The sequence below is a fragment of the Oculina patagonica genome, chromosome 4 (assembly GCF_052425735.1).
Source record: "Oculina patagonica isolate OP01 chromosome 4, crgOcupat, whole genome shotgun sequence".
In the NCBI taxonomy this organism is placed as follows: Eukaryota; Metazoa; Cnidaria; class Anthozoa; order Scleractinia; family Oculinidae; genus Oculina; species Oculina patagonica.
In genome coordinates, this window is record NC_135761.1 from 32,398,770 (window position 1) to 32,542,948 (window position 144,179).

Below are 144,179 nucleotides of genomic sequence, written 5' to 3' on the forward strand. Positions count from 1 at the left end.
AATTTACAAACGTTATATAACAATTAAAAACGCGAGTAGCCCAAATCTTACGTGACATAACCAATTAAGAATGTGAGGGGTTCAGCGCTCGAAGGCAGCGAAGTTTAAAACGATTAAGAACGCAATTTGTACTGGTACAAGTCTTTAGGCGCTAATATTAATTTAACCTAAAACGATTAACAACGCAAATTTGTACTGGTACAAGTCTTTCACACACTAAAACGTTGCTAATAGTTAACCAAAGGGAACTCATTTTGTGGCAATTGATTATTTCTGCTGAGTTGCACAATTTACAATTGCAACATCATTCAACGCAGGTGTGAAGTGATATTTACAAGTGTTGTAGTGTTGTAGCCTGTTGTGAAATTACTTCCAGTGGAAGCAGTAAACACTAAAAAATTTTGCTTCTGTTCAGAAGTTAATGCATCGCCATTAAAAAAAGCAACTGTTTTACTGGAAATGTCGTTAAAAATGGCATGTGTAGCTGTAAGGTAAAGAATAACGTGAGGAGAAGCGGCTTTTGGTAATATCCAAACGAAAATTTACATCTCAATGTGGGGTTATTATTGCGTGACGAGACAAACGTGCATAACCTTTATCGGGAACCCTGCATTAAGCCGAGTAGAAATCTTTCTAATTCGAAAGGAAACAACTATTTCGATTAAAGGCAAACGTCAAAGTTTACCATTTTTAACCAAGCCAAAGTATATGAGTCGCAAAGCGTGTAACCGTCGCGACTGACAAATACAGCATTTTCTCCGCAAAAATAAAAAAAAAAATGCTTGAACTGAAAGACGTTTGAATTCGTCCATGATATGTTTGAACAACAACCTTCTTTGATTCTGCTATCTTTGACAAAACTGTTCAGCCATATTTCCGCTAATTTAGGCACCACAGCTCAGTTTTTCAATTCCTTCCCTCACTTCAATATTGGTAATGCTGTCGTGTCGTGTTGAAATTCACTTTACATAAAAATCACACTAAAAAAGGGAATATTGTACCATGTTTTCTTTATTACTTTAGAGGATGTTGTTTTTCTTACCTGCAACCTCCCCCCGCCCCCCCCCCCGGCTAAATAATTTGAACTAATAATTATTTGTTGACCTTTATTGGAAAGATAAATGCAAAGAGTCAATTCTTTTTTGGCACTTAAAAAAAACTGCGAAGGGTCTTTGAACAAAAAAATTCGTCTCCTCTTGCAAAAGCCCGCCATCCTTGGGAAGGGAAGAGGAAAAGTTGAACATCTTTAAGTTTTTAATTTTTTTCTCGGACATTACCATGTAAATAATATGCAAATGATAAGATAATACGCTTATACGCCCACATCCAGGAAAGAGTTAAGCTGGATGATTTAAGAAACTTTGCATTGAAAATTTTTTCCATAGCAAGTTTGGATTGAAGAAACAGTTCTTTCAGATTTTCTCTTGCAGGGAAGGTGGTACGGCCACCCGAGTACCCCCACAATGCACAACCTTGTTGTCAGTACTTCTTGTTTAATCTTGAACGGTACAAATATGTTTTGTACTACACTTGGCCATCCACTGATGATCACCTTCATCAGCTTGGCTTTCTCTTTTTATCAAGACGAAGCACCCTTTATTTTCACATTTGGGTGATCATGTTTGTGGCAAAGGAAGACGTGACATGCTGTCAAGATTGAGTGCCCATCATTAACGTCGAGCTACTGGATAAGCAAGAACTAGCTGTTGTGGTCCAAAGAGGGTCAGCAGAGGGCGATGATCTGTTATAATTGCGGAGAAGTGACCATACAAGTACTGACAAAAACGCTTTAATCCAAAAATGATGCTTAATGACTCTTTTTCTAACTTGAAGTAGTTTTGTTGGGCCTGGATCAGGGTACAAGAGGTGCACTCAACAGGCCAAAAGTGTCTGATGAGACAGAACTTCTCCAGCATGATGAAGCAACGCATGAGAGAAAAAGTGTATCATCAAGCTGTACTATATTTGGTAGTTAAGTATCAGTTGCATCTTTTTAAACTTTGGATCATTCCCAAGGTTTATTATTCTACAATAGGCTGTCTGGGGCTGCCAGGACTGTGGAGTGATATGGCATAAATTGTGAATAGAAAATTATGAGCCCCAGAAAGAACTTCAATGCAGCAACCTCTTTAGGCCTTGGGGCAACACGAATGGCTGTAAGTTTATCTTTAGTGGGATGTAAGCCCTCGCCATCTATCTTGTGACCAAGGTAAACAACTATATTAAACAATTATATTATAGAAACTGCAGTGGTAAAGCGAGTGGCAGCAAATCAATAAAAATGGTATCACACATGTGTAGATAAAAATGATATCCACACGTGTGTGATATCATTTGTGAACAATCAGCTCGCAAAGTTAGCCATGTTCAATGCTCAGTGACCCAACGTTTATGAATAATGAGTCGAAACATCTTCGGATATTTCTCGGCAATCTTCGGTAATCTTCGGAAACATTCGCACAACCTTCGGACAACATTTTGAAAATCTTCGGAAATCTACGTAAAAGCGTCAAAAACCTCGTTATTAGTAGGTCTATGTAAAAAACAAAATAATACATGGTTGCTTGCTATGTTCAACACTTGAAGATGCGCTCATTCGTGAGATATCGATTTGAACACGAGAACATAAATATCATCATCCTCTATTTCTCAGTGTCTTCTTTATGAGTTATGGTATTTTCTCATGAACTCTTAGCAGGTTCCTCAGTACGTAGTGTTGTGCTGTAAATTCCAAATTAATTTCGATAACTTCAATTTTCTCTTTCACTCGTGTCCTTTTCTGACTCTGTCTCTCTTCCCTTTTTATTGACACTGTAGCTTAGGAGATGACTGCTAACTTACAGCCACGACAGCTGAGTATTGTGATCAAAAACTCCCGTAGGCAATTCTTTTAACTGGTTAAGGGAAATCCATCTATAGATAAATAATACCAAATCGTTAACTTAATGTTGAATTTTAACAACGTCGACAAGAAAGCTTACTTGTTTATGACTATCACTTAACCCTCATGAATACCAGATAGTTTGTGGCCACAACTTTTAGCATTAATGACCTTCAATCGATAAAAAAGAAAAATGTTATCTTTATTCATAGGTCTGTTCAGTGACTGCTGGAGCCCATTGTGAATGTCCGTCAGGGCTGTTGTACTACTCTTCAATTATTGATAATTTTATACGTACGCTCAAGAGGAAAGCATTTTCAAATAAACCTTTTACAAAGAGATGAGGTGTTCTCAGTTTCTTTTTATAGGTTATGGTATACATCAGTACGTAATATTCTGTTATGTAATTACAAATTTTTTACTTGTAAAAAAATTTGAAAATTTTGAAAAGCTACGAGTTTTCATTTACTCCTATACCCGTCACCTTCTTTGACTCTGTCTCACTTCCATTTAAATGCAGCTAGAACGTTTTTTATTAAAACAAGTCCTTTCCTGTGCACGTGCACGTTGGCTATATGCTAATTAAATATAATGAGAAAGAAAACTTTAACAATCGCGTTATTGTCTTTTCGATCAAAAAGGTTTAGAAAGCAATTTATTAGCTCTCCATGGTGCTCCGTGCTTTAGGCTGCATGGCACTCATGCTTACATAGTCAACAATCTGCTTGAGCTTGGCCTCGCTAAATTCCTCGGTCTCGAGGTATTTGTTTAGTGCTTGGATAAACACCAGTCTCCCTTTTACTTTCTGGCGCCAAAGTAATTTCCAATTTAAAACCTTCATAGCGAAAACCGTGGGATGAGGCCTGGTAGCGGTCATCCGAGTAAGAAAGGTATAAAGCTGATAAGACATCGATATTGCTTCAAAAGGTGAAAACCGTTCAAAACCGCTGGCAACGAATTAAAAGGAAAAAGAAGAAACACTCTGAATTTACGGCGCTCATTACATTACGCCTACCATCTAAAGCACCAGCCCCCTCCCAACGAAAAATTACTGGCTACGGGCCTCTATTGTAAAGAAATACGTTGAAATTTGTTTTCTAAAGCTACAGAAATCCCCTGTGAAACTGATAAGGAGAGCAAGGATTTATCCTACTCACAGTGTTTTTAGGTTTGTTAAGTTTTTAAAAACTCCTGCAGGTAAGTATTCCAACTGGTTACGAGACAAGTCTCTAGAAAAATAATTGTACAATAGAGTGAAAAATCCAGATCAAATGTTTAAAAATGGGCTTTAAAACTTGTAAAGAAAAACATACAGCAACAGCGCGGGTAAAACACTAATTCTTGGGAAAGAATTAAAAAGAAACTTGACTATAAAGAAGTTACGATAACAATCTATCTTATGATGTTTGTAAAATAGGTTCGTAGTGATGCTTGTTCACGGCTTTCGTCTAAACTAAATAAAAAAGTTCTTATAATCAAGCTCCTGGATAAGTGTTTTAAGTGATCTTCGTTCTATGCTATCCTGGACAAAATTATTCAGACAAGTATAACATCGAGTCGTAGTTAACTTAATAATTAAACAAAAATATTAATAAAAACTAAATAAAAACTTCCCAGTATCAAGGTCCTGTAGACTATCTTTTAGTGATCTCCTTTTTTCGACTTTTTGCAAGTTTACAAGCAAGAAAAGAAGAATAGCGGGTAAGTTGTTCTATCTCGAACCCCATTCTTGTAAACTCTCAAGGGACTGCTTTAATTTCTCAAGGGAATACTTTCCGCTGTGGGTGACCAAAGCGCGTGACTTGTAAAGTGTCACTCTATAGTTGTGCTTCAAAACTTCCGCTCTTGTAGAAAAAACGTTGACCTGTCAAATTTACAAACGTTATATAACAATTAAAAACGCGAGTAGCCCAAATCTTACGTGACATAACCAATTAAGAATGTGAGGGGTTCAGCGCTCGAAGGCAGCGAAGTTTAAAACGATTAAGAACGCAATTTGTACTGGTACAAGTCTTTAGGCGCTAATATTAATTTAACCTAAAACGATTAACAACGCAAATTTGTACTGGTACAAGTCTTTCACACACTAAAACGTTGCTAATAGTTAACCAAAGGGAACTCATTTTGTGGCAATTGATTATTTCTGCTGAGTTGCACAATTTACAATTGCAACATCATTCAACGCAGGTGTGAAGTGATATTTACAAGTGTTGTAGTGTTGTAGCCTGTTGTGAAATTACTTCCAGTGGAAGCAGTAAACACTAAAAAATTTTGCTTCTGTTCAGAAGTTAATGCATCGCCATTAAAAAAAGCAACTGTTTTACTGGAAATGTCGTTAAAAATGGCATGTGTAGCTGTAAGGTAAAGAATAACGTGAGGAGAAGCGGCTTTTGGTAATATCCAAACGAAAATTTACATCTCAATGTGGGGTTATTATTGCGTGACGAGACAAACGTGCATAACCTTTATCGGGAACCCTGCATTAAGCCGAGTAGAAATCTTTCTAATTCGAAAGGAAACAACTATTTCGATTAAAGGCAAACGTCAAAGTTTACCATTTTTAACCAAGCCAAAGTATATGAGTCGCAAAGCGTGTAACCGTCGCGACTGACAAATACAGCATTTTCTCCGCAAAAATAAAAAAAAAATGCTTGAACTGAAAGACGTTTGAATTCGTCCATGATATGTTTGAACAACAATGCCCAGGATAAACCTTCTTTGATTCTGCTATCTTTGACAAAACTGTTCAGCCATATTTCCGCTAATTTAGGCACCACAGCTCAGTTTTTCAATTCCTTCCCTCACTTCAATATTGGTAATGCTGTCGTGTCGTGTTGAAATTCACTTTACATAAAAATCACACTAAAAAAGGGAATATTGTACCATGTTTTCTTTATTACTTTAGAGGATGTTGTTTTTCTTACCTGCTCCCTCCCCCCGCCCCCCCCCCCCCCCCCGGCTAAATAATTTGAACTAATAATTATTTGTTGACCTTTATTGGAAAGATAAATGCAAAGAGTCAATTCTTTTTTGGCACTTAAAAAAAAACTGCGAAGGATCTTTGAACAAAAAAATTCGTCTCCTCTTGCAAAAGCCCGCCATCCTTGGGAAGGGAAGAGGAAAAGTTGAACATCTTTAAGTTTTTAATTTTTTTCTCGGACATTACCATGTAAATAATATGCAAATGATAAGATAATACGCTTATACGCCCACATCCAGGAAAGAGTTAAGCTGGATGATTTAAGAAACTTTGCATTGAAAATTCTTTCCATAGCAAGTTTGGATTGAAGAAACAGTTCTTTCAGATTTTCTCTTGCAGGGAAGGTGGTACGGCCACCCGAGTACCCCCACAATGCACAACCTTGTTGTCAGTACTTCTTGTTTAATCTTGAACGGTATAAATATGTTTTGTACTACACTTGGCCATCCACTGATGATCACCTTCATCAGCTTGGCTTTCTCTTTTTATCAAGACGAAGCACCCTTTATTTTCACATTTGGGTGATCATGTTTGTGGCAAAGGAAGACGTGACATGCTGTCAAGATTGAGTGCCCATCATTAACGTCGAGCTACTGGATAAGCAAGAACTAGCTGTTGTGGTCCAAAGAGGGTCAGCAGAGGGCGATGATCTGTTATAATTGCGGAGAAGTGACCATACAAGTACTGACAAAAACGCTTTAATCCAAAAATGATGCTTAATGACTCTTTTTCTAACTTGAAGTAGTTTTGTTGGGCCTGGATCAGGGTACAAGAGGTGCACTCAACAGGCCAAAAGTGTCTGATGAGACAGAACTTCTCCAGCATGATGAAGCAACGCATGAGAGAAAAAGTGTATCATCAAGCTGTACTATAATTGGTAGTTAAGTATCAGTTGCATCTTTTTAAACTTTGGATCATTCCCAAGGTTTATTATTCTACAATAGGCTGTCTAGGGCTGCCAGGACTGTGGAGTGATATGGCATAAATTGTGAATAGAAAACTATGAGCCCCAGAAAGAACTTCAATGCAGCAACCTCTTTAGGCCTTGGGGCAACACGAATGGCTGTAAGTTTATCTTTAGTGGGATGTAAGCCCTCGCCATCTATCTTGTGACCAAGGTAAACAACTGATGGCTGAAGAAATCTGCGCTTTGCCATGCTCATTCTGAAGCCAGCATTAAGAAGTCGTTCCAAAACTCAGAAAAGCGCGTAGAGATGATCTTCTCGAACAGTTCCTACCACCAGAATGTCATTAAGTCGACTGACTGCCTTCAGTTGTCAGACAGTAAGTTGTCCATAATTATCTGAAAAATGGCTTTCTTTCTTTCTTTCTTTCTTTCTTTCTTTCTTTCTCTCTCTCTCTCTCTCTCTCTCTCTCTTTCTTTCTTTCTTTCTTTCTTTCTTACTTCCTTTCTTTCTTTCTAAGAATAGGGGCCGCACTGACAGCAAAGGTTACTCTTTCGTTACCCCATCCTTCTCTATTTTCGGAAATGTGTTCTCCACTTTTGACTGCAGGGCATAAGGAACTGGTCTACCTTTGTGGAATTTAGCCTCTTTATTTTCATTAAATACGACAAATGTGCCCTTTTATCATCCAAGATGATTCTGAAATAATTCGCTGTATTGTTCAAGGAGAGAGTCCAAAGTACGGTTTCCCGTGGAATCTGGCATTGAAGAAGCGGGTGGAGACAAGAGGCCATTGTGATTTAACAGTGGCAAGTTTTCAATCGAAAACGAAGTTATCATCCATGAGCCAGTTTCTACCAAATAAAGCACAAGATCCTTCCTGTACAATAAGAAAGGGTAACGAGAACTGCAATCCTGAATATTCAATATTTACAACTGCTTCCCCTTAGGGAAGCACAGTTTCACCTGTGTAGGTAAACAACATCGCATTGGTTGGTTTAAGAGTAACATCAGGGCAAAATTATCTATGGAATTAAGTGGTGCAGTAGACAAGGCACAGGCTAACTGCATAAAGCAATCGTTATTCTCAATCTTCAAAGGCAGAGAAATTTCAGACTTGGACATAGGCTTGGCGCATGGAGCTGGTGTACACGACCGTAACATTGTGCGTGTGGTCTAATTTCGTGTTTAGAGAACAACACGATTTCTGTGCAAGGACCCAAAAAAATTAGGTACAAATTAGACATGTTAGGCACAGTTTAGGCACAGTTGAGGCACGGCCTTTGTGCATTTTAGGCATAGTTTTCGCCCGTTTTTGGTGCAGTTTTGGCACAGACAAGGCATTGTTAAGTCATGGTTAGGCACAGTTTAGGAACGCCCCAAGTGCAATTTACTTAGACTTAAGCACGCTTTATGAATACGTTTGGCATCTGAACACGGAGAATTGCATTTTAAAGCTTAAAATGAAATGAAAAAACACCGATAGATATTAAAGTGGATCGTAAATGGAAAATCATAAAGTAAAGGGTGCTAAAACCGTGAAGGAATATATCTTTCCTTCGGCAAGAAGACCTCTTGTCATGGCGCTTTCTATATGTTTTTTGACTAATAATAATAATAATAATAATAATAATAATAATAATAATAATAATAAATCCTCCAAATGGCTTCCACAACTGCTTCCACAACTACAAATGGCTTCCATAACTACGATTCACGGACTTGATCACGACTAAATGCAGCTTCTGAAGTCTTCAGAACGGAAAATGGTAATGCACAATATTTGTTCGAACTTGGAGGGAATTTTTTGGAAGGATAGGTGAAGCCATCGAGTGATAAATTGACTGCAAAATCCGTAGGGCTTTAATTAAATACTTAGGCTTCAGCGGGAAAAACTAATTGAAACATCCTGCATGCGGAATCTCACGGCTTCTAAAATTGCGAAATTTTGACGCTTTTAACCATTTCTCTTGAATGAGAATTAATCTAAAACAAAGTGTCTTTTAAGTTACTTTCATTTGTACAGGTTTAGTTTGGAATTTCAGGCTTTTGAAGCGGACAGTTTTGAAATGCACGCGGTGTTAACAATAACCCACCTTTCACCAGAGTAGTTTTTGATAGTTTAGTATTTTGTACAATGACTTCGTGTTTTTGTGAGTGTTTAAAATGACGTGCGAAGGTGAAGAATTTTTTTCGCCGTCTTCAAGTTTGGTTTGGGATCTACTTATTAAGGTCGATAAGCACTTTAAATCATAAATTGGTCTTTCAGCATGTCTAGTTGTAATAAAAAGTTACTTCAGAAACGAATTATTTCTCTGAATTTCTTACGCATATTGTTTACTTTTTCCACTCCCACGTTTGTGTCAAATGCCTTAAAAGAGCAGAAACTTGGGGTGGGTGCGCGCTAAAACCTTTGGGCATCAATAGGTTAATGTGATTATTAAGCACAAAGCATAGTAACTATTGATTGTTGACGTTCACAGTAAATCGTTCGTTGACTCGTTAGAAGGCGCAGCTGGCGATAAGCAAATGGAAAGCAAGGTCAGATATTTTTGTTTCTCCTTAACTCATTCCTGTCTCGCCCTTTAAATAGTACAAGTTATGATGTTTCTTTAAAAAAACTATTTTATGATTTGTTTAGTGTGCGGGAGCCTCTTTGATTCCGACAGTTTATGCGTGGAGTTGTTGGAACAGAAGTTAAAGCACGAATTAGCGTATTTCACGATTTTTATACAGTTTAGGCATAGTTTTTGTGCAGTTTAGGGACAGTTAAGGCACGAGCTTAGCATAGTTTAGGCAAAGTTTATGCACAGTTTGGGCACCTGTTGTAAGGCACAGTTTATGCACGGTTTTAGTACTGTTTCGGCACAGTTTAGACACAGATTGCACAGGCTCGGCACAGTTTTGGTACACTTGAAACACAGGTTATGCAAAAAACCCTGACATTTGAGCACTTGCACAGTAAAGAGCGTTTCGTGATTAGGAAACGGTCAAAAATTTAGTTTTATTTTGAAAACAGATTGTATTATCTTGGTAACGTTATGACTGACGAAAAGCTAGTTTTATGTACATTTGAAATATGGTGTCTTTAAAACACCAAGATAAGTGGATAGAAAGACACTGCCACTTTTAGAATGCACTTTTCGATGAAAACGAGTATTGGGAGTCGCAAAAGTAATCAGGTGATAAAAAACAGCCCTCAGGGTTTTATTAGGTGAGCTTTTTAGGACATTTTTTAGTTGTACAAAGTGAAACTGTTAAAAATAATAATTAATAATAATACTACTACTACTACTACTAATAATAATAATAATGATGACGATGATGATGATGATGATGATGATGATAATAATAAATAATCCTTATCATTAAGGGTTTTTTAAAAACATTTGTCAATAAAAATTAACGACGTTTCGACCGATCTTCAGTCATTATCAACTTAAATGTAAGAAATAAAATCTGCATAGATATATATAGCTACAAAGAGGTAAAAATGTCTTAGAAATATTAACGAAGTAAAAATAATAAAAATTTAAGTTAAAGAATTTACAAAGTAGTTGCTAAAAAAACAATAAAAGGCATGCAAAGCTAATAAATAAAAGTTATTTAAACACTTTCGCACGAATAGAGTCAGATTGTACATTGAGACTAGGTCTCAGTTCGTGAATAAAAAACACTTCAAAAATAAGACAATCAAACTTCGTTTTACATTTCTGTAAAATCGAAAAATTCTTGGTTAGATCCTAAGGGGCGAAAGAATGTTCCTCACGATAATGTTTTCCAATTGATGACGATGCGTTCTTGTGCTCATCGACGCGTTGGTGCAAGTGGCAGCGCGTAAAACCAAAATGACCTGCATCGCACAGGTCACATTTGAAATGATAAACAAGATACTGTTGGTTTACGACCGGCGTCTTGACTTCACGTATTTTGAGATCTCGCTTGATCTAATGGCTGATGAAAACAGGTTGGATGGTGTTGTTGATTTTTTGGTCAAGGTTGCTCAGAAGCTTTAATGGCAATGAAACCTGTTACAGTAGAATTTATTAGGTCATCTGGGTATTCAAGACGAGAGACCAACAACTTAAGACGATCGCATTCTTCAGAGAAGTAGGTCCAGTTAGAAGAAAGTCGGAATGCACGATCCAGCATAGTTGTCAGTGGTCCGCGTTTATACCGATCGTCAACATGACTCTTGTAATGTAAGGCCTCTTCATATAGTTGACCGATAAAGAGGAAACGTTGATCGTTTGGTGCCCCTTCTAGGAGATGGATTAGATCCTGCTTACTGAGATTAAAGTGATGCGTTTGATTAAACCAGTCATTAGTAAATGCTTGGTCAGCAAGGATGTTTATTGTTTCTTCAAGAGGTACATTAGTGAACAAAACATCGTAGGAGACCAAAACGTCACCGTCTTTGAGTGTCAATGAATGGTTCACAGTCTCGAAGGTGTCTGTTATCGTCGTGTACTGATTAATAGCAAGCGGTTTAAGCTTGTCATCTAACAATTTCGCCAGCACATAGTTGTGGGTCTGTGTAGCTTCGAGTATTTCAGAATGTACATTAGTTTACGATTCTATCTGGAAAGTTTGAATGCTGTATTTCTTATCATTATTATTGCTGTATTTCATAAATGATACGTTCGATGTAAAAAAAAGCCATTTTCTGGACTGTTTTTTAACTATGTTTCTTCAAGATACGCTTTGAAGACATTTATTTGTTAGTTCTAAATTGAGTTTAAATGTTAACAGAATCTGATTTTGGGCAGCTTAACTACAGCATTTTAAAGTTCAATTTACAGCCAGTGTTATGCGCCAGGCCCATAGCATTAACGTCATACACCATAGACAACCATTCTACTTCAGGGACCTGTTCTTCGGAAAATGTTTTTTGACACACACTCTTCTTACAGACCCAAGCTATATGTTCGCTTCCATTGCAGTTCTGACACACAGCATGCCTAAATTTGCATTTAGATCTAGTCTGGCCAGAATTATCACATAAGAAACAAGTGTAAGAGGTAGGCTGTCGAGGTGATTTAGGAAAAACCACTTTACGACCAGCTGGTTTTTCTTGACCTTCATTACTACACGCACTGGTTGAGACAGATGCTATTGCACTAGCATGGATTCTTTAGCCGCTATCTCATCAGCAAGTGCCACTTGCATGGCTTGCTGAAACATGACATCTACACTGAGAAGCTTTTTACGAGTAGCTGGATTGTGAATGCCATACACAAACTGGTCGCGAAGCAAACGATTTAAAAACTCACAGAAGTTACAACTTGAGGCAAGAAGTCGTAAACGAGCGCTGCACACAGAGACAGTTTCATTCTCTTCTCGAAAACAATGGTGAGATCTAATCGCTCAGGCTTGAAATGCCGCTGAAGTAATTCACATATTTATTGATTGTTAAATATCGAGAAACCTTTGTGTTGATTTGGTTCGTGGGCGGACAATTAAGAGGCGAAGAATAAACTCAACAACAACGGTTTAATGGACAAGATTCGCCATTTTACATCCGAGCACATGGTCCAACTACGACCGCACAGTATCACGGTTGAATGACGTACATGTAGGCATGCAATGCGTACTCTAAACTTTTGACATATCAACATCCCTCCTTCTTTAGGAAAACTTGTAAATTTGAACAACTAAGAAAAATCACGTCTAAAGACTTTCTTATAACACTATTAAATTAAACACTCAGAAGTCTGATTGATAGGCTATGTCCACTGTTCAAATAAAACAATGTCAGTATAAAACAGTGTCAATGACTTATGGTCTCTACTTGTTCACGTAATCCTTGAAACGGATTGGCGGTCTGATTTCGCGCCTTGGTCGGTTTGCACTTAGTGACCGTCCAGGACTGTTAGTAGGTGCAATCTTCTCGACACCACACGACTGGCTGGTCACTTCTGGAGGATCCATGGGTGGGTCAATCATTCGCTGAGTTTCCTCTGGTAGTGTCACTGGTGTCACATCAGGAATACGACGCAGAACAACAGGGGACAGGTCGCGAGCCTTTGGTGTGACCTTGGTTGGTCTCACATGCACACGATTTCTTCTGTACATTCCGCCATCAGGACCACTGACTTGATAAGTGTTAGGACCCAGAATGTCAGTAACTTTGCCTAACTTCCAGTTTTGTCCTCCAGTGTGTTGAAAGAACACTGATTGTCCAACATCTATTTCTGAGAGTTTTCGGGACTTCCGGTCATGAGATTTCTTAATGCTGCGCTTGCGCGCTTCACGCTTCTCTTTTACAAAGGTGTCCTTTGGGCTACTGCTCATACTAGGCAGGAAACTACGTGTTCTTCTGTTAAACATCATTTCTGCTGGACTACGACCGGTGTCTTGACGGGGAGTGTTTCTTTGCTCCAATATTGCTTCATAAGGGTCACCTCCTTCCTTGTGAGTTTTCCGGAGAAGAGATTTCATGATCTTAACGGCTGATTCTGCTTTGCCATTGGCTCTCTGATGCATTGGTGATGAGGTAACATGAGCTTTGCCCCAGTTCTCCACAAATGAACTAAATTCCTGAGAGGTAAACTGTGGACCTCCGTCAGACACAATCATTCTCGGTATGCCATAACGGGCACAATGCTTCTTGAGCAATGTTACAACACGCGCACTCGTCATTGTTGTAAGCAAATCAATCTCAATGAAGTTGGAGTAGTAATCTACCACTGCCAAATAATGCTTTCCTGCAATTTCAAATAAGTCAAGACCAATCTTCTGCCATGATTCGTCACCATCACTGTGCTGCTTTAGAGGTTCTCACAAGTTCTGCGGCTTCATTTGCTGGCAAGTTTCACACATATCAGCTATTTGCTTAATGTCACTGGCCATGTTGGGCCAATACACTGTTCCTCTGGCTCGACGCAACATACTGTCACAACCTAGGTGGGCGCTGTGCAGTCTTCTCTTGATTGAAGGTCTCAGAGCCATGGAGATTACAACTGCTTCTCCTTTCACCAGAATTCCATCCACAACACTTAAACAGTCACGTACATCAAAGTACGGTAGTGCACACACAGGAGTTCCACGCTTGTGTGCTGGCCACCCTTCTAGCACTAATTTCATCACAGTTTGCAGACTTGTATCACATGAAATGGCTTCACGTATGTCATCAAGTCGCTTGTCTGGGATGTCACCAAACACATTGACATTCATGATTCGAGCGCGGTCACCCTGGTCATTTCCACCATCACTATCATCTGGGCGAGCTCTACTCAGTGTATCAGCAATGAGTAAGTCGGTACCCTTAACGAATACGAAGTTGACATCGTACCTGTGATACCGCGTCATAATGTCCTGAAGACGCTTAGGTGCTTGGCTCAAAGGCTTTCGTAATATGGCAGCGAGAGGTTTGTGATCATTCTCTACTTTTACGGGTCTGCCATAAGTGTACTGGTCAAATCTTTCCAGGCCATACAGAACAGATAAGGCTTCCTTTTCAATCTGCGCCCAATTTCTCTCAGATGGTGTCAGCGCTCGCGACGCATACTCTATGGGACGACCTTCTTGAAGCAGAACAGCACCAATGCCATGTTTGCTACTGTCCACTTGAATTACAACTTCCTTTGAAGCATCAAAATAGGCCAGGCATGGTGATTCTGAAAGGTTTCTCTTAAGCCTGTCAAAAGCACCCTCACATTCTGTGGACCACACGAATGGAGTGTCCTTCCGTGTTAGAGCACGGATTGGTTCAAGCGTTTCCGCAAGGTCGGGCAGGAACCTAGACATGTACTGCGCCATGCCACAGAGACGTTTCACACCTGCTACATCAGTAGGGGCTGGCATATCCCGGATCGCTTGCACTTTGGCTTCATCAACTTTCACACCATCCTTTGTGATTTTGTGACCATGGAAAGTAATTTCAGTTAAGCCGGTCTGCTGTTTGTCTTCATTTAGGACAATGTTCTTCTCAGCACACCTCTTCATGGTCTCAGTCAGTTTCCGCTGGTTGTCAATTTGAGCTTCCTTCACTGTTTGGCCACACCCAGCTATGACTACATCATCAACGACACTAAACACACCTTCTAGACCTCCCAAAGCTTCATCAAGCTTGCGCTGGAAGATCTCGCTTGATACCTTGAGTCCAAACGGAAGTCTCTTCCACCGATACCGACCAAAAGGGGTGATCATTGTGGTCAGTTTGCTGGACTCTTCGTCTAGTCTGACATGCCAATAAGCTTCTCGCACATCAAGCTTACTGAAAACTTTGGCGTCCTTGAGTTTGGGAAGTACATCATCAAGTACTGGCAGTTTGTAATATTCACGCTTGAGTGCTGCATTTAAAGGTTGCGGGTCAATGCATATGCGTAATTTGCCACTGGGCTTGTGAACAACAGCCATTTGACTGACCCACTCAGTTGGTTCAGTCACGGGAACGAGCACATCCTTTTCTACCAGTCGATCCAATTCCTCCTTCACAGCATTTTCAATCGCAAGGGGAATTTTCCTACACGGAAGCACTTTCGGTTGGGCATTTTCATCGATCCTAAGAGTGGCTTCTCCCAGATCACCGAGTTGAGGGGTCTTAATCTGAGAAATGAAACATTCCTCATTTATGGTTATAAAACCAAGTTCCTGAATGGTTTTGAGACCAAGCAGGTTAGTAAAACCATTTGGTACCACAATGAACTTTACTTCAGACTCTGCACTAGTGCGGGGATTCACAACCTTTAGAACGGTTTCCCCTAAGGGATTCATGTTAGTTTTGTTCCACATATTCAGACGAACCGTTGTCGTAAACACTTGGTGTTTCTTTACATGCTTCTGACAAATAGTGTTGACGTCAGCGGCACTGTCCAGTTGAAATTTAACATCATGTTCATTAACAGTTAACGTAGCACTGACGCTCTCTTCTTTATGGCTTACAGCCATGAGCCACTGATCATCATAATCAAAATTATCACCTTGGGACTGTGAAACTGTACTTTCTTGCACTTGGACTTAAAATGATTTCGACCTTTACACTTGTCACATGTCTTTCCCCATGCAGGACATTTCTCTTTCTTTCTTTCATGCTCGAAACCACAGAAATGACAGTTAACTTTCATTCCTTCATTGTCCTTCTTTGCATGTCTGTGTCCACCTTCAGATTTCTTACTGTGAGGGACTCTTGGAAAAGGTTTCTGAGATACTCTGTTCACTTTCGTTGCTACGCTCGAAGGATTGGAGTTGTCTCTAAACTCTTTGACTTGCCTGCTGGATTGTTCATAAGCTCTACAAACTTTTACGGCTTTCTCGAGGGTAAAAGAATCCACCCTAAGAAGTAACTCTTGAAGTTTTCCAGTCACAGTAAACACAATCTTGTCTCTCATCATCCTATCCTTCTCTTGAAAGTTGCAGGACGCCGCTCTTGTCTTCAGTTCGGTAAGGAATTTGTCAAATGGCTCTTGGCATGGAGTGTTCCAAAATCTATGTGATTCGAGGACTTCATTGTCTCTCGGATTACAGCAATTCTCTAGGGCTTCCAGCACTTTAGCGGGATTGTGTTTATCCTCGGCATTCTCCCACACGATGTTATCGTAAACCTCTAATACTTGAGGGCCTGCACAATTTAAAATGATTGCAGTTTGTATCTTATCATCCTTCGCGGATGCCCCAGAAGCGGCCAAATAAACCTCCATTTGCCTCTTCCATCGCTTGTAATTCTCGGATACGTTTCCCGAATTCACCTCTAACGGGGGTGGAATTCTGAACTGGCCGGATTCTGACGTCGCCATTCGCTTAATTGAATCCCGAAGCTGCCACCATGTTGATTTGGTTCGTGGGCGGACAATTAAGAGGCGAAGAATAAACTCAACAACAACGGTTTAATGGACAAGATTCGCCATTTTACATCCGAGCACATGGTCCAACTACGACCGCACAGTATCACGGTTGAATGACGTACATGTAGGCATGCAATGCGTACTCTAAACTTTTGACATATCAACACTTTGGATGGTCTCTTATACGGCTGATTAGGCCAGATGAAAACACACGCCAACAACACACTACATTTTAACATGGCGGCCATACAAGAACCCAGGTCCTTCCTTTATTGTGCATGCGTACAAAATCACTTACTAATACATTACACTTCCTCCCCTTCTAATATGTTTGTCTCAAAACCTAGCATCACAAGGATTCATGCAAATAAACAAACTTGAAACTTTTTAATATCAACAAAAGAAATGTCTCTGCTAGAGAAGATTGAGTCCTTAGCCTAAGAATGTTCTTAAAGTCACAAGTTAAGCCTATCTGGGGCTTTTCTCTCTCTGGCTGGGTATCTGCGCTTAGCTCTCACGGGCGAGTTCCTTGGAACTGTCTCACTCTGGTGCTGCATCGGTGATGGGGGTTCAGCCTCTGATACTGCGACAGGGATCTTCACTGGAGACTTAGAAACTATCTCTGGAGCTGCTGGAGACTGTCGAGTTGGGGACTCAGGAACTGGATGTGCAATAGGGTCTGGAATCTCAGCGGGTTGTTCCAGAGTTGTCGCTGGAACACTGGTACTCGGTGATGGTAATGGAGTTCTCGGTACTGCTACTGGCTCTGCCATGAAAGCCGGCAACTCCTCAGGATCCACTTCATCAAAGGCCTCTTCAGCATTCAAACGCTGCGTCTGCAGGAGGTGATCAATGTGAACATAGCGCAGTTCGCAACCAACTCTTGCAAGGTAGGTCAGTGGTCCCAACCACTCATCACTGTACCTGGGACCCACTTTTCCACTTCTCCCTGGGTACTTCGCACATTCACAGAGTCACGTGGTGACAGTTCTTGCATCTTGACACGACTCTTGTCATGTTGCCGCTGCTGTTTCCCTTGCTGGTCCTGGATGTGATCTTCCATGTTTGGCAGGAGCACGCTGAACTTGTTGCGAAGTTTGCGTCTCAATAACAGTTCTGATGGTGTCACTCCTGTCACTGAACGAGGAGTGTTTCTGTACTGGAACAAACGATTGACCAGTTGATGTTTCAGCGCACGCTTCTTACCACCTCTTCTCACACTTTCAGCATGTTTAAGTAATGCTTGTTTCAGGATCTGCACTGTGCGCTCTGCTGCCCCATTAGCAGATGGATGGTACGGTGGTACCAGTGTTTGTTTAACTCCATTCTGTTTAAGAAATTGGTGAAATCCTGGGAAATGCATTGGGGCCCGTTGTCTGAAATAACTTCCTCCGGCAATCCATATACCGCAAACCAAAGTCTCATTTGGTCAATAGTGCTTTGAGCAGTTGTGGATCTCATGTGTGCCACCTCCAACCACTTGGAATGACTGTCAATCAACCCAAGGAAGTAGTTGCCGTCCTTTTCTGCAAAGTCAATATGTACTCTTTGCCACACCCGAGTAGGCCACCTCCATGGGTACAAGGGTGCACTGGGCGGTGCTTTTCGCACTGCTTGACACACTTCACAGCTTTTCACCATCAACTCAATTTCTGCATCCAAATTCGGCCTCCAAATGTAACTTCCAGCAATAGATTTCATTGCGACAATACCAGAATGTTCTTCGTATAATTCTTGCATTAGTCTGTTCCTCAGCGACGGAGGAATGATTACACGCATTCCCCATAAGACACATCCATGGTCAGCTGTAAACTCGTGTCTTCGCGTGAAGTACGGTTTCAGTTCCTCATTGGATACATAATTTGGCCATCCCGTTAGCGTGTAATTCAGAACTCTCTCTAGAACAAGATCTCTTCTGGTTTCTCTGCTGATGTCCTTGCATCCACTGACAATTCTTCAAGGCCTGAGAAGAAATAGAGTTCAGCCTCTTCTTTCAATGGTGGATTGTTGCACGGGAGACATGATAAGGCATCAGCATTTCCATGTTCTGTAGATGGTCGATATTCCACTTGGTAGCTGTAGGCCTGCAGAATTACTACCCAGCGTTGCATTCTAGCAGCTGCTAAAGTTGGTACTGCTGTTTTTGGACCCAAGATGGTCACTAAGAGCTTGTGGTCTGTATACAGGTGAAACGTACGATCATACAGGTACTTGTGGAATTTCCGGACTCCGAATACAATTGCTAAGGCCTCCTTCTCTATCTGGGAATAGTTCCTTTCACTCTTTGTAAGTGTTCTCGAGGTGATGGGACGCTCTTGTCCATCATCCATTACGTGTGAAATAACAGCGCCTACACCATACGGAGACGCATCACATGCTGGAATCAGCTTTCTCTTCTCATCATAAGGAACCGATACTCTACCAGCCATAAGCTCAGATTTACTACGCTGGAAAGCTTCTTCACACTCTTTTGTCCACTCCCACTTCACTCCCTTTCGGAGCAGTTCGTGTAATGGCTGAAGTAAGGTGGAAAGATTGGCAATGAAATGGCCATAGTAATTCAGAAACCTTAAGTAAGAGCGAAGTTCCGCCAAATTCTTTTGACTTGGAGCTTCACTGATCGCTGCAATCTTCTCATCAGTAGGGTGTCGGCCTTCCCCATCTACACGAAAGAAACTCTACACTTGGTACCATGAACTCACACTTGGACCACTTAGCTAAGATGCCATGCTGTTCTAGCCTGGTGAACACTTCGTCTAGTACTTTCAAGTGTTCATGGGGTTCTGTTCTGATCAGGATGTCATCAATACGACAACGCACATTATCCATTCCTTGCAATATCTGATCCATAGTTGACTGAAACAGAGCAGGTGCAGCGGTAATACCATAGGTCAGACGCTGATAAGCATACAATCCTTTGTGTGTGTTCACAGTGAGGGAGTGTTGGCTCTCGGGGTTCAATTCCATCTGTTGATGAGCATTTGACAAATCAATCTTGCTGAACACAGTTAAACTTCCTAATGTGGCAAATATATCTTCTGTGTCTGGCAATGGGTATGGGTTGTCTAGGAGGACCTGGTTAACTGACACCACAGATGCGAATACTTCCATCTTTCTTGGGCACACAGACAATTGGAGAAGCCCAGTCACTTCGTTCTACCTTCTTAACTACTCCTAACTCTCCAAACGGTCCAATTCTTCTTCCACGTTTTGGCGAAGTGCATAGGGAACTGGTCTGGCTTTGCAAAACACCGGCTTTGCACCATCTTGCAACTTTATATCTGCCTTGAACCCTTTGATGGTTCCCAGTCCCTTGTCAAAAACACTTTTGTGCCGATTCAACACATCAGACAGTGTCAGCTTTGCTCACATGAAAGATACTGCTCCAATTCAACTTGAGTTGCTCGAACCAATTTGTCCCTAGCAGTGGGGGACCATCGCCATCAACAACAATCAAAGGTAGCACCAGTTCCTGCTGTTCATAAACCACGGGCAAATGAAATTCACCACAGACAGGAATTCGGACACGGTTGTAAGCCTTTAACTTAATATTGGTACTACGCAAGGGTCACTGATTAAACCGCTGATCATAAAGGTTCTTAGGCAAGATAGACACTGTGGCTCCAGTATCCAATTGCATTTTGCAGCTCTTCTGATCTAACATAACTGACACATGAATCGGGGTACGTCCAACCTTACCAGAATCCTTTGCTGTAAAAATGCCCAGAACCTCATTATCATCTGTGTCCTCTTCAACCACTTCTTCTACAAACTTTGTCTCTCCAAATTTACCCTTTCTACCACTTGACTTGTTTCCAGATGCTGAACGGCTGCCAGGGTTAATCTTGCATGCACTTGCATAATGACCCACTTTCATACACTTCACACACACACTTTGACGTGCTAGACAACATTGATCCTTGCTAAAATGTCCCTCTTGACCACATGGGTAGCATCTTCCCTGCGTTTTCCCTTTTGGCTGCTTGGGAGGCTTTGGAGGGGTTGTTACAACAACTTTATTCACTCCCAGTGATTCCTTTGTTAAAGATGCAGAATCCTGTGCTCCCATTTTCTTAGCTTAAGTGTCAATAGCTTCCATTGATCGAGCTACTTCTTGCACTTTCTCAAGAGTAAGATTTTCCTTTGCCAGCAATTTCCTCCTCAATTCCGACGATCGACATTTGTCAATAACTTGATCTCTAATGTCAATGTCTGGGGTTGTGAAATTACAATTCTGTGCTTGCTTTCTAAGCCTAGCTATGAATTGACCAACTGTTTCTCCGTCCTGTTTAGCCATGCTTCTGAATACATGGTTCACTCATTTCGTTCATTTTAGCATCGTGTTATATCTGTTTCTTTGGTGACATAATACGCGTTCCAAAGTACGTACCGTTTTCTCGAAATCAGTAGCCGTATCTTCTTCAAATTCCACACTCGGGCCTGGGTCTCTCAGTGTTTCGAACAACTCCTGAACCTCTTTTCCCGCGGTGTGGAGTAGCAAAGCCTTCTTTTTTGCATCGTTCACCACTCCTTTGGCCACAAGAAAGTATTGAAACGATTGAAGCCATTTCTTCCAACCTGGTCCCAATGCAGACGAATTTCCTTTGCAATCTAACGGAGGTAATCCTTAAATTTCGATGCTAACTGCCGCCATTCTTTGTTAGTTAGTCAATCCCGTCCTCGTCGCCAGTGTTAAATATCGAGAAACCTTTGGATGGTCTCTTATACGGCTGATTAGGCCAGATGAAAACACACGCTAACAACACACTACATTTCAACATGGCGGCCGTACAAGAATCAGCTCCGCCCTTTATTGAGCATGCGTACAAAACCGCTGACCAATACATTGCATTGATGACTTCAGTCATCCAGCAATTATGTTTTAATGACCTTTTTCTTGTTCGCCGCTGCAATAACAGCCTCAGAAGCATCAGAAGGGTATTGACCCATTCTCATCGCCAGATGCTGTAACCGGACAATTATAAAGAACACGGGTCTCAAAATACGTAAATGCAACTTCTTTTATCTGACCCATCACCCAAACAACACCTGTATCTGCACATGCGAAGTCTTCACAATAACTTATATATAATAGGAAGCAGAAGCAAATTCCTCAGGTAGAGCCCAGTAATGAAACGTCCCTGGTTACCAGTTACCCGTCTATGACAGTAAGTGGAGGTCATCTTAAAGTGAGCGTGAAAAATGTTTTTCGCACCGTTGAAATACACGCTACGAGGATCATTTCGTTCATTTTAGCATCGTGTTATATCTGTTTCTTTTTTCACAATATCCAAGCTGCATAAAATGCCACTATTTTTAAAGAGTCTTTACTTTCGGCATTTGCTAACAACCTTAAAACTTTATCCCTAATTTTATCGTAACTTTTGATCCTTACTTACCTTGGTGTGCAGATTAAAATAGATTTAAATGCAAAACTATAATTTCAGGACAAGTTACAGATAGAGATCGTTTCCAAATCCCTAAGAAAAGAAGCTGAAAAAGTTGGACTGTTTCTTTCTATACAAACTCTCTGCTCTTCAAAATTCCAGTACCACATCAAATAGAAAGTGGATGTCGGCAATTTTTTAAGAGAGTTCATAGATTTCCAGCAAAGTAGCCGACAAAGATTTGAACTTTTTAAGAGATAACGTAATTAATATGACATTAATTTAACACTTTATCATAGAATTCGAAACTTAAAAGTCAGTGTGTGAAAAAATTCTTTTTGCTTAAAGGTCCAATGATTAACGTGGTTTTGTATTAATTTTCTACTAAGCCTGGAGAAGATACTTACAGGCGATCAGTATTTGCTGGTAAATGCCTTGGAACAGACTTGAGCTCTTTCCTCGTACAGTGGACGAGGTGAACGTTTGAAAACAAAACAGTACAGTGGCATGGTTCAGGACATGCTGATGGAAAGAGAAAAAGAACATCGCTGTACTTTAAGTAAGAACACTTCTGAAAATCAGTGCAGTGAGAAGGCTACTGGTTATTATTATTATTATTATTATTATTATTATTATTATTATTATTATTATTATATTAGAATTATTATTGTTAAAATGCAAACTTTGTAAAACAAGAACTGTCAAAAACCTGTTGCAAAAGAGAGGTCAAATGCCGTCATCACGTTGAAGTAGTGACAAAATCTTTCCAACAGAGTTTTAGGTAATGTCGCCAAGTGTTTTTGGTTATAGCTTTCATCGTTTTAATGTTGCATATCTTCAAATTTGGGGCAGGCCTAAAAAAACCCTTGCCCCCAATCATTCTTCTGAATAGTGTTAATGCATTTCATTGTATTGTTCATAATTATTCTACCATAATATGCCATACATGTTTGCTTATTAATCTGCTTTCGTGGAGGATATATATATATATAGGAGTCTTAAATGGCTGAAGTGCTCCTCATAAACCTTAAGGGCCCATTACAGTATCTCGTTGCCAAGCTACGTGGTTGCCACGCAAGTGCAATTTTATTTCCGGTTTTCACGCATTTGTGATTTAGCTTAGCGGCTATATTTACGTAAGTTTAGTTCATTTTCGGTTAGAATCATTTTCCAATCACGGAAACTTGTTCTGCAGTAAAAGCGCACTGGGTAAATGGAAATAACAAAACGTTTGTCATCCTAAATGATTGCAAAACATATACAAAGCCCGAGGCAAGAATCCGAAACCGCCGAAATATTTTTTAAACAGCAGTGGCGATGCGTTAGAAAACATGCGAATGTTCGGGACTACCGTGTTTTCATCGTTTCCCGTTCAGCTCACTGAAGAAACCTGTGAAAGCCACGGGCAAAAATTAAAGCATTGTCAATGGAACTAAACGAAGCTCATAGAAAACAGCGATTCATTTCGACGCGAAACAAAGATTAAGGTATTTTTACGCAACGCGAGTTAACTGCCGTAAATTGCTTGCAGAAATGCTGAAATGATTCGTACAGCAGTCCTACCACATGACAAATTCACAAAGGTACAAAACTTCGAAAAATGATTTATATAAAACACCTGTAGAAAAATATTTCAGCTCACAAACGTTAACTATTTATTCAACCGAACTATGAATTGTAGCCTTCTTGCTCAAACATAATGACGCCGTTTACGCAATAAATTCGCAAATTACGAGCCGAAACAAAGAAACTCACGCTAAACTCTTTTCAATACTTACGACCGACGCTGTTTACATTTGTCATAGCCTGTACATGTTAGTTGAGCGACAGTAAACGTCGTTAAAGCTGTGCGAATACAAGCAAGGAGTAAAGTTCGCCGTGTCGAAAAATTATAGTTTTTGAAGTGTACGTGAGCGGGGAAAGCCAACTTAGTGCAGCACTGTCAATTACGATGATTTCAACCAATCAGTCACCGTAAAATTTTACTTCCGGTACGGACGAAAATGCGTACTTTTCTCGCAACAAAAAAAGCGTAACTTTTGTTTTTTGCAGTAAATCGAAAGAAATACATTTTTTTAAACGTAAGCATGCGTTTTCGGAAAATTAAAACAACGTAAAAGTTGTGTTCAAAAACATGGTCAACAGAACACATTTTCTGTCCTTATTTTTCAAGTTTTTGTGCTTACAGAAAACGCATGCTTACATTTTTTAAGATCAACGTACGGATTGACATAATACTGCAAACTTTGAATGAGACTGTAAGTTTCTTGCGTAAATCTCAGTTTTGTTCTGGGTCACGTGACATTAAACGTGCACCGATGACGTCATCAACTGACTTGCACTCGCACTTTGAAAATCCTGTCTAAATTTGGTTAAATAAAAGCAAAGATATATCAAGTTACAGCCAATTGAATTTTCCCTAGCAACGGCCCAAAAAGATACTGTAATGGGCCCTTTAAAACAGTATTCATTAAGCCAGAGCGTTTTCGGTTTTTGTTTGCTGAAAATGTATTATAAGAGAATGCATTACAATCAATAATTTCGTTTTTTATTTCAAAACTTACTTCCCTTGTCTTTTTTTGCAGTATCTTGAAGGGACGTCTCAGCAAATAGTGCGGCTGTGTAAAAAAGTATCCGTCAGGTAAATATTAAGCAGGAAATAATGAAAGCATTGAAAAAAACCCAAGTTGTGTTCCTTCATCCAATGAAAAGTACTTAAGACGGATTCCGCTTGAAGTTTGAGCAATGAGTGCAAAAATTAAGTACCCAAAATCTACTCATAGCACGGCAACATTTTGTAAACTATTTAAAAGATTTTATTGAAATTAGTTTGTCTTAGTGACCCCGTAATTAGATTCTAAAGCATTCTCGAGAAAATTTAAGTCAAAATGCTTAAAACGCGCGCCATTTTGTTTTGAACTGGCCTGCAGCGTCCATTTTAACTGAAATATAGATAAATTTAAGTCCATTTTTCTCTCGCGGGGTCAGCTTGAGTGCTAAAGTTTTGGCAGGTTTTTCTTAGCTGAACTTAAACTGTTACCATGCTAAGAGGTCTCTTTGGTTACTTTATTTTTGCCTGTATTGCTCGAATTTTGGGCGAAAATATCTTTATTAATCATCTATATGTATCTTTCCTGTTGATAAAGCTTGCATACAACTCAAAGCAATGAAAAAAAATTCATTTAGATATCCGATTAAATAACATGTTTGAGTCCTTTTACCTACCTATCACGAGGAGGACAGCCCACACGATTTTCCTGGATGGCATTTTAGTATCTGCGATGGCTCTGAAATTATTTTTCTTTTTATTATTAGATAGTTCATTTTATGGAGGCGTGTCACATACTTTTAAGCAGTACTTAGAGTTTTAAATTGGCTGTTACAAATATTACGAACTCGCAAAGTATATTTATCTGCCCTTCTCTTCGAAGATTTTTAAGCCGTTCAATAAATTCGCAGCTCGTGTTTTATCAAGTTTAAAACACGAGGCGCAGCCGAGTGTTTTAGACTTGATAAAACACGAACTGCGAATTTATTGAATGGCTTAAAAATCTTCTGATGTAGATCAACTCATTCTTGCACTAATATTTAGATTGGGGTTATTTTGGCCTAGAAAATTGGTCGTAAAGTTTAACCGTGTCTTAATCAGATATAAAGACATTCATTAATTTCTTTTGTATTTTCTTTATGAATTATTAATGAGTTTTTTAAGTCATTATAAAAATACCTGAGGTCATGCGCTAAACAGTGCTTAATGTAAAGTGCGTCAGATTCTGTTGTTTGCGCATTTTAACTGTTTTAGCCAAACCAGGAGTGTTTTCAGCTGTTCACGTCTATAACGTCGAGTTGGCAATGCTAGTTTAGCCCGGGGGACTCCCATTTGAATGGTATGGGATGCTCGTAGAAAAAGTGGGATGTTAAACCCTAAAAGGGACAAAACTAGGCTGGCTCAAGCATTGTTTTAACCCCTTTAAGATACCATGTTTTATGCCCTAGACCGCTTAAACAGTATGACGGTGTTTTACATTTTTTTACATGCAACTCTTTCTTGGCGTTCTGTCCTAATGAGCAATATATGATTTAAACTCTATCAACAACGAAAGTGTGCATTATTTTTTCTTTCCTTTTTTCCATTTTTCGTAGGATTTTTTTTTAATATATAGTGTCATAAAACCAAGTTTTGTTGTCAGGCTATAGATATTTAAGGGCTTTAACACACATAATCCATGGCTAATAAGTAGACCTGACTTAGCAGGACATTTTGTTTTGATTACTCTTCTGCACCGAGTTTTTTATTAACCACCAGAATGACCGGTCCATTTACTACAAAAAAGCTGATATTAACCTAGAGCAACCTAAAGACTGTAGAGCTCTGCCCAAAGGAAGTTATTTGACACAAAAATAAATAAGGCAGCTGTTGCTTTGCGTTTTGATTACTTTTTCACTTAATTTCTTACTAACTTCCCAGATAACCAGACTTTTTACCAAAAACGCACCTTTTTAAAACAGAAAGTAACTGACACGAATCTGGATTTAACTGTCGACTGAGCGTTTTACCCCAAGAAAGTTATAAGAACCGGAAAAGAGTTGAAACACTTCTTGCTTTGCCAAGTCTAGTTGTGTAAATGGCAGAAAAATTTCTGCAAAGGAAAAAGGGTTTTTAATTGACCTAAAATATGATTTTTCCATTCTGTTAGCAGATGATGCGCTTTTCAATCTGAGCAACTCTGAGGAATTAACACACACACACGTTAATCCCTAAGCGCCTGTCGGTTCTTTGTGTTTTAATACACTAACGAAATCAGCATAAAAACTCTTATGAATATCTCCCAAGCATGCGATATGTAAGACTAAACCTGGCATTTTACTTTGATTACTTTTTTGTATTTATATGTTTTTTTTATTATTAACCACTAGAATGACCGGTCTATTTACTAAAAAAATAGACCTTTTAAGTACAAAATAAGGCAGCTGTTACTTTGCCGAATCTATAGTTCTCTCTGTGGCAGAATGATACTTTTGGCAAGAAAAAACGGATTTTAATACGGTTTTCTCCAAAAGAAGATGATCGCGCTTTTAAACCTAAGCAACTCTAATCGATTAACACACTGAAACGTTAAGTTTAGTTAACGCTAAGCACTTTTCGGTTCTTTTTTTTTTATGAACTTAAGTCATCAGCAGCAGTGAAAACTCTTATGAATATTTCCCTCGCATGCGACATGTAGACCTGACTCAGCAGATGATTTAGTATTTCCTTCATTTTTGCACTGTTTTTTATTCAGCAACGGAATAACTGGACTCCTTACAAAAAATGGACCATTTTTATTAACAAAAAGTAACCAACATTTGTCAGGATTAACCTGAACACTGAGCGCCTTATCCAAAGAAAGAATTTGACACAGAAAAAAGTTAAGGCGTTAGTTGTTTGCCAAATGTAGTGTTCTCAATGGCTGAATGATGCTAGGGCAAGAAAAAAAGGTTTTAAACAAGGTGTTTTTTCCAAGAGAAGATGTTGGCGCTTTTCGACCTGAGCAAGATATTTGACTCATTACCCAAACTATGCGCTTTACCTCCAAAACGTTATTAGACACGGTAAACGTGTTGAAAAATTTCTTCCTTTGCCAAGTGTAGTTGTATAAATGGCAGAATAATACTTTTAGTAACAAAAAAGAGGTTTATAATTTATCCAAAAGGCGACTTTTTCCCTTCTGTCTGGGCGAAACAAGTCTATGTCTGGGCGAAACGATTCTCTATCTGGGCGAAACACGTTCTGGGCGAAACTCGTTCTGGGCGAAACCCGCTATAACCTTAGCAGATGATCGATCTTTTTCAATCTGTGCAACTCTGAGAAATTAACTCACAAAGACGTTAAGCCCCAATCGCCAAGCGCCTGTCGGTTCTTTGTTTTAATACACTAAAGATGTATGTATGCGATATGTAGACTTGACTTAGCATGACATTTTGCTTTGATTACTCTTTTGATACAGAAAAAAGTTTAAGAACTTGTTGCTTTCACAAGTCTACCTGTGTCAATGGCAGAATGATAGTTTCGACTAAAAAGAAATGGTTTTTAAATTACCTGAAAGATGATTTTCTTTCTTCTCCTAGCGGATGAACGCACTTTCAAACCTTACCAACTCTGATGAATTAACACAGAGAAACGTTAAGCCTTTAGCGCCTGTTGATTCTTTGTTTTTTTGAACACTAAAGACATCAGCATGAAAACTCTTAGATGAATGCCTCATTAGCATGCGACATGTAGACCAGACTGGCAGAAGATTTAGTTTTGATTACGTTTTCACTTAGATTTTTTATTGACTACCCGAATATCCCGACTACTTACCAAAAAACAAATATTTTTAAATACAAAAGTAACTGAAACTAATCTGGATTAACCTGAAGACTGAGCGCTTTACCCCCAAAAAGTTATTAGACACCGAAAAATAGTTTAAACACTTCTTATTTGCCAAGTTTAGTTGTGTAAATGGCAGAATGATAATTTTGGCAAGATAAGGCGTCTTGAATCTACCGACATATGATTTTTTCCCTTCTGTTTGCAGATGATCGCGCTTTTCAGTTTGAGAAACTCTAAAGAACGCGCCTGTCGGTTCTTTGTTCTCAATACACTAAAGAAATCAGCATGAAAACTCTCATGACTAACTGCCTTGTATGCGACATGTAGACTTGACTAAGCATGACATTTTGCTTTGATTACTCTTTTGCACTCGGAGATGTTTCTTTAACCACCAGAATAACCGGTCTTTTTATTAAAAAAACATTTTTCATACAAACCAGCTGATACAAATCTGTATTAACATGAAGACTGTAGAACTTTACCCAAAGAAAAATATTTCATTAAGAAAAAACGTAAGGCAGCTGTTTCTTTGCCAAATCTTGTTCTCTTAGTCTCAGAATGATACTTTTGGCAAGAAAATGGGTTTTAGCACGGGGATCTTTCCGTTATAGGAAATGATCGCGCTTTCCAACCTGAGCAACTCTGATCAATTAACACACACAAACGTTAAACCCTAAGCATTAGACGGTTCTTTTTTTTATAAACTAAAAGGTATCAGTAGTATCATGGGGAGGACCAGACGAAATTATTCATGAATTCAACAGGCCTGAATTAATGAGCTCTGTATATCCAGAACCGGTTTAATGAGATACGATCACGTAGGTATAGGAGCTGGTTTAATGAGCTGCGTGTCACGTTGGTTTATGGACAAATTTAATGAGATACGAGTCACAGTAGATGTAAGAGGCAGACTCTAATATGCATGGTATTGTTTTGAGTATTTATTGTTGAATATTACATGAGTTTTTAGGAGAGATGTTGGTGTTGTTATAGAGTTATTGAACCACCCAACCAGCCGGGTAGTGATGCAGTTATATAGAAGGAGAGCAAAGACTTGTACGAGAACCAATCAGGGAGTACCGTCAAACAAGTCAAACCAGTTTTGATTCCGGTTGGATTTGATTATTCAAAATGGAGCACGTATCTTGTTTGCTAGCTGGTCAAACCGGTTTTCAGGCTGGACAAAGTTATTCAAAATGGCAAATTAAAATCCACACTTTTTTTTTTCAAGTAGGTAAAAAACGTTTATTGAGTATAGAAAAAGTGTACAATCTCAAACATGAATAAATATTAAATGTAAAACGTAATGTTCATTGATGTTACTAATACAATAATGAATGAATAAATATTAAATGTTCAGTGATGTTGCTAATACAATAATAAATGTTCAATGAGTCAACAATGAGCCAACTTTTCTGATACGGCAAATTGTCTTTGTAGCTTGGGTCGTGGCGTGTACTTGGCTTTCACTCCTTTTGATGGCTTGTTTTCCTCAGGGCAGTACGTTGGTGACGATATTTTACGTTCATCATCAATCAGTGTTTCATCTGCCCACTTAAAGAATCTACACATTTCTTTACTCCTCCTGCAGGTGAAATAGGGTCTGAAAGGATTGCTCTGTGACCTTGATACTCTTAATGTCGCAACATCCATATGTCTGCAGTAAGGTAACTGCCCACCTTCAAATGCAATGTATTCTGGTATTACGCGATTTCTGATACATTGTTGATAAGCGTGCACGTCTCCTTCACGGCAAAAGAAAGGACACAACTTCCAGTCTACACATCGAATGTAAGGTATACCTGAGGCAGGCTTGATCAATTCAAGATCTTTAAGGCAAAGTCCACACTGTGAGTAACTCATCTTAAAGTATGACTCGAGAGTGGAAACACAAATTCTTTATATCGTTTTTATGGAGCTAAACAGGTTTTACCGGTCAACTTCGTCAACTCCATTAACAATCAGATCTAGCCAGTACCAACAGGTTTTGCCAAACTCGTCCGGATATATGATGGCTTTAATGATCGCATCCTCTTGTTCCTCTGGAGAAGTGTCATCGATCCAGTCTTGATTTTCAGGAGCAGTGAAATCCAATATGTCTAGTAGATCCTGCCAGAGCCAGTATGCATTTGTTTTCCAATTATCCACTGACTCGCGTAGACATGTCATCAGTTTTTGATTGTCTTGGATACATGTCATCAGTTTTTGATTGTCTTGGATAACACTGGGTTCTTTTTGCTCAAGTTCAGCGTACACCAAATACGCTAGCGAATTCCAGTAAGCATGCTTCATCTTTTCGATACAATCACACTCGTAGCAAGTATCGTTTGCAATATTTGGGACCATCGTGTAAAGCAAAATGTAAATGAGCGTACAGCCGTTGTGTATATATAGAGTCAGCGAATAAAAACCGGTTTTCCTGGTTTAGTAAGGTTCCCATTGTCTATTGCTGCGTAACCTTGCCACTAAAGGCGTTTTTGGTTTTTTAAGCCGTTTCACAGATTTTCGTTTGGAATCTGGTGGTGTTTCCATCATTATCGCGTACGCCGATTCTTCAGGCAATGCGTTGAGGGGTGTTTCCATTCTGACAGGAATTTTCGATTGTTTAGTAGTCGCGGGTGTGGGCGGTAGTTGTCTTGGTGTTTCCCTTGTAGTCTAAACTTTAGGTGTAGACGCAGGACTATTTACATTAGTATTTGTCTCTTTAGGCGGCGCTGGATCTGTTTTGGGTAGCACCACTGTAGGTTTTATGCTTGCTTCACTTTTCATCTGTTTTGTTAATCCCTGGTACCTTTGAAGAAGATGATCCAACAACATTACTTTTTGATCTTCTGCTAAGGAGGAGTCCATGATTTGTTTCATGTCTTGATCTAGCCGTGTTAAAGTCGTGAGTTGCGGAGGAGCCGTTAATCGATGTTCTGTTTCCATACTTTGCAATAAATGTTCAGGAACCATCAACATCTTCTGCGCCTACTTCATTTAAAAAATTTACCCGATAATTCCACAGCGAAAGAGGCAATCAAAGTGGTGATGGCAGGCACAAATCCTTCTTTCTGAAACTTGGTGTTTTTGCGAGTAAGATAAAGGAGCTTTGACTTAAGTGGCTTTAACGTTTAAATGATCAATTAGATACTAGAATGCTTCCTTTTAAGAGATCTAGAGCAATCTCGCCAACAGTTTTCAACAGCTCTGCTCTGTTTTGCTCTGCTCTCCTATTTCTTCTTCTCTGCTCTGCTCTGCTCTGACTTTCTGCTCTGCTAAGTTCTGCTCTGCTCTTCTCAGATGCTGCGCTATGCTCCGCTGCTCTGCTCCGCTCTGCTCTGCTCTGCTCTCTGCTCCGCTCTGCTCCCCTCCGCTACGCTACGCTACGCTACGCTACGCTATGCTACGCTATGCTATGTTAGCTATGCTATGCTATGCTGTGCTGTGCTGTGCTGTGCTGTGCTGTGCTGTGCTGTGCTGTGCTGTGCTGTGCTGTGCTGTGCTGTGCTGTGTTATGCTGTGCTGTGCTGTGCTGTGCTATGCTGTGCTGTGCTGTGCTGTGCTGTGCTATGCTGTGCTGTGCTGTGCTGTGCTGTGCTGTGCTATGCTGTGCTGTGCTGTGCTGTGCTGTGCTGTGCTGTGCTGTGCTGTGCTGTGCTGTGCTGTGCTGTGCTGTGCTGTGCTGTGCTGTGCTGTGCTGTGTTATGCTATGCTGTGCTGTGCTGTGCTGTGCTATGCTGTGCTGTGCTGTGCTGTGCTATGCTGTGCTGTGCTGTGCTGTGCTGTGCTATGCTATGCTATGCTGTGCTGTGCTATGCTATGCTATGCTATGCTATGCTATGCTATGCTGTGCTGTGCTGTGCTATGCTGTGCTGTGCTGTGCTGTGCTGTGCTGTGCTGTGCTATGCTATGCTGTGCTGTGCTGTGTTATGCTATGCTATGCTATGCTGTGCTGTGCTATGCTGTGCTGTGCTGTGCTGTGCTGTGCTATGCTGTGCTGTGCTGTGCTGTGCTGTGCTGTGCTATGCTATGCTGTGCTGTGCTGTGCTGTGCTGTGCTGTGCTGTGCTGTGCTGTGTTATGCTATGCTATGCTAGCTATGCTGTGCTGTGCTGTGCTGTGCTGTGCTGTGCTGTGCTGTGCTGTGCTGTGCTATGCTTTGCTATGCTATGCTGTGCTGTGCTGTGCTGTGCTATGCTATGCTATGCTATGCTATGCTGTGCTGTGCTGTGCTGTGCTGTGTTATGCTATGCTATGCTGTGCTGTGCTGTGCTGTGCTGTGCTGTGCTATGCTGTGCTATGCTATGCTATGCTATGCTATGTTCTGCTCTGCTTTGCTCTGCTCTACTCTACTCTGCTCTGGCTACTCTTGTCTTCTCTATGAGCTTTGAACAAGTATTCAAATTGACCCCTTTTGCTGAATTCCATAGAAGAGAATACACAAACAAAGTTCTCACAACAATTTATTGTCCCTATTAAAGAATCAAAAATACATTGAAATGACCTAGTAGTACAGGAAATGGTCAACTCCATAGAGTGCCTATAATTTTAAGTGTTGTTAAGAAACTCTTTGCAGTTTAATTCTATTTGACAAGTTGCAGCTGGCGCAAGTCTTTGTTTCCTTGTTTGACTCCGTTGCTCAGGTCCATGTTACTGTTTTTGTTTTGTAGGTCAGGTTTCGTATTAATGGATTTCGTGATATTTTCTTTTTCTTACTTGGTAACGAATTTCTTCATCGTCACTTTCACTTAAATTTTCTTTACAGACGTCATTGTATTGAAACAGTCGGTTCAATAAATATTTTCTTTTATTGATTGCTGCTTCTGCTGCCTCCGCGAAGTCCATTTCATCGTCTTCCATAAAACTGCGCAGTGTTGTCATAACCTTTTTGTGTGTTGGATCAGTTTTAAGAACACGATACCACTTTAAATAGTGGAGATACAAGAGTCGTAGCCTCTTTCTGTATGCAGGAAGTAGAAGAGTGGATGCTTGAAACTTGGCGTCTTCTTTCGACAAACCCTGCGTTAAGTATTGTTCCACTTGTTCCACCAAGGATGATTTTAAATCGATAATGGATTCCTCTCGCAGCTTATCCCAGGGATCAATATCGTCATTTTCATCGTTTGCAGTAGTGCTTTCATTGTCTTCATCACTGTGATCTTCATCTTCCTCTTTATCTCCATCTTCGTTTTCGCTTTTACCATCAATATCGTCATCAACTTCATGATACTCTTCTTCTGGTTCTTCATCGTCCTGGCTAAGGTTGTTTCCATGTTCATCTTCATCGGTTTCTTCTCGAGCAAACGAAGTCATTTCCTCTTGTTCTTGGTCCAGACGCTTATGACAATTTTGCTTCTCGTGACGGTCTCTGTTGTATCGTCGACTAAATGATCTTTGACAAAATTGACAAAGATGCCCCATGCGTTCGATTCTATGATGTTTACTCCACGACTGCTTCCCTCGAAATGAGTAAAGTAATGTGTTTGCTTATTTAAGTAGTCGAGTCACTCAATAGCAATGACTGTTTTGTAAGCTTGCTGTGAGTTACTGGTAGGATGTATTTTCTGATTGTATTGTTATGTAAGTGTTGCAATTTACATAGTGCCCCCAAGCATGATTAAGCAAGACTTCGTTGATGAAAATGCCAAAAGCAGTCAGGTTAAACCAGTTAAGAGAAGTGCCTTTGTTTATACTCTTTTGTTATCCTTGAAGATATAAGGTTTCAGTACTGTTCAAATTCTACTGCACATTAGCTTTTGAGAGACCAACCTCGGAATTGTTTGCATGCATAACGAAGGAATCATGGTGCCAACATCTCATGGAGTGTTTTATCCAGTTGATGAATTTGACATATTCACGGGACAACGTGTAGCTTCCTTAGTTGATCGTGTCTTTCAGCTTACTTTCGCTGCTTTATGCGATGAACTTATTCAGCAAGTAAAGATTGGTTGTTGCGATGGTTGTGCTATTAATCATCTAAGCCAGACGGCTCATTCCTGCTTGATGATAAATCAAGAAGATGCGTGGTTCCGCTACTTTGACCAAGCAGTGGAGAAAGTTGACCTAGTTCATGTTATGAAGCTTGCTCAAAATGTTTGTAGCACACTTGGAATTTACGTCAGTGACAATTGGCAAAGCTCCCTTGCTGAGTTACCTAAACTACCCAGGACTGCCCTCTATCTCTCATCTTTAGAACTCAAAAACTCTGGGAACGTGGTGCAAGTAGAGGAGATCGTAGATTGAGTTATCTATGCCATTTATAATGGTCTCAATGGACAAAAACGAGAGGCCTTTAGCAACATGCAAAGTGTAAGCTACTGTAATCAAGAACTGAGGAGCACTGAACTAACAAACGACTATGAAGTCTATGAAAGAAAAGAAGGAAGCGACAAAGAGCTTAGCAAAGATATTGATTTAGTCATAAGTGAGATACAAAACAATCTTCGTTTCTAATCAGTGGACTGATTACTTAAGCAGTAAAATCTTTTAAATTTTCGAGGCAGCAGCACAATGCAAAAAGTGAAAAATGTAAACCATAGCTAAAACTAAAATTTGCTAGGATGAAGATACAGCTGTTGTTTAAGCTATGACGATGACCTTTTTTTCATTTATCACGAACGTTACGTTTACTGCGGCTTTAAGGTGCCCAAAATGTGTTTGATTGTTTATTGTGTATGTACGTTTTTTTATTTAATAAAAGGTTTATTATTTCTTGGAATCTCGAGTAGTTGAATCCTTGGGCTCAGTAGCTTGCGCATCAAAACTATCGACCTGTGATCGACCCGCACACTTTATGCCTCGCCCCGAAAGAAAAGTGGCCGAGCATAAAGAGTTTATTCTGGTTACTCGAAGCATTTAGATGAGTATTATTTGAGCAAAATGAGTAATTTTTAGTTACTCGGAGTATCTCGCGTACTTTCGTATATGTATTTTTTTTTGTCTCTCACTTGCCTATGTAGGCCATTTTCAATCGTCTCGTAGGTCAGCAGGTCTCTGCAAACCGCCATGACCGGTTTGACCATGACACCAGTGCTTTCTCATTGGTTTTACAGCCAATATAACAACGATAAAACCAAGATAGTTTGGAGTACACGACGAGTTGATTTATTTTCGAGATGGACAAGTGGAGCGAGGAAAGGCTGAGGCACGAAGTGAGCAGACTGACCGATAAAATCGAAGGCTACGAAGAAGAGTGTTATGACTTGAAAAAGAAGTTGAAGGAAGCCACGGAGGCGTATCATGAGTCGGAAGGTAATCGTGTGGCGCAAGCGAATGAAGTCGAAGCCTTGAAAGGAACAGGGAAAGAATTGAAAGACAAAAAAGTAGATCAAGTGTATACAGAAGTCTTGGAGCAGAAGGTGAAAGAGTATAGAGGAATATGGGAAAGCAAAGATCGCGAGATCGAAGAGTTACGAAAAAGAGTGCGTTTAATGGAAGAAATGCGCCAGGAAATACATGAAATCGAAGTGAGTTTTTGGAAGTTTTACGACCGAAATAAAGATAACATGCCAAAGCACATTCACGCACACTTCTATTCGCCGAGAGAGTACTGGCGGAATTGTGAGCATATGGAAAGACAAGAACAGACGATTGACCTATACAAGGATATCGTTAAGGAATTGGAAGAGAAAGTGAGACAGCAAGAGTTAAAAATCAGAGAGAGTGAGGATGGAGACGAGCAGGACTCCTTATATTGATTTGCCTTTCACTTGAACATAACATTTTATAAATCAAAAGTATGTTTTTTTATACATTGCCATTCATGCGAACTGTTTCATTGCAATGTGTATGTGTTTCTGTTATATGTTTCAATGAAGGTATAAGTTTCTAAAAATATTTTTGTCTCAGTGCTTGATCATTTATCATGTTGGAATTGACCAAACTTTTCACGCGCGGGTAACATTTACGGGAGAAAAAAAGATTGGTGAACATTACTATTATTTAAATGTAAGCACTCGATTACCTTTCTCAGGAACATATTATCTTAATGAACTTTTGTTTGTACACAGTTACAGTTTTGAGAAAAGTGTAAACTTTTATTAGCAAAAGAAATCTCATCATAGAATGTGAATAAAATGTATTTGACTTATATTTTCTTAAGATTAATCACAAGATAACACTGCTCGTTTGTTGGTTTTGTTTTTGAACGCGAGAACAGTACGCTCTTTCGTTTCATGGTACAGTGAAACAGTAAACACGACCTTCGAAATGAATGCTTATACAACTCAAATGAAATTAATACTACTCAAAGAAAAATAATGCGCACTGGGGCTTAAAAAACAAATTAATGAAATATTGCGATGCGCGAGACGGTAATTTTTCTTTCGAGTGTTTTTAAGTAAGAAGCTCCTATGTTACGGCTTGTTAGTATTACTTTCATTTAAATGGAAGCTGGTGCTCAATAACATTTCTAAAGAAACAATGCACTTAATTATTTTTTGTTGTAGACAAACTACAATCTTGAGCGTAGAGTATATTTTATGTTAGCTTAAAAATAAACTTGCCATGAAATGCGAGGCAAATTCGCTGTTTTGACATAGAAACATTTCAGAAGATTTGTTACGCGAACAGTAGTATGATTTGTTTAATGACTTGAGCGAACGCGAAATGTTTTTTTCCCTTTGATTTTAATTCACTTTGACACCTCTGAAGCACTGAAAGCAATAAATACATAAACCTACTCAAACCGAAATAATGTCACTTAACAGATTTGATTACTATTAACAAACCAGCAAAAGAGATTTTACAGTTTAATACAACTAAAATATAACACACACTGAAGCGAAAAAGTGTTATTTAAAATAGAACTTTCTCCGTTTGCCTCTTCTGTGTAATAAATAGAAGGCAAACAAATTCAAATTTAAATTCAAAGTTGAATAACAAAAGAACAAAACAAAAGCAAACAAAACAAAAGCATCCACGCACAATCCGAGAGAAACCGTTGAGGTAAAGATGCTCAAGGAAAAATCAAATGACTTTCAACTCCCCTTTCGACTTATAAGTTTACGAGTTGAACGTTAAATCGCTTATTGATTGTCTAATAAAGTTTTCGAAGTTAATTTTTAACAAATATTTCGCTGTAAAAATCATTTGACGCTTACAATAATGTTAATGAAATTGCAATTTAAAGTTAAGTTCTTTTCAACTGACGTGCTGACAAAGTAACGTATTTTCAACCTGAACGTGTTTTAATCATTTCTGTTTATCAACATTGCGGTCACTCGGAGTGTCATGCACTCAACTACACGTTTAAATTTAATGCAAGATTTGGGTGAGCAAAAACAGTTTTATTATGTAAAACGTACAAACACTTCGACAACTTTTTGTTATTGAAATCTTCAACTTTTATAAAAACAATGCGTTTCCAGTCCAACACAAATATTAATTGCAAGAAGTCGTAATTGCTTTTTCTCGCGCGTCATGTTTAGAAGTCATGCGAGCTATTTTTATTTCTGAAGCATTTTTAAATTAATTAAGAATTTGTTTTCCTTGCGTTTACACATACACAAAGTTACACAAACGGTACTTAAAGCAATCAGCACTATAAAACCGGTTTAAACTGCCAGTTTGTCCTTTAGGATTTTAATTCGCCATTTTGAATAATTTTATCCAGCCCTCTCTCCTCCGCAGAGGCCTCTTTCGTGGGGGAAGGCGAAAAAACACGGGGGGAGGAAGGCGAAAACACGAAAAATGAAAATTAGGGGGAGCGCGGGGGACGACGGGAAGGGCGAAGGAGCGGAGGCCTCTGCCAGATAATGATTTCAAAATGGCGCCCGATTTCCGAGAGAGTCTGGGTCTAGATCAATTTCTTTAGGAATATACAAGATGGCGTCGGAAACTGAACATGCAAGTATGACAAAAGCGGGTACTTTTCTCCCTCTTTGGTCGACTTTTTCAGTATGCGAGGAAAATTGGAAAAGCTTTGTGTTATAAGTGTTTCGAGAGCAGCGGCAGTATAATGGTTTGATGCAGCACTTTCGCACGATGCATCGCAACATATCGACTATCGATGATTCTGTTCTTGGTATTATGCAAGACGCGTTCTCAAGAGTCACATGGCGATTAAACCACCGAAGTATCAGTCACAGGAGCAACCTCCGAGCGAATACGGTTCGTTCTTTTCTTGTTGTGACTTACATCTAGGTGATTGCAAACGGTTGGTTCATTTATTCCTCTTACGAAGGCCATAAACATTAGAGGGCTAGAAGAAAGCCGTGACAGGAATTTACTTCGACCTGTCGAAATGTCAGATTTACGGTATTTAACAATAGGTTACAACAAGCATTTTTCTCAATCCCTACTTGAATTTTAATGTCCCCACAGGTTTAAAAAAAAACATACTGTGTTGCTCAAGTAAATCGGAAAACTGAAAAGCTTTAAAATGAGCACATACCAGTGCAAAATTTATTTTGGAGTCTTCCTATGCAAAGGCCTATTTCATCCTTCATACAGGCTGGGAATGGATGTTCATAGAGGCTGGGGAAAAAATATGTGAGCAGGGACACTGGAAATTTCCCCCTGTTTTGTCAGTGTGGAGGAAAATATTTAAAATTAATAGAAATTACTGTATTTATGTGTTGATGTCTTGTAAATAAAAGAGAAACTAGTTAAAAATCCCAACTGGCAGGAATATGACTATTTGTCTTTTCACGAAGCATGGGCAGTTGAAAATAAGGCCAACAAACACATTTCCATCTTGTGGCAGGAGAATTTGATCCTGTGACCTCTGGACTACAAGTCCAGTGCCCTAACCACCAGGCCAAACTGCCCCCTAGAATGGAGAGAGAGTCTTGGAATTGCAAGAAACTGTCGATATACAATCAGGAACTAAAATTATCAGTGCAACACAGAAAAAACATATTCTAGAAGTATTATTGGTGTCCACATGTTCTTTGATCACACAAATGATTTAGGTTTAATAAAAAAAATTCTGGCAATGGGGCCTTCAAATGCAATTTTTTTAAAAAAAATATGTGGACTTTATTTACCATTTTTTGACATATTGGCCAGAAACATGGACAATTTAAATTCAACCCCCTAAAATTAAAAGTTTTGCTAAATAACAAGCAAGATTCTTCTGTTTTTCTCATATGCTAAGATTGAAATTATAATATCAGTAAAATGTTTTGGCTCCAATCTTTTTCAAGATTCAAAGTTGATGCCAAATGTTGAAAAGTGCATTACTTCTGCTACTGTGTGCATTTGTTAAATTTAACAATCAAGGGCATTTTCTCATTAGCATCTTGTGCCACATTGAAAACAATATTTTGAATCTTTTTGTAGAGGAAGTGTTAACTTTCCTAAAACATATTTGTACAAAAAATAAATACACATCTTTTCAAGGCAACTCTGTTTTATTCTGCATTATAATACCTTCTAAAACTAAATAGTTCAGAGGCTAGGGGGAATATACTACCACAAGGCTACTCAGTTGTACATCTGTTTCCATTGACTTCACATACCAGTACATTTGTTACTAGTACATGTACCTTATCATTTTATCAAGCGCTGAAATCTTTTTCATGTGCCTCATAAGAAAATGTTAGGTACCGATATATCGCGAATAAAAAACCCCGCAGAATATCAGTTAGTTAGTAACAACTAGTACACTAAGTGCTTTGTATGCTGATATCAAAGCTATCAAAAACTAAAGACAAAAACCACTTAAATAATACTTTGGTTTCAAAGCACCACAAATACACAAAACAAAACAAAATAGCTGGGTTAAGATTTTTACATTGTTGGAAATATAGACACATGGTACATGTAAAAAACACATTCCCTGGAATGAGTACACTGTTAATTTATTCTAAATTAATTGGGAAATTTTAATGTCTTGCCTTGTCAACATACAAAACGATGGTCTTCTTTCAATTTCAATATTAAAACAGGAAACTTCAGTGTTGAATTCCTATTGAAGTCAACCGTTTACAGACATTTCACTGACTACTAGTGTTGCCAATGGGCAGTTTACTTTTATAGTTCATTTCTAGTTATTTGCTCATTCTTGAGAGAATGAGACATATTCACCCCCTGATGTAGTAAGACCTACAGTTGATATATTAATTTTACATCAGTATGAGAGGCTAGGCTGTTGGTGAAATAAGCAGGTTCGCAAATCGAGTGCTTGAATCAAAATAAAAAATCAAAGCTTCTGCTAAGTGAATGCATTCTCATAATAGTCAGTGAATTTGGCCAGAAAAACAGTTGTGGATGCTCTTAATGTGAGTTGTTGATGACAACTGGCTTTGTTGTTCCTTTCTTAAGTTTATATATGTATAATCTTAGAGGAACAATTTCTGGCTCAACTGTAGAAATACCAGGCCACATATTTGCATCACATTAAAATTAGATGGTTTCTTTGTTTTGATATGCTTTGCTCTAAAAAAAGATTTCAGAGATGTGTAAATAAGTGGTCTGGTATTCTAAAATGTCTCCTAAAGCTTATTTAACCTTTTGTAGCCCCAGATAAGCGGGCTGTACAACCATTAAATCCTTCACTTGCCCTATGATACCTCTTTCGGTTTTGGTTCATTCGCAAAGTTAGAATCCGGCGTCAAAAAATGCTCTCTTGCGGGGCCACTGGCTCTATCCTTTACTGGGATACTGATACAGGCTGGCATCCGTCGTCATCTTCAATTTTAACGATTGTAAGATCGAGAAAACAGAGTGTGTTGCACGGAGACCTGTCCAAGAAAAATCCAAAATGGCGGATAACCACACGAGAAAACACGAACGGCCAAAAATCAAATGATAAGGATCGAAACTTCACCAAAAAGCGTCCACTTACCTTCCATACTTAGATCTTTAAAATAACATTCAAAGTCGTTCAATTCGTTGTCTCCTTCAGCCATAATCAAAGGTTGTCCACAGAACCGCAAATCTGTCCAGAGAACCGCACATTATCTGGCAGAGGTCTCGCTCCTTTCCTTTCCCCTTCCCAGTGTGCCCCGCGCGCTTTCGTTTCGATTCTCTCCAGGCTCCGCGCGCTTACTTTTCGCCTCTCCCCATTCCTCTCCCTATTTCCCAGCCCGAAACACGAAAGAGACCTCTGCGGAGGAGAGAGTATCCAGCCTGAAAACCGGTTTGGCCAGCTAGCAAACAAGATACATGTGCCATTTTGAATAATCAAATCCAACCGGAATCAAAACTGGTTTGACTTGTTTGACGGTACTCCCTGATTGGTTCTCGTACAAGTCTTTGTTCTCCTTCTATATAACTGCATCACTACCCGGCTGGTTGGGTGGTTCAATAACTCTATAACAACACCAACATCTCTCCTAAAAACTCATGTTATATTCAACAATAAATACTCAAAACAATACCATGCATAATAGAGTCTGCCTCTTACATCTACTGTGACTCGTATCTCATTAAATTTGTCCATAAACCAACGTGACACGCATCTCATTAAACCAGCTCATATACCTGCGTGACACGCATCTAATTAAACCGGTTCTGGATATACAGAGCTCATTAACTCAGGCCTGTTGAATTCATGAATAATTTCGTCTGGTCCTCCCCACGATACTACTGGTATCAGCATTAAAACTCATGAATATTTCACTCGCGTGCTACATGTACATCTTCAGGAAAATATTGTGTTACATACTTTTTGCACTGACGGTTTTTATTCTCTACCCGAATACTTGTCGTGGAGAAATTACTCCATGAAATTGAACAGTCCCGCCTGTATTGCGTAATTCGGGATTCCCGAGAACACGTGCGAAAAGGAAAGGATTAGAGCCGCCATGTTGGCATGATGTTGTGTTTAAGGAAAGAAAAAGTAAAACTCGCCCAACGCGACATGGTAGCAGAGCGAGCGGATTGAAGAAGAAAACAAAAACAAAGAAAGCCGTACCTATCGTTTGAAGCCGTTCATTTCAACGTCAGCCGAATAATTCTTTCCTCGACGCCGTTATAGTGTTGTCAACAACATCAGCCTCAAATCAGCCGAGTTGATTAATTGCCTTGAAACCTAGCCGAATCCTTCAGAGACATGACAGACTTGGGCTCCATTAAGAGACAAATCGAAGCAAGGAAAAGACATGTTGTTCTTAATATTGACACAGCAAAGGATATCAAACAGCGACCCATTGATGGCGATCTTGAAATAATCCTGGACGAAACTCGTGACAAACGCGATCAATTGCAGCAGCATTTAACAGTGTATGAAAGTCTCCGAACGCAACTCGAAGACGCTGCAAAAGCCGTAGGAAAACGAGAGTATGAAAAAGTTATGGAGGATTATGAAGAGTACTCCAATCTTGCCTTTGAAGCCGAACAACTTGTTGTGGGACTTTCGTCGAAACTGGACATGATAAAAGACAGAATGGAATTCAAACTTAGACGAGGAAGTGTGAAAGTAAACATTGAACTAGAGGAGAAGATGCTTCAAATCGAGCAACAGAAAGCCGAGATCGAGCACCGAAAGTTGCGAATATAAGCAGAGAGGCTCAACCTAGAGAAAGAAAAACTGAAGAAGAAAATTGAGACTGAAACAGCAAAAACAGGTACGAAACCTAACACTGTCAAATTACCAAAGCTCGATTTTAGCAAATTTAGCGGGAAATTATTGAAATGGCATGCGTTTTGGGACTCCTTTAACTCAGCAATACACTCCAATGAATCTCTCAGCCCAGTAGAGAAAATGAATTACCTTAGAGCTAAATTAGAGGGAGAAGCTGCAGAAGTAATCTCGGGGTTAACCTTGACGAATGCTAACTATCAGGAAGCAATCAGACTATTGCAAAAACGCTTTGCTCAAAATGAGATTATCATAAATGTTCATTATACTAGTCTCATGGATTTACCTGCCTCCTCAAGCCATACATCAGCCTCAGCAGAGAATACCCTGCTAGCTTCTGATGAGCATGTACTAATGCAAACAGCCACCACTGAAGTAGAAGATCTACACAAATCAAGAAAAGAGACTGTCCGATTACTTCTGGATACAGGTAGCCAAAGTACCTACATCACTGAACAGCTGGCAGAAAGACTTCAGTTGCCAATCAAAGGATCTGAGACCCTGACAGTCTACACATTCAGCTCATCCAAACCCAGACAGCTACAGACTCCTTTTACTGAACTCAGGCTGTTAACCAAAGATGTATCATCCCTGCATTTGAGAGTCAATGTTGTACCCAAAATAACTGGTACCCTGCAAAGAGCAAGCTTTGATACAAAGAACATTGAACACCTTCGTAAGGACATTACACTTGCTGATTCAATCCCCACTTCCAAAGAAGCCGCCAGCATAGAGCTACTGCTTGGAAATGACTATTATTGTGACATTTTCTCTGGTGACATATCAATGAAACAAGTTATTCCAGGATTGAATCTCATGGCATCCAAGTTGGGATGGATTCTGACAGGCAGAGTTAAGTCTCAAGAAGCTCAATCTGCTCCTTCTGTGGCAATGCTCACATACACGTCCAATCCAATCAGAGCACATCTTGCCGCACAAGAACTACCTATTGAACATACAACAACATTGGAAGAATTCTGGAAACTTAAAACACTCGGAATCAGTGAACCTATGTGTGTGAATGATGATGATGTAGCCCTGCAGAAATTTAATGACACTGTCAGATTTGAAGATGGGCGTTACCAAGTAACCTGGCCCTGGAAAGAAGAGTCCCCCTCGTTGCCAACCAATTATGAACTGGCAATGGGAAGATTGAGATCCCTTGTCAATAGACTCGTCAGAAACCCAGAACACCTGACAAAATATGATGCAGTCATTCAGGACCAATTACAAAAGGGCATCATTGAAGTTGTACCTGATGAAGATTCCACAAACACATTGAAGCATTACATCCCACATCATGAGATAGTGACACCCGAGAAGACCACCACAAAGATACGCATTGTCTTTGATGCCTCCGCTAAAACCAGAAAGGGAAGTCAAAGCCTGAATGAAAGCTTACACCGTGGCCTAATAATACTAGAAGATTTGTGCGGACTTCTGATGAAGTTTAGACTTAACAAAGTCGCCCTAGTTGCTGATGTCGAGAAAGCTTTTCATCAAGTGGGACTTCAACCTGAAGACAGAGACGTAACCAGATTTGTTTGGTTAAAAGATGCCACAAAGCCGACCCTGGAAAACAATGTCCAGGTACTGAGATTTACCAGAGTTCCATTTGGAATGATATCTAGCCCATTCCTGCTGGCTGCAACAGTCAAGTATCACCTGAACAGAGCAGATACCCCAGTAGCCAAAAAGATTTCAGACAACATGTACGTGGACAACATGATCACAGGAGTTGCCACATCAGAAGAAGCAGACGAATTCTACAAAGAAGCAAAGTGCCTTTTCCAGTCCTCATCAATGAATCTCCGTGAGTGGGCATCAAACTCTCAAGACTTCCTCCAGAGCGTCCCAGAAAGTGACCAAACAAGTGGAGACACTATGAAAGTCCTTGGAACCACCTGGAACATGAACAGTGAAACAATTATTATCAATGGATCTCACACTTCATCCTTTCAAGTCACTTCCAAAAGAGAAGCATTGCAGTCTATCAGCAGAATTTATGATCCATTAGGTTTCTTCTCTCCAGCCACACTCAATGGAAAACTGTTCATTCAAGAACTATGGAAACAAGAGTTAGACTGGGATGAAACACTCAATGAATCACAACAGCAAGAGTGGTACAAGCTGCATGAAAACCTTAGTCCACTGTCCTCCCTGTCCATACCAAGATACATAGGAGGAGATGAATACAAACTGTTCTGTTTCACTGATGCTTCAGCCAAGGCATACTCAGCAGCTGTATACCTGTACTCCGCAGTGGGCAAAACCGCCAATGTTAACCTGGTATTCTCCAAAGCACGTGTTGCCCCAACAAAGTAACTCAGCATTCCAAGACTGGAACTGTTAGCTGTTCTTATTGGAACTAGATGCCTAAACTATGTTACTGAACAACGCCAGTTACTAGTGTCTGACCGGATTCTGTGGACCGACTCGCAGTGTGTTCTTCACTGGATGAAAAGCCACAAACCCCTACCCGTATTTGTCCACAACAGGTTGAAAGAGATAACCTCTCACAAAGATATCAAGTTCAGATATGTCACCACAACCCAGAATCCAGCTGACTTAGCCACCAGAGGTGTTTCCACAAAAGAACTCATTAACAAATCAATTGTGGTGGCATGGACCATCTTGGCTCGGTGATCAAGAGACCAAATGGCATTCGTGGGACTTTCAGCAAATTGACAAAAACACATTGCAAAAGATGGCCAAACAGCCTGCTGGTCCACAGATTATGTATGAGACCTCATCCCTGAATGGAATAGATCGCCCGAAAGAGCAACCTGACAAGCCAGTTGCCCCGTTTGAACTGAGTGAAAACAATTATTCATCCCTAACAAGACTTCTCATGGTGCTGGCGATTTATTCAAAAACTTTAAAAGAAGAGCACCGAGAAAGGAGAACTTAAAGCTGAAGACATGTCCAGAACAGCAGTTTTGTACCAGAGATCAAAGCAATCAAGAATAATACAAGAAACAATCTGAAGAGTCAACTAGGACTGAAAGTAGATGAAAATGGAATCACCCGTTGTCATGGCAGGTTGATCAGAGAAAACCTCCCAGAAAGTACCTTCTACCCCAAGCTTCTACCGAAGAACCACGCCTTTACAAGTTTAGTCATCAACAGCTTCCATGAAACGTTGATGCATGCTGAAGTATCCCATACATTGTCAGCTATCAGAAGAGAATTCTGGATACCACAAGGGAGAGCAACAGTGAGAAAAGTTCTCCTGAACTGTCGAAGATGTAGAAGACACCAAGGTGGCCCATACAGAATGCCCCAGATGGCTCCGTACCCAGCCTCAAGAATAGAAGAATCATCACCCTTCACATATACAGGCCTTGACTATCTGGGACCCTTGTATGTGAAAGTGAATAACCAATCAGCAACACAAAAGGTGTGGGTCTGCCTATTTACCTGCCTAGCAGTCAGAGCTTAGAAATCATCAATGACATGACTGCAGAACAATTCCTCTTGTGCCTTAAAAGATTTATCTCCAGGCGTGGCAAGCCGAAAGAGATTATATCGGACAATGCCTCACAATTCAAGCTAGCGAAGTCCACTGTGTATGAAGCATGGAAGTTTGCCACCACTAGCCCTGACATGCAAAACTATCTTGCCAATGAAGGAATCAAATGGAGCTTCATCATTGAACTGGCCCCCTGGATGGGTGGCTTCTATGAACGTCTTGTGGGACTTGTGAAGCAGGCTCTTCGAAAGAGTATTGGAAAGATCTGTTTGAACATTGTCCAGTTAGAAACCATTCTTACAGAAGTCCCAACTGTTGTAAATTCACGACCATTAGTGTACGTGGGAGCTGATCTGAATTCTGGATTCGCACTTTCCCCTGGTGACTTTCTTAGTCTAAATCCAAAAACCGGTGTACCATTCCTAGCAGCAGAAGATGAAAAACCGCAAGATCCAGACTTTGTTGAAAGACTAAGTTCTGCACAGAAACTTCTGGAAACATGGAAGAAAGGCCAGAAACATCTTGACACGTTTTGGAAACTGTGGTTTGATGAATATGTGCTGAGTCTACGAGAAAGGATGCAGAAACACTTGAAAGCTCCTAGAGTTCAATCCAAAGCTCAACCCACAAAGGGATATGTCGTGCTTCTGAAAGAGAGTTCACCAAGAGGAACCTGGAAGTTAGGAATGATCGAATAACTCATAACAAGCAATGATAATGAAGTAGGAGCAGCTACAGTCCGAACAGCATCAGGAAAGTTGCTGAACAGACCATTAAACTTTCTGTACCCTTTAGAATGCTCGGAAGTGAGTGAAAAACCAACAGAATCGGACGAGCCTGTTGTTGACGGAAAAGCAGATGAGACAAACAAGCAGAAGAGTACAGATGAAACTCGACTGAGAAACGCCCTATACGCAGAGCTGCAATCAAAGCAAGACAAAAACTAAACGAACTATTGAACACTTAGTCAGATGCATGTTTAAGTCCGTGTATTTATTTTTGTTGAATTTTCTTCGCTGTATATATTTAAGATAGGCTTCAGAAAGACATTGTCAGTTTTCGTTCGATGTGCCATACAACAAAATTGGCCTCGGGAGTGTCGTGGAGAAATGACTCCACGAAATTGAACAGTCCTGCGTGTATTGCGTAATTCGGGATTTCCGAGAACACGTGCGAAAAGGAAAGGATTAGAGCCGCCATGTTGGCTTGATGTTGTGTTTAAGGAAAGAAAAAGTAAAACTCGCCCAACGCTACAATACTCGGACTATATACAGTGAGTGTACCATTTTACTACAAAAAGTAGACGGCACTGATCAGGATTAACCCTGAATGCTTTATCCAAAGGGAGTTATTTGATACAGAAAAAAGTTAAAGCACTTCTTGCTTTCACAAGTCTACCTGTGTCAATGGCAGAATGATAGTTTCGACAATAAAAGAAGTGGTTTTTAAATTACCTAAAAGATGATTTTCTTTCTTCTCCTAGCAGATGATCGCACTTTCAAACCTTACCAACTCTGATGAATAAACACAGAGTAACTTAAGCCTTTAGCGCCTGTTCATTCTTTGTTTTTTGAACACTAAAGACATCAGCATGAAAACTCTTAGATGAATGTCTCATTAGCATGCGACATGCAGACCAGACTCAGCAGAAGATTTAGTTTTAATTACTTTTTCACTTAGATTTTTTATTAACTACCCGAATATTCCGACTATTTACTAAAAAACAAAAAATTTGGATCAACCTGAGGACTGAGCGCTTTACCCACAAAATGTTATTAGACACCTAAAATAGTTTAAACACTTCTTATTTGCCACGTTTAGCTGTGTAAATGGCAGAATGACAATTTCGACAATTTACCTGAAATATGATTTTTCCCTTCTATTTTTAGACTACGAGCCCCAGTTTTCTATGAGCGAATGCGCCGAGTTGACTATCGCTCAAAGAAAACGAGGGCGAGTAGTCTAATTGTTTTAGTAGAAACTCTTAAAGGACTGCAGTCCAAAAACCTACAATTTTATGTACTTATAAGCCAAAAATGAAAAAAAAAAATATTTAAATGAGCAACGAGCGCGCGTTCGTTTTCTATCAGCGAATAGAAAACAGTGGGAGAACCAATCAGATTCGCGGATTTTCAATAGAACACGGCTGAGTTTCTACTAATAGCAGATATGAGCGCGCTTTTTAATCTGAGCAACTCTGAGCAATTAGCACACAGACACGTTAAGCCCTAAGCGCCTGTCGGTTCTTTGTTTTTAATACACTAAAGAAATCAGCATGAAAACACTTATGAATATTCCCTTGCATGCGACATGTAGACCTGACTTAGCAGGACATTCTGTTTTAATTACTCTTTTGCACTGAGATTTTGTATTAACCACCTAAATGACCGGTCTATTTACTAAAAAATAGACCGTTTTTAATAAAAAAAAAGCTGATATTAATCTGGATTAATCTAAAGACTGTAGAACTTTACCCAAAGGAGGTTTTTTGACACAGAAAAAAACTAAGGCAGCTGTTGCTTTGCCGAATCTAGTTCTCTCAGTTGCAGAATAATGCTTCTGGCAAGAAGTAAAAGGGTTTTAACAAGTTTTTTCGTTAGGGGATGATCGCGCTTTCCAACCTGTCCAACTCTGATAAATTAACACACAGAAACCGGTTAAGGTCCTAGCACCTCTCGGTTGTTTGATTCTTTTTATAAACTAAACGCATCAGCATGAAAACTCTTTTAAATATTTCTTTCGCATGCGACATGACTTTTAAGGAAGATTTTGTTTTTCTTACTTTCTGTACTGAGATTTTTATCCACCACCTGTATGGCTAAACTATTTACACAATAACATATCATTTTAACCACAAAAGTAACCGACACTGAGCAGGATTAACCTGAAGACTGAGCGCTTTACCCAAAGTGAGTTATTTGACATAGAAAAAAAGTTTAAGGCATTCTCTGTTTTCCAATTGCCCATAATGCACTTTGTTTGCCCCCCAAATTTTGCATAAACTATTGTTTTGGAAATATGCAGTCCTCCCAAGAGAGTTTGAAAACAATAGTTTATGCAAAATTTGGGGGGCAAACAAAGTGTATTATGGGCAATTGGAAAATAGAGAATTTGTTTCTTTGCCATTTCTAGTTGTGTAAATGGCAGATAATGCTTTCGGGAAAAAAATTAAAGGACTTTTAATTTACCTGAAAGATGATTTTCTTTTTTCTCTTAGCAGATGATCACACTTTTAAATCTGAGCAACTCTGAAGAATAAACACACAGACAAGTTAATCCCGAAGCGCCTGTTGATTCTTTGTTTTTTAATACACTAAAATAATCAGCATGAAAACTGTGATGTATATCTTCCTTGCATGCGACATGTAGACCTGACTTGGCAGGATATTTTTTTATTACGCTATTGCACTGAGATTTTTTATTAACCAGGAGAATGACAGGTATATTCACCAAAAAATAGACCTTTTTAATACAAAAAAGCTGATACTAAACTTGATTAACCTGACTGTAGAGCTTTACCCAAAGGAAGCTATTTGACACAGAAAAAAACTCAGGCAGCCGTTGCGTTGCCGAATCTAATTGTACGAATGATACTTCTGGCAAAAATAAAGGCTTTAATAAGGATTTTTCCGTTAGAAGATGATCGCGCTTTCCAACCTGAGCAACTCTGATGAATTAACACACGGAAACGTTAAGCCCAAAGCGCTTGTTCATTCTTTGTTGTTTAACAAAGACATAAGCCTCAGCATGAAAACTCTTATGAATGTCTTCCTAAAATGTTTCATGTAGATCCGACTCAGTGGAAGATTTTGTTTTGCCTCCATTTTTGCACTGAGATTTTTTATTTAGCAACGGAATAACTGGACTACTTACAAAAATGGACCATTTTTAATAAAAAAAGGAACCGACAAAAATCAGGATTAACCTAAGGACTGATCGCTTTACCCAAAGAAAGTAATTGACACAGAAAAAAAACGTTAAGGCATTTTTTCCTTTGCCAAATCTAGTTGTCTCAATGGCTGAATAATACTTTTGGCGAGAAAAAAAGGTTTTTAACAAGCTTTTTTTTCATTAGAAGATGACCGCGCTTTCCAACATGAGCAACTCTGATGAAGCCGGTGAAGCCCTTAGCACCTGTCGGTTCTTTGATTCTTTTTATAAACTAAACGCATCAACGTGAAAACTTTTATGAATATTTCCCTCGCATGCGGCATGTAGACGTGACTTTTAAGGAAGATTTTGTTTTTCTTACTTTTTGTGTTCAGGTTTTTATTCATCACCGGAATGACCAGACTATTTACACAATAACGTATCATTTTTACTACAAAAGTAACCGACACTGAGCAGGACAAACCTTAAGACTGGGCGCTTTACCAAAAAAAAAAACAAAAAGTTAAGGCACTTTTTGCTTTGCCAAGTCTAGTTGTGTAAATGGCAGATGATGCTTTCGGAAAGAAAATTAGAAGGGTATTTAATTACCTGAAATATGATTTTCTTTCTTCTGTTAGCAGATGATCGCACTTTCCAACCTTAGCAACTCTGATGAATTAACTCACAGAAATGTTAAGCCCTAAGCGCCTGTCGGTTCTTTGTTTTTTTTTTATGAACTGAAGACGTCAGCATGAAATCTCTTTCTTATTAATGTATCACTTGCATGCGACATGCAGACCAGACTCAGCAGAATATTTAGTTTTGATAAATTTTTCACTTAGATTTGTTACTAACTACTCGAATAACCGTATTTCTTTTACCAAAAAACAGACCATTTTAATACAAAAAGTAACTGACACTAATCTGGATTAACCTGAAGACGAAGCGCTTTACCCCCAGAAAGATTAGACACCGAGAAATGGTTAAAACACTTCTTGCTTTGTCAAGTGTACTTATGTATATGGCAGAATGACAATTTTGGCAAGAAAATAAGGGCTTTTAATTTACCTGAAATATGATTTTTTCCTTTCTGTTAGCTGATAATCGCGCTTTTCAATCTAAGCAACTTTGAGGAATTCTACACGCAGACACGCCTAAGCGCCTGCCGGTTCTTTTTTTTAATACACTGAAGAAATCAGCATGAAAACTCTTATGAATATCTCGCTTGTATGCAACATGTAGACCTGAGTTAGCAGGACATTTTGTTTTGATTAATCTTTTGCACTGAGATTTTCTATTAACCACCAGAATGACCGGTCTATTTACTAAAAAATATACCTTTTTAATACAGTAAAAGCTGATACTAATCTGGATTAACCTGAAGACAGTAGAGCTTTGCCCAAAGGGAGTTTTTTGACACAGAAAAAAGGCAGCTGTTGCTTTGCCGAATCTGGCTGAATGATATTTCTTGGAAGAAAAAAAAGTGGGGTTAATTTATTTTTTTTCGTAAGAAGATGATCGCGCTTTCCAACCGGAGCAACTCTGGTGAATTTACACACAGAAACGTTAAGCTCCAAGCACTAGTCGGTTTTCTTTTTTTTTTGTATGAACTGATGGCATAAGCATAAAAACTCTAATGAATATTCCCTTGCATGCGACATGTAGACCCAACTCAGCAGAAGATTTAGTTTTGCCTCCATTTTTATTGACATTTTTTATTTAGCAACGGAATAACTAAACTCCTTCCAAAAAATGGACCATTTTTAATACAAAAAGTAACCGACATTAATCAGGATTAACCTAAGAACTGAGCGCAGAAAAAAGTGAAGGTATTTGTTGCTTTGCCAAATCTAGCTGTCTCAGTGGCTGAATGATACTTTTGGCAAGAAAAAGAGGTTTTTAACAAGGGTTTCTTTCATTACAAGATGATCGCGTTTTCCAAACTGAGCAACTCTGATGAATTAACACCTGTCGGTTCTTTGTTTCTTTTTATAAACTAAACGCATCAGCATGAAAACTCATGAATGTTTCCCTCGCATGCGACATGACTTTTAAGGATGATTTTGTTTTTCTTACTTTTTGTACTGAGAGTTTTTTCACCACTGGAATGACCAGACTATTAACACAAAAATATATCATTTTTACTACAAAAGAAACCGACTTTGAGCAGGATTAACCTGAAGACTGAGCGCTTTACCCAAAGTGAGTTATTTGACATAGAAAAAAAGTTTAAGGCATTCTCTGTTTTCCAATTGCCCATAATGCACTTTGTTTGCCCCCCAAATTTTGCATAAACTATTGTTTTGGAAATATGCAGTCCTCCCAAGAGAGTTTGAAAACAATAGTTTATGCAAAATTTGGGGGGCAAACAAAGTGTATTATGGGCAATTGGAAAATAGAGAATTTGTTTCTTTGCCATTTCTAGTTGTGTAAATGGCAGATAATGCTTTCGGGAAAAAAATTAAAGGACTTTTAATTTACCTGAAAGATGATTTTCTTTTTTCTCTTAGCAGATGATCACACTTTTAAATCTGAGCAACTCTGAAGAATAAACACACAGACAAGTTAATCCCGAAGCGCCTGTTGATTCTTTGTTTTTTAATACACTAAAATAATCAGCATGAAAACTGTGATGTATATCTTCCTTGCATGCGACATGTAGACCTGACTTGGCAGGATATTTTTTTATTACGCTATTGCACTGATATTTTTTGTTAACCAGGAGAATGACAGGTATATTCACCAAAAAATAGACCTTTTTAATACAAAAAAGCTGATACTAAACTTGATTAACCTGACTGTAGAGCTTTACCCAAAGGAAGTTATTTGACACAGAAAAAAACTCAGGCAGCCGTTGCGTTGCCGAATCTAATTGTACGAATGATACTTCTGGCAAAAATAAAGGCTTTAATAAGGATTTTTCCGTTAGAAGATGATCGCGCTTTCCAACCTGAGCAACTCTGATGAATTAACACACGGAAACGTAAAGCCCAAAGCGCTTGTTCATTCTTTGTTGTTTAACAAAGACATAAGCCTCAGCATGAAAACTCTTATGAATGTCTTCCTAAAATGTTTCATGTAGATCCGACTCAGTGGAAGATTTTGTTTTGCCTCCATTTTTGCACTGAGATTTTTTATTTAGCAACGGAATAACTGGACTACTTACAAAAATGGACCATTTTTAATAAAAAAAGGAACCGACAAAAATCAGGATTAACCTAAGGACTGATCGCTTTACCCAAAGAAAGTAATTGACACAGAAAAAAAACGTTAAGGCATTTTTTCCTTTGCCAAATCTAGTTGTCTCAATGGCTGAATAATACTTTTGGCGAGAAAAAAAGGTTTTTAACAAGCTTTTTTTTCATTAGAAGATGACCGCGCTTTCCAACATGAGCAACTCTGATGAAGCCGGTGAAGCCCTTAGCACCTGTCGGTTCTTTGATTCTTTTTATAAACTAAACGCATCAACGTGAAAACTTTTATGAATATTTCCCTCGCATGCGACATGTAGACGTGACTTTTAAGGAAGATTTTGTTTTTCTTACTTTTTGTGTTCAGGTTTTTTATTCATCACCGGAATGACCAGACTATTTACACAATAACGTATCATTTTTACTACAAAAGTAACCGACACTGAGCAGGACAAACCTTAAGACTGGGCGCTTTACCCAAAGAAAACAAAAAGTTAAGGCACTTTTTGCTTTGCCAAGTCTAGTTGTGTAAATGGCAGATGATGCTTTCGGAAAGAAAATTAGAAGGGTATTTAATTACCTGAAATATGATTTTCTTTCTTCTGTTAGCAGATGATCGCACTTTCCAACCTTAGCAACTCTGATGAATTAACTCACAGAAATGTTAAGCCCTAAGCGCCTGTCGGTTCTTTGTTTTTTTTTTATGAACTGAAGACGTCAGCATGAAATCTCTTATTAATGTATCACTTGCATGCGACATGCAGACCAGACTCAGCAGAATATTTAATTTTGATAAATTTTTCACTTAGATTTGTTACTAACTACTCGAATAACCGTATTTCTTTTACCAAAAAACAGACCATTTTAATACAAAAAGTAACTGACACTGATCTGGATTAACCTGAAGACGAAGCGCTTTACCCCCAGAAAGATTAGACACCGAGAAATGGTTAAAACACTTCTTGCTTTGTCAAGTGTACTTATGTATATGGCAGAATGACAATTTTGGCAAGAAAATAAGGGCTTTTAATTTACCTGAAATATGATTTTTTCCTTTCTGTTAGCTGATAATCGCGCTTTTCAATCTAAGCAACTTTGAGGAATTCTACACGCAGACACGCCTAAGCGCCTGCCGGTTCTTTTTTTTAATACACTGAAGAAATCAGCATGAAAACTCTTATGAATATCTCGCTTGTATGCAACATGTAGACCTGAGTTAGCAGGACATTTTGTTTTGATTAATCTTTTGCACTGAGATTTTCTATTAACCACCAGAATGACCGGTCTATTTACTAAAAAATATACCTTTTTAATACAGTAAAAGCTGATACTAATCTGGATTAACCTGAAGACAGTAGAGCTTTGCCCAAAGGGAGTTTTTTGACACAGAAAAAAGGCAGCTGTTGCTTTGCCGAATCTGGCTGAATGATATTTCTTGGAAGAAAAAAAAGTGGGGTTAATTTATTTTTTTTCGTAAGAAGATGATCGCGCTTTCCAACCGGAGCAACTCTGGTGAATTTACACACAGAAACGTTAAGTTCCAAGCACTAGTCGGTTTTCTTTTTTTTTTGTATGAACTGATGGCATAAGCATAAAAACTCTAATGAATATTCCCTTGCATGCGACATGTAGACCCAACTCAGCAGAAGATTTAGTTTTGCCTCCATTTTTATTGACATTTTTTATTTAGCAACGGAATAACTAAACTCCTTCCAAAAAATGGACCATTTTTAATACAAAAAGTAACCGACATTAATCAGGATTAACCTAAGAACTGAGCGCAGAAAAAAGTGAAGGTATTTGTTGCTTTGCCAAATCTAGCTGTCTCAGTGGCTGAATGATACTTTTGGCAAGAAAAAGAGGTTTTTAACAAGGGTTTCTTTCATTACAAGATGATCGCGTTTTCCAAACTGAGCAACTCTGATGAATTAACACCTGTCGGTTCTTTGTTTCTTTTTATAAACTAAACGCATCAGCATGAAAACTCATGAATGTTTCCCTCGCATGCGACATGACTTTTAAGGATGATTTTGTTTTTCTTACTTTTTGTACTGAGAGTTTTTTCACCACTGGAATGACCAGACTATTAACACAAAAATATATCATTTTTACTACAAAAGAAACCGACTTTGAGCAGGATTAACCTGAAGACTGAGCGCTTTACCCAAAGTGAGTTATTTGACACAGAGAAAAAAGTTAAGGCATTTGTTACTTTGCCACGTCTAGTGTGAATGGCTGATGATGTTTTTCTGATAGAAAATTATAGGGTTATAATTTACCTGACAAATAATTTTCTTTCTTCTCCTAGCAGATGATGAGCAACTCTGATATATTTACACACAGAAACGTTAAGCTCTAAGCGCCTGTTGATTCTTTGTTTTGTAATACACTTAACACATCAGCATGCTTACTTTTTTGTTAAAAGTCAAATGGGTGGTGGACGTAAAATAATAGAAAAAATAGTAATAAAAAATTCATAAAAAGTTTCAAAATTGAACTTAAAATTAGCGATCTATTGACATTCTTAAAATTCTTAAGGTTACCATAAACACGAGGGAATTCAACATGTTCATTAGTTGAGTCCTCCTCTTTGGTAAAGTACCATGCTTTTACGAAATTTCGAGTGAACGGACTATCTTGCGGAAGTTTTTCCGACCGAGCCACTTCTATCCTTTCCACTGATAAAGTAATGGCCGCTGAACTTCTGCACATGGCCACTTGACGCAAGAGCTGCCAGCCCAACGGATCACGCGACAGCGAGACACACAAGGCCCTAACCAGTAAAAACGACTGAGGTACTGTACTTGGTTAAATACTCTTCCTTGGTATTTACTTTTCCCCTTAAAAAACCCCAACAAAAACGAAAAAAATTAATGAGGCTAGTGCCTCAGTTTGCCTCAAAGTGGCTACGGCCCTGACACAAAGATCTCTCTCACACAATTTCGTTGTGGTCCCTTATACTAGAGGCATTTTAGGAAAAAATCACTAGTTCTGAACCAACACAACATCAAATAGGCCCTTTCACGGTTTTCGACGGCATCTTGACGAGTAGGCAAAGCGGTTAAAAATTACAGTGTTTGTATGGGCATCCGACGGCAACTATCTTTTACAAAAATCGAATTCTGGACAAATTATGAATTCTTAAGCTAAGATACTAGGCAAAAGTGTTTTTTTCGCTGAGTTTGAAGGATGAAGCTGGGCTAAAAAAACTTTAATTTCCCATACATTTGTCTACATTTTTTCCACATGATTGATGCGGTTCGCGGGGAAAATTATAGACAAACGTATGGAAAAATTGCGAGTTAAGCCTCCTCATGGGGTAAAAACGTATCCTTTATATTCAACTGTGGCACTCTCGCTAGAACCGCATGTGATTTTTTTCCTTACCGAAAAATTTTAACTCGTAGACGTATTTTCTGTCGTCATTTGCATAACGTTGGATATAGGACTTAACAGGTGTATGATATTTTGACCTCAGCACTATAAAGCAATCTCTGTAAATCTAATATATGTTATTGTTTAACTTATATATCTTTATCACTTGATCACAGTTTAAGAGCGCCTGTCTGTAAACATAGGCACGCTAAGCGCTAATTGATGGGGTGGCTTTGAGTGCGGCTGGGTGATTGTCATGTTGGGATGGTTTATTTCATGGGTTGAGCACTTCTTACACACAGGAAAAAAACCAACAATGTGGATTGACTGCAATGCAGCAACCTGCGTTTTAAGAGGGGCAAAAAACTTTACTCGAATCGTTACCAGAAGCTCTTCTTGTGATAAGGCAGGACTGAATGAAGCTGAAGGAGTGCAAACTTGTGCACCCGCTGTCTAGTAATTGAAAAGCTGTACATTCATTGAAGACCAGTCGGCGAGCTTTACCGCGGCTGCATGCTCCCTAAAGGCATGATCGTAATTTAGCTAACAAAAACCACTAAATTGACGATATGTTCATAGAATACAAAGCTTGAAGCTAGTGGTGCGGGAAATATGAGCAAAGAATAAGATAGATAGAAAATGGAAAAGGCCTCCATCCACGATGCAGTGTTCTTAATTTGACGCTTTGGTTTTTGAGCGTGTGGGATAATACTAAGCGGCCATCGAACCACAGTTGAGGTTCTTGCTTGCTGTAAAAATAAATCTTCCGGATTCAAGAATTTTCCAGCAGTGATTTCAGACACGACCTTTAACGGTACTGGGGAGTAGCCGGGCCCAACGGCGAATGCCTGTTGACAAGGTAAGGCCGAGGGAACCGCGGCATGACTTGCAATAAGACGTGAAGCAAAGGGAAAGATAATTGAAGCTGGAAGGCTGTAAGTCGGGAACGAAGAGGTTGATGTGAAAAGAAAACTAGCGGCGGAGAACATAGGCACAACAGTTGGGACAACGAGAGATGTTGACGTACCTGAGGATGCGATTCCTTGTGACGCCACTGGCGACAAAGTGGAAATGACAGCAGTGGATGAAGCAATCGAGGGTACAGACCCAAGAAAACCAAAGGCTGTGAAGCCGAAGCACACGTTAAAGACCACGGTTGAGGCAAACCAACGGAATCGAAATGTGCTACACGACCGACAGCTTTGTGGCAGGAAAACCTTGACTAGAAGCTGGAACTGCAGGTGCGCAAAATGTGGCCAGCAGGGATTGCTGAACTTTCGCCGAAATCGGCGATTGAATCGCCTGAATAACTTAAGCCAAGAATTTGGGCGATATAGAAGCACAAGCAGTAACCGTGGACGAAACGGAGGAAGAAGATGAAGAGGCCATTGATAAAGAACTCTCCAGGCTGTTCCTGGGATGTCGCAGCGGCATGGCGAGCAACGACAAACAAACGAGCAAAACCAAATGAAAATAAGCTAGAAAACGGTCCTGACAACAGCGTGGGAGTGACCCGTCAAATAAAAGTCGTAACTTGCAGAATTTGTGAAAAAAACGAAGCAAACAAACGGCAATCAAAGCAAAGCTACACTCAAGCAGACCACGAGGGCCAATCTCCGTGGCAGTGAGGCAAATGCTCAAAGAAATCACCCGCGAAATCTCCCGGTTAACACTGATTCTTGATAATCTCATATGAATAGCTCTTAAACAATGCATGACTCGCAGTCTGGCCCATGTTATTCAATGCCTTGTGAAGGCAAAATATGTAAAGTACAGAACGAGGTATTTCTAAATGTTTTATTAGTAAAAGATTTTTAGCTTATAAACAATACGCGACTCAAGGTCTGGCCGAGCGGGAGCATCAGCCTAGTCGCCAACAAAAACAAGAAGCTCATAGAGCTTTAAGCCTCGCTTGATCACGTGACCACTCCAGTTCTGAGTGGTAAAAACTCTTGAGTAAATCTTGACAAATATTTCAGTATGTATTAATATCCTCCGAAAAACTTATTTGCATTTTCCCGTTGGAATTTTCTATTGTTTTTAAGGTCACCCTGTTCCCGAGCCATTTTTGCAAATTTCTCATATAAACGGTTCGCAGCTATTTATAAAGAAACGTATGTAAAGTTCCCTCACTCTGGGCGGCTCAGTATGAAAAAGTAACCATCCTATCAGGGACAACGTATCTCTATATAAACAGGTCCTAAGTTAACAACTCAACGTAATTTACCAAACAAATACGATTCAACAATGGAATGACAGAAAAACGGTGAATCATTTTCTGACATATAACTACAAGACTGTTGTCGAGTATTAAGCAATACGAAATCGGAGATGTTTATCTGTATCTTCTTAGGAAGTGATCAGTCAGAGTTAGAAGATTTCAAGACTACATAAGCGCTTATGTTTTAAGCATCTTTATCTTTATCCGAAAAGCCTTTAGTCTCCATCGCAGCCATTTTGTGGGATGCATATTAGCAAAATAGCTTTGTATGATGACAGGAAAAACAAATATGCCTTACTATAGAAATATATCGAAGCATTTTAACAACGCAAACAAAATTTACGCGTAATCAAATTAACGCGAATTTTCGGAAAAGTTATGTTTACATGCACTTAATTAATGTGAATAAAATAAAAGAGAACTTTTGCAATTCGCGTTAATAACATGTATCGTTAATTTCCTTTAATAAGGTAAATCAAGGAAAACAAATTGATGCTGTCCTTTGCCACAATTGGGGTCTTAATGGGTTGTAATAAGGGTTTGTCCTAAACAGGGTCAGGGTCAACCCCCCTGCTGCATCCCTATACCCAAACATGAGTCAACTATCCCCCAAAATCATAATCATCATCATCATCATCATCATCATCATCATCATCACGCAACAATTTAATCATCATAAACAATTTAAACAGCTATTAAGTTTTGAGATCTTTATTATTCCTGCTTTTTCAATTTACCAAAATTAATTTAAATAAAACTAATAAAAATGTCTACAAACAAGATTTAATTTACGTTTAAGCAGGCACATGTGATAAATATTGCTTTCAAGCTTGATAAATATGAATAAATAATTGAAATGGATATACCAGATTATTATTTTCCTGCTTTGCCTTTACCAAAATTTACGGAAAACTATAAAACTGTCTACATATTCGTTTATTGCAGGGATAACAGCTTTCAAGCCTGATAAATATGAATAAATAATTGAAATGGATATACCAGATTATTATTTCCCTGCTTTGCCTTTACCAAAACTTAACGAAAACTATAAAACTGTCTACATATTCGTTTATTGCAGGGAAAGCAGATACATATGGCAAATGTCCTCAAACATTTTTAAGTGCAGCACGCACAAGTAATAATACGAATTAACATATAAGTAAATAGGCTTCTTGCTTTCCTGCTTTTGGACTAAAAATAACAGGCATAATCAAAGATACATAATCTGTTCACATATTCTCTGACGAGAAGTATGGCTGCTTAATAGAATGTATTAAAGAAAAATTATTTGGAATAATAGCTAAATTCCAAATTTTACGAGACAAAGAAGAAATAGCATTTAATAGTAACAAAAAAGGTTATAGATTTACACTTTTAAAGTTCCCACGTGCCGCCATTTTGGATTTTATGTCGTGTAATGGTTGCTGCTATTGTTTGGAAGCAAAGGATCCTTTGTGTGTAACAATTGAACAACCATTACACGTCATAAAATCCAAAATGAATGTTATTTGTCCTTTTCTTGTAAAATTTGAATTAAGGCATTTTTTCAAACAATCCAACGTCAACTTGTCATTAGAGTGTAACTTCCCTTTAAATTGAATATATTGTAGTAAAGTAATCGATGTCCTGCTCTTCAAAAGTGACACAAAAATGATCTAATCATCTACTAACATTTTTTACAGCAGGAACAGGTAAATGATATTTTTCAAAAGATGAATAAATATCAAGTGTAATAGACATCAGTTTACTATCTCTATATGCTTAGTCTTATACCCAAAGGTTGCAGAAAACCTATAAAATTTTCTATATATCTTTTATAGCAAGCACAAGAAACACAATCACAAGTGATTATATTTTCTAAATGACAAAAGTAACTTGAAACGAAAAAAAAAACGAAAAAACAATACAGAAAGCCTATAAAATTGTCTACATATTCTTTTAAAGCAGATAAAAGAAATACGTATGACAATGTCCCTAGACGTTCTTACATCACTCAGAGATGAGTGAAATATAATTAAAACCTACCAAAACCTTAAAGAAAATTTGTAATGTCATCTAACTGTCGAATCTATTAATTCTTTTAAAGCAGACATAAAGGATAAACAGAAAACCTAAAAATATATTTCTTTTTGTGTGGTGTATTTAATACAGAAAACAGTGTGTAAACTCCGAGTTACAACACACACATGGCAAGAACTCAACTAACTCGATCGTACACGGCCTTCTTGTCACGTGACGACTCTACTAGTCCCAGGACTCCACATTCCTCCCCCCCAAGTTCTTAAACAAGCAAGAAAACAAATGTCAACGAGAAAAAAAAATTAACGCCTCTGCCCTAAAACTTAAAACTGTTCACGGGGGAGGGAATGAGTCCATTAGTAAAAACGCTGCGGGGGGTTTCTATTCCTCGCTGGGTATCGCCTGACAGGGGTAGTTGGCCCCGAGTCCCGAACCATTGTTGCACTGGGTGGTTCTCTGTCTCCATGGGCAACCTCGGGGTCATTTACATCAGGTACGGTTATCTCTGGATCCACACCTTCCTGCTGCAATGGGCTAGTAATTGGTAATGTGACACCAGGGTTGAAACTTTCTGTGGGTCGAGCAACTAGTTGATCGTGGTGTCTTCGAACCACAGTTCCATCTTCCAACTCAATTCTCGCAGACAAAGGACCAGTTTCCTGGATGATAGTTCCTGGAATCCACTTGGGGCCTCTGGAGTAGTTTCGAACATTCACTGAATCGCCGACTTCCACTTGACGCATTCGGCTATGCTGATCATGCTGTATCTTCTGTCTTGACTGTGCTGCATGTACCCTTGCCGCTACATCTGGTCGCAGCAGATCGAGATGTGACCTCAGACTTCGTCCCCAGCGTAACTGAGCAGGAGACTCACCCGTGGTGCTTTGGGGGGTAATACGATAACTTAATAGGAACCGAGCTAACTTGGTCTCGACAGTACCATCACCTTGCTTCTTCATCCCTTGCTTAAACGTCTGCACCGCTCGTTCTACGAGGCCATTTGATGATGGGTGATAAGGAGCAGAGGTAATGTGCTTGATGCCATTTTTCTGTAGAAATGACTTGAACTCGCTGCTAACAAAATTGGACCCATTGTCTGACACTACAATCTCTGGTAGGCCGTGTGAAGCGAAGGTTGTCCTCAGCTTTTCAATGGTTGCGCTGGAAGTGGCAGAATTCACACAATGGATATCCATCCATTTAGAATGCGCATCAATAATTAGGAGAAACATCTTGCCCATAAAAGGACCGGCATAATCTACATGTACTCGAGACCAAGGGCGGCCTGGCCATTCCCAAGGGTGCAACGGTGAACTGGGTGGCTTCTTTTGGTGGCTTTGGCAGGTAACACAGCTTTTCACCTTTTCCTCCAAACGTGAGTCCATTTTCGGCCACCACACATAGCTCCTAGCTAGGCTTTTCATTCTAACAATACCGGGGTGGGACTCATGAAGTATGTTCAACACTTCCTCTCTCCCCTGTGGGGGTATCACGACCCGGGATCCCCAAAGTAGGCAGCCAGCATGTACACTCAATTCCTCTCTTCTAGCAAAATAAGGCTTCAGGGCTTCTTCTTCGACTGCCATGGGCCATCCGTGAAGGACGAACTGCAGAACTTGAGAAAGTACTGGATCACGGGCTGTCCACAACTTCACTTTAGTGGCATCCACTGGGCTGGTGTTGATGGTCTCTAGAAGGTGTATAATGTCCCCTGGGGTGGGCGTGGTCTCTGGAGCAACTGGAAGGGGTAGACGACTGAGGGCGTCTGCGTTTCCATTCTCTTCACCAGGGCGATAAATAAGCTCATACTCATACGCAAGCAAAGTCAATGCCCATCGCTGCATCCTACTTGAGGCCATTAGAGGTGTGGCTCGTTCAGGGTTAAGCAGCCCCCAAAGTGGTTTGTGATCTGTGTAGACCTTGAAATGACGTCCAAAAAGAAATTGATGGAACTTCTTCACGGCAAAAACTACAGCTAGTGCCTCTTTATCTAGGTGGCCATAGTTCCTCTCTGCTGTGGAGAGTGTTCGTGAGGCATATGCAACTGGTTTCTCTGAGCCATCTTTCATAACATGGGCCAGCACTGCCCCAATACCATAGGGTGAAGCATCACAAGATACCACCAACTCTTTCTCAGGATCATAATGTACGAGTACATCTGATGATTGAAGTCGATTCTTCGCCTTATCAAACGCCTCTTGTTGCTCTGTACCCCATTTCCAACAGATATCTTTCCTCAGAAGCTCGTGCAGTGGCTCCAGGGTGGACGATAGGTCGGGCATGAACTTGCCATAGAAGTTAAGCATCCCTAGAAAGGACTTCAGCTCAGAGGGATTGGTTGGGGTTGGAGCCTCCTTGATGGCCTTCACCTTTGCTTCAACTGGATGGAACCCTTCTGCGTCAATGCGGTGCCCCAGGCACTCCAAAACGGGCTTCATAAATTGGCACTTTTCAGCTTTGAGCCGCAAGCCGGCATCAGAAAGGCGTCCCAAAACTTTCTCGATGTTGTCTAGGTGCTCTTCCGTGCTGGGCCCTGTGATGAGGATATTATCTAGCAAGACTCCTGTCGAAGGTATTCCTTGCAGCAAACCCTCCATGGTTCTCTGGAAGATGCCGGGCGCTGAAGAGACCCCATACGGAAGGCGGTTATATCTAAAAAGGCCTTTATGGGTGTTAATTGTCAAAAACTCCCTTGAGTTCTCATCCACAAGCATCTGCTCATAAGCATGGCTCAAGTCTAACTCAGTAAACGTTTGACCCCCAGCCAACTTTGTGTATAGATCATCGAGCTTGGGGATAGGGTAGCCATCTAATTTCGAGACCTTATTGACGGTAAGCTTGTAATCTCCACAGACTCTTACTGTGCCATCACTTTTCATAACTGGGACAATGGGTGTGGCCCACTCGGAATATTGAACGGGTTCAATGGTTCCTGCCTTCTCAAGTCTTTCCAGGTCTTGCTCAATTTTCTCCCTGAGAGCATATGGCACTGGTCTGGCTTTATGGAAAATGGGGGTGGCTGTGGGGTCCACATGGATCTTGGCCTTTGTCCCCTGTAGGGTCCCCAGACCCTCCCCAAATAGCTGTGCATGTTTCTGCAAAATCTCTCCAAGTCGCTTGTCATGCGAAGTAAGTTGCTTAATCCTTGGCCAATTTAGCTTAATTTCTTCCAGCCAATTCCTCCCCAACAGAGCTGGGCCTTCTCCACTTACAACTAACAATGGCAAGGAGTATTCGCCCCCTTCATAATGTACATCAACTGTACACACCCCTTCGGGCTTGACCTCTTCCCCAGTGTATGTACGAAGGACAATTCCTGATTTCTCCAGTGGCGGTGCCCCGTTTTGTGAGACAAGGTGTTTGTAGGTGCCTTCACTTATCACTGACAATGAAGCCCCTGTGTCAACTTCCATTTCTAGTGCTTGCCCACCAACACTCAGCTGTACTTTGTATGGCAAAGGTCGTTTACCGCCAAGGGTAAACAAAGAATATGCACCCACACCCTGTTCTCTCCCCATTGCCTCCTCTCCCCCCTCTAGGAGATGGGTATCCTGTGGGGTGTCTGACTTCTTATTAGTACTAGGAGGTGGTAGTTTCCCTTTCTTTTTGTTCTGGCACACTCGAGATAGGTGACCCAACTTTCCACAAGCATAACATTTCGCATCCTTAAAATGACAGCTTTTGGGGTAGTGATTACCGCCACAGCGATAACAATTAACTTCGCCACCCTTTTCCACTTTAAAATCGACTTTGTTGAGCGAAGTATCCCCTTCCTGAGGGTCCCCCTTTTGTATCTCCGAGGCATCCTTATCCGCGGCCTCAATGGCGAGAGCCAGATCGAGCGCTCGCTTCAGGGTTAATTTCGGTTCGGCTAGTAAACGACGCTGTATTCTGATGTCGTGAACACCACACACAAGCCGATCACGTAGCATTTCATCTAATGTTGCCCCAAATTCACAGTGTTCGGTCAGGTGCCTCAACTCAGCTAAAAACATGGCAATTGTCTCACCTGGTTGTTGAGTGCGAGTGTTAAACTTGAATCGTTGTACAATAGCGGAAGGCTTTGGCATGAAATGTTCCTGGGCGAGTTTCGCTAAATCCTCATAGGTTTTGGTCTTCGGGTCCTCCGGAGCGACCAGACTTCGTATAAGCTTGTAGGTTTTTGCTCCCACGCTAACTAGGAAAATGGATCTTTTTTTGTCCGGATCGGTTATCTCGTTTGCTTCAAAAAAGTGATTTACACGCTCAGTGTAATGGCGCCAATCTTCCGTTTCGTTGTATTCGTCTAATTTCCCAAATGTAGGCATTTTCCGTGTAGACTTCGCTTCACTCTAGTCTACCTGGTCGTGGTATTCGATCACGTTCCTCGTCGCCAAAAATGTGGTGTATTTAATACAGAAAACAGTGTGTAAACTCCGAGTTACAACACACACATGGCAAGAACTCAACTAACTCGATCGTACACGGCCTTCTTGTCACGTGACGACTCTACTAGTCCCAGGACTCCACACAGGGAAAATACAGTAAAAACCCACATATTAAAACGTAGTCATCAAGTACCTGTTAGGTTAAGATTTATCATTCAGACTCCCTTTCCATAAAAACCTGTTGTAGCCCAAAATTTAAAAAGGGTTCTAAATTTGTAAGTGTTGAATGAATTCGATAATTTTATCAAATTCAACTAAAACTAAAATAAAACAAAATAAAACTTAATAAATAAAACTATGACGAAATTTGCATCTTCTCTTTTGCAGCCGTTTTAGAATACTAACAAGTACTCTATATGAGAAGAAAAATGTCTTTTACTGTTTTCCAATATCTCTTTTCTTTCCAGAGACATTCAAGTTTTTAAAATATACAAATTAGCTAAGTAATGACGTCAAAGACTCAACCAAATTCTGCTTGTTGTGTTTCACAATATGAACTTAACAATTTGGTTACCATGGCGTCATACTACAGGTTCCAGATCCCCTCGAAGCTAAAGGCTTTTCTGGCCAATTCTGACATTATGTTTTGATATTTGCCAATTATGCTTTACATGCGTGATCTGGCAAGCATATGAATGGATTAGACAGATGTCTTGATTTTCCCGAACTAATTTAAGAACCTAAACAGCCCAATTTCCCAGTAAACACCAATTACAAAAACCCTTTTCGGCTAACTTATGAAAAATGCAGGTTCTTATAAGTGGGTTTTTATCCTTAATAAACGCCATAAATAGTCAAACAGTCTCAAAACTACCTACCAAAATGAAATACCAAACAAAGTCAAGATTTTTAGCTTCTGGTGCCATCACGAAGCCTTTCTCGAGTGATGATTGATGTTACAGGTTATTTGTCACGTAAACTCTGTATACTTACCGCGATTCACTATTTAAATTACCCCGACCTGCTCCCATCTGGCCTTGTAGACCTTGTAGCTCAGTCGGTAGAGCTTCGATAGATCGTATAATGATAATGATAATGAATTTATATAGCGCATTTTTCATATATATATGTTCAAATGCGCTGTACACATACTGTAATTTACTCGTATCCGGAGGTCTGGGTTCAAATCCCACCGAGTTCAAGATTTTCTTGGTCCCGTGGGAACCCTACCAATTCTCTTTTTAAGGGGTTGTAACCTTTGAGGGGGGCGGAGGTACAGGGCGTATCGGCAGTATTGCCTACTTCCGACACACCATAATTCTAATAAATATTCATTAATTCCTATCTACACGGGTATTGCGCGGTCCTTTTTATATATCTCTATCATTTTTTTACTTACCGCGATTCACTATCTAAATTACCCCGACCTCCTTCCGTCTGGCGTCGTAGCTTAGTCGGTAGAGGTTCGGTAGATCGTATCCAGAGGTCATGGGTTCAAATTCCACCGAGGTCAAGATTTTCTTGGTCCAGTGGGAACCCTTCCAAATTTCCCTTTTAAGGGTGTATCCCGGGGGGGATGGTGGTTTGGAGTATCGGCAGTATTGCCTTCTGCCGGCACACCATAATACTCATAAATATTGATTAATTCCTATCTACACGGGTGCTGCGCGGTCCTTTCTATATCTCTATCAATTGTGTACTTACCGTGATTTACTATCTAAATTACCCCGATCTGCTCCCGTCTAGCCTCGTAGCTCGGTCGGTAGAGGTTTGGAAGATCTTATCCTCAGTTCTTGTGTGCAAATCCCACCGAGGTCAAGATTTTCTTGGTCCCGTGGGAACCCTCCCAAATCTCTTTTTAAAGGGTTGTAACTCAGGGGGGTTTGGCGTATCGGCAGTATTTCCTACTACCAGCACACCGTAATACTCGTAAATATTCATTAATTCCTATCTACACAGGTGCCGCGCGGTCCTTTCTACACATCTGTATCCTTTGTTTAAATTACCTACAAGTGAAATAACATTTTCAAAAAGGGCAAATATGAATTAAATGGATACATCACCTAATTTGTTCTGCCCTTACCTTTTAATAACACTTCATGGAAAACATGTAATACCGTCTATATATTGCTATTAGTTGCATATATATTGCCATTGAAGATGCGTTATTATTCTATGTGATGTGAGATGGTAATAATCGTTTGTCTCCCAATGGAGGCACTGTGCGGCGTTTCAACCGCAATACTTCTAGTCTTCATCAGGCAATGAGGTCGATTGTTTAAGTGTTGCTTTTTGTAGCACGATGATTCATTGCTATTGGTGCATTTTGATCCTCATTATTATTCTGAGAGGTATTGTTCCCTCATACGTCTGCTTCATCGATCGGCAGTTGTGCTTTTTGAACGTAGATATCGGAACTTCAAAAATTACGATTCCACTATCACTATTGTTGTTTTTAAGATAAAGTTATACATGGATTGTCTCTTTGACTCTACGTTTGTGCCAGTGTGGATCACCGTCAATAAATTTAACTTCCTTCCAAATAAGAAGATACCCGGCTCCTTGGAGTGCTCCGAAAGCTGTGCATCTCTCTAGTGTTCTTTTATCCTTTCTAGTATCGATCTCCCTGTGTACGCGATGTATACTTTGCCGCATTCAGATGGAATCTTACAGACGACACAGTGTCGTTTAGTTGGTTATAGGGTTTCTTTAGATCGCACTTAGTGAGACCAAAGAGTTATTACATAATTGAAAACGGTGCGTGCATCTTGTTGTTGTTATAAGCAGCGGCGAGTTGTTTGAACCTGGAATCAACATAAGGCTGAATCCACGCGGTGGCTTTTTTCCAAAACGGCGTAAATGTACATTTAAATTTTCAAACTGGCAGCTTTTGGTGGACGTGGAGTGAAAATAGCTTAATCTAGGTGGTGGCGTTTTATCACAAAGGTCAAAAATCTTCATTTTGAGTTCCCCGCATTCCTTTTTTTTATTTGAGTCCGCTATACCTGAAGTGAAAAAAGGCTGTCTCCGTTGTTATAGCTAACCTTTACCTGGAAGAAGCCAGGAAGTAGAGAATTGACACTTTGAATTGCAACATCTAGACAGTAAACAGGCCACTATTCGTTTTACCATGAATATTGAGAAAGATAACATTACCCCCTTTCTCGACACGTCATTTACAAGGGATTCAGACGGCTTCCCACTAACATTGCCTACAAGAAAGCCACCCACACTAAACTATACGTGACCCATGGTTCACATCATCCTCACTCAATAAAGCGTGGTATGGTTAAGTGTCTATATGATCAAGCCAAACACCTCGCAACGAAGACATCAGTTATCTCAAAAGAAAAGAAACATTTGTCATCAGTATTTGTTTCTAACAGATACTCTCCTTTGTTTATACGAAAGCGTACAAAGAAAAACACGACCAACAGTCAAAAAAGAACCCGCACGGAAATTGAAATCTACTGCGGTTCTACCCTATTTTATATCTTATTATAGGTTCACACACCGTTTTCAAATCTGAAACAAAAACTTAGTTCTTTCTTGGTGAGACCTAAAGACGCCCTAAAACCAACTAAACAAGACGGTGCAGTCTATAAGATTCCATCCAAATGTGGCAAAGTATACATGGGGGACACAGGGTGATTGATGCATGAAAGGGCACGCCGACAAAACGAACCATTTTCCTATTAACACCCTTAAGCAAAAATAGAGACAGTGGAATCGAAATTGCGGAAACATGGATACCTATGATCAAAAAGCACAACAACCGATCGACGACCAAACAGACTAATAAGGCAACAACAGTTAATAGTTGGGATATAAATGTGCTTCAAATCGCGATACGTAAAACAATCAACCTTATCGCATGATGGAGACTAGCATAATATCTCAAATAGACTCCATCGTGAGACAAACAAATGAACATTCATCTTTCTTATACTTTTATATTCTTTTTCTACATATCTCTGACTAATAAATGTATTTAAGCTAAATTACATCTATGCTGTTTCTTAGCTTCACGTAATAAGGTCATCCATGGCTCCTATATTTCACTAAATAGGTTCGATTGTTAAATTAAATCAGCCTAAACTAACTTGTTCTAAATAAAGAGTTGTATGGATGCCTGTGTGTCTGCTGTCCTCCAGGCTTTTACTAGCCGGGCTATATCAGGCAGAGCTGAGACCTGTCATAAAGAACAGACTAGTTTTGAATATACGACGATGGGTAACTGGGACTAGTTATAATTTGTTAATATTATTTAAAGGAAATGCTCCCGACTTATTAAAGATGTCTTTGTTTGATTCTCGTTGTAGCCTTGCCTTTTACAGGCTAATAAAGCATTGGTCAACTCTCGGGTTTACAAGGCCTTATGTGCCACAGGGCAGCAAGAGGATTGACTGACTATTGACTGTACAAGATGGAGAGGAGGGAGGGGGAAGGGGTCGAGGGGTCATCTTGTAGAGCAAGCTTAGGATATACTACTAAATGCAAAATACTTTTGATGTGTCCTACGAGAACGAAAACCATCTCTCATGTATCCCGGTGGGCGTATGAATTTATTATCGTCAGAGGGTGGAATTGCCTTTACAAGAACACAAGAGCAGTCTAAAACAGAATTGAAAAAGGATATGCCCTAGAACATATAACCTAACGCTTAAAAACTTATCGCTAAAAATCAAACTGTTTACCTCGGATCGCGTAATTTTTGGGTGAAAAGGACGCGTCCTTCTCGAAGTTTCAGCGAATCAAAGGCGCGCAGGCGATTGGTTCTAAAAAATGGTCCATAAGTAGGCTTCTGCAAATCGGATGGGATATGCAATGCCAGGGGTGGAAACTTTATGTTACAAATCTGGTATTGCGATAATATAAGGTTTTGCTTTTACATGGAATGAAATAAAATGTAATCTATTTTTAAACAGCTTAAACTTGTCTACCATACAAAACCATGGTTCGTATTTTTCAACTCCATACTCAAGCATAGTGTGTACTCACTGTGATTTTCAAGTGTGTCTCTTCAAATGACTCATTAACGGTGTAATCAGCCATTGTGAAAAGCGACAAGAACTCTGTTTGTGTCCCCTGGTTATTTGTTTTGCTGCTGCAGTTTACGCCTTGATGATTGTTGTCCTTCCCCTCTACCGTGTTGCCACCAGCATCGTCATCATCATTAACATCACCTTCCTCGTTTTCTTAAAGGGTAATATCAATTGCGCCACTGTCTTGTAGAGCAGCCTGAAGTGTAACCATTTCAAAGTCTCCTGTTTGCAGCTGCGTTTTAAGGACGTTCGTTCCAGCGATACCACGAATTTCTCCCTGTAAATCGTTAAGAGGGAGAAGCAGAGCCAGGCAACAAGAAAAGGACCACTTCGGATTTTTGCGCCACTCCTTGAGGAAATCATATAGGAACAAACCGTACTCAACTGAAAACAAACCAAGAATGACGTGAACTTAAAACTTAAAACACTATATGGAACAACTGGTACAAAAATGACAGGAAAAATATCTGCTATTTATTTTGTCAATGAAAATAATTAATAGATTATATGTCCCTGTTATGAGTATTGTACCAAAATACTCCTTGTTGCATGTACGATCAATGGCCTGTTTGTTACACTAAAGAGCAAAGAAAAAAGCTGGCTTTTTTCTCCGCTCACAAAACAATGAATGAAAAGCTGAAATTAATATCTGCAAAAATCAGTCATGTTGTGAAAAGCAAAGTTTATATTATTTCTTTATTGACGGCGTCCAACTAGAGGTAAGTCGTTGCTATGGTGATTTCTTCTTTACTTTTTACACAAATAGGTTTCCGAGATGACCATCTTAAATTATTATAAAATAGCAAAAACTCGCACTTCAAGTGCATTTCTCCTTTTAAGGTTACAACGAACATCAAGTAGACTTCCTTCTTTACAACTAAGCAAATTTACCGTGAGACATCGTTAGTTCTTTCAGTGGATAGAACTTGACCAAACTTCTCTGTTAACTTTCGGTTGCAAACGCGAGGAGTGTTTCTGAGCTTTTTTTTTTAGAGATAAAGGACTCCTGGCGAGAGAAATTACATCAGGCTTCCTGTCTGCCTTACAGCTATTTATAAGTCCAAAAATTAAATGTAGTGCCTTAAAAACATTTGGCCACGCCCCTTTCCCAAAAAAAGCGGTCAGCTCATAACATAAAAAATCTTGACGACAAGCCAAGAATATGGGAAGACTAGATGACCTGGTTCTACAAAAGAAGAGGATGGAAGCCTTTTAAATGTCGAACGAAACCCCTCTTGATGGATAAAGTAAATAAAGTTCGTTTGGGATTATTTTCTCCAGCCGATCTCGCTCTAACCATAGCCAAACGAAACCTCTGGGACAGGGACAGATGGCAGAAGCGTGCAAAAAAACCTGAAGCAGGAACAGCACCTTGCCTTGTTTGAACAACAGTTTAATTACGTTTAAAGGCGACAGTATCATCAACTAAAGTGATCAGATGGGCCATAGCTTCACCAGTCGTGTCAGTGCGGCTATGCAGAATTGTTTCCCTTTGATAAGTATAAAAACCCTAAGACATTTCACACGTCAAACCAAGATAGATTGAGTCTAGTCTTTCCATAATCACGTTAAGTTGATCAACTCTCAGTTCCTTACCCTGGGGAGTCTCGGTGAGGAAGAGAGTGCCTCAGCCCCTCCGGATGGCTGAGTATAACTTGATATGTAAATACACAAATATTTGTACCATAGAAACGCACATAATATGTAAGGGCTTCGTTAGAGCAAACATGTAACCAGATTAATGTCTATTTTCTAAATGGCGTTATCTGTCAGTTTGTTATTTAGCTGATGGCATATATGAAAAAGCCAACAGGAAGACCAGGAAAATCAATAAAAGATTTTTTGAACGGAATTACATCAACCAACATATGTTAATTTAAATATTTCCTTACACATCGAGTGAGCCTTTAAAAGGGAAGGACACGTACCTTTGAACGCTTACGTGGTATTAATTGATCGATATTTGCGAATGCCGTAACGGTAGCGTCACAGTAGAGTTCAAGGATAATTAGTGTGTTATTAAATTCAAGCCTTTATAATCGTCAAATGGCGGCGGTCAACTTTGAAGTTACGGTTCAGACATGAATTTTAGTCTGTGCACATGTCTTAACTCATTTTTGGTTAAAATAAGTACATACAAAAACATTATGAAATGTTCTTACCTTAATCTTTATGTATAAATAGAATACTACATGTATGTTTGCTTCATTCAGGCCCTCGAAAGGACGTAGACGAAAGATAGAGGGAGGTAGAGGGCGAAATAAACCTATGCTATCCGGACGCCTTCCTAATGGTCCTAATGGTATAAATAAATATATCGTTGCAGCTTGAAAGACTGTGATTTGAATAGAGCTGCTTTCATCTCATTATTATGACAGACTGCAGCTATAGATGCCCAGGTTCGATCAGACTTACATTTGCCGTGGAAATTTGTATGACGAAATTGACCTCTTAGGGCAGGGAGTCCGACCGGACGAGCGTTTCTTTTTGTGTGTATTTTTTCTCCTGACATCACATCTTAAATCAGCTCCGTTATGTTGCACAATGAGCCACTTAGGATAGTTTGAACCTTCTGAATTTCTCGAAGAATAAATGTTTTCTTAAATCGAGCCTTTATAATCCATACAATAAACAACCAACGTTTTAGCTTTTCCAAGTCGCACAGCAGAGTTTTTCTCTCGAATTATGAGCCAAGCTGGCCATATAATTGTGAAACGATCGCTAAATATGCTTCATAAGTGCTTGCCAACTCCATTTTGCCATACATTGAGCTTACAGAGAGTGGTGTGTTTGTCTGAGTCACACCGGGGGTCAAAAAATTGTGACGTCATAAGTACGCAGTGCTATTGTTGTTGTTTGTGGCTAGAGTACGAATTTGTTTAGTGTTATAATATAGATAGGAGTCTACGCGCGCTCTGATTGGCTAAAAACCTATGTTTTATCAGAGTATAAAACATAGAAAAATCATGTTTTATTGTTTTTCGTCAGCTTTCCTCGAGTGCTTCGCGCGTCGTTGACTGTTCGTTGGTTAAAACCACTCGTATCCAACAAGGGCGAATGGAATAATTGTTTTGTAAATTCCATTTTAAGTATAAATCCACTGGACATTTCATTTTGATGTAAACGAAGTGAGGCGGGGAAAATTGTTGCGCAGTGTTCCCTGCTTGAGTTGAATGAAACTCGCAAGGAAAGCGAGCGAGAGAGTTTTCTTTCGAAGATTTTCTTCGACAATCTCCTTATAAATCGTCTATTCATGCTGGAACTTGATTGTGACAACAATTAAGGTTTACGGAAAGATCCAAAGCAATAGCTTTTCTGGAAATTATACGCCTTGTTCAAGTCGAACGAAGCAAGGGACGGATGTCATCAAGACTACTATATTATGCTGAGACGAAATTGCACTCAGAGTCGGTGAAGTTTATTGAAGTTCAAAAAGACAAGATCAAGATTGAAAGGTAACAAACTTACCTGAAATGCTTAGCCTTATTTTACGTCGAACACTGAATGAAATTGTGTCTGTTTTTTGGTCTTCCCGTAAACTATTTTCTGCTTTTCATCTTCGTTTACTCGCTCTTGTTGTACATATTTTTAATTAAACTTTTCACTCGTGGTGTCTAAAATCTATATCATAAAGCAAATAAAGAAGCCTAAGCCATGTTTTATTCTGTCATAAAACACTCCGGGCATTTGAGAACACTCGAGAAATGTAGAAAACATTCGCCTGCGGCTCATGTTTTCTACATTTCCCTCGTGTTCTCAAATGCCCGTAGTGTTTTATGACAGTATAAAACATGGCTTAGGCTTCTTTATTTGTTAAATAAAGCATTTCCGGATTTTAGCCTTGAGCGCCTCCCTAACATGCCCATGACATACCATTGTGTTACGAACGTGCAAGATAGACTGAACGCGCTGACATTTTTTGTTCCATTTTAGCAGCGATCAGATGTAATATTATTGTGCACTATAAAACAAGCCATACCTAACAAGTGACTAAGTCGTAGAGGAAGATGCAGTGGTGATAAGTTGCACAGAAAGTTGATCAAAGGTTGATTTTCGACCATTAAATATGTTCACAGGTGCCCGAGGGGTGGTACTCAAAACAATTTTATACGGGGAGGCTCCACCCCAAGGTTCAACCCCCTTTCCCTTTTATATACCACTTTCACAGAAAAGGTACCCCTTTCGTATACCTTTTATTGAAAAAGTACCCCTTTCATATCCCTTCTTATATACCTATTTTTACGTAGCGCTTCATAAATTAAATTGACACAGCCATAAGGTGCGTTTGTTCAATCTGTTTTAATTCAAGGCCCTTTTTAATACGCAAACGAAACAAACTTGTGAAATCCTTACCCTTTTATATACCTAAAGTTTGAAAAAGATACCCCTTTCGCACAGAGCCTTCCCGTCTAGGCCATTATAGGAAGTACCCCTGGGGGAAAGTTGGCGCGGTGCATCGGACGTTACAAACGAAGCTCAAATGCGACGAATGACTGAGAAGAGCCCGAATCGTGCCAAAATGGTCTTCGGACCTGCCTTGTACACCAAATTAAGGATAGAACATTTCATAATGTTTTGTATGTGCTTATTTGCACCTAAAATTGGTTAAGACATATGCACGGACTAAAATCCATGTCCGAATCGTAACTTCAAAGTTGACCGCCTTAGGTCAAATATTTGAATTTTTACCGAATTGGAAAAACTTTCAAGTCGTTCTTTATCATTTACCCCAAAAATGTTTTTACAGGGATCTATACATCATTCGTCTAAATTTAACCACCAAAAGCCCAAACGATTTGAAGGTTTTGCACGTGGTGAAAAATTTTTTTAACCAAGTACTTTTACTGCAGTGAATTGTATGCCTTCGAAATTAAATTGTTTTGTCTACAAAGAACAACACAATATTTTCCAAAACCATTTCAAAAGATGGTCAGAGATTGTATAGAAATAGTTCAGTGTTTTAAAGGCGGTAGAGTACTTGTTTTTGCACGCGAGGCTCTCAAACTTATGCAAAAATTTAGCGCCTCAAATGACGATTTTAATGTATTTTCGGTATTTGCATTTTTCTTTCAAATAAAAGGATATGTCATGGTAAAAACTATGCAGTGACTTTAGTTATACCCTAGCCTATCTGACATTAAAATAGGAAAGAAATCTAATTTTCCAGCCTTGCCGTGATATGTTTGATTTTAAGAGACCGGCGCTCTTAATAAACCCGTTATACATACATACATACATACATACATACTTTATTTAACGTGGAAAAAGTACACACTTAGCTGTTAGCTAGTTTACAGGTGCTCCACGATTAAAAGTTTAGTATTTACAAAAGTATTTACATCAAAACAAAGGGTATAAAAGTATTACATCAGACTATTTTAAAATGATTAAAAAAAAAAAAAAAAAAAAAAAACAACAACACCATCTAGCTAAATTAAGATTCCTAAAAATATATATATATAAATATAAAAATCCTATCTAAAAGCGATAAAATATAATTATCAAACATTGAAATCAGTTTGTCTAATCTTTCTCAAAAAGTCCTTTGAGCCTGCCATGGAACGAATATCACGAGGTAGCATGTTCCAGTGCTTTGCTGCAGCATAACGCCACGACTTAAGACCATATCTGGTAGTGTTCACTTTAGGTATGGAAAGATTAAAATTACCGCGAAGATTGTACGCTGTTCTCTTTTCAGTTATAAGATTTTTGAAGCTGGATGGTGCCCTGCCTTGAATAATATTGTTCACAGTCAATAACATATCTTGAGTGCGACGATTTTCTAGCATTGTTTTTTATCTGACAAGCAGAGCATAGTTTCGCCTCACTCCAGGCCTACACTAGAGGAGATATGGCATCGTGCATTGCAAAAAGCAAAGTTACCAGTGATGGCATCAACTGATAAAAAAGACATTGAATGTTTACGAGAGCGAATTCAGCATTGACCACAACGTCGACCAATACATAATTTTCTACTAAAGAATCACTATTATTTCAATTTATTTAGTTTGTCCATTGGTGGCAGAAATTACATGCCGTGATAGATTGACTGTCGTTTAAATTGCACATAGAAACTGGTCATGTCGTTGCTTCGCAGATGACAGGCCATTGAACAATTTTGTTTTAGTCATGATTTGCAAAAGCTCTCTAATTTTGGGGACACCAGCACGTTAAAATCAATAACTCAATCAAATGCACCCATTCGTTGCCCGTTTGGATTTGTGATTAGCAGTCTGAATATCTGAGCTCGCTGTTAGATTAAACATATTTAAATATTAACTTTTTATCTTACCGACAAGCTGACCTATCACCAGCGAATTGGCTGCGAATACCAATATCTTGAAAAGAAGTGCATCAGTTTCTGGGCCGATCCAGCTTGTTACATATTCTGCTGGAATCTTACTCACTGCTCCAATAACCAAGTTGACAACAGTAACGGCAAGGGATGTTGTCATCAGCCTGTTTTCCGTCGCGTCTTGTAAGGGTTTTACCCAGGCGAAAACGAAGCCATACATCCCAGCGATGACCAGTGCCAAGCCAATGTAGGACCTGCTCTCTTGTCCTACAAAAATTAGGCCACATGTCAGGATTACTTTACGAGTCATTTCAACAAGTTCCCAATACCACGAACGTGTTTTGTAATTTTCATAGAGAAAACGCAACCCAGAAATAATTTCCCTGTTAGAACTGGGATCCTGCGATGTGTCTTCGTCTTGTGTGGCCAACTGTGCTCTTCGTTTTCTCCAAAGGGCCATGAACGACGCGGCAGGAAGGGCAAAAATATAGGCAGTTGAAATGTATGCCACGACAAGCATATGATTGTACTTTTGCCCTTGTCATGGTACGCTGTAATCAGCTTTCAGGTACTTGGAACACAAAACTTCTTTGTCATCTCGGCAGAGTTTCTTGCAAGTGGGTGGCAGAACAGAGGCTGTCTTGTAGCACGTGCTGAGGTGCGTCACGTACAGGAAGAAAAACAAATTCCTGTACACAAGCTCCTTGGATTGCGAGACTCGCCTTGACTTTTCGTCTTCCTCGATGTCGCGATTTATTGAGATGAGCAGTTTATGAACTCCGTAAGCAATGACTGAAAAGCAAACTATAGCAACATTCATTGCTATCACTGCAAAAAGGCTTCCAAAGGCATCCAAGTGTAATCCAGGGAAAAGGCACTGAATGGGTGCTATCTGCAGCACGTTCAACTGGAGAAGTCCAGAATATTTAGCGATATTTTCGAGAGAACCTGGCCATTTGATGTATGACAACACGTCCAGCAAACCATTAGTAACCTGATAGAAGCCAATTACGATCTTAACCTTTGAAAAAAACTTATCGATCAGGAGACGTTCTTCTTCCTTCTTATTTTTCCTTCTGCTTGTCCACACCAAAACGGCAATGATAATCCACAAGATGACCAAAATTATAGACAACTGACCCACAATCCACTTCTTTGATGGGCATCGTGTGCAGAGTTTGAACTGTTTGTAGTATCCTGAACTGCAAACACTGCAAAGCGGACCTTCGTACCCATTCTCACAGAGGGAATCTAGACTACCCTTACACGACTTTTCTGCTGGACACATGTAAGGCGTTGGTATGGGATAAGGGTATTGTACATGGAAAGCATCTAAGGCTGGTGAAGATGTCAAGAGATTTTTGATGTAAAGTTCATAGCGATCTTTGTACGTCTTGTTTCGCCATTCCCACCAATGACCAGGTTTCAACGAAGCGTAGTCATCTTGGCATTTCAGTCCCCCTTGGCCACATTTGAAACATCTTTCGAACATGTGGATTCTATATTGTCCCTCCAAGCATTTACAAGCGCGGTTCCCAGCAAAGAAGTCAGTTTCTGTTCCTGTTTAAAATTTCAAAAAAGCCATTTATTTATTTGTCGAGGGCACCGTAACCAAACTGTTAATAGATTCCAATATTAAATAATGAAATTTATTTTTTATATATATTTCATGCTCCTATGGAAGCTGTTTGCTTGCTTTTTTGAGTATTTGGGATTTTAATAGAATTTCTCACCTCAGCTTATATACCCAAATCTCTTGGCATCATATATAAAATTGTACTTTCTAAATTTGTAATCCAATTTTTGTATAATCTTGTACTTATTAGCTAGTTAAAAGTACTTTGTACATATTTTTTTATTAATGTAATTTAAAGAGGGAAAAGCTACCTGTTGGGTCTCTTAAATAAGCCATTATTTTTATTATAATTATTATTATTGTTTTCATTTTTATTTTCACTTTCATAATTTTCATCATAATCATTATTATTATTATTATTATTATTATTATTATTATTATTAACAATTATTCTTTGAAATCGAGGTGAATAGCGGCAGAATATTCACCTCGCCGCGGAGTTTTAGTATATACACACGAAGTGATCTCAACAGCAAGCGATCTCAAAGTTTTCAGAAGGAAACCATTTAAAGTCGATTTAATTGACCTCTCAATTCATGCGTGGAAAACGTGCATACAAGCGGCACTAACCGACATGCGCGAAACAGTTTACAGAATCTTCAAACATGGCAAATCTAGTTAATCTTCGATAAAATCCTCGTCACAATCTAGCAAAATGGTTCTTTAACACCACTCAAACCTGCAATCTGAATCAAAAACCCGCTTGCAAAACATTTTGACCGTTGAATCAAAGCTTTTGAAGTTCACTTGAATTGAAAATTGAAAGAGCAGTTGGCGAAGGATCCACCTGAAAGTTTGGATTATAAGCTTACTGAATGTCTGCAGAACTGTGGTGAAAACTGGATGTTTTCTTGCACAAAGACGTTTTCCTGAATATTCGTGGAGGATCTTGGTTGAATAACACTTGATGTTGCTGCCAATAAATCTGCGGTATTCATTTCTGCCGATGCCGGGCGAAGAGCGACTTGGCGGTAAGCAATTGTTTATCGTTTTAGTACTCAAGTTGTGTGGACATTGTGCTGCAAATTGCGAAATATGTAGTCTTCTCTTACTTTGAAAACCATCAGGCCAAATTTCTTAGCCTTTTTTGTCTTTTCTGGTTCAGCATCTTCTTGTATTCTTAGTATTTGCGATTCAGAAACGCCGGCGAAACGCGAGTTTACGCCGGCTATTTTGTTTCAGTTTGGATCAAGCATTATTCATTCCGTAGGGAGTGAATAATGCTCATTAGCCCGAGATAGCGAACCAATCAGATTGCTTGAAACACCAAGATCACTGAGTGTGTATATACTAATTATTATTATTATTATTATTATTATTATTATTATTATTATTATTATTATTATTATTATTATTATTATTATTATTATTATTATTATTATTATCACAGTTTAGAATGAAAGTGCTGGTTTAAAATTTTTCAGGCCAGTTTGATTTTTACTTTTCGTTTTCATATTCGTTATCACAAAAATAACAAAGAGAAATTTAAATTAAACTGAACTTTGATATCAATCCCATAAAAAAGACGACTGCTAAAAAAAGGCGACTGAAAATATTTCGTATGGTCCAAACCGGAGAAGGAACGATTATGATGTGATCGTTCCCAGCATTTGCGTCTACCGGGGCACCCTAAACTCAATTTGGTACCCTAATTGATCTCAAATTAATTATCAGGATTTTAATATGAGATAACATTGCAGAGAAGCACAAAGATAAATTGGTCTCAACAAAATTACTTGATTCTGATTGGAAGAGAGCAGTAGAATCCCACATTTTACTCCTTAGGAGACCCGAAGTCGTCCAAAAATTTCCAAAGTTTTTCAAGGGCTTTCGAAGTTGACCTGAACACTTCTGAGGATTTCTGAAGTTGACTGGATTACTTCCGATGAACTCCTACGTTTATCTGAAGACTTTTGAAGTTGAACCGAAGTTTAACAAAGATTTTTCGATATTAACCCAGAGACTTACGAAGGTTTCTGAAGCTTACCTGAAATATTCTGAAGATTAGCCGGGGAGTTATAATACGTTCCGAATCGCAATTTTGTTAATTATACTATAAATTGAAAACTCGCACGACCTCAAGTACAATTCGTGATTAATAGGTTCGGTGATGTTTTGACACTTCTCAAAATTGCACTTGGTTCAATCACACATTTTACTCAAGGTCGTGCAATTTCCTTTACTAATTATCTTTACCCAAGGGACAAGACTTGCAATCTTGATGTTGTTTTCGAGGTGTTTTGTCATATGCAACAAAAGAACCATTTGGACATCTCTTGCAGGTTTTGTCCACGTAGCCGAGGGTGTCAGAGAAAAAACCTCCTGAAAAGAAGACAACCACAATTTAAACTACTCTTTAGTAGGATCAAAAGGACAAAACGAATAGAATTCCCTAGGGAAAGATATGAAGACGACATTTTTTAGAAAATTTAAAGAACATCTTAAAAAATTGCTGTGCAAATATTAATGTCACTTTAGTTTCTGAATTCTCTAAGGTAATGAGTTTTTTTTCGACGATTTATTTGCTGCTTTAAGCTTATTCGTCTTAAGATTTCATTTCTAGTATAATTAAAGTTTTTGTCACCTGGCTTTGTAAAATTTATTTATTATCCTTTTTAGCTAGACATGAGCGCATGGTTGTGTTGCGTTTTGTGTTTTTGTTTTCCGAACTAGTATTGTAATTTATTTTATGTAATTTGGCTTCCTAGACGTTTTAACTTCCGTTACTTTGAGAGCCAATACCCTTTTTGCTTTGTCTAATTTCATAATATGTAATTTTTTTTTGTGTAAGGGTAAAATAAAGTTGTTGTTGTTGTTGTAACATAAATTGGAAACGTATTGTAAGTTATCTTTTAGACTCTTGGTCTCTTGAAAAATTGCAATCCTGGCAAAACTGACCTCCACTGCAAAATTAAGGAGATTTTGTTGATTCAGGAACTACAACCTTCATTAAATGTCAACGTCAGCAGTGAGAGGTTGTTGCTTTATGAAGTGTAAATATTACTGCTGGAGATCAGCCTCCAACCCCTTTTATAACAATATATTAATAGTTGTCAAAATTTGTAACGGTCATACTTTGAAAATGTACGTTGCTTAGCGCACGAAACGTCGAGTTTAGTAAAATGCTGTTTTTCATAATGTTTATCACCGCTGTTTGTTTTATATTTCTAATTAAGTTATCGTTGTTATAGCTCTATGGTTACGAGTCAAAAAGGGTCTTATTTCAACTTTTATTTATTTCTACTCCTAACGCCTCGAGTCCGTGTTGATGGTAGTGTCGTATGTGTATGTCGGGGGTGGTTGGGGGAAGGGGAGAAAACCTTTTAGGGCCTGGGGTGAACTACATATCGTTGCCAGAAACAGCTATGCCAGAATCAGAGCAAGCGCAAAGGAACTGAAGTAGACCAAGAACACTGGAAAATCGAGACTTCAAAATTGCAACTTTCGCCTTGCCACTTTCGCCTAAAGTGTGAGCAAAAGCTTGGCTTTAAATCTGTAGTTGACAAGATGTCCTTAAAGGTCCATGCTTTATTTTGAATGCACCTAGTACCTCATTCATAGTTAACAACTATCCACCTCAGTGTCGGTGGCTAGTGGTGGATATTTACTGAGCCGCAAATTTCGTTTACAGGCCTCGATTATAGGTGCAACCTGTTCAACATCGCAAATGAAATCGCTTTGTTTTCTTTTAATACCACTCCAAAGGTTGATGTTCCAAGACCTGTGATATCCTTTAACAAAGAAAGCCATAACTTTTTAACTAGGCCGAAATTCAACAATCGGAGACACAATTTTGTAGTGCAGTTATTAATGAACATTTCAGCGTAATTTCAGCTAAATCAATCCGAAGGCAGCTGTAAACGAACTTAAAACGTGCGTGCGATTACGGCAATTTTTATTTTCCAGATACGGACGAAAAAAGATTTCACAGATTTGTCGCACATGTTACTATGGCATTGATGAGAATCTACAGTTAACAGAAATCCAAACGCTAGAAACTCTGACGGAAAACAACACAGATCCGGTCTCCGCGAATAGTTTCGTTGAAAACGAAACCCCTTGATTTGTCTCAGCTCGTACTCAGGTTATTGTGCTGAAAAATTAACAGCACCGAACATCCGATTGTAGCAGTTTGAATAATCTATATTCCAATCTTTTCATGGCGTCTCAGATGGTTTGCAGTAGAAACATCACTGTCGTAAACTAAAGCTTCTTCTGCATGCCGTCCGAGTTGGATGTATTGAAAAAATGCTCAGTCCGCGAGCGATTTGTGTAGCAACCTTTTTTATCGTGAATAGAACCATGATTATTTGCTGCTATAAATTCGGCAGCCGTAAAAGCGGGAAACGACTGCTTGTTCTTTGCCCGTTTTGGCTTCTTTCCTGTGGGCACGACACAAACCGTCTCCGTGAAGACATCAATCATTTAACACAGAATAACATACTAAAATATAGAAACTACTGAAAATACTACTGTAAAGAGAACTGGAGAATTGAAGCGCGATCGCGTGAAAGATATTGTACTTATGCATTGCAGTTGTGAAATGCGTTATGACGTTATCACCTTAAGTTTTGCACAAGAGATATTTTAAGAAAATAAACCATTTAAACGCAGATAATCACACAACACATCTCTGTGCACACAACACATCTCTGTGGTTTGGCAAAAACCTGTACGCATCAGCATAGCCAATAACCTGTAGAGTGGCAGCCATGAGTAGCTGTTTTGTCCTTTTTAGGACTCATCAGCATGGCATAGCCAGGTGTAAACCACACACAATCCATATGGGGGTCGTGACAATGACCGTAGAACATTCTCAGCAATGCATGGTAATGTGATGTGGATCTACTAACTAAATAGCGACGCAGTATGACGACATAAACAACGGAGATGTGTTGTGTGACCATTTGCATTCAGATGTCTTATTTCAGGTATTTTTTGCTTAGTGTTACTTCTGGCTTCAAATTGAGAAAGTTATTTTACAATCAAAATTTGTAAGTTGCAAAGACTTTCGCTTATAAAAAAACAAAAAACTAGAATTAGTTATATTTCTCTGATTTCAGACATTATACATCTTACTATATAAAGTAAAGAAGTTACCTGGAGGGCATTTTTGACATCCTTTTTCCCCTTTAGTGGAAGGATCAATAAATGTTCCCAATGGGCATGGTGTTAATGTTCCGCCATTGAAGTTGAAATTTTTTTTTTCGGAATCCCGATGCCAATAGAGCGGAAGTATAGGCATACTGGAAAGCAAAGTCATATCCCCTCACGATGATAGCTTCTGACTCCGATTCGACAGGATTCCTAAAAGAAGCAATTATTTTTCTCAAGAAAAGTAATAGAACTGTTTCTCCCCATCAAGCGATTCTTTATGTAGGTGGTAGAACGATTACCTAGAAATACAATAGCGATAAACTAGTTTCTAGGCGATCATGTTTTACTGATCAAGTTGTTGTTATCCGTCAAGCCACGAAATAATAAAGGCAAAAACTAAAATAATAAAGAGGAAGACAAGAGAGAGGTCAGAAAGGAGGTCAGATATATTCTGCTGATGTTATAATTGCGCATCTTATGCAACATTCGTAAAATTGCCTTTATTAATAAACAGTATAACAACGTCTTTATTGTGAGTGCAGTAATAAAATGACCGGAATGGATCAATACCAGTTTACCCGACGACATAAATGAGAATCCTGACTGGAATGACCTGCGTGCAGGCAGAATAACTGAACGACTTATCTGCAGGAGGAGACATCAGTTATCCAAACAGCTGATGACATTCACAGTGTCATTGATGAAAAGAAACTATTTGCTTACTTTAGTAGATAGTTAGACACAGATAGACAACTTTATTTAGGGAGGGTGGCACGTAACAGGAAACTTCTGACAAGGCCGTGGCCTTCTATTCTAAAAAATTGCCATGCTAAAATACAACTAATAAGTATCATAAAGACTCTTGGTTTTAGGCCATAGTAACTTTTTTTTATTAATCATTAACACACTAATTACATACATTACCTACATCCTAAAATAACTTACATTATTTTTCACATGGCTCGTTTTCCTTTGTTCTTCCAGGCTGGTTATATCGAATAAACCCCGCTAATTAACAACTGTCTGAAAAGCTGGGAGCGGCCTTGATTGTAACAGGGGAGAGCGGGGCTGATATTCTAATATTCCACCAGGAGAATATTAGAGTTGATAACCCCCTAGGGGAATATTACGATAATATTCCCCTCGTAGCAAATCCACAAGCCTCGCATTACAAACAAAACCACAACTTTACTTTAATAACGTTACATTCATTTTACCTTGACTGTTGTTACATTTTATTTTAAATACTACTGAGCAATTGCTCAATTGAAAACATGAGAAATGCGTTCGGGAATTTGTGCCTCGACGTTTGCTTTTTCAGAATTCCGAAGTAGTTTATTCTGTTCGGTTGCTAACACACTCCAAACATTCAAACGCCTAAAGGTTACCTTTTTTGTCTTCTTCGGATCCTTCACTATTCCTGGCCAGCAGCTCTTTTAATTTGTTATCGTCAACGATGATCTCTCTAGCCTCTTCGACGTTTTCTTCCTATTTGTTTCCACCTGGTTAAAGCTAAACAACCCTTTTGTCGCCTTCTCAATGCTAATTAAACTGAGCTTTTTCGTAGATCTCTTCCCGATTCTTAGAGGATAGCAGGCTCCAAGTTATTGCCTGGATTTGTTGAAAAATTAGAACTTTCCTTCGCAGACTCACTCACTTCTACCAACTTTGCAGTTAATTGGTGAAAAAAGGTGGTTACAAAGTTGTCGGTACTATTAGGCAATTACAAAATCCCAATGCGTACTTTCGGAATCTTTAATCTTTTGTAAAGCTAGTCTGGCACGCATATTGATTGTTTTGATCGGCATATCAAAAACGAAAAAATAACCTGTTATTATAAAATTTAACAAAGTGGAAACCCCAGTGCGTCTTTTCGGAACCTTTCTCCTGTTGTTAAGTGTGTGTCGAGGAAAAAAACATTTGTTTTTCTTCAGCGTATTCTTATTGTTTTAAGCCACTGTTGATACCTCGCCCATGTGAAAAATAAGCCGGTTATTTTTAGGCACCTCGGGAATATGTGATTTATTCACCTCGGGCTGCGCCCTCGGTAAATAAATCGCATATTCCCTCGTTGCCTAAAAATAACCCTTACTTACTTACAGTCCTACATCACATTACACTTATTTCACTGTTTACAAAATGCATTACTTAAATTAATTACTTAATCATTAACACTTTAATTACATACATTACCTACATGCTAAATAACTTATATTACTTAAAGTCCTTCATCACATTTTACTTAATACACTGTTTACAAAATGCATTACTTAAATTACTTACGTTACTAACATTGCTTGCAGTACTTATTTCAGTGTTTATAATGTTTTACAAGTGAGAGAAAGCCTAACAGCTGCGCAACTGCTGATGGCATTTATGATAATTAGTACTTTATACACAGGTTCTTTGTATATTTACAAGCCTACAGTTAAATGCTTCCTAAACACCTAACACTTGTTTAAAAATATGAAACAGAACCGAATACTCAATTTATTATGGCCTAAAAAAATTTCTAAAGTGCTTACAATTACAATACTTAAAAATACAGCTTATTAATCTATATTACAACATCTAATTACAAAGCTAAAAAGCTATAAAATGCTAAAAATGGGAAGGAAAGAAAAAGATATGTACATGAGTTAAAAAGAAATTAAGCTAGGATCACTGAGTTAAGAAATATTTTTTAAGCACAGACTTAAACGAGCTTATAGTCTCTCTTATGAATGTCCAGAGGAATCTTGTTCCAGAGTTTTATCACACGAACTTGAAAGGAACGACTCCCTTCTGTTTCCCCATCATAGTAAGTTATATTTCCCATATCAACTAGTTCTGTTATGACGGTCCAAGTTCCTAGGTAACAGTTGCGTTATATAGCTTGGATAGTAGTTTACATTATTGATGTACATAAATATTAACTACTCTTTTGAAGATTCAACTCTCCTTTAGCGGCAGCCGAATAGCACCTCACTCCTTTCTCCGATATCTCCATCCAAAACTACTCGAGCTGCTCGCTTTGTAATTTAAAACACGTTTGAGATTCTCCACTGACGCAGTGTTCCATGCGCATAACAACATTATCGGCTTGATCAGCACGGTGAAATACAGCTTCCGCTCTGCAAGAGACCAATTACAAAGGTCATCAACGTGTTCAGTGAAATTAAGGTGCTTGTCTAATTTCACTCCAAGTAGTTGTTGTGAAGTTGCTTGTTCAATCTCGGTACCATTGCAGGAGATTTTGAGCATTTCGTCTGAGACTTTCTTCTCCAGGCGTTTTCCAGTAACAATTAGAAGCATTGCGTACCATCCTATTTTCAGACTTCCAATCCGCTACCTTGTTTATGTTATCCTGCAGCCGTTGCTGAATTGTTGGTAGATCAGAAACTGCAGCAGAAATACTTAAGGTTGGGTCGTCTGCGTAAATGTCGACAACAGTTGAACTGGAAACTGAGTGGGGAGGATCACTAACAGAGATAATAAATAGTAATGTCCCTTAGACTGATCTCTGCGGGACACCATGTGTGATCAGTCTGTATTCTGACTGCACTCCAACAATAACAACTGATTGCCTTCTTCCCTTTAGGTAGTCTGTTAAAAGCATCAGTTCCTTTGATACTACACCGTATGCCTCATGTTTTGACAGGAGTATGTCATGGTCAATTAAGTCAAAGGCCATCTTGTCAATGAACACAAGTCCACTGACTTGGTCTTTGTCCATATCTGATAATAACTGATCTGTGAGATAGATGAGCGCTGTTTCTGTAAAGTGTGAACTTTGGAACCCGCACTGCAGATTGTATAGCAAGTCGTTATTTCTCATAAAGCTGTACAGGGCTTGATGGATGTGCTTTTTGAAAACTTCGGAAGTAAAGGTAGCACAGAGATTGGGCGATAATAAGCAATTATTGGATGAGGTTGAGCATGATATCGTGAATTATCAAAACCGAGGTCTGTGTTATCTGCCGAAGCCGATAACACAGACATGAGGTTTTGATAATTCACGATATCATGCGAAAACCGAATTCAATAATTGTTTTATTATACGTTTACAAACAATTTGCCATCACTTTTTCTAGCACCGGCGTAAAACTTCGTCAGAACATTGACCAAAGCGGTTTTATCTTGTGGTTCATCCAGGTTTTTCTCCCTCAAATAATCATTCAGAATTTTTACACTTGTTTTTGTTGTTCTCTTAGTGTTTTAAGAATCTTTATTCTCGATCAAAACTTTCAATTCCTCTTCGGAAACGGAGGCGAATCGCTCAGCCATATTTTCAAAAGTTTGACAGCACTACATGGACGAGGGGCTTGGAAACTAGGCGGACTTTGAACTCGACATGATAACCCAATATCTGCTGCAGATATTGGGTTATCATGTCAAGTTCACATGCTACTGTATATTGACTGAATGCTCTCGACCAATCACATGTTTCAAAGTAATTCTAATGTATAATAATTGTTCTTGCAATCTTTGCTTCCTTGGCCCTTCTAATTAGGCGTAACTTTGGGTAATTTCCGAGCCGAGGGGAAAGTTCCAATATCGGTACAGTGATTTATAAGCCGCCTCAGTGGCATGGAGATTGCGGAGCCAGCCACTTTCATTATCTTTGCGCCAAGTCCATCAGATCCAGTGAGATGGCATGTGTAGCGGCAACCTTTTGCGGTGTAATATGTGGAATACTGAACTGTGTTTTGCTGAAGCAACTTGTGAGGTCCTTGATGTGCCTAAGAGAAGTCCGTAATAGTAGTAAGGCCGATTACGGAGCAGTTCTAGGGGCTGCTGCACAAACCAATAATTTAGGCGCTCCGCGTGTCGAGCGTGTTTCTAATTACTCCGTCACCTTCCCTCAGCTGACGTAAGGAAGCATGATTGTTTACATCCTGTCTAGTAAGACATGACCAAAGCTCTTGACAGCATTGTCATCGAAATTTTTCTTCCAAATTACAGGACATCGGTGGGTCCACATCTGTGATAGAATCATTCTGGCGTTTTTTAACCCCGCGATATCAGGTCGTGCGAATAAATTCAACCTTTATTTGTTACCCCCGGTGTTCACAAAGAAGTATTCTTGGCCCATTACTCTTTAATATTTATGTTTATAACCTTCCTTCTATTCGTGAAAACTGTTTATCGCAATGCTAGGTTGATGGTACCAAACCACTTATGTCTCTTCTGTCTCTTTAACGCCAGTATCAGTAGGAAGCGATAACAAAGATGAATAAGGACTTGTTAAGTATTCGGAATTAGTGCTTTATAATTAGTGTTTTTGAATTAACTAGATAAAACGCAACCAGTGATATTCGGCAGCCGGCAAATGACTGCTTAGGTGAAGGACTTTCATCTTTTTCTATTGGGGAAGAAAATCGAGCCAGTTAGAGCTGCAAGAGACCCTTGTGTGACACTGGACTCTATTGCGAGTCACGTTGTGTGTGCCGCGAAAAAATTCGATCATTCAACATCCTCTGCTAAAAGACTTGTGCTGGCTAACAGTCAGGCAACAACTTTATTTCGGACTTGCTGTTTGGGATGTGCTCCAGATTACTTGACATCTAAGCTCGTTAGAAGACTCGCTGGCTCGACAAAGACTTCCGGGAACTCCCAACTTTTAAACACTCCCAAGTTAAACAAACTTCTGCATTCCTAGTGGTCAGATGACCTTTCAATATAGAGCGAACTCTCTGTTTGAAATTAATTGCAGTGTTGCTAGGCAGAAGAACAACAAGTAAATCCATTAATGTCCTTTATTTGGCTGTCTTGTGGAAGAAATAACCGATCACAAACACTCTGAATAGATCGACCGAAAACTACAAAATTCGCACGAGGTCGCAAACTCGTTCCCAGTTCCTCTCTAACACATTGCGTGATTTTGATTACGTCAAGTACATAACGTCACAGCAGCCCTAAACTCAAACTTAGTGAACTATTATTGTATATTATGTTTGTATAAGGAAACATCACGACTTTCAAGTGGAAGTAAACCATCCTGTCAGCATGGGCAACAAGCGAAGGGGTGGTCTCATTTAAGAATCAAGAATATTTAAGATTCCAACATTTTAACACATCATTTAAATCTATTGCGCATCTAAAATCACCTTGAACACCTTATTGACCTTTTTCATAAATGGCGGAGCACATGGGTTAAACACATGAAGGCAAAGCAAGTACGGCTTCACTACGAAAGAAAACAAAGTCAACTATGGAAGAAGAGGAGATCTTTACCGCAAATAGACAATCTCAATCTAAGTTATTGTTTTTCATTAACTGCGCTGTGCAGTTCTTGCTCTGCACGTTGTTTGTTTATTTAAAAATCAGTTACAAAGGGGAAATTTATACTTTGGTCTTTGCAAAGAAAGTTTAGCGTGAAATATTCGATTTTGAAGCGTTTAAATCAAAGAAAATACTAACATTTTAAGCTATGAAAGAAAAATGCGCTTTAACGGGCCAGAATTTACATTTATTTAAACACCATTACGTTTTTGTCGTGGAATCTGCTGGCATTGCAAGTTTCACTTTCACAAGGCATTGATGACAATCGGGCAGAATCACGCAATGTTTTGAAAGCTTTAAATTTGCTACAAATGAAAACTAAACAAATCTTTTGATCTTAACCTAGCATGTTAAGTGTGAAATGCTCGATTTTTTAGCGTAAGGTATTTTTGAAGCTGTGTCATCTAGAGGATTTCAGAAATATGAAAGAAAACCACTGAGAGAAACATGCCCCGACTTGTAATATTTACGTCTGGTAAATTAATTCTCCAGGGAATTCCCATTCATCTAAAATTAGCTCTAGTATTCTTCTCAAATTTGATTTAATTATTTGCTTCAGTATTCCATTTTTGGAGCGAGTTATTCAATGTTTAAACAGGAATTTGATACAACACTGGAGGCTGATTTAATAGATTTGTTAGCTTCACGGTTCAGTATCGTGGAAATTAAATTTGGCCAGCATTAGCATATAAGATAAATAATTAATTGCAGATGGAACTAGTCAACCATGTTTTCTTACCATTTTGTTTGTCAGTCGCTACATTGTTTCACGCGGGTAATGGGGATGGAGGAGGGGTGCACTTGTTATTCCCCCCACATGGCTCCCCTAGGGTGGTCACGTGAACAGCGCAGTTTTGAGCTTCTTGTTAATATAGTTCTTGGATCTGATAAGACATTTTAAAAACGATTTTTGACTACGAAAGCGTGAATACTTTTTGGCAAATATATAATATGCACACCCGTTTTGTTGTGTCCCCTGAATCAATAACACATTTAAGAGGCTCCGACTGAGAATATGAAGAATCGTTGGACAGGCTGGCGAAATCCAAAATCTTGAAACTTTGCCTGAATAACACCTTTGGGGAACTATGTTCGAAAATATTATTCTTATCTTCTAGGAATTTATGGTTTTCGAGAAATTAAGAAAAAACGAAAATAACGGTTTTAGCTCATTAAATATGCAAAAAATATGCGTAAAAAGGCAAAGTTCTCGATATTCCTATAAGAGCAATTTTCAATGCTTTGAATCGAAATAAACTTAAAATAATAGCTTGACCTTTCTTCTACTAGGCAACATAAACTTTCAATTTTTTCCGGCTATTTTGAGGTTTCCTTCGCCTTTTAAAATATTGCTTTATCAAGCACTTCGGGAAAGGGCAAAAATTGAGAAACTTTGGAGGCCGAAAAAGCACCTTGATATGTCCGATATCGAGTCAAACTAAACATTGTGCAAAAGCTCGATGTCTCTTCTGTTACAATATCAAATAAAAAATCTGGGTACTCAAGATTCACACAAATGAGAAACGAAAGTTTACGACCTCCTCGTGTCTAATTTGCATAAAGCTTATTTTTGAATTCGTCCTCCGCTAAGTGATCTGGTCCGCTTAATTTAAATTTGGGAGCTATGATTTGCACAAAGAAAGCAAGTTTAAACTTTATTTGATTTTGTTGACGTCTTATGCCTATCAACAGGTTATATAAACACGAAGAAAGAAGAAAAAACAGTAAAATCATCGACTGAGCTCATTGCGTGACCTGCGTCACGTTATAAATTTTCTTGTCAACAATTGAATTTGATTTGTTTGTTAGGACTCAGTTGCATTTCAAATTTAAGATTAAAGAATGAGATAATAATATCATTAACTTACCTGAAATTGGGAATGATTTGTACCTTTTATTTACTCTCGCGGGTAACTCACGTCAAAGCCGTAACTTGCGTAGTATTATTAATTTGGAAGTTGACTTCAGTTATGAACATAAACGTACATAAATATTATGAACATATATCGCTGTTAATTTCCGTTCAGTTGTCATTTTTAATGGAAATAAAATACGAAAAGTTTCTCATCTTGTTTTAAAACAACTATATAAAAGGTTTCGATCGTGCAACAACCATTCATTTATTTATTCAGATGCACATCACAAAATTAAATTAAGGTAAGCTTGCATTAATTCAGTTACCCAAACATAGATGTGGTTCAAAGAAAACAAAATTACCTTACCTGTACGGGCAACTAACAATTTTCCTTCGCTATCGATGCTTTCAGTATCTGTCAGACAAGATGTAACAAAATTTGAAGTGTGCGTTTGCATGGTAATTTACAAACTGGACAAATTCTGGATTTTTTGGGCTTGGACCAAGCCCCACCAACAAGAGCGGCACAACTGTAAAGGGTCATTCTATTTTTAAATTTCAGCCGAATAGGATTTTGGGTTGTTAGTAATCCGCGTAACGGCGGAACGCGGAACGGCGTAACGAGATTTTTTTTCTGTTTTTCTGTTTTTATTTTTAATTTTTTAACAAACTAACCAACAAACAAACATTAAATATATCTCACAAAATAAAGGGCATGTATATCTTCTTTATCCTTCGAGGTCAATCTAGAGCCAGGATGTCGAGTTTATTTCGCGTTAGGATTTTAAGGAGAAGCGCGGCTGGGCTTCGGACTTGCTCGCACCGATCGATCATGATCGAGACAATGAACGAACAAAGTCAAAGCAAGTCAACAAAGCCGTTGACAAAAAAAAATAGAAGGGCCCGAAAAGTTACTGATTTCGTAAGAGAGAAAAAAAAAACAGAAATGAAAAGCCCACATCAAGGGGTATTTTCAGTTGGTCACCCATCCAAGTGCTAACCCCGGTAAACAGGGCTTAACTTCGGCGATCGGACGAAAACCGATGCTTTCCTTGTGTTATCAGTGTCAGACGAGACAAAGGGTTATAAGAATCATGCAAATAGTGAAAAAGGAATACCTTGTTTAAATGGATCTTATGGACAATTTGGCACTTTCCTGCTTAAACTGGACTTACCTTTTATGAGCTGATTTACGCGCTTTCTGATACCACATGGAAAGCAACGGTTCTTGTCCGATCGCCGAAGTTGAGCCCTGTTGGGCAGGAATAGTACCCGGTACTTGGATGGGTCACTCACTCACTCATCCTCATCGAGCCCATGAGGACTCTTGAGGCCGGACTTGGATGGGTGACCAACTGAAAATACCCCTTGTTGTGGGCTTTTCATTTCTGTTTCTTTTCTTACGAAATCAGTAACTTTTCAGGCCCTTCTATTTTTTTGTCAACGGCTTTGTTGACTTGCTTCGACTTTGTACGTTTCATTGTCTCGATCATGATCGGCGCGAGCAAGTCCGAAGGCCGGTCGCGCTTCGCCTTGAAATCCTAACGCGAAATAAACTCGACATCCTGGCTCTAGATTGACCTCGAAGGATAAAGAAGATATACATGCCCTTTATTTTGTGAGATATATTTAATGTTTGTTTGTTGATTAGTTTGTTAAAAAAAAACTGAAAAAAAATCTCGTTACGCCGTTTCTCGTTCCGCCGTTACGCCGTTACGTGGATTACTAACAACCTGGATTTTGCACGATCGAAACCTTTTATATAGTTGTTTTAAAACAAGTTGAGAAACTTTTCGTATTTTATTTCCATTAATGACAACTGAACGGATCTAACAGCGATATATGTCCATCATAGTTTTAATAATTATTTACGTTTATGTTCGTAAAAAGTAAACTTCCAAATTAATAATAACTACACTATTTTTGACGTAAGTTATGCGAGTAAATAAAATATACAAATCATTCCTAATTTCAGGTAAGTGAATGATATTATTATCTTAATCTTTAATCTTAAATTTGAAATGTAAGAGTCCTAACAAACAAATCTTTCCTTCGATCTTTTTAAGAGTGACTTTTACGAACGGCCGAGCAAGAATTTGATTTTCTGGCAGAAATTGGGAAAACGATTTTTCTTCGTTCTTTGCTCATTATTAGCTGTAAGGTAGATAAGAAACCTGATGTAGTTTGTTTCCCCTAGAGGTCTTCTAATTTTAAGAAAACAAAGAAAATCGATTTCGGTGGTCGAAGTCACAAATTTCCTAACTTTTAAACCCGAAATTAGCTATTATGAACACTACTCGCGTTCGCTTACAAAACCGCGCAGAGAAATTTGGTCACTTCCTATCAACATAAAAATTCTTTTTCTTTTGCTAGAATATAATTTCAGGGCTTGAGCGCAACTCTTCCAACTGAAAAAAATGAACTGACGAGGAATGCTTTTTACGATAACAAAAATTTGAATGAAATAGTAATTTTCAACGGCAGTATTTAGCATGTGGCATAACATTAATTTTTTTCAATTCTTGCTCAAACGTGCATACAGATATTCTTAATAAACATACCTGAGAATTGGCTCGGGTTATTGGAAAGATTCTCACTTAGAGGGCATCAAACTTCGGCAAATTTTCACAGCATGACCGTAAACTGTGTAAATACTTCTAATTGCCAAACGCCACGATAATGAATGTTTTAACCCCAAATGCTCGTCTTTCCTTCTTCTTGTCGAATGTTCCATTGCAAAATTCCCTTTTTAACGAAAGAGTGAGATAAAAAAGCCAACCTGGGTCAATTAAGGTCCATTTTGATCGCAAAACCTCTGCGGCCATTTTGCCACAAGATTAGATTTTGTGACTTACGTGACATAATACACGTGACATGAAACACGATATTGTGACGTAAGTGAGTCTGCGCAGTAAGAGCTCTGGGGTCGAGAATGTCACGGAGTTAAAATAACGCAAAACAATTCTCCAGCACCGCCAACGCAGTTTGAGGAAGCAAATTGATCGTTCTGGATTTCTGTACACACTTTCGTCAAGAGAAAAGAACCACGATAAAGGAAAATTGCTAAGGATGAAGATGCAAAAGGAATTTCGCGCTTAACAGTTGCTTTGTTGTATTTTGAAACCAAGAAATGTTTAGCTGTCAGTTAGGCTATTTTGATCGATATCACAACATTTTGTGGGACTACGATGCATTGGTAAATATGCTGCCTTCAACAACCCGAGCCAATTCTCCGGTATGTCTTAGATAAACATTTACATGTGTGTTTAAACGACAATTGAGAAAATTTGGAGTTATACCACATATTAAATAATTCCGTTGAAAACTGCCCTTTAATTCGACTTTCTAGTATCGTGAAAAGTATTCCCCACCTTTTTAATTATTTCAGTTCGAAGAGTTTTGCTTAAGCCCTGAAATTATATTTTAGCGAATGGAAAAGAGTGTCTCTGTTGATAGAAAGCATCCAAAGTTCTCAATGTGGCTTTGTTTGTGAACGCGACGAGAGTTAACGATAGCGAATTTCGGGTTGAAAATTGTGTCACTTTGAGGCTCCGATCACGAAAACTGACTTTGGTTTTTTTCTCGAAATTAGAAGACTTCTGGGGGGGAACAAAATACATCAGGTTTCTTATCTACCTAAAAGCTATTAATGAGCAAAAAAATGAAGGAATTTGATTTTTCAATTTTCTGCCAGTGCAAGCGCGGTTTTTATTTAAAGTCCTTCTTAATTCAATTATTGACAAGAAAATTCATACCGTGACGCAGGTCACGCAATGAGCTCAGTCGATAATTTTACTGTTTTTTTATTCTTTCTTCGCGTCTATAGAACCTGTTGATAGGCATAAGACGTCAACAAAGTCAAATAAAGTTTAAACTTGCTTTCCTTGTACAAATCATAGCTCCCAAATTTAAATTTAGCGGACCAGATCACTTAGCGGAGAACGAATTCAAAAATTAGCTTTATGCAAATTAGACACGAGGAGGTCGTAAACTTTCGTTTCTCATTTGTGTGAATCTTGAATACCCAGATTTTTTATTTAATATTATAACAGAAGAGACATTGCGCTTTTGCACAGTGTTTAGTTTGACTCGATATCGGACATATCAAGGTGCTTTATCGGCCTCCAAAGTTTCTCAATTTTTGCCCTTTCCCGAAGTGCTTGATAAAGCAATATTTTAAAAAGCGAAGGAAACCTCAAAATAGCCGGAAAAAATTGAAAGTTTATGTTGCCTGGTAGAAGAAAGGTCAAGCTATTATTTTAACTTTATTTCGATTCAAAGCATTGAAAATTGCTCTTATAGGAATATCGAGAACTTTGCCATTTTTACGCATATTTTTTGCATATTTAATGAGCTAATACCGTTATTTTCGTTTTTTCTTAATTTCTCAAAAACCATAAATTCCTAGAAGATGAGAATAATATTTTCGAACATAGTTCCCCAAAGGTGTTATTCAGGCAAAGTTTCAAGATTTTCGATTTCCCCAGCCTGTCCAACGATTCTTCATATTCTCAGTCGGAGCCTCTTAATATTACCTGAAAGATGATAATTGTTTGCCTCTTTTATTACTTGATCCCGTTTTTCAACATAAGCAAAATGAAATTATTGCGTAGGAAAGTTAAGCCTCAAACATCTGTGCGTTTTTTAATACACTTGGGAAATGAGCATGAAAACTGTAACTAATTCCTCTCACGTATTCGATATACAGAGTTAACTTTGCATTAGAGTGACGTATATCGTTTCCTCCAAAGAAGAGTTTTCGTTATCGTTCTAAAATAACCGCCCTTGTTAACAAAAACTGAACCGGAAAAAGAAAACATTTTTTTTTTATTTTTTGATGTCTTAACAAAAACATCTTTAACTTGCATGTAAAAGTTTAATCTCCTTCTAACTGACAGCTCTTTTGTTTCCATCCTTTCCTTAATTTTAGTTTTGAATGAGAAATGTGATAATTATCATTTTTGTCCTCCTTTAAAATATTATTTTTGTACTTGGAAAATTTTTAACTCCTTTTCCAGACCAAAGTTCGAGAAATTATATCCTGATTTCTTTGATGGCATTTTAGTCTTAAATTTTGCAAAGCCTTTTCAAAATTTGTCGATAAATTTTGCTGATCAACATTTAAAGTTGCCGATAGTGGCTTCTTATAACGAATTTGCAAAATGTTTCATTCTCTTCCCCTGTGTAAGGCAGCTTTGAGTATACTCGCATATCTTTCATATTCTTCTATAGACTCAGTGATTTTACTGTACATTCAATATTTTGTATTTAACTTTAAGATTTAAAAATTAGTTGCTTTGAACAGACCAAGACAGTTTGTCGCCAGTAAAATGTAAAACCGTCATCAAACGCGCGTAGCTTTTTTAAGCTCAAAGTTTGAAATGCTGATTCTCTTTACATATCGATACACGTTTTTTGCAGGTTAGTTTTGAGAATTTGGTCACACGTCAGTCCCGCTTGCATTAAACGTCATTAAATGTCACTCAGCACAATATTTGAACTTTTCGGTAGTCTTTAGTTGACTTTTCATTACGCGATAGAGTTACTCAGTCATCACACAACCAGAAAAGATGTCTATATTTTCATTTTCAATAGATAATTAAATACTGGACGGTTTTTCTATATAAAGTAACAACAGCGTGTGCCATGCTTTAAGCATACAGATTCTCCTTACAGGTCCTCCTACATCTTCACCTGACCAGTTGGGAGAATTTTGTTATTATATTAAGGCAATTCCTCATTGTGATCAATAATGTTATTCTCAAAATCTATGCAGATGATTTTGTATTGACATTTGAAGGAGAAATAAAATGTTTATACCTGTTACGTTTGAAAGAGTTAAAACCTTGCGAGGCTTATTTGAGGCATTATGAATTGAAATGTAAACAGCGCTAGAGAATTTCATTCAGTCACGGTATCCGAGCAATTTTAGCCCAATTTCCTTATTGAACAATATTTAAATGTGTTGGCAAATAACTACAAAATACAGAAACGTCCTCTGGCTTTCATGATTCAGTTCTGGAATCGAAACGTTTTCAAAAATCTTTTTTAGAGGTAATAGCTGTTTGTGTTCCTTTTTTAACCGTTGTACTTATCGTGCTTACAGTGTAGCAACATCTTAAATAAAACTTCTATTATTGACTGCAGGATGTTTATTTGAAGACCGACTGCTTCATGCAGAGAAAATCATTTGCCACTCTAAGACATCGAAAGCTCACGTTGCTTTTCCAAGCTAAGCTAGTTATGCTGATGATGACTAAATACGAGTAGTTAAAAGGAAGCAAACAAAACTATTTAATATTACCTGAAAGATGAAAACTGTTCGCCTCTGTTAGCACTTGATCCCGTTTTCAAACATGAACAAAATGAATTTTGCACAGAAAAGTTAAGCCCCAAACATCTGGGTTTTTTTTAATAAAGGTAGGAAATGAGCATGAAAACTCTAATGAATTCCTCTCACGCATTCGATATTCTTCGCAGTAGAGTGACGTATATCCGGTTTCCAAAGAAGAGTTTTCGTTATCGTTCTAAAATTACTAGCCTCGTTAACAAAAACTAGACCAGGAAAAGGAAACATTCTTTTATTTTTTATTTCTCAACAAAAACAGCTTTAACCTGCATGTAAAAGTTTAATCTCCTTCTAACTGACAGCTCTTTTGTTTCCATCTTTTTTTTAATTTGAGTTTTGAATGAAAAATGTGATAATTATCATTTTTGTCTTGCTTTAATTTTATTTGTATACTTAGAGAATTTTATCTCTTTTCCAGGCCAAAGTTCGAGGAATTACATTTTGATTTCTTTGCCGGCATTTTTGTCTTAAATTTTGTAATGCCTTTTCTAAAATTGTCGATTGGTTTTGCCGATCAATTCTTGAAGTTCAAACTTCTAACGTCAGTCCTGCCAGCATTAAACGTCATTAAATGTCACTCAGCACATTGTTTGAACTTTTCGGTAGTCTTTATTTGACTTTTCATTCCACGATAAAGTTTCTCAGTCATCACACAACCAGAAAAGATGTCTTTATTTCCTTTTTTAAAATTAAACACGGGAAATTGTTCTATATAAAGTAACAATTCCTCATGGTGATCAATAATGTTATTCTCAAAATCTATGCAGATGATTTTGTATTGATGTTTGGAGGAGAAATAAAGTGTCTATAACTGTTACGTTTGAAAGAGTTAAAACCTTGTGAAGCTTATTTATGAGTTTAATGTAAAGAGTGCTACTAAAGAATTTTATTCAGTTTACAAGCAGTTTTAGCCCAATTCACTCATTGAACCATATAGAGCGGTTTTCACTTGAGTGTCGAAAGTACTTTGCGTTTGCTTTGGTTTTGCGTTCACTACGCTTAGTGATTGGTTTAAACATTTCGCGCCACTTTCTCGGCCAATCAGGAGTAAAACCAAAACCAATCGCGACTCGCTCGCGCACGTTTTCCCGCGCTTCGTGCCCGCTAGAGTTTTGATTGGTTCACTGGATTGTTTGTGTCGTTTGTGATTGGTCAGAGTAATTACTTTGGTTTTGGTTTTGGTTTTGGTTTTACGACACTCGATTGAAAACTGCTCTATAAATGTGTTGACAAATAATTACAAAATACAGAAGCGTCTTCCTTGCTTCCAAGACTTAGTTCGGGAATCGAAACGTTGTTAAAGATCTTTTTTTTTTAGAGATAATAGGTGTTTGTGTTTCTTTTTTTTACTGTTGTACTTATCATCCTTACAGTGTAGCAACATCCTAAATAAAAGGAAACACTTTTTATTATTGATGTCTTACTAAAGACAACTCTAACCTGCGCGTAAACTGAAAGTTTAATCTCTTTCTAACTGACAGCTCTTTTGTTTCCATCCTTTCTTTAATTTGAGTTTTGAATGATAAATGTGATAATTATCATTTTTGTCTTCCTTTAAAATATTACTTTTGTACTTTGAAATTTTCTAACTATTTTTCCAGACCAAAGTTCGAGATTTTATTTTTTGATATCTTTGACGGCATTTTAGTGTTAAATTTTTTAATGCCTTTTCTGAATTTGTCGATAGGTGTTGCCGATCAACATTTGAAGTTGGCGAATGTGGCTTCGTATAACGTCATTGACAAAATGATTTTATTTTCTTCTTCTCTGTAAGGCAGCTTTTAGTCTGCTCCCATATATTTCATATTCTTTTATAGATTTAGTGGTATTACTGTATATGCACCTTTTTGTATTTAACTTAAAGTTTTAAGAAGACAGTTGCTTTGAACAGACTTACTTTTTGTCGCCAGTGAAATGTTAAACCGTAATCAAACGCGCGTAGCTTTTTTAGCTCCAAGATTGAAATACTGATTCTCTTTACATATTTTTACACATTTTTTGCAGGTTAGTTTTGAGAATTTGCTCTAACGTCAGTCCCGCTTCTATTAAACGTCATTTAATGTCACTCAGCACAGTGTTTGAACTTTCCGGTAGTCTTTAGTTGACTTTTCATTACGTGATAGAGTTTCTCAGTCGTCACCCAACCAGAAAAGATGTCTTTATTTTCATTTTCAACAGAAAATTAAATACTGGACGGTTTTTCTATATAAAGTAACAACAGCATGTGCCATGCTTTAAGCATACCGATTCTCCTTACAGGTCCTCCTACATCTTCACCTGACCAGTTGGGAGAATTGTGTTATTGTATTAAGGCAATTCTTCATGGTGATCAATAATGTTATTCTCAAAATCTATGCAGAGTTGCACAATTTAGAATTGCAACATCATCTAGCGAAGCGCACTATTACTAAAAATAGATTTCGCCGCATGATACCCCCCGCGTGAGTCGGACAACAATTTTAGTTTCGGCAAAGGCTTTGTATGGAGGGGAAGCATTCTTGACAAAAAAAAGGGCGAGAAAGGCACAATTTGAGGCCGAGATTCTCGAAAGGCTCGAAAAATGATAGATTCCAAACATTTTTGCTTTAGTAAGTGAAAAACAGATTGAAGGTATCCAAAAAATGGCCCAAAATTGAATTTATTAGTCGAAGATCAGGCAATGACACCTTGATTCCCACTGCAAAATTATTCAGGCTGCCGAGAAATTTAAGCGGCGGATAGCGAATTACTATCGAATTATATAATTTCGAAGGATAGCACTTGTATGTTCGCTTCATTTAGGCCCCGGAAAGATCGTCGGTTGCAAGAAATTCAGAATTCTTCCCGAATTTGACGGCACTGATCGCCGGCCATCCGATCTCATTTCGACACATGATAGATAGAGGGCGAAAATATTATGCTATTCAAACGCCTTTCTAATGGAATTGACGGCAGGGTTTGATTTTAATAATTTAAATTTATACCCATTACTATTACAGACTGCAGCTACAGCTGCCGAACTCGATCGGTCTATATTAAATACGCGACAATTGTGTAACGAAATTGACCTCTTTAAATATTAGGGTCAGGCAAGGAGACCGATCGGACGAGCGTTTCTTTGTGTAATTTTGTGGTGGCATAAATCTGAGGTTAGCTCTGTTGTGTTGCAAAATGTGCCACTAAGAACAGTGTAAACGTTTTGCATTTCTCATAAAAATAAATGTTTTCTTTCAGCAAATCCCGGCAGCAAATCGGGCCTTTATAATCCATTCAATAACTGAGAGTAAAACATTTTACACATTTATTGAATGATCGCTCTGTTTGACAAACCTTTTGTTTCAAACCACGGTTTAAGCTTTCTACGTTGCACAGGTAAGGCTTTCTCTCGAATTCCGAGCCAATCTAGCCATGGTTTTGTGCCTGGGTTTTGTGAAACAATCGCTAAATATGCCTCCGAAGTGCCCGCCAACCATACATTGTTCTTACAGAGAGCGGTTTGTTTGTCCGAATTTTGTCTGACTCACACCGGGGGTCAAATTCTGTGACGTCATTAGTGCGCTTCGCTAATATCAACATCATTAAATGTGTAAGTGATATTTACAAGTGTTTTTGTATCCTGTTCTGAAATTACTTCCAGTGGAAGCAGTAAACGCTAAACGTTTCTTCTGTTCAGAAGTTAATGCATCGCCATTAGAAAAATAAACAGCAACGGTTTTACTGGAAATGTAGTCGTTAGAAATGGCATGTGTAGCCGTAAGGTAAAGAATAACGCGAGGAGAAGCGGCTTTTGGTAATATTCAAACGAAAATTTACTTCTCAATGTGGGGTTAAGATTGCGTGACGAGACAAAAGGTAACTCTGTCGTGCGTAACCTAACCTGCGATCAGGCGTTATTTTTCTCGCTCAACGGAAAAATGAGCCTTCCCTGAGCCTTCCCTCCGCCTTTTTAACCAAGCCAAAGTATATGAGTCGCAAAGCACCCAGCCGTCGCGACTGACAAATACAGCATTTCCTCCGCGAAAATAAAAAAATGCTTGAACTGAAAGACGTTTGAATTCTTGCATGATATGTTCGAACAACAATGCCCAGCATAAACCTTCTACTCATACTAACTTCATGCAAAAAAAGTCGATATCTCGAAGAGATCTTTTTTAACCTTTGTACTTATCCTGTTTACAGTGTAGCAACATCCTTAATAAAACGTCAGGATGTTTATTTAAAGACCGACTGCTTCACGCAGATAAGGTTATTTACCAATGGATGAGACCAACAGTTCACGTTGCTTTTCCAAGCTAAGCTAGTTATGCTGAGGATGACTAAATACGAGTAGTTGAAAAGAAGCAAAGAAAACTATTTGATATTACCTGAAAGATGATAACTGTTCGTCTCTGTTGGCAATTGATCCGTTTTCAAACATAAGCAACAATAAATTCATGAACAGGAAAGTTAAGCACCTAACATCTGTGTGTGTGTTTTTTAATAAACGTAGGAAATGAGCATGAAAACTATAATGAATTCCTCTCACGCATTCGATATACAGAGTTTACTTCGCATTAGAGTGACGTATGTCGTTTCCAAAGAAGAGTTTTCGTTATTGTTCTAAAATTGCCGGCCTGGTTAACAAAGACTGAACCTGTAAAACGAAACATTTTGTCTTGATGTCTAAATAAAAACAGTATTAACCTGCATGTAAAATTTAATCTCCTTCTAACTGACAGCTCTTTTGTTTCCATCTTTTCTTTAATATGCGTTTTAATTAAAAAATATGATAATTATCATTTTTGTCCTCCTTTAAAATATTATTTTTGTACTTGGAAAATTTTTAACTCCTTTTCCAGACCAAAGTTCGAGAAATTATATCCTGATTTCTTTGATGGCATTTTAGTCTTAAATTTTGCAAAGCCTTTTCAAAATTTGTCGATAAATTTTGCTGATCAACATTTAAAGTTGCCGATAGTGGCTTCTTATAACGAATTTGCAAAATGTTTCATTCTCTTCCCCTGTGTAAGGCAGCTTTGAGTCTACTCGCATATCTTTCATATTCTTCTATAGACTCAGTGATTTTACTGTACATTCAATATTTTGCATTTAACTTTAAGATTTAAAAATTAGTTGCTTTGAACAGACCAAGACAGTTTGTCGCCAGTAAAATGTAAAACCGTCATCAAACGCGCGTAGCTTTTTTTAGCTCAAAGTTTGAAATGCTGATTCTCTTTACATATCGATACACGTTTTTTGCAGGTTAGGTTTGAGAATTTGGTCTAACGTCAGTCCCGCTTGCATTAAACGTCATTAAATGTCACTCAGCATAGTGTTTCCGGTATTCTTTATTTGACTTTACGTTACGCGATAAATTTACTCAGTCGTCATACAACCAGAAAAGATGTCTTTGTTTCATTTTCAACAGTAAATTAGATACTGGACGGTTTTTCTATATAAAGTAACAACAGCACGTGTCATGCTTTAAGCATACAGATTCTCCTTACAGGTCTTCGTACATCTTCACTGAACCAGTTGGGAGAATTTTGTTTTTACATAAAGGCAATTCTTCATGGTGATGAATAATGTTATTCTTTAAATCTTTTCAGATGATTTTGTATTGATATTTAGAGGAGACATAAAATGTTTTTAACTGTTACGTTTGAAAGAGTTAAAACCTTCCAAAGCTTATTTGGGGCAATTTGAGTTGAAATGTAAAGAGCGTTAGAGAATTTCATTCAGTTTTCGAGCAATTTTAGCCCAATTTAACCATTTTAACCATATATAAATGTGTTGAAAAATAACTACAAAACACAGAAGCGTCCTCTAACTTTCAGGATTCAGTTCGGGAATCGAAACGTTTTCAAAAATCTTTTTTAGAGATAACGGTGTTTGTGTTATTTTTTAATCGTTGTACTTATCACGCTTTCAGTGTAGCAACATCCTGAATAAAACGTCTATTGACTGTAGGAAGTTTATTTGAAGACCGACTGCTTCACGCACACTCACTCACTCATCCTCATCGAGCCCATGAGGACTCTTGAGGCCGGGACTGCTTCACGCAGAGAAGGTTATTTACCACTCCAAGAAACCAACAGTTCGTGTTGCTTTCCCAAGCTAAGCTAGTTATTCTGATGATGACTAAATACCAGTAGTTAAAAGGAAGGAAACAGAAATATTTAATGTTACCTGAAAGGTGATAACTGTTCGCCTCTGTTAGCACAGTGTTTGAACTTTCCGGCAGTCTTTATTCGACTATTCGTTACGCGATAGAGTTATTCAGTCATCACACAACCAGAAAAGATGTCTTTATTTTCATTTGCAACAGAAAATTAAATACTGGCTGGTTTTTCTATATAAAGTAACAACAGCCCGTGCCATACTCTAAGCATACAGATTCTCCTTTCAGGTCTTCGTACATCTTCACTGGACCAGTTTGGAGAATTTTGTTTTTACATAAAGGCAATTCTTCATGGCAATGAACAATGGTATTCTTCAAAATCTATTAAGATGATTTTCTATTGATATTTAGAGAAGAAATAACTTTTTTAAAATGTTGAGTTTGAAAGAGTTAAAAACTTGTGAAGTTTACTTGAGGCAATAAGAGTTGAAAAGTAAACAGCGCTAGAGAATTGTATTTAGTCTTCGAGCAATTTTAGCCAAATTTACTCATAGAACCAAATATAAATGTGTTGGAAAATAACTACGAAATACAGAAACGTCCTCTGGCTTTCAGGATTCAGTTCGGGAATCGAAACGTTTTCAAAAATCTTTTTTAGAGATAATAAGTGTTTGTGTTCCTTTTTTAACCGTTGTACTTATCGTGCTTACAGTGTAGCAACATCTTAAATAAAACTTCTATTATTGACTGCAGGATGTTTATTTGAAGACCGACTGCTTCATGCAGAGAAAATCATTTGCCGCTCTAAGACATCGAAAGTTCACGTTGCTTTTCCAAGCTAAGGTAGTTATGCCGATGATGACTAAATATGAGTAGTTAAAAGGAAAAAAACAAAACTATTTAATATTACCTGAAAGATGAAAACTGTTCGCCTCTGTTAGTACTTGATCCGTTTTCAAACATAAGCAACAATAAATTAATGCACTGGAAAGTTAAGCCCTAAACATCTGTTTGTTTTTTAAATAAACTTAGGAAATGAGCTTGAAAACTATAATGAATTCCTCTCACGCATTCCATATGCAGAGTTTAATTCGCAGTACGGTGACGTATATCCAGTTTCCAAAGAAGAGTTTTCATTATCGCTCTAAAATTATCGGCCTTGTTACCAAAAACTGGAACAGTAAAAGGAAACACTTTTTATTATTGATGTCTTACTAAAGACAACTCTAACCTGCGCGTAAACTGAAAGTTTAATCTCTTTCTAACTGACAGCTCTTTTGTTTCCATCCTTTCTTTAGTTTGAATTTTGAATAAAAAGATGTAAAAATTATCATTTTTGTCTTCCTTTAAAATGATATTTTTGCACGTAGAAAATTTTAACTCTTTTCCAAACGAAAGTTCGAGAAACTATATTTTAATTTCTTTGACTGAATTTTAGTCTAAAATTTTGAAATGCATTTTCTGAATTTGCCGATAGGTTTTGCCGATCAACATTTTAAGTTGCCGATAATGGCTTCTTATAACGCCATTGTCAATTTTTTTAAATTTTCTTTTTCTGTGTAAGGCAGCTTTTAATTAGTCTGCTCGCATATATTTCAAATTCTGCTATAGACTCAGTGGTTTTACTGTACATTCACGCTTTTGTATTTAACTTTAATATTTTAAAAAACAGTTGCGTTGGACAGACTTACTGTTTGCCGCAAGTAAAATGTAAAACCGTAATCAAACACGCGTAGCTTTTTTTACCTCCAAGATTGAAATACTGATTCCCTTTACATATTGGTACACATTTTTTGCCGGTACGTTTTGAGAATTTGGTCTAACGTCAGTCCCGCTTGCATTAAACGTCATTAAATGTCACTCAGCACAGTGTTTGAACTTTCCGGTAGTCTTTAGTTGACTTTTCATTACGCGATAGAGTTTCTCAGTCATCACACAACCAGAAAAGATGTCTTTATTTCATTTTCAACAGAAAATTGAATACTGGACGGTTATTCTATATAAAGTAATAACAGCACGTGCCATGCTTTAAGCATACAGATTCTCCTTACAGGTCTTCGTACATCTTCACTGAACCAGTTGGGGAATTTTGTTATTATATTAAGGCAATTCTTCATGGTGATCAATAATGTTATTCTCAAAATCTATGCAGATGATTTTGTATTGATATTTGGACTTTTACGTTTGAAAGAGTTTCAAACCTTGCAAAGCTTATTAGAGGCAAAATGAGTTGAAATGTTAACAGCGCTAGAGAATTTCATTCAGTTTGAGCTATTTTAGCCCAATTTACTTATTGAACCATATATAAATGTGTTGGATTACAAAAATACAGAAACGCCCTCTTCCTTTTGAGATTCAGTTCGGGAATCGAAACGTTTTCAAAGGCAAAAGGTGTTTGTGTTCCCTTTCTAACCGTTGTACTTATCATGCTTTCAGTGTAGCAACATCCTATATAAAACGTCTATTGACTGCAGGAAGTTTATTTGAAGACCGACTGCTTCACACACAGAAGGTTATTTATCACTCCAAGAAACCAAAAGTTTATGTTGCTTCCCCAAGCTAAGCTAATCATGCTAATGATAACTAAATACGAGAAGTCAAAATGAAGCAAACAAAACCATATAATATTACCTGAAAGATGATAAATTTTCGCCTCTGTTCTTTTCCTGACCAAATCAAATCCCTTGTCTGGACATTTCGAACAATAACGTTTTAAAAGCAACCTAATACAAACAAGTTAAGCCATATAGGCAGCCCAAACATTTCTTTGGTTTACTTTTCCTAAAATTTTAAGTCTTTCAAAATTAAAAAAGCCTTCTTCTGTTTCTAAATTCAAATCATTCTCTACCCTGTAGTACCCCAGCATATCCTTAACACGCTCTGCGGACCCTTAGCTACTCGTAAGAAGGTGATCTGGGAACTAGAAAACAGCCAAAATGGCCGCCGTGTTATCGTCTGCAGGTTGTGGGCCTCAGCGGAAAGTTCAACTCGTTCAGCACACCTTTAAAGACTCTTTGCAGTCTAAACTAGGATGCAGCATTTGTTCACATACTTTGGAAACTTTCTGACTGTTTAGGCTCTAAACATGCAATGATTTCTTATTTCGAGGATCTTTTGCACGCGGCGATGTTCGTCTCAATATTTCAGCTGATTTTAACTCAGTCTCGCTCGTCGTGAAGTGACATGTTAAGTACAGAAGTGAATCTTTACAGGTAAGAGATACCTTAAGTATTTCTCGCTGTCTCTTTTGAACTTGTTTAGTCACTGGAGACGCGGGACTTGATTCTCTATGTGTCATAACAGGACGTAACAAGTCGATAATTTCGATAGTCGATAAAATTCGATCGTTGTCGATCGAATTCGATACTAATCAATCGACAGATATCGGAAATCGATAAAAGTCGATCACACAATTTCTTGTGATTATCGACTTTGATCGACTGCGATCGACAAGTATCGGAAATACAAAAAACTGTGGTGTTACGTGGTGTTGCAGTGTTTATACGGCGGGCTAGCATGAAGCTGCATGAAGTTCTTGCCATCATTTCGCAAGGTAATCAGCTGTAATGAATAACAGACGACTTTGTTGTTTAGTTTTTTATTAAACTTTATTGCCATACGGACGGAATAATACACTTCCATATAAAATTCGTTCGAGCTATAACTGGTTTCGATAGTGCTCGGTATTTGCCGATAATTGTCACTGAATTGTCAATCGACAAGTTTAATTTGTCAAAAAAGGTCGATAATCAGTTGAAAAACTTGTGATTATCGACTTTTATCGACAAATTAAACTTGTCGATTGACGATTATCGACAAATATCGAGCACTATCGACTTATCGACTACGTTTCCGATGATCGACTTTGATCGACTTGTTACGTCCTGGTCATAATTAACAAATAAAGAAGCCTTAGCCATGTTTTATACTGTCATAAAACACGACGGGCACTTGCGAACACGAGGGAAATGTAGAAAACATTCGCCTGCGGCTCATGTTTTCTACATTTCTCGAGTGTTCTCAAATGTCCGGAGTGTTTTATGACAGGATAAAACATGGTTTAGGCTTCTTTCTTTGCTTTATGATATAGATTTTAGACACCGCGAGTGAAAAGTTTAATTAAAAATATGTACAACAAGAGCGAGTAAACAAAGATGAAAGGCAGAAAATAGTTTACGGGAAGACCAGAAAACTGACACAATTTCATTCAGTATTCGACGTAAAATAAGGCTGAGCATTTCAGGTAAGTTTGTTACCTTTTAATCTTGATCTTGTCTTTTTGAACTTCGATAAACTTCACCGACTGCACCGAGTGCAATTTCGTCTCAGCATAATATAGTAGTTTCGATGACATCCGTCCCTTGCCTCGTTCGACTTGAACAAGGCGTATAATTTCCAGAAAAGCTATTGCTTCGGATATTCCCGTAAACCTTAATTGTTGTCACAATCAAGTTCCAGCATGAATAGACGATTTAAGAGGAGATTGTCGAAGAAAATCTTCGAAAGAAAACTCTCTCGCTCGCTTTGCTTGCGAGTTTCATTCAACTCAAGCAGTGGACACCGCGCCACAATTTTTCCCGCCTCACTTCGTTTACATCAAAATGAAATGTCCAGTGGATTTATACTTAAAAAGGAATTTAATAAAACAATTATTCCATTCGCCCTTGTTGGATACGAGTGGTTATAGCCAACGAACAGTCAACGACGCGCGAAGCACTCGAGGAAAGCTGACGAAAAACAATAAAACATGATTTTTCTATGTTTTATACTCTGATAAAACATAGGTTTTTAGCCAATCAGAGCGCGCGTAGACTCCTATCTATATTATAATTGAATATATAACGGGATATATAAGAACCTGGCCTATAAATTTTTGAGAACCTTAGTCCGTTTGGTAGGCAAAAATTTGCTAGTTAGACACCCTCTACATAAGAAACTATTTAGCCAAAAATTTGGAAATAGGTTCTTATTTTCTAAAATTGATTAAAAATGTTTACTTTAGGGAAATAAGATAAGTCGACAATCTGGATCCTCTTTGGAGACACTTAGGAGCCTTATCACTCCAGTTGCAATGTTCATGCCAGTGTTGAAAATCATAAAATATCATTACTGATGATACAGTCACAAAATTAAAAATAAAATGGTATGCAAAAATATCACTGAATGCTACTGAATACCACCAAAAAACAAATTACCATCTTTTATTATTTACTGCCAAAAATTCTATTAGCAACAACAATTTAAATTTTTCTTTAGAAAATAAGAGCCTACTGAGAACCTAATAGGTTAAATTTGTGCTAATTACCATTTATGTAAGAACCTGTTTAGGTTAACTTGGGAAAATGCTTGCTTTCTCGTGGGTTTTTACTGTATATATTTTCCTTCATGTTAATGTTTGGAAAAACCTCTTGACTGGTGTGGGTATTGCCAATGTGTGAGCCAGCGAGTCATGCAAGCCATTTCGGTTAGCCTAAATAACACTCTGGTTAGCCTACAGTAGCTAAGGTAGCTTGGGGTTAGCCTTTATATTGGGTTAGGGATTTCTGGCTCGCGTGGCTCGCGAGTCATGTGAGTCATGTGAGCCATTCTGGTTAGCCGAAATAACACATTGGTTAGCCTAAATAGCACTCTGGTTAGCCTCTACTTAGTTTGGGTAGCTTGCGGTTAGCCTTTTATTGGGATTTGGGATTTCTGGCTTGCATGGCTCGCATGGTTTGCTGGCTCGCATATTGTCAAAACTCGACTGGTGTCTTACAACTTAAAAATTAAACAAACTTTCCAAGAATTAATATACAGACGTACCACTCTAACGGTAAACAAGGGAAAATATCTAAGCAGGGAGGGGGAAGGTTGGTACTTGGGATTTCAGATAACAGGGATGTTCAAATGGGGGCAAAAATCTAGACCCTAAAAAATCCCTAGGGCTTCCAACTTAAAAAAATGCCTGGACCAAAATTAACCCCTAAAAAAATCCCATACCAAATTTCTGACGCTCAAATTTCCAGAAAGAGGGAATAATAACATAAAGAAAAACATTACAACAACAGCAGAACATGTTTGGTTTTACTTTATTTGCAGAACTAAGCAGCCAAGACACTACCTAGCCACTAAAAAAATACTTTTTAAATTTTCCTTCCCAAAAAAATCCTCGGAATTGAAAATTTCAAACCCCCAAAAATCCTTCGATCATCCCAGTCATTGGAAATGCCAAGTACCCTCACTGGGGTCACATTACACATGTCACAAGCACAGGTCACCGTGCTGGTAATATACAAAGGATAATAGATGGTGGAGAGATATGAAATTTATCTTTGAGTGTTCAAATCAATATAACAAGAAAAGATAAATTTCATATCTCCAAGCAACCATGTATTATTCTGTTTGTTATATAAACCTACTTATTGCAACGTTTTTGACAATTTTCAAAAGAATTCGGCCCATTTTCCGAAGATTTCCAAAGATTTTCAAAATGTTGCCCAAGGTTGCACAAATGTTTCCAAACATTTTCAGAACTCTTCCAAAAATGTCCGAAGATTGTCAAAGATTGCATAGGAAGATCTGAGAATGTTTAGACTTAATAAACTTTGGCTCATTGAACATTGCAACATGGGAAACTCTGAAAGCTGATTGGTCAAAAATGATATCACACGTGTGGATATCATTTTTATCCACAGGTGTGATACCATTTTTATCAATTTGCTTCCACTTGCTATACCACTGAAGTTTATATAATAAATAATAATATATCCTTCCTACATCTTCCTAGCACTTATCGAAGAATGACATTGATATAAAAGTGTCAAATTTTTTTCTTAGAACACAGATTTTTCAGGTGTATCATCAGTGTGAATAAAAACCATTAAAATACACAATATTTATAACTATGTTTGCCTCCAACATACAAGATAAATTCTCAATAAAATTCTGATTGGGTCCAGTCTTTGAGACAATGAGGGATAGCTCTAGTCATGAAGCCTACATGGCGGTGGTATAGCTAGCCAGTAAGCCTGTAGTCCTGGGCTGACATGTTTTTCAGTCTTCTCACACTTTTAAAATGTGCAATAGAAAAAAATTCAAGCTTGTGCACATTTGAGATGAAATAGAAAGCAACTTTTAACATATCTTACCATTATTATAAAACTCGCAACTCCTCTTTCCTAATGAGACCAAGCAGGGTTCATATGCTTCTTGAAAACTCTTGAAAACCCTTGAATTTCAGGAGTTAGATTTTAAGGCCTTGAAAGTACTTGAAATTGATTTTTGGTCCTTAAAAGTCCTTGATTTTTTCATTGAACGTGAAAGGCCTCAAAGCAATGAGAAGACCGCCAAAATATGCGATTTTTTTAGTTCTTCAGCAAGCACATCAATGGCACAACAGACTGGAAATCGTTAATTTGGGGGTAAATTTCATTTAAAACAAGTCCTTGAAATTTCCAAGAAGGGTCCTGGAAAGCCCTTGAAAAGTCCTTGAATTTTTGGCCTGAAAAAGCGTACGAACCCTGAGTCCAAGGCTCATCTAGCAAGTGCAAACCATGGAGCCTTCTGGGTTAACCAGGTGACAGGCCAATGTACAATGGCATGTGCTGTTAATGAAAAGTATATTTGTTGACAGACATCGGTTTACACACAGTTTCCTTGTTACAAAATGTTGGAATTTTGATCTTGAAAATTATCCCCAGTCAACTCCCCCCCCCACCAAGCCCCTTAAAAAGCTGTTGGTCATGCCTACAACTCTTCAAAAAGATAGCCACATCCCTGCATGTCTACTGAGTGTACTGGATCAGAATTTATCAGCCCTTAAAAGGAAGATTTACATTTAACACTTATACCGAGGGAAACAAGAAAATTTGATTTCCAGCGAATCTCAGTAGCTTTGAGATTGGAGGGTTCAAGCAAAATTATCTGGTTTCCCGAGGGACAAGACATTAAGCGATCTGTTATATATTACAACAAAGTTCCTGTACAATGGTAGTTTTCAGTTGTCAGCACTGTTACTCTCTGATATCATAGATTAGGCAATGTTGCTTCCTCAGACTCTCATTGGGTACTTGAACTATAAGTACCCAATGAGAGCATGCTATCTTGTAAAAAAATTAAATCCTACTATGAAAAATTCATTTTTACACCTTCAGTGGCATGCCTGTAAACTAGCTATCTCTTGAGATATGAAGCTAAGTGCATGACCACTATAAACATATATTTATTTATTTTATTTATAAGTCAACAAAACCAGGTTTTTATGTGGATACCTCTTTTATAGTTTCAACAACAAGGACAGTATGCAGTATTATGATACTGTCATCAAATAAAGAAGTCATGAGAATTGAGTTTTATTTTCTTGTTTCATGTATGCTGCTGTCAGAATAGAAAGGTATTAACCCAAGAACAATAAAGGCATATAGAATATAGTTCCATAGGAATGTACAAATAATTTTTTACTTGCAGTAGAAATTAATGATCAGTTATTCGTGTTTAAATAATATGTTCATACCTAATATTTGTTTATACGAAGCCATCATTACAAGTGGATAACTTGTGTATTTTATTTTATAAAGATAATAATTTATGCATGTGGTTTTCGAGTCTATTATTAAAAAACCGCTGCATCATGATATGGCGTTAATTGGAGGGAAGCTTTATTAATATTTTTGGATTTATCGAGTAGATACGGTATTGAGAGTATCTATTTCAATAAATTTGCCACAACTTTCCCGATCTCGGCCTTTTTCTGCATTGCGGACCTAGCAAAAAAAGAGGCGGTTACCAAGCGCGTAGTAAACTGCACTTCATCAGCTCAGCTGTTTTGAACAGAAAGCCAAGGGCTGTGGACGCTAGAAGGACACAAAAAGGTAGTTCAAAACCAGGTTTTAAGGCTTTTGCTGTTAATCAGGTTTTTCTAAACCAGTTTTGAGTCCGTTTTAGTCTTTTTCGAATTTTGTTAAAACGATAGAAGTCGTCCGCACTCGCGAACGGGAGACCGTCTTTCCAAAAGTTCGCTCGTTCAAGACGTTTTGGCCTTTGGGAGCAAGGAGATTTGCGCCAGGGGACTAGATTAGCACTAGCAGAAAAACAGCTGTTTATAAAAAGGAAAAAAACATTGAACAGGCACAGCTGAAACGACAGTTCACTTTAGGTTCTGCTAATGTTAATATGTTAGGTCTTTTCGGTCTAACTTCAAATTGCATTGTTTTCCTCACTTATGGAGCTGAAGTTCTTTCTCAAACACTTTGTTAGTAAGCTTATATGTTTTTAAGCTTATGTGTTATTCAAAATCGTTTCATTTGCAGGGCGACCGAAGGAAAACACCGTGAAGATGTCATTACAAGGAGACAGCTAGTGAAAAATTCGCCTGCATGGTCCTCCATAGGTAAACTCACGTTTTTTCACGCATGAGCATGTATTTTCCTCTGTTTTAGATACAATAATAAGCACTTAAAGATGAATTCCAGTCCGTACTGCGCAATCTCGGCTGCAATGTTTATGTGAGCCCACACGAAGGGAATGTTTACAAGCAAAACTAAAAATTCCGCGACAAACTTACCTTTTTCTTCATTATTAACGCCAGATATCCTTGCAGAACAAATAATAACGAGTAGAAGAACCTTGTCGCTATTTCAAACCGACGTTTCAGCTCATCGGAAATTCTAGAACGAAACAAACTGTAATGGCGGACTAAAAAACGTCATGTATGCTGTCACCAAAGTGTAACATTTCAACGAATTCAAAACAAAAACGTAAACAAACCCCGAGTCTGCGCAGTACGGACTGGAAATCAGCTTTAATGACTGGCCCCAAGGGAAACAGCGAGTTTTGTGTTTTGTGTCCCCAAAACCCTCAATTTTCGCAAGGCGAAGCTGAGGGGAACATTGAACATCGAGGGGAAACCAAACTGACTGTTTCCCGCATTAAACGCTCTGTGTTTTTCATTATTCACTACTAAATTTTTCTTCAGATTAAAACCACATTAATGTATTTATTGAAATTGTTTAAACTGTGTGATACAATATATTTTGAAATTGCATTGTGATATGTTCTTAAAAACATGTTACACGAGGCAATTTTCCTTGCAACGCAAAGATGTTGACTTAAAAACATTGCTATCTTCAGAAGCTGGGATCTCCTGCGAGCGAAGGACGCTTTTTGATTGGCTGATTTTAATAAAATTGCATTGCAAGTTGCGATTAGCATGTCATACGCAGCAACTTGTCTCATACCTTGCAAAAAGTAGGGAATTATTCTTCTTTTCTTGCAACTTGCAACGCAACATTTTGTTGCATTGCAGGTTGCAAAAATGAGATTTTTTTTAAAACTGGCAATGCAAGATTTGTCGGGTTGCAAGTTCCAAGAAAATTTGCCTCGTGTAACATGTCCTTTATTTGAGTCGAATGAAATTTTGAAATGCTGACTCGCAACACTTTGGTCACTTTGAATTTGGATTTTAACATTTTCCCTTAAAAGAAGGTCAAACTGCACTTCCCCAGAAAAACCAATTGCAATTGGTCAATTAATATAAAGACATATGACAAATATAAAAATAGCACAGATTCCTTACCCCACAATGTCAAAATCCCCACCAAATCAAAACACATAACCACCCTTTGCCTGCCCCCTCCTCCCACAGGTTTAACGTTGATAGGTACATAATTTAATAAAACTTCAACTCTAAATTTCCCTGTTTAACAATATCAACTAAGATATCCAGCTTCACTCAAACTGCTCAGCTGCTCAGTCATATGCCAGATATAAGTTACATTTACTTCATACATTGTACTGTTAACTTTTAAATGTGTATCTGTATTGACTTGAAAAGTTGTAGTGGTATTTCAGCATAACCTGTTGTTTCTTCTTCAAATACAAGATAGTAAAAGGCTTATCCACACTCACTGTAAACTTAGCATTTTCCCCCTGGGCACTTTGATTCATTTGGAAAAATAGACCTTGATTGATTCTTTTGTAGTGTCACTGTTCTGTTTTGTATATAAACTTGCATCTGTGATCCCAGTTTCTGTGCAAGACACAGCAAATGAAGATGGTGCTTTTCCTACAACTTCATAAAATATTTGAAAATCATTTGAGGCAAGTCTTGTGTGAAGACTATCATCTAAGGATCTCAGGCTTACATCTGTCCTTTCAGCTGTCTTTGCATACTCTTCAGCCAGATGGTAATCTCTTCTTTGATAACAGGGCCAAGTTGTATACGCCAAAGTTGAACTTGTGCAAAGACATTTTGCTCAGTTTTCTGCTTTTCAAAATAGAATTAAGCGTGTCTTTGACTTCTTGTTCAAATAAGATGAAATTCACCACGCCGCTTGGATTCAGCTTTTTTCATGAAGACTGCTGACATAACAATGACTGACATAAAATGAACCTTAGCAGCGCCCACTGGCCGGCATGCATTGATTCCTGGAGATCTTTTTAAAAGCATACTTTTTGGACGGTTTTGACAATTTTGGTCAGATATGAGCTAAATCTGCTCCAAGTTACTGGAAATGACATTTGTATCATTAGATTGATGTTATTGCTCTCTCTTTTCTTGTATCTTATCCGCAAAGTGCTGATCATGTGAAGTCTGCTTTTATATAAAACTTTACAAATTTATTCTGGCTGTACTAAACTTTTACTTGGAACTTTGTACCTAGGAACTAATGGTCTTGTAGTTTAACAAGATTTCTTAACGCACTGCACATCAACCACAGTGTATGTACACTTTGATGTTTGGCTCCTTGTCAAAGTGACAAAAAATTGTCCTAAATTTGACAAAATCTTGATTAAGTTAAAATGGTTTACACTTTTCAATGGTTAAAATGGTTTACACATTTTTCAAGTTGATTCAAAATTTTAAATTTCTTATTTAAAGTACCTAAATATTTAATTCATGTAAAACTCTTCATACATAGTTTATTACTGCTTGTGGGCAATTCCACATGAGATGTACTAAAATTTAGATTTTTGATAAGACTTTTCAGATGGAACTATTCCTTTTGCTGTTTTGCAGGCATGTTATAGCACACAGTAAAAACATTCTTCTTGGCTTTTGACAAAACGGTGCTCAGGGGGTCCCGAAAGTACACTTTTTTGGTCACAGAATGCACTGTCTGTGATACACATCTCTATCTTCTGAAAACATAAGGCAGAAAATTTCAACAACCTTGATCACTTGTTTTAAGACAAATATCTTAGTGATGTTAACATATAGCTGATAATTACTTGATCCAAAATATTTTCTTAAAATAGTAGCAAGGATATGAAGTTCTTTCAACGATATTATGTAACGTCCATGTCGTTAAAGGATTTTTTCCTTCTATAACTATTTTTTTGTTCAGCTATATATCCAGTACAAACACTTTGATGAAAACAAAACGAGTAGAATCAGTTAGCTTTATTTTCATTTTTTTAGCCCAAATGCTACCAGAAAGCACCCTGAAGCATAACACTTAATTTGTTCTCCTGAAGTGCTTACATACCCCTCCCAACAAAAAGGGAAACTTTTTACCCGACCCTTTCCCCTAACAAGGCGCTACATACACCAGGTTGGTTGACCCGTCTAATAAATTTTGTGACCCCTTGGTACAAAAACTTAACTGGAACACTGAGCTTGCTGTTCTGGAAATTGAAATGGTCTTCTGATATAATTAGGAACTGTAACTTGGCAAAAGAAGACATTTGAAAGTTGAATGGTGGTCCAAGCCTAGTGTTCTCTCTTGGAAGTTTTGAAGGCCAGGTGAAGGTTCTGACTGTGATTTTTAACGGTTGTGCAGGGAGCCTGCTGGGGCCTGAATAGAATGATAAAAATGATTTCCACACTTATAATGTAATTGTGCACGGTTTAGCAAGTAACTGTTCTTCAGCTGTTTACTGAGTCCCATATGTCAGCTGCTTTCTCAAAATCAAAATCTTCAACCTTTTGCAACTTAATATAAATCATTAAAAGATTGTGGTGATTTGTCCTTGCGTGTTGTTCTACCAATTCCCATTGTACATGTAGTTAAAACATGGAACATCAATCTTATTCTTATCTTAGTCAATGGGTTCTTTGGTTGTTTTAAAATCGTATCCCTCTCACCACAGAAAGTCCTTCAGCCCAGCAAAGGCAAAACTTGATTTGTTGTGTTTGGAAGTAATGGATGTTGAGATGTCTGTTGCCATTTTGGACGACTGAACTTCTTCTCCTGAACTGCTTTCACTTTTCTGCATGTTTTCCAGAGTAAAAGCGGAGTTTAGTTTCTTTGAGAAGCTTTTTGTTTCCGTTCCAAGCATCCTGTGTTGACTGAGTTCATCAATTTTGACATTTTTTCCACGATTGCACGATTGATTTAGTAGTCCATGTAAGACACCTTGAAGTGTCCTTGTGCCTGGGACAATTTTAACCCTCTCAGGGCCAAGTTTCCTAAAATTACCATTCCCTCAGGGCCAAATATTTTTAGATTTAGAATCAGTTTCATAACCAACATTACATTTTGTTTGATATCTCAAAGAATATTTAATGGATAATGTTCAAATTTTGAGGAAGCTTACATGAGACATTTTGCAACAAAATGATACCATATATGATGACGTCATTTGATCACGTGACTTGAAGCTTGCATTGAATCATGGGAATTAATAACAAAATTGTATAAGTTCTTAAAAGTTGCAAATATATGAATAAAAAATCAACTTTAGCAATTGCAACACTTGTCTTTTTATGAAATCACCTTGATCATCGAAATATTGGAATGCATATCTACTTGTTTCCACAGAAATAAGTTCAAATGCTGCCTCGGGCATAAACAAATGGAAGAAGTCCACAGGGGTAAAGTTAGTGGTATCAACTAAAATACCTTGCCTTTCGTTGTAATCCTGAAGCCATACACTTTCATACGGATCAAAGTCTTCGTAAACTTCCCATTCAATTTGTTCAGCTTGACGATCACGAGGATGTCTAACAGGAATAGGAGCGGCAGCATGCTCTGGTTCTGGTTCACTATCGGCACTATCGTGATCAGACAGCAAACTCGCTTCGAAATCACTGTTATTATCACTGCTACTGCTATAGTCAGCCAGAGAAACTTCAAAATCACTATCAGATGCATCGCCACCAAATTCTGAGCCACTGTCTTGAAAAACAGCCGCAGCAACTTCTTCTGTTCTGTATCTTCGACCAGTCGCCATTTTTAAATCACAGGTGATGTAAACAACTCGAAATGCTTCGAAAATCCTTGCAAAATACTCGATGTATTGTGTTTGCATTCAAAATGGCGGATTTATTACACAGCACGTGTTTTTTGAGCAGCATCGATAGAAGCAAACTTCTCATTGGATAAATAAGACAGCATATTTAATTGGTTAATTTCATTCTCTTACGTAAGGCCGTGTATGGGTAGGGCGACTTAAGTCGCCCGTGGCCGTGAAAGGGTTAAGATGTCTACCATACAACAAAACAGGTACATCACAGGTTGAACATATTCCTGGCAGGAGAAACGCTTTGATAACTGTATTTTTAACACAGTGACAGAAACACCAGGAAATGTTCCATCACCTTCACTGAGTGATTTCTTCTTTCCAGATCTCAAATTAATGTTATATATTTGGTTTTAAGCCAGGTGGCAATGATTTTTTAACAAATCAAGCCCGGTGGCTGGCCGCCTGGCCTTAAATACCTGGGGAGAACACTGAAGCCATCGCTTCAAGGCCAGTGGTACATGCTTGTCCCTTCTCTCTCTAAGAACATTAACTGAACATTGTTGTGAGTTGTGTCTAAAACCCTGCCAAAGTAGTATTTTTTCTGGTAAGCCGCGGTGTAGCACTTTCCTGCTTGAATTAATGTGGGAAGTGGATATACCTTCCCATGCAATTCTTTGTTTCTCTGCACTTGTTGCAGGCATCTAAATCTAGTAAAGAAACGTTTCATTTTTTAGCAGAAAACAGGCTCAAGTGATACCGAGCATGCTCATGTCTTAAGACTGCTGACAATGCAGGTTAATACACTATGTAAACAACCATGAATTGTTCCTTTGAAACTTCCCTTTCTGTCAGCAGATACATTTCATGCATTTTACATGTATAACAAATTTACAATTGTCAGCCTTATTTATTAGAACTGCAGCGTATTTGTCAATAGGCTTGCCGCTTTCCTGGCCTTATGAAAAGTATAAGAGCCTTTTACAGTTTGCATTCTTCCTAAGTTCACAAAATGTCTCAAACTGCTCCAGAACTTTTACTTTATCACATCCAGAGCTTCATCTTTGATCACCCTTAAGTAAGTAAGTAGGACTTTATTTAACGAGGGTGACACCTGACAGTAATCAAACTGACAAACTTGTGGCCCTCACAAAAATATAAAAAAGGTGGTGACCTGAATATAGTACAGTAGTCAGTTTAAAGTGGTTACACTTAAATCTTGTCCAGTTTTGCGATGAATTTTCTATAGAGAGCTGCAGAAGAACTGACTGGCGGGAACAACTGTTGGTCCATTATTTTGTTTTTACAACCTGGGTTTGGTTTATATCAACAGCTACAAACCAGTGAATTCACGAAAGAATTACTCCACAAACAGCTAAAATCCAACACTTGGCAATCCAATAATCCTTTAGACTTCAAGGGACCACAGACAGTGGTAAAACTTGACAGAATTTTTCACTTAACGATCATGTGTACAATACTCCCGATTTAAAGTGAGTATGTGGTGGGAGGCGCCGTGGCCTAATGGTTAGCGCGCTCGACTCCGAGTCGAACGGCCCGGGTTCGAGGCCTGGCCGGGGCGCTGCGTTGTGTTATTGGGCAAGACACTTTACTCTCACAGTGCCTCTCTCCTCCCAGGTGTATAAATGGGTACCGGCAAATTTACTGCTGGGGGGTAACCCTGCGATGGACTAGCATCCCATCCAGGGGGGAGTAGCAATACTCCTAGTTGCTTAATGCTACGGAAACCGGGATAAGCTCCAGCTGTATGAGCCTCATGGCTCGGAAACAGACTTTACCTTTACCAATGTCACTTGAGCCTGCACTCTAAGAAATCATCAGTACAAGTGCATATTGTCGCAGGAAGTGTAAAAAATACACACCAGTACTGTCATAGAGGCCAAAACCCAGCTGCAGTGAAGATGGCGGTTGAACTTCTCAATGAATGTTTGAAAATGACGATATCAGCAGAGCAGACATGGGGCTACCTAAGACATATAATCAACAGAGCCATCTTTCAGCTTTGAATAAAGAGCATTCTCAATTTACTTGTATGCATGTGTATCATAAATAATTATGTCTTCCTATCATTCCAAAAGGAAGCTTCTGAATGAATTTAAACATTGACATGAAGCTTCTCTGGGTGGAATGGCTTTTTACTGGCAGCCCTAAGGCATCTAATGAACAGAGTCATCTTTCAACTTTGAGAAGAGAGTTTGCTTATGTGCATTCCTTCTTGGTATCATTCCCAAAACTTCCTTCTCAACAAATTAAATTAAACATTGAAATAGTGGGTGGAATATTAAGACATGTTTAGCTGAGAGGGAGAGTCCCCTCTACTAATCGCTGACACCTAAGCAAAACCTAACTAAAAGGGAATGACATGGTACTTCAAATTTACTGCAAAGTGCACCAACAACGATGAATTAAAAATGCACCTTGACCTGATAGAGATTAAGAAAGAAAAAAAGAAAGAAAGAAAGACCCCTTCATTTATAACTATGAACTTCTGGATGGGGCTTGTGTCTTAGGTTCAGTGCTACGGAAGTGTTGTTTGAAACATTAACGTACGGTGCGGCTGATTTCCCTGATGTTGAGAGCTGAGCACTTTTTGCACAAGATGCAATAGAGCAAGTTGCCCGAGTTACAACTGTAATGTTCTGTGTTCTTAATAGAACAGATTGGGCCATTAACAGTTAGTGAGGGGCTAATTGACAGGTATGGCATCTTGGGTGGTTGCAGGAAACTGTGCTTGGCCACATGGGAGTGACAAGAGCCACCAGACAGTTCTATGTTGGACTTAAGTGTTTTTGCAGTAAAAGTTCATCTCCTTTAAACAGTGTCTTCTGCATCTGTCAGGGGACTAGCAGCTTGTGGGCAAAGATTTCTCGGTACAAGAAAAACTCCTGGGCCTTCTGGATATTGACAGTTGAACCATGGTCCTTCAGATATTGTTGTAGATTGTGATGAAACAATGTTAGACACATGCATTGGGACTGATCACCTTGCCTTTTTTTTAATAATTTAATTTTTATTAGGTGCAAAGTTCATATGAATATGCCCTAATGCACTATCAAAAAATTAATGCAAAATAGTTACTGTAAAATATACAAATGAATGTACAAATGAGTATCTTAATATAAGTCTTAAACTTGAAAAAATTAAAATAAATAGAAATGCCTTTAAATATATGAATGTAGAATCCATACATAGAACCAAAATAAAATAACGATGTGGTGAAATTCAAACTTATTTACATATTAACTACTATCTACATATCATCTAACATTACACTTCAATTATATGTAGCAAGAAAGAAGTTGCCCGTCAATATTAGAAATAAAAATAACTTTAACAAATCCCCTAATCGTTTGACAAAAACATAATTCAAGTCATCGGTCTTAATATATGTACAGCAGATATTTTTGGAGCATCAATTCCAAACAGACATACACAGACAGCATCTTATTGTTTTCTCTTATTTCTATCAATGTTAGTAACACAACGCCATCAGCATCAACCAGCGTGACTGTACTGTATCAGATGTATCTGGATAGTTTGGGGCTCTCAGATTCAGTAACTGTAGAAGTAAAAGAATTCGCCCCCATGTGACGTTGATGCATGTAGCTAGGGACTTGGCATTCACAATGAATCCTTTCTGCTACATTTGTTAGGGCTGTTCTAACCTCACCATTAGCAAAGTGAAACATTGGCTCATTCACATACTGCAGTAAGGAAAAATGGCATACTGTCTGGAACAGCAGTATCTGGTCTTGCAGACTTGATGAGGAGGTGGCTTAGATCTTTGATACTGTCCAGAATGTCAAGGAGAGATGCCACTCTTGGTCTTCCATGCCGGTGTTTGCCCTCTTCCTGCATTGTTACATGACAGTGCTAATTAATACAGACTAAGGAAGTTTTCAATGGCAATTAACTGTTGGATTGCAAATTGTGTTCTCTGTTAGAGTGCCTGATGTAATTTTTGCAAGACCTGTTGGTTTGTAAGAACTTCAATTTGATTGTTTTAGAACTTTAATCTGACTTCAGGTTTCAATACTTTCATCAACAAGAACAACAACAACTGGGTCATTATTTCACTTGACGGGCAATTTAATGACTCCACTCTGATCTGTCGAGGGTTAAGTCTGAATGGGAATTTGTCAACGGAACAATATATGTGACAGGAGTACAATTCGAACCTTGGCAACATTGGTGGAATGTGAACACCTCAACACTGAGTCACCCCTGCTTTCCTTCTTACAATGCATGTAATGAAAAACAAAGGCCTTTATTGGCTGGTTAAAAACATGCCAAAATCAAATTGCTTTGAGCAAGAACGCCTTATCCAAAAATTTCAAAATTGTCACTGAAAATTTACCTTTTTCAGTCAATGAAAATGTGGACAAACAAAGTCAAAACTCTAAAGTGTTTTTCAAGTTCAAACTGTTCTTAGAAATCTTGGCACAGTGAAAGACAAAAACATGAAGTTGGGTTTTGATTGCTCGTGTTGATGTTCATGCTGTGGTGCACTATGCAGGACTCCAGAAAACGGGCACTTCTTTCCTGAGCAAAAACTACACTGTTGTTTTGATGAACAGTAATACCTGTAGAAGAAGACTTGGGTGTGGTAGTCAGGCTTCTTGACAGGACTTTCCTGCAGTTGCAAAGCTGGGAAGGGGATGGCTGCATGTTGTATTAACAACGCTTTGCACAAACCTGTGACTGGAGATGGCCATGATGTGCCTGTTGGGTATTCCTGCATTAGACCACAAAGTCATGGCCGTCCCTCTTCAGAATTCTCTACGTAGGCATTGGGCATGCGCTGAACAAGTCTCTCTGTCTGACTGATAGTATACTTGAATAACATGGTTAATGTTACACTTGCAGTGATGTTCACATCGCTTACCATGTTTTAAAACGATTCTTTCCAGGTGCGGTAGTTTTCTGGTCCATTGTCAAACTTTTCAATCTTGTTAGCTACAATTTCTTGTCTAGCCATGAACTGAGTATACATGTAAGATTCCAGGTGGTTAAGAGGCTTAGGTGAATTGGTGCTTTCAGTTCGTATTGGAATAAGTCTGTAGCTTTAGGTTTAACTTCTAAGGAGTGGTGAGTTTCTCTTTGGAAGTCGATTTAATATGCTGTGTTGCTTAAGGATTTACCTCCTCAGCAGTAGTTTTTTCCTCCTTGAAATTTGCGTTAAGATGATTCTATCAAGTACTTTCTTCATCCAGATGTGTTTTTTCTTTTAACAAGAGGACCAACTTTGGTGTTGTCCATTTTTTCTTTCCACTTCTGCCTTCTTTAGGGCTACCAGGGTTTTGGCTCTGGCTTGCACTCATATGGTGGATGAAACGGACAAGATGCAAATGACATATGACCCAGAGCGAGCTGATTGTACTTCTTGTAAGATATTATTCTTTCGATCGATTTCTTTGTTGATTGCACTTTGAACGAGTTTGCACCAAATATTAATCATGTCTTCTATGGTTTGATGTTTACTTTGACATTCAGGAGTATTAGTGTGACTTTTAAAATCCATCCTGAAAAACGAACATTTCCAAATTCCAATTCGATCTGGATAAGAGGACGTGCATGAAAACCAGTGCTAGCTTGCGCTGATGTAGCATCCTCTCTAAATTTAGCCATTATTACTTACAGCCCTAAAAACTTCAAAACATCCAGCTGCCTTAAGATTTAAAAAATTATCTTCTAGAAACCTTTGCAGTTTATTATGAGAAGCGTGGGGAAACTACACATAACCTGCCAAATCCAGCTCTGCCCAAAGTTTCTCTACATGCTCTGTCAGGTGTATTAAGCTGCGTTCACATTAGGCCAAAACATGATTAGTCTCATCACGAATGAAACATGTTTCGTTGTGAAAAGTGTTCACATCAGGCAGTGCACTGAGCGAATGATGATTAAAACATGATTAGTCTGAGATCATGATTGAAACTACCTTACGAGGTAGTTTCAATCATGATCAGAATAAACAAGTTAAAAATGGTGGACATGCGGTGAGGAGGTAGGTGCCCAAAAGCTTCAAATTTGGGCTTTCTATGTGACCAAATGTTTATTTAAAATATGGGCTAATAAAGCGATGCAATATGAATTATCGGTGATGGATAGAAAGCAGAATATTTGGCAGAATATCGCCATGAAAGTTTACGACGGCGGCTACAAGCGCGCAGCATCGCACAAACAAACTTCACAAAATAAAAATCTTCTGTTACCAACTGAAAGCGCAAATTCTGACAATACTGTCTTCTTGCTAAACGCTTGAAAGCCCTGCTTCATCGAAGGGCTTGAAAAAATACAGAAAGACAAAGATTTAATGGAAACTTTATTGTAATTTCGAGCTATATTTTTTCGGTTAAATAAAGTGTAAAGATTTATGCAAGAACCGTGAAACAGCATAAATTACACACCAGGCATGAAACGTGTTTGAAACTGACACCTAATGTGAACAATGCAATAACAAGCATGTTTAGGTGAAACGTGTTTCGTTGAAACATGTTTATTCTAAACATGTTTCAGGTTAAATGTGAACGCAGCTTAAGACTCATCTTTTCTTCCCAAAAGACATATGTCAAGAGTCAAATTCCATGCTGGCTGGAATCGCACTGCATTTTTGCCTGCAACATTTTTCTACTTTGGGTTTCCAACAAGCGTTTTGCTGGACCTTTGTCTTAAAGTCTTGACATGCTTGGCCGTAAAACATTTCGAGAACAGTCCTGGAAAAGCCTTCCTACAACTGAAGTATGAAGTTTATTGTAGTTGTCTCCTTGAAGGAGCAATCCATTTCCTTCAACATAAGAGCCATTTCCTTCAAAGTACCACCCATTTCTTCTGAAGTACAATCCAATTTGCTTATGGTACGGCCTGTTTTTCTTGAGAACGTATGTTCAAATTGTCAGCAGTCACTTTTCTTTCTGTCTTACTACGATCCATGTCCAAATTTTGTCTGAAATCCCCTTCCAAAGGAATTTACTTTTACTGCGGTTTTCATTCTGGACTTTATATTCACCTGTTTCCTTGACCTGTTTAGGGATGTCATTAAAACCTTCTCATGTTCTTGCTGCTTTGCTTTGCATTTCTTGTCTTCAGTCCTGTTTTAAAGAAGCATGCTATGTTGGGATTTATCTGAGAGAAGCTGTAGTCATTGTGTTTGTTAATCACACTGTGGTCACTTTATTAATCCCCAATGGTTGTTTTAAGTGTTTCAAATTTGGGAAAGAGTGAATATGTTGTTATGCTTTATTGTTGTTGTGAAATCAAATTAAACTGAATCGACAAAAGAACCAAAAATAAATCTAAACCACAAAACACATGGATACACTTACAATTTATTAAAAATACATGAAATGTGTCAAATCGTTACAAAGTGAATTCGTAAGTTATATATTATAAAGATATATTCAAAAACCTACTTCTGCTTTAAATAATTAAGTATTTGCATTTGTTTTTCCAATCTTGCCTGTCTATCTCGTATTTTATTAATTTCTCGCGTGCCAGAATCTGCATGCAGAACGGCATAACAGATTCTCTGCCTTCTGAACTTTTCTAAAATTTTCTGAAAATTTTTTTAGGAAAATAATTATTGGAAGTGATTAAACCTCCTTGCACTTTGTGTTACGCTAACTAAATGATAATTACCGTTTCATTGTTCCAACTTGTTTCTCATTCACAGCTTTCCATTTTCTTACAGCTTTTGTTGATGACGACTTCTTTGGAGTGTCCTTTTGACTTGTCACTTCAAAGACTTCATTTGCAAATCGCTGCTAAATTACTTGTTTTTAAGACTGCTGCTTTGACCTGGGACCATTTTGTCCTTCAGAAAATAGCAAGTAAAATTTCCTATCTATAAACATGTATAGTACCTAATGTAGTGCTGTGGCTGACAAATGGTAACGAGATGAATAACATAATGAAAACAAACAAGAAACATATATACACATGTAGACAATAGTGTTGAATCTTATTTTCTCAATCTTGAATGTAATTCCTCCAGAAAGCAATGGCCAGCTCCTGTTTTTGTCTGGCATTGGATTCCTGTTCTGCGAGGTGGATAGTAGAAAGTAGGTCTATGCATTGCACATCAAGAGGCCTATAGTTTTCTTTGGTAAAGGCATCTCAAAACAGGTCTGGGTGTTCATTCATCGCATCCGTGACACCCAGGCTTTTTTTAACAGCTTTTTATCTTTTCCAGTAGGCCGACACTGCTGCAAGATGGGAAATCAATGACACACATACTTACATACATACATGATTTATTTCATAAAGCAGGTTGGAGATCAGAATTGGCAAAACGTTAAGTCCTGATGTGGACCTTCACTATCTAAAATGATAAATTAATGAGATACATAATCCTACCAATTATTGACAATAGATGAACAAAAAATGATAGCTAAAATAGATAAATTAATAACAATATACAGTAAAATTTTATATTTAAAGTCTAGAGATTTGTTAAAAATACAGCTGGACGCTTTAGTAAAACTGATGGTAAAAAGCATATTTTTACCGGCCTTGTTGATCTACCATGAGCTCAATACAGCTAAGAAAGCCTCTTGGAGTAGTCGTTAACAAAACCGAGAGATTTGCTGTCTAGTGTACCAGTTTGTGGCCTCACTGCTCAGGATAATGAGTCTGGTTAGCAGTGTCTTCTCAGAAAGGGTCACGTCCAAGTCAGTGGAATGACTGTATGTCTCCAATACTTGCTGTAAAAGCCATTTTAACCGCTTTGGTGCTTTGGCATCTAGAATCATTTCAACAGCTGTGTAATAGTGTCTAGTGGAGGATGAGATGCTTTCCACGTTTGTGTTAAGCTGAGACCCTTCAGGGCTTACTCTTCCTTGGGTTTGCTTTAGGACGTCATTAAAGGACTGAAATTTTATCTGCATCCGAGGCATTGGCTACCTAGATTCCAATGATGTTTCTACAGCAGTTAAGGAATCTTGAGAGTCTGAAGAAAAAAACCTCTTAGGTATCATCACTAAGCTGGGCTTCACTTTGAATTTGAGACAACGGCAGCAAGGTCTGTTCCGCTTGTTTTTTAACTGAAACAAGGCGATAACTTGCACTCTCCTAAGGTGGTCTTGAATCTTTCACAATTCAGTTGTTCCATTTCCTTTAATGATCTTAAGCGATGTTGAGGTGTAAAATGTAGCTTTCTGAGTTCACCCCTTGAACCATCTTTAATTGGCTTAAGATTAAGTATTGCTCTTACATGTGCTCTGTAATTGACCTGAGGTCTGTCAAAACATTTCTTCGGGCTGCCACAGCTTCTGATTGTGCTTCAGCTACTACTTCAGCTCTTTCAATAGCATCTCTAGCCTTTTTGGTGGTGAGGGAGTAAAGCAAATACTGCATCCGCAATTTGTCTTCTAGCTAATTTTCGAGTTGTGCATTGTGGCTTCAAATTGTTGTCAATGTGACTTCCATTTTGTTAGCTCTCTATCAAATGACAGAATGCTAACTGAAGGCAGTTTCATTGTTTTGGGCTCATTTTCTCCCAAAGGTGTCTTAAATTTGTACAACAACTTGTTTATTTCGTCGCAATGGTTGCTGTTTTATACTTTGATTTCCTTGCCTCACTTTTGTTTCCTTTTCATTTCTTTCTCTTTGATTTCATGAGTTTAGTTGCAACAGCATTCAATAATCAATAATCAATGTCTTGAGCTATTTGATCTTGTCAAAATAATTGGAAATGGCTTTATTTCAATTTTCACCATCTAAAACATTAAAGTTCAGGCTTCCGTGGATGATAGACATGGAAGTGTGGGAGATACCACGCCTTGCCTTTTGTTGTCTGCAGCTGGTCTACTGGAACTTGACTGGCATGGCCGTTATCGAGGATCTTTTGCATAAATGTTAGGTAGTCATCGTCTAGACCTTTGTCGTTAAGAAGTCTCCTTTTTAGAGATAAAAGCTTCTCAAGCAGTGTCCCTTGTTGTCTGGCAGAAGGATATTGTCGGTCTAAAGGGTAGCGGCGCCTCCCAGTTTCCTTCTGCATTCTTGTGTAGTCCTTTTGTCAGTATTTTGTTGAAGCGCCTGTCCTCCATCGACTCTGCTTGCTCTGTTCCTGGAATTCTGCGACTGTGATGGATTTCGTTGTAGTTGAGTTCCATCATCTCTCGTAATTGTTTGGGACTTGTTAGATCTTTCGAGGACATCGAATTCTTGGTCGTAAAGGGGGAGGCTTCAGAGATTTCTGGGCAGTCTAAAAGAGTTTCTCTTTCTACAGTAATTCGGTTGACTGAAACCGGGTTGGATGTTGGCTGATTATCTTTACAGACGCGCCCGATTACAGTCCAGCAGAATTTGTATTCTCTTGAGTAAGGGAATGGGACCTTGATGGGTGTGTAACCTATTTCCACGTCTTGGATGTAGAGGCCAGTTACTTTTCTTGTTCGTATACTGTTTGAACCAATGTTCGTGTTGACTTGTAGGTCGACCTCTGGGGCATCAACTTCCAGGTTGTTTAATAAGGCGTCAGAAATGAATACAGTATGTCTGTGGACTGGTCGTCCAATACTGCATAGGTGCTTATTTTCTTGGCTGGATTTGACTGATGCAATGCGTTGACCAGGACGATTCTGGCACACAATTACCGGTTTCCTCCCCCCACAGACTTGCGTGCAAGCTGTAGAGGTACTATTGGTTTGAGACTCTTGGTTTGCCATTGGTTTGGATGTTTGCTCGATATGTAGAGCTGTCAAGTGTCTCTTGTGGCAGATGTTGCAGACTGGGGGAGCTTGGTCACAATTTTCGGCGCTGTGCTTGTTTGCACTCATGTATTTGAAACACAGTTTGTTTTTCTTAAAAAAGTCCTTCCTTTCAGCGAAGGTTCGTTCTCGAAACTTGTTGCATTCGTTCAGCGTGTGCATTTTCGTCCCGTGAAAGAGACACAGTTTATTTGATGTCGGGGGACTTGCACGTTTTAATTTCTGGTCTGAGGACTCTGGCTTTGTTAGTTTAGAGTGTAAAGGCTCACTTTCGTCATGTGTTTTTGAAACCATTGTTGTTGAGGAAGGAGTTTTCTTACGAAGTGGCGGCTCGGGTGGTGGAAGTTTACCACGTGTAGTTTGAGGAGGGACCAGTGTCGAGTTCTGGTTAATCTGAGGTATGTTCATGTGTTCCACGTGGAAGGTTACCTCTGCCACGAATTCGGCGAAAGTTGGAAACGCATCGCTGCCCTTTTCTTGCTGTAGCGCTTGGACTTTCGTAGACCATTTAGTGAAAAACCAGTTTGGGAGTTTCTCGACTAGGGTTTGCAGCTTGGAAGGAAATTCAAAGATCTTAAGGCTGTGCGGGTGCGTCTTTGCAATTTCAACTTTCTGTAAGAAGTCACTGTATTCTCGTAGGGCTTGAGCATCGTTGATGGTGATTTTTTGGCCAATTAGTTAGCTTGTTTTCGAAATTGGCGGCTATGATCGCGGGACGACTGAAGGGTGATTTGAGTTTCTTTCTTGCCTCATTGTAGGTAACTTCTGGACTAGCAGCGACCATGTATTGCAACTGCTCAACTTTCTTAGCTTTTCCACCCAGGTGCTGGTACAGAAGGTACAGTTTCTGCTGGGAGCTGATTGGTGTAGAATCAATCAGAGCATCGAAAGCCGTTTCCCAGATATAGAATCTGGTGTCGGTTTCGTCGCCTGTAAAGACGTCTGGCTTGGCTTGTGGAAGTCTTTGTAGTTGCGTGACTTTCGCCAGGGCCTCTGCGATTTGAGTGGCGTTATCTGTACTTGGATAAACAGGGTTCAAATAGCGGGTAAAAGGACTTGGAGTTATCCCACGGTATTGGGTGGCTGAAGAACTATTAGGAGTGAAGGTCGTTGCGTCTCTGCTTAATTGATAGGTTCTCGGGTATGCGGGTTTTAAACTACTGATGGCGTACGTATGTTGATAGGTGACGCTTGTGTTCACGTTTCTGAACGGATATGTTTGGAGTAGAGTGCTTGTGCCTGTGAGTGATGTTGAAGTAATAGTCTGACTCGTGATGTTTTGCGTGGAGGCGTGACAAGTACTTGGAGTGCCCACATTAGAGACCTTACGATATGGAGACGAGAACGCCGACGTCAACTTTGATCAGGGGAAATCCCGCACTACGCACGCGCACTACTGTAAACCTCGTTTTGGTGACGTTCTGCCTCCTCGGCCCGAATTTCAAAATTAAACGTTTGACGTCCTGCAGGAACGCGAAGGGTCTGAAGTCTTTTTGCGAGCAAAATGTCACGGTAAATTCATTTCTTGTCCAAGTTTTGACCTTACATGATTATTTTAAGCTAGAATATCATTTTTACCAGGTTTGTATTTGCTTAAATTTAACAGGCAGTCAATGAAGTGGACGTTTGACCATAATGTTATGTTCGTTCGCGAAATACTACACGCGGAGCCATGGCTTTGCAAGTATGGTTCAACAGAGAGAGGAGAAGCGTGGTCAAAGATTGCCAACAGTTTGAATGCCATGAAAGAACCAAGCTTTAAAGTCAATCAGAGATCAGTTAGAGATCGGTACACACACATGGAAAGACACCACAAGTCTAAAGTTGCACAAGAGGAGAGAGCAAGTGGAATCACTCCAGAAGAAACTGAAGTTGATCGAGCGATGGCAGAAATAATCCAGCTTTTTGAAGAATATGACCGGGAAAACGAGAAATTGTCTGAGGAAAAGAAGAAGAAAGCCGAAGAAGATGTGGCTAAAGCGGAAGAAATGAGAAGGGAATCACTGGAGACTTTCAAGGAGACGAAAAAGAGGAAGGAGAGTGAACAGAGTGAAATCACGCCTAAAAAGAGACGAGCAAGTGGCTCGGACACAATGAGCTACTTGAAAGAGATGGGTGAAGCGGAAGGTAAAAGGCGAGAAGAAGAGATGGATATGAGGCGACAGGAAATGGAGAAACAGAGTGAGTTACAAAGAGAAGAAATGAAGTTGAGGAAGCAAGAGATGGAAGACAAACGAAATCAAAATGAAGCCATGCAGCAGTCTATGATGATGCAGCAACAACAGCTACAGTTGTTGATTCAACAACAGCAACAGCAGCAGCATGTTATGATGGCATTTCTGGAAAAAGCTTTTAATGCCAAGAAGTAATGCTTCGTGAGTTTATTGTACATGTTCAAAGTTATAAAACGTGTTTGTTTGTTGGCCACAATACTTTATGTTTCACATTTGGCCCCAGTAGTTTATGAAATTTTAAACATTGGCTATAATACTGTAGTGTGATGTTTTTTAACGGCCACCTCAGATTCATATGTTTACAAGAAAATTGTTCCTTCTATACTGGCCACAATAGTTAATGTTTATATTGGCCACATCAATCATCTTATTTATATTAATGTTCCCATTAAATGTTAGAGAATGAACATTAAACTGTGTTTTTCTGCTGAGGGGTATGGAATTAGAAGGGTGGGTGTGAAGTGAAAGTTCAGTTTTTCAGATGAAAAGTCTTAATTGTAAACTGGAAACTGTTAACTCTTATTCTGTTAAAAATTGAAAGTTGTCTGTTCTCTGGAATTTTTTACAAAAGCCAAAAGTGCCTCATTTCTGTATACAAAACCAAAGACCAAATCTCCTGGCTCTGTCTTCTCTATCAATCCTTCATTCAGGAGTCAAATGATGTTTCAAAGGATGCTGTTTCTCCCAAGGCTATAATGCCTGTATGTTCTGCTAGCAAGTTTTGTCATATTGAGGCAACAAATGAATTACAGAGAAAAGCTGTTAGAACTATTCACATTCAGTGATCCCAGATAGGGATGAAGCATCCCTGGACAACAAAGGGGAATCAGAAGGGAAAATATGATGAAAGCAAAAGCTTATTCATGAAACAACTAAAAATGAATTTTTATTATCCAAAGTTAACCATATTAATTCAAAGTCAAGCATTGTTTAAATTATAATGTCCAACAGCCTGTCTGAACTACAAGCAACTGGTACCTGTTTGTTTACTATGCTCATAAAGACTTACCAAAAAAAGCATTAATTCTCAAAACAGTGCAAAATAAGAACTTATTATTAATAAATTTACCTGCTCTTTAGTTTATTATAATATAATTAATACTTTTCCGAGACATAGCATTAAAACTTGTGAGGAGCACCCCACACCTTAATTCATTGCTATCCCTACTAACCTGAAAACTAGCATCACGTGTGAGTAATCTCTGCCCAAATTTAGCTTCCCTTCTAATTTGATATTTTTTTAAGCAAATTGTTCTCATGCAAGTGGAACAAAAAGGACTGGGCCATGTAGCAGCTTTCATAAAGTCCTAGTGAATGTCTTGCTACCCTACCATTAATTGTTAAAAAAATTCTAATGTTACGTAAACTTCGTCTTTGAAATTAAGAGGACAAATTGTTGATGCTAGGGGATAAAACAATTTTTTTTTTTGGGGGGGGGAGGGGCACTAGGTGGTAGGGCTATAACCAAAAAACATCCTGCACAATAAAAGCAGGGAAAATATTCATGCACAGCAAGGGAAAAGCAATCTAAGCTTAAAAACCTTGAGTTTTTGAGCTCAGAAAATTTGGCTTACTCCGCCCACCCTCCAAACCCCTAAAAATAATTGATATACATAATAAAATGGTGAATTCCTTATGATCGTTTTAAGGTCTTTATGTAACGTTCTTCATATCACTGAAAGTACTGGACCAGATATCTATGAACTGTGCGAAATTTTGAACTTTCCTAAAAGAATTGTCACTGAAAGTACTCCTGGACAGTTGGAGGGGAAATCTCGAAAAACTGTGAAGTAGTGGAACCATACAAACATGCCCGGGCATTGTGCATTAGAGCACATGCAATATACATTTTGCCAACGGCACTTAAACATACCTTTGAATCTTTCTTAAAGTCCAAGAATTTAAAATAGTTTACGACATCGCCAAAAATCCATTCTACTGAAACTCTCACTTCACTCATTGACTTGTTCCAAGCCTTTTGAAGGTCTGTTAACCGAGCGCCGCGAAATGGACCCTGAAGTTGTGGTCGGAGGGGGTACGCTGGGTCACCATAAACACATAAGATGTCTCCGCGAGGGCTGAATGAAAGACGTTGAAGCTGATTCAAAACTCGTGATTGTGCCAACATTGAGCTGTCGTGCCTTTTTCCTTCCACGGGACCATGAAGATTAGCAATAAGGCCGTTTGGTGTCGCGATAGATTGAAATTTAATTGAATGCACCTTCTTATGACCGTTGTACAGTACACGTTGGTTTCTGCCTGGGCGAGAGACAGGTCTTACAGTTCCGTCAATAAAACCCCAACAGTTTTGGAGAGCTGCTCCCTTCTCGTTGATTACTTCAGTGAAAGTTTGCAAATGTGGACGACTTAACCATGGCTGATCCAAATCAGTTAGCAAATGTCTCCAACTAGTGTAAATGGAATGTATCACTGCGTTTGAAATCATGCAAAGTTGTGGCTCGGGTCTTGCGAATCTTGGTATCAAATCTACATACCTGCACGGATAAGCAAACCGCTTTAGAAAAATGCAAAAGGCCTCTGTTCTATCCACGTTGACGCCGTTGTAGCAAACAATTCTGTCAGGCAGGTTCAAAATTTCGCACAGTTCGTAGATATCGTTTCTGTAAAACCTGAACTCGGTCTTGCACTCATCATCCGTCATCTGGTCCAGACCGAATGGTTCGTATCTCCAGTACGGAATATCGGGATTTTTGGGAGTATTAATGTCATATAACAACATACATTGCTTAACATCAATTAAATTCACAGCATAGGCTATCAGAATGGTGTCTCTAACTTTTGGCATTTTTTGGCAACAGCTCAACAAACCTGGAAAGTATAAAGACACAAAGACTCACAAAGGCCGGCGAAGTTTCACGACCTTTTAATTTCGTAATGTAAACTTTTGGCGGGAACGCCGACGGCTACCGACAGTCTCGACCCAGTCCCTTTACGTCGACGTCGACGTCCCCGTTGTCGTATCGTAAGGTCCCTAATATCCAGAGCAGCGGGAGGCTGGATAATTTTCGTGATCATGAGGGTTCACTGGATTGTTTATTTCAGTATATAGGTTAGCCTGGTGTCCTGCGCCCAAATCGAGATTGGATTGATTTCCTGCAACTGTTGTTTGAAGAAGGTTGGCTATGTTAGCTTCTTGTTGTTGATTTGCAGTTGATTGACGATTTACCGGATGAATTATGCCAGTGGGGGAGTATATGGCTGGGAAAATTGGATCTTGTGTGTAAACAACGGATGTGTTTATTATCGGCGGTAATAGGTTTGATGCCGTAGGCGTAAAATGAGCTGGATTGACATCTTTGTGGTTCATAAACCGATCAAACATCTGTTTGGGCGTTTCATTTGGCAATTCTAGTTTGAAGTGTTTGAGCGGAAGTTCTTCAGATTTCAGCGCCTCCTCGTAAACAGCTTCTTCTGCTAAGGTTTCGCTTAGTTCTTGTTGAAGTTTGAGTTTATTCAAAATCTTTTGCTGTTCTTCGATTTCGTCGCTGAATTTTATTTTTTGTTCGAGCGCAGCACGTCTTGCTGTCACGTCAATCAAAGTTTCTTTTGAAGAACGCCGGGATGAACCGGACGCAGATGTCATTTTTGACTTGTTAGACCTGCGTGACTTGCGTGACGCGCCAGATCGAACGGATACGGTTTCATCTTTCTCTTTATTAAATGTAAACACTGTGTTTGGCGAGGCGTTTTGAACTCCTTTCATTGAATCGGTCATATTTTTGAGAGTAATTCGTTTGCCAGTTCTGCAGTGTTCTTTACTAATTCCAACCAACTAAGCAGTTCATGTTTGGTTTTTTCGGCGAGCGCAATTAAATCTTTGACCTTTCTGTCTATTTGATCTGGTTCTTTTGTACTGGCCAGGAATGTGTGGAACGCGGTGACGTTGGTGTGAAAATTCTTGAGTAAAAATTCTTTTACCGCGGAACGGAACTCAAAACCCTTTTCGGTCATAGTCCAAAAACATGTTTCCGATTCTTCCCCCTTTTTTGGAATTTCTGTGTCTTTTGCTTCGTTTTCGGCGATATCGGTAGTGTGCAGTTCCCAGGTTTCGCTAAAACCAGTATCGAGAGTTTCTTCTTGCAGAGCGTCAGTTTTTGCGCTTTGCTCCTTGGATCTCCTCTGGAAGTCTGTCATTCAAATGCTGAATCACAAGATCAATGAAGGGATGGGAAAAATTACTTTAAAGTGTGTTTCTATGTTATCGCCAACATTCACATTCGCTCGGTTAACTTGTCTGTTAATAGTTCCTGGCTAAGCGGGCGAAATACTGATCTTTGCAGCCACCGCAGCTGCACTTGAATATAACTATCAAACTCGCATCCTTACTCAGTCATGCTCAGACCCAGTCCTTCTGTTTAGAAGTGTATATACTATGCAATAAAATCACACTTGAAAAAATTAACAATTTAATTTGAAAAAAATGTTCCTTTTCTTCCTTCCTTTTGTTTAGGTCTTTATGAATCTGGTGGTCCTTCAAACACAACATTTATATTGAGATTTAAACGATTTATTAATTTTTATGTTATTAAGTTAATTTCCTCTAATTTACAATAACATTTTCTTTTCATGTTGTGCAAATCAATTAGCTTGAAGCAGGTCTTACAAGGCAAGACAATTTCTTAAGTAAAGTTTTTTCCTCGCTTACGTTTTGCACTACTTCTTTGACCCTGCAGTAATCATTTCATGCTAGCTTCCTGGCCAATACACTCATAAGCTTTTTGAGTTTCAAATAAGTTAAGTTCTTTTGCTGCACAGAAAACGTTTACTTAATGATGTAAACAATATCATCTCTGTTTAAAATACGATCAAAGACGACCTTTACAATTGCTTCATTGCTTCATAGCATCATTGAGCACATTTTGTAATTTTGCTGACCCTTAACTTCAGCATCCACTACCAATGTAAACTGATGCAGATAAATGTTGCCAATTGTGTTGTTTCTATTGCTTTGTCATGCATTAATTTATATCTCTGGAATATCTCTTTGATGAAGGCCAGAATGAGCCTGGCAATTTAGTTGCATGAGAACATTTGGTCGATGTCTTCATGGGTGTGTCCAACCATAAGAAAGCACAGCTTTATTGGAGCTTGGGATGGTAGATTGTCTAGTAGTTTTATTCTTTCCTTATATATATACCAGGACAGGGTCATTGCCCACGTTTTTTAATCAAGGTGACGTTTACCATCAGCAGCCACTACCAATTTGAACTGGTTCCAACGAATGTGACTAGAGAGATTGTGTACTGATACTCTCTATCCATTGCTCTATGTCATGTATAAATGTTAAGGATAAAGCTCTGCGAAATCATTGTGATAAGTTTCACAAGAGGCCAAAAACATTTTGCTTGGACAGCCTTTGAAATGCATGAAACTGTGCCTTGATTATGAGTACTGGCTTAACTTTTTTTGATGCATCCACACGAGTGGATAACTGTTCTGGTAAATTTATTGACCTTTATGTTGAAGCTTTTTCGTTTCTTAGATCCAGAAGTGACAGAAAATGAGCTTACTTTTTATCTAGCAGGCTTTTTTGCTCCTCTCTTTTATTCTCGTTTTCCAGGTCAAAAAAGATGCCAGGGTCAAGAAAAAACCTGAGGGAGAAGTTCGGGAATTGGTCAGCCATATTGGCTTGATGGCATCATAATTCCTCCCTACATCTGTACTCTGATAAAGTGCAATATTTCAGCAAATCAGACCATGCGTTATATTATAAAATAAGATAAATTGGCCTTGAAAATTATATTTAACAGAATTTTGTCTCATGTTTTCTGTTTGTGTTAAAGAAATGACGTTCAGTGACTTCAATAGTCAGCCTGTGTGTGGCAGACTGTAAAGCATGGTGCAGCACAAAGACCTGGCCTTTCCAGACAGTCACTGCATTGATATTGGGACCCCTTCCTCCTGTTGCTGCATGTACAATCTATAAGGACATGCTCCTTCTGGGAATTGTGTTTTACAGGGCGGAAGGAATAACTTTTGGGGAGTGGTATCCTGACAAGCCATCAGTTGCGTTCAGCTGCAGTTCGGGCAGCAAGATCTGCACCACCTGAAGCAAGTACTGCTGAAATTGCCTCCATCTTGAAAGTGAGAAAGCGCTTCCTGTTGTCAGTTTTTTGTTCAAAAGAAACGCATTAAGAACTACTTTTAATAAAGTGAAAAGCACTCCACTTCTTGCTCTTTCAAACCGAGATGTAGTTGGTAAGCATCTCATCATTTCGATCAACACCTCCTATATAGTGGTTGTAATCATAAACAATTTGTAGCTTCTCAACTTCATTGTCTTGCTGATCCCACTTGCCAGTGTTGACCATGTTTGGAATGGTAGTATGTGTATTGTATGGCAAAAGGATTGCTCTCTTCTTTCAAGTGGAGATCTGTGAACTCTCTTGGGAGCTTGATTCTATTCTTTCAGGTGGTTCCACATGCAGCTGTATTGTTTTAATAAAGGTAATTGAATGACTCCTGGCTAATGTACTCTTTTTTCAGCAAGGTTTCCATCAGCCTTGATATGATAGCCCCAATTTTGCGAGGCCTTTGTTCTGGCTGAGGGTCATTGCCATTTCAGTCGGGTTCTTGACCAGGTTAACAAATGAATGTCATATATACCTGACCAGTGTTTCTTTTCATTTGATTTGTTGCTATAATATTTTTCTTGCATACTTATCCACTATTTGGTTTGCCATGAATTTTGGCCATTTATTTTACTTTTATTGGTGGCTTTTTTCTTTCCACAAATTAACCTGGTATCCCTGTTCGGCATGTGGAAATGTCTCATCTTTTGTGATTTTCTTACCAGACTTTTTTTTGGTCTCACTGCTTTCTGTGGAACTCTCAGTGACTGCAACATTGTTTTGCAATTTATATTCTGCATCAAAGCTTGGGTACCTTCGACTTGTGGTTGACTTTGCTTAACATATTTGTGCTATGGCTGTGGCTCTTTGTAGAAGAATTGAGATTCATAATAGTTTACGTTATAATGTTGTTTGGGAAAGAAGGATGCTGACTTTCTCTTCATGGATCCATATCGGAATGACAGTAAACGGGGTAACATGCATAATAGAGGTATTTCAAACCTTGATTCTTACATTCAACTGAGAACCGTTAAATGCTAATGGAAATTTTTTTTTTATTTGAGTTCATACCAAGGAGCGTGTTTCAGCTATACAAAACAAAATGGAATAACAAATGTTGTTCTTGAACTCTTTTTTAATTATTGCTTAACAGGTCGAGAGAACAATTTCCAAACAACAGTCCAATCTGGCAAGAAAACCAGAATATGATTATAAAGTAACAGCAGTGGAAAAGTACAGAAAATACCCCAATAACATACAATAAGTGGTACAATAAAAAAAAAAAAAAAAACGAAAAGTGCAGTTCGCCTGCTCTGTCCGAGGCTTCAATACTTATAATCCTTCAAAGAGTCTTACCCACCTTTCAGCCAAAAATGCCGCTAACTCCCTGCAGACAGGTACAAGGCAGCAAGAATGGCACCATACCTGGATAATAGCCTTGTAAGTTTTCAATTCCCTAAAAATGTGTACCGTGTGACTCTTCTCTTTCACAGGACACTGTTTAATCTTTAAGCTCGTCTCTTTTCTCTGGTGTTCAGCAAGGGGACTTAAACACAGAGCGAGCCTATAAATAGCCACCCTCTAGCATTTAATTGGCTGCTTTTTCTTCAGCAATGGCGGCTGATGACGGCCAAAGTAACCGTCGCACAACAGAAGCGGGCACCAGGAGAGATAGCGTTGTTTTATAAAACAACTTTTTCACTTATGTAGAATGAAAGATGGTAAATGATTAATATACAGTGCCAAACATACATATTCACCTTTTGTAAATTCTGAACGGAAATGATGAATTCGTTTCGCTCGTTTCGACAACACTCAATTTTGCGAACATTCAAATGTTGCCGCTAACTGAAACACCAAAACCCAAGCCGGCGATCAATGAGCCATCTGTTTTCACTTATTTGAGCATACCGAGAGTTGACAGAACCAAAACGAGTCTCGTAGCCGCCTCAGATAATCATTTTTTGGCGCGATATTCAAATTTGTGTTGTGACTACTTTTGTTTGTGTTGCGACTTGCGAGCAAAATGAAACCATGCTCAGCGCTTCCTCTTCAAACTGTTCTGTTCAGAACAAGAAAATTCGCAATAAGAAGTACTACGAAGACAACAAGGAAAACCTTAAAAATAGTAAAGTCAGATTCCAATTAAATTTGGAAGTAAAAAAGGAAAAAGGTGACTGGCAAAATGCCATAAAAACAAAAATTGCTTTCGTAAAAGACCAGCTACACTTGAGCACCAAAAACACAAGAGCAGCCAATGCTCACCTTATGGAAGCTCTTCTCGATAACTGGTTAAAGAACAATCACATTCCATCGAAGAAAAACACCTCAGATGAATTTGTAGACCAGCTACATCCTTCTAAAGCCGTTCCGTTGCCACTGGAAGAAAAAATGGATGTTGAGCTGCCAGAGTTGCCACCTAGTTAGATGTTTAACTAGTGGTATATTACTTTTTAATGTCAAGCTTTGTGATTAAGAGGGTTCTCAATAAGGCTAATAAGCAATTTATTTACGATGATAGCACATGTCCTTTATACGGAATATCTGGTGGATTGGGCCACCTCTTTCGGACATCTGACACAACACAGTTGGGAAGAACCTCCCGTACATCGTTAATGAAAATTCCCAGTTCATGCTTTTTATTCAGATAGAGGGGATTTTCCCATAACCCAGCCCTTTTAAGCATTCGATAGAACTCTTTATAATCCTTGTACCTTTTTGAAATATTTTGTTAGGACGAGGAGGTCCAAGGGCAGAAAGAAAAGCAGCCTTGTCTTGACTTGTTATGCAGGGCAGCTGCAGACAAAAACTACAACAGACTCCTTCCGGTTCTCTTAGTGTTCCCAAGCTGTAAGTGTAATGTGAACTCTCGGTTTTCTAACAAACCAAACGAGAAAAGGAGGACTTCAAGTAGAATATGATTTATTGGGCTTCTCAAAAAATTATAAGCTTATCTGAATATGACCTTTGTAAATATCTGGATAAAATTTGAACTAAATTATTTTGACAATAATTAATTAACATATTTGTGGGCAGTAACAGTAAGTTCATAAACTACAACAACAGAAATAATGCGTAATGTGCAGTACCTCATTTACGTATGTTTACGACACCATGATGGAAGGAGGGAGGAAATGAGGGAAGGAATTGCCATAAATGCTATACTTGTTCATATTTGCACAAGCGCATTTATGAGTAAAAAACAACTTTCCTTATGCTTCAGAGAACATTTCATTTTTTAAAAAGCCATTCTTTTTGTAAACCGCAAGGCTTCCATGATGCACACATAGTTATCAAATACAGACTGATCCTGTTCCTCTCCTGACAGCATTTTTGTCTTTTGATGTTCATCAACATTGACAATTTGCAAATTCTTGTTTAGCTTCAATGTTTTCCTGCAGACATTATACAACATTCCATTTTCTGGTACCACCATTTCCATATTTGCTACGTATGCGGAGAGCAAACTGTAAAAACTTTCCTTCTTCTTCATTCAGGCTTTCAAAGAGAATTGCTACAAACACTCTCAATGGTAAGGGAAACGAGATCAGAAAACACCATTGATATTTCAATGTCCTCTTCCCTTTGTCTTGGTGAAGAGCTCATGGAATGTACCTCAGGATGACTGCAAGTAGTCATGTATATTTTGCATAATTCTGCCCGGTTGTGGTAGGTTTTAGAGCAGCTCCTAAAGTAACAAAAGCATGCTAGAAAATCCTACATTGATTTAAGGGACAACAGATCAAAGCCAAAGTAGTTATATAAGGCTGTTATATCAGCTAATAACTTCGCTTGGTAAAGAGACATGAAAATCGCGTGTTTGCACTCAGGCTTAATCATATATTCCATTTCTTCCTTCTTATATTTCCCTGTCATGTCATTGACTTGCTTGCTCAATGTCAACTCTGATTCAATTTGCTGGCTTTCTACCTTATTGTGAACTGTCTCAAAATGTATACCGGTAATTGAAACAAGGGGAGTATGTATTCCCTATTGCCAACGGTCATCTTCAGGACCCAAGGTTTTTTTGTAATCATTGTGGATTTGCAGCAGCTGGTGATAGCTCTTCTGGTACCATGGCAACCCCAAAGCCTTTTTGTAAATCCTTCGTCATTTGGGTGCTATCACTTGTAAGGGCAGTTTTAATCTTATGCTTCGTCTCTTGTGGAATTACATGTGCTGGCTAGGAGTGATTGTGCTTCAAGCCCGGTTCTATGCCAATCCACCTATGTCCATCATCATTAGTTGGCTAAAGGTAAATAAACTGTGCTGGACACGGCCCTCTATTCTTCAATTTATGTGTGTCTCTATGGTGCAGCATATATTTACTTTCTGTCTGATTGATACTGTATAATCACACCCTTCCTCTGCACAAACTTTGACTCCTTCACAGGGTGAACGTTTTAAGGTGAATTTCTGCAATAAATCCTTGCCAGGAGATTCTGGAATGTTGTGAAAACGGTCATATTGAAGTCGACATATGTCGATTTAATGTCACCAATGATTGACAACAACGCAAGTTCTTGCACAGGGGAAACAGGCCTCTGTTGCACCTCATGTCGACCTCATGTTGACACTTTATTGCTTTAAATATACTATGGTATATGCATAGTTGTATGTCAGGACACCACAGCACCATCCCACTCCCTTTATAATACTAACCTGATCAGTTCTTTCATTAAATGCGGCCTGAAGCAGGTGCTTTTGAAGGAAGGCTTTGATGTTGGCTTGCTTTGATCTGTGCCCCCGTGTCTTCATTTATTGCAAGATAGCTAGGCATGACCCATTAAAGCATGTTATCATGCATTTCAGGATAAAAATGCTCACTATCTATTTGCTTTGACCTCATATACAGAGCCTGTGCCTTGTAGCTTGAGATCACTATTGGTAGCCCTGCAAATCCATTTTTCGCAATACCTCATTGATAATATAGCTCTGTGAGCTTCCTTTTAGCGGGGAGGAGGAGGAATTGGGACTTGAATTATCTTATGTACTGTTGGCGTGAATATTAAATAGAATGGCGTTTGGTACAGTTCAAACTGACATGCTAGATAACACAAGACTCAATCTTCCATGTAATTTACCTTTTTGTGCAGAAAAGCAGCAGATGAAACATTTTGTGCCCTCTGGTCTATTGCTGTTTTTTAGAAAACTCCTCCACTGTTGATACTGACATCACATCATTGATCCTGTGATTAATTGCTGATTGTAAGAAGCGCGTGACAACAGGGATGCTCTTACATGTATGAGCATCATCCATTGCTTCTCTTAATTTTTTCTCCCTATATTCTGGCTTGACCCTTAAGCTTTGGGTCAAGCTCCTGGAATGAAATTTGCAGCAGATGAGAACGGAACTTACAAGAAAAATTAAAAAATTACCCAACTCTCCAGCCTAGATAAAGATGTGAATAAGAATTGATCTGAAATAACTGGTATTAGCACAAAAAAAGAAAAGCAAAAAAAATTGATCAACAATCCATGAAAGTGTTCAAAAATAATTGTTTGGTAGCGTTTGGGTCAAGTATGATGGCCGAGGATTGCCACTTGTTTTTTTATTAAGCAAATTAAATGTAAAACAAAATGAAAATAACATTAAAATCAAATATAAATACATTAAAATGTAAAACAAAATGCAAATAAAATCAAAATTAAATACAAATAAAACAAAAAGCAAAGTGCAATGTTGACTAGATTCAGATTAAAATTGACTGTATTTTTAAAAGAGAATGCAAAACAGAATATAAGTTGAAGTCAAACTCAATTATAATCGAATTCATTCTGAAAAGAAAATGAAAAAGAAAGTTAGTGGCAGCGCTCCGCCATGCAAAGATCTACTTAAGATCAATATAACGATAAAACATTTCAGAGATATAAGTGCACAGATGAAAAGCAATATATATCCTAAAACATTTCACATATCATGTAACATTTCAGAGATATTAGTGCACGGATGAATAGCAAGATATATCATAATCATAATACCATTAAATATAACTTAATTTTAAAAAGCTCAGATAGTAATGGCAACCTACATACTTATAAAATGCAAAATAATTTATGAACTGTAGATTGTTCTACTGACAAAGCTAAAAATGTTTTTTAACCAATTATCTTATTGTAGGAAATTAACGTTACATGTTATTAATGCGAATTTAAAAAATTCGCGTTAATTTTATGTAAGTTAACTTTTTTACAATAAGCATTTGACCAGAACTTTTCCTAAATTCGCGTTAATTTTATTACGCGTAAATTTTGTTCGCGTCGTTAAAATGCCTTGTTATATTTCTATAATAAGGTATGAACCAAAAATATTTGTTTATCATTTATACCTCAAAAGTGGGTAGCCACCATTGGCAATAATGTGGTAATCGGCAGGAAAATTGGTTCCAGAAGTGGCAAAAAGAGAAAAATTTCTTAGAACTCTGAAATCATGGACGGATCCTGGCCACCCTGCTAAAACGTCTGTGAGGACCATATTATTGTCGCAACAAATCTTTTCAAAGCACCCAAAGTTCCCATCTATGGCACCTAAATATACATTAAGGTATCAATTAACATCACTTAATTATTTGCCAAACTTTTTGATTTTCAATACAAATTATTTCCTTCCAGAACTAAATAGGCTTCCCCTTTTTTAATGCCTAATTGATGCTAATTTATCAAGCTATCCAAGCAACAAAATAAATTCTCAGGTTTCTTATAACTGGGTTTGTTGCACAGTAGAGAAATGATATTGAATGTTATGCAGTGGTGAATCCAGACCTTTATAAGGAACTCCACATGTTTGCAGAAAAAAGCTGAAGCACCCACGTACCAATTGTTCCGGGCATTTCTTCAAACTTGCGTCCTTACTCAGTCATTCTCAGTCCCAGTCCTTCTCTTTAGAAGTGTATAAATTGTACAATAAAATCACACTTTAAAATAACAATGTAAACTGAACAAAATGTACCTTTTCTTCCTTCCTTTTGTTTAGGTCTTAATGAATCTGGTGGTCCTGCAAACACAACATTTGTATTGAGATTCAAACGCT

The 144,179-nt window shown here is 38.5% G+C and overlaps 5 protein-coding genes, 3 long non-coding RNA genes and 3 pseudogenes across 9 annotated transcripts in view; 4 read left to right on the top strand and 7 right to left on the bottom strand.

Annotated features, from left to right (window-relative positions):
• Nucleotides 1-10,368: 10,368 nt before the first annotated feature.
• Nucleotides 10,369-10,918, bottom strand: LOC144650857 (uncharacterized; annotated as a pseudogene).
• A 4,730-nt stretch (nucleotides 10,919-15,648) lies between these two features.
• LOC144648334 (uncharacterized) lies at nucleotides 15,649-16,503 on the bottom strand. Its single transcript, XM_078507927.1, has one exon. It carries the CDS (start codon nucleotides 16,501-16,503, stop codon nucleotides 15,649-15,651), a length of 855 nt encoding a protein of 284 aa, XP_078364053.1.
• Nucleotides 16,504-22,133: 5,630 nt separating this feature from the next.
• Nucleotides 22,134-25,224, bottom strand: LOC144651003 (uncharacterized). The gene is made up of 3 exons (XR_013570239.1): nucleotides 25,164-25,224; nucleotides 24,503-24,556; nucleotides 22,134-22,460 (listed from the first exon to the last, which is right to left on the bottom strand). It is a non-coding gene; the product is annotated as an uncharacterized LOC144651003 (long non-coding RNA).
• Nucleotides 25,225-42,924: 17,700 nt separating this feature from the next.
• Nucleotides 42,925-45,126, top strand: LOC144648335 (uncharacterized). Its single transcript, XM_078507930.1, has one exon. The coding sequence runs from the start codon at nucleotides 42,925-42,927 to the stop codon at nucleotides 45,124-45,126; it is 2,202 nt and encodes a 733-aa protein (XP_078364056.1).
• Nucleotides 45,127-46,257: 1,131 nt separating this feature from the next.
• LOC144648336 (uncharacterized) lies at nucleotides 46,258-46,971 on the top strand. Its single transcript, XM_078507931.1, has one exon. The coding sequence runs from the start codon at nucleotides 46,258-46,260 to the stop codon at nucleotides 46,969-46,971; it is 714 nt and encodes a 237-aa protein (XP_078364057.1).
• A 2,281-nt stretch (nucleotides 46,972-49,252) lies between these two features.
• LOC144652383 (uncharacterized) lies at nucleotides 49,253-53,983 on the bottom strand. The gene is made up of 3 exons (XR_013570527.1): nucleotides 53,915-53,983; nucleotides 52,625-52,684; nucleotides 49,253-49,521 (listed from the first exon to the last, which is right to left on the bottom strand). It is a non-coding gene; the product is annotated as an uncharacterized LOC144652383 (long non-coding RNA).
• Nucleotides 53,984-70,162: 16,179 nt separating this feature from the next.
• LOC144652255 (uncharacterized) lies at nucleotides 70,163-97,840 on the bottom strand (annotated as a pseudogene). The gene is made up of 5 exons (XR_013570465.1): nucleotides 97,813-97,840; nucleotides 83,393-83,599; nucleotides 80,489-80,614; nucleotides 76,654-78,216; nucleotides 70,163-70,745 (listed from the first exon to the last, which is right to left on the bottom strand). The product of XR_013570465.1 is annotated as an uncharacterized LOC144652255 (transcript).
• Nucleotides 97,841-112,711: 14,871 nt separating this feature from the next.
• LOC144652376 (uncharacterized) lies at nucleotides 112,712-140,000 on the top strand. Its single transcript, XR_013570520.1, has 3 exons — nucleotides 112,712-112,785; nucleotides 113,224-113,303; nucleotides 139,885-140,000. It is a non-coding gene; the product is annotated as an uncharacterized LOC144652376 (long non-coding RNA).
• On the bottom strand, nucleotides 128,496-134,449 carry LOC144652259 (uncharacterized; annotated as a pseudogene).
• LOC144652173 (uncharacterized) overlaps nucleotides 130,707-144,179 on the top strand; it is a 279,392-nt gene continuing 265,919 nt past the window's right edge. Inside the window, exon 1 of the mRNA XM_078512187.1 lies at nucleotides 130,707-131,261. Coding sequence (XP_078368313.1) covers nucleotides 130,707-131,192 — 486 coding nt within the window. The 3' untranslated portion in view covers nucleotides 131,193-131,261. The remainder of the gene's footprint in view (nucleotides 131,262-144,179) is intronic.
• Nucleotides 132,755-133,940, bottom strand: LOC144652176 (uncharacterized). The gene is made up of 2 exons (XM_078512191.1): nucleotides 132,997-133,940; nucleotides 132,755-132,919 (listed from the first exon to the last, which is right to left on the bottom strand). The coding sequence occupies exons 1-2, from the start codon at nucleotides 133,861-133,863 to the stop codon at nucleotides 132,755-132,757; spliced, it is 1,032 nt and encodes a 343-aa protein (XP_078368317.1). The 5' UTR covers nucleotides 133,864-133,940.

Excerpts from the sequence above, each read along its gene's own strand:
- LOC144648335 (XM_078507930.1), top strand. The coding sequence starts at position 42,925 with ATGAATTACCTTAGAGCTAAATTAGAGGGAGAAGCTGCAGAAGTAATC.
- LOC144648336 (XM_078507931.1), top strand. The coding sequence starts at position 46,258 with ATGACTGCAGAACAATTCCTCTTGTGCCTTAAAAGATTTATCTCCAGG.
- LOC144648334 (XM_078507927.1), bottom strand. The coding sequence starts at position 16,503 with ATGGCGACGTCAGAATCCGGCCAGTTCAGAATTCCACCCCCGTTAGAG.
- LOC144652176 (XM_078512191.1), bottom strand. The coding sequence starts at position 133,863 with ATGCCAAAAGTTAGAGACACCATTCTGATAGCCTATGCTGTGAATTTA. Across the intron at positions 132,920-132,996 it reads TGAGTGAAGTGAGAGTTTCA|TGCCGTTGGCAAAATGTATA; the intron begins GTAGAATGGATT and ends GGTATGTTTAAG.